Raw genomic sequence first — 124,057 nt, forward strand, 5'->3', positions numbered from 1 at the left:
CATGTCAATCGGTTCAGTAGTTTCGGAGGAGTAATTGTCACAAAAATCGTGCTTGCGTATTAAATAAGTATAGATTTTAATTCTAAATAGTATTGAAATCCTTTTTAATAACGTTTCTGAAGCACTTGTCACTTGAAAAAATACATCCAATACTATAAAATATGTTTTAATATAGGTAGCCTACCGAGAATATCCATAGGAAGTCCCCAGGATATCCTCATTAGTGGATTTTACAAATAAATTATGAAAAAAGGATATCGTGGATATTCTAGGGATATGCCAAAGATATTCCTGTCCCTCGATCAAAAACCCTAAAAAAATTAATTAATTGTTGTAACGGGAATATGCCAGGAAAGTCCCAGGGATATTCCTATATCTCATGGGATATTGGGACATTTTGGGAACTCTGTGGGATATCCTGAGGATATTCTGTGCTATGTGGAAGATAGAGTTGTATTTGGTGGGCAATGTAGTTAACAGGTAAGATAACATCAGTTCCAAACTACACAAGGATAAGGATAAACCTAATTTATTAATCTTGATTTCCAGGCACAACATGGTACTTGTTTCTTATCAGTTCTTCTTTATCAGCATCAACACCAGAAATTTCAAAGTCATAGTCATTGACAACTTTAACAACAGCATTTTTATAATCTTTGGGACAAATTTTACTCAAGGCTATCAGAGCATAAAATAAGTTGTAGTATATTGGCGAGAGAGGTTTGAGTCCAGCCATTTTCTCCAACTGGCCCATATAATCCTTCAGCTCATCATACAAATCATGATATGTTGTCATGGGTAAATTTCGATCTTGCTTTTCTTTAATAAAACTGTTTAGGTCAGCCAGCATTTCTTCTCTGGATGGAAGTTGAAACTCTTTGAGAGACTTGACAAAAAACAAAGCCTGAAATCAAAAGGGTCATTAGGTTTTGGCTACATAAATGATAATATGATATTTTGGACTCGTTTTATATTGAACAAATGCTTGTACTCTGTTCATAGAACTTAGGCGGTTTTCGGGGAAGAAATCTATTCCCTCCACGACTTAATCTACCATTAAAACATAGCTCAACAGCTGAGATTTGGCAAAACATCATTCAGCTGCAACATATACATAGAAGTAAAAAAATGTGGTAGGGGAAATTCCCCTCAAACCACCTAAATATTGTGAACGGAGTATAGTTCAAGAGATGAACCAGTATTCTTAAAATGTCATGTGGAAAGCGAAAAGGGACCTCTTGTTGGAGATGAAAAATATTCAGTACGGCCGATATAAGTAATTAAGGTCGAAAATATTGAATTTCGGGTCTTTATTGATTGTTATACCTCATTTAACATAGAACATGACAGTATCGGTTAAAATCTAAAATTGAAGATGCAAAAGGTCGAAATAAATCATTTTGTTAGCCTCTGCACGGTCTGAGAAAAGGTACCTCTTGTCGCTCAATGTTATTTCGCCATAACGACAAGAGGTCCCATTTCTAATATTCCCTTTTTAAACAGGTTTTAGTCCAAAAAACGAATTGTCCTGCATTCTAGTGGAAATTTAGAGAACTACAACAAAGTTCAGTTCACGACGAACAAAATATCTCACGAATTTTGTGGTCCCGACAAGAGGTACCTTTTCTTATCTTATGGCGAAATAACATAGGGCAGACAAGAGGTCCCTTTTCTGAAAGCGATTTTTACGACATGCTTCAATAAAACAATTATTCTAAAACCATCGTGAGTTAAGAAATAAATTTGTATTTATTTCAAAGAGGACATTATAAGCTTTCTTTTGATACCAAAATTGTTTCTTAAATACAAAAAACACCATTTTTATGTGTATTTGAAATTTTCAAAACATTTTTTCTCAAAGTGACCCTTTTCCATAACAAAATTTTAAAGTCCTATAACTTTAACAAAACAAAATCATATCATGTGTGGGACTTGCACCAATCGATTCGGAATTTAATAAGGAAGTCAAACATGTTTATAACTCAAAATCAAAAATTCCCAACAAGGGGTCCCTATTCGCTTTCCACATCACAAATATAACCAGCTGATCCAGAGGTGAGGTATATATGCACAATATCTGTGCAATCTGAAATCTGACAAATAATAATTTTCTCTGTGATCAGCTGTTTTAACGATTTGCACCAGTATACTATACAATGTCAATCTTTTGAATAACTGTAGGCCAAATATATATACAGGGTAGGCCTACTATATTCCATCATCCTGGGGACAGTCCTAAATTAAGTGGTCCGTCCCAACCCCAAAACTAGCTTTGAGATGTATGTTATAAGCTTGCAATAATCACAATTTGTGAGACCATTCATGTCAAGTACCCAGTGGCGGATTTACCATAAGGTACACTAGGCACGTGCCTAGGGGCGCCTGTCATTGAGGGGCGGCGCGAGGCCCGTCAGCGGGTGACGGGCGGCACGGCGGCCGCGGAGGCGGGTGCGTGGTGATAGGCTGCGGCGCTACTACTATTAAAGTAGTATTTACCGAATATGCGCCCGCTATTGTGGAAAAAACACTGCGTGAGGGGCGTGAGGCATTCATTCCCCATTACATTTAATACTACTCATATTTACGCTGCGTTTGAGCGTGAGAAAAAGTCTGTGTGGCTGTTGCCTTAAGTGGTTAAGACGACTCACGTTCATGTCGCGACGTGCAGATGCAGACATACGACTGCGAGTAGTGAGCACTGTCAGTGGTGTCATTTTATTGAATTGAATGACAATATAAAACAGGTTTATTTATTACTTTTTTGTAATGATACAGTGGACGTGTTAAAGGCAGTCATACGTTATTTAAGTTTTGGCAGAACAATAACCTATATATGTTTATTTAATCTAAAATGTAAAATGTATTAATAACAGACCCTATTTATTTTATTTATGTGAAAAAACTAACTTTTTTTAACCGCTATTGGTTTTTTTAATTTTTTAATCATTTTAATTACGTAATTATGCATGAAGAAAATAATAATAATGAGTGAAAAAGGTTAAGTGGTGCAGCATTACGCAAACTTAAGGAAAATCGTGAAAGAGAGACTTCCTTTCCTTTTTTGCGAAACACAAAGGGGCGGCCGGCCGAACGGGCCTAGGGGCGGCGCCGTAGGTAAATCCGCCACTGCAAGTACCTACAATTAATGTAATTCAAAAATATAAAATTCCAAGGATAAAATTTTGTACACAAGGATAGGGTACTTCAGGGTTAAAACTGCTGATGAGATTGTATATTCAATATAAATATATAACTTGACCAACTAATACAATAGAATTATGATTTATATACTGAAAGTCTTAATAAAAGAATGTTCGGAAGGCAGTGAAGCTATTACCTGTTGATTAAACAGAGGAAAGGTGAATGTCCTGCGAGTAAGAGCGATGAAGCCCATGGTGGGATGGTTAATGTTGATTACATGTTTGTACAACGGCTCAACATAATTTCCATCAACAATGTTGATGCCACACTCAGGAGAGAGGAACGGAAACGAGTAAATGTAACCTGTTACACAACATATTTCACTGAACTAACTAACACCATAATAAATGAAACGTTGGTTAGTCTATGTTTGCTCTATCTTTTACAATTGCTTTTTTACTTGTAGTGGGGTCGTATAACTGCATATAGTGGCAGAATATTTCAGTTCTGGCAGACAAGCTGCAATTTTAGGTGGTTATAGTATACAAGTTTCTGAACCTAAAACCGCCCAGACCCCAATTTTTAAGGACCTCGGTCGTCCGTAATGACGTCATCAAAATGGCGGCCGTAAGAGGATGCTGGGTCCCCATGAATTGGCTATAACGACCGAATGCCTGAACCGATTTCCATGAAATTTGGCACACAAGTGCTTGAATACATTATCTCGGCCTGGGTTGAAAATGGTCAAGTTTCATCAAGTAATTTCAAAATGGCGGCTGATCAAAACTATTAAAAATTATTAGGAAAATAATTGTGAATTGGTTTATACAGGGAGAGTTTTAAAAGAGTTCCCCTACTTTTTTATACATTTCTTAAGATATCAACTTTGAACCATGTAAGATCATTGTAGAGTAGCAAGAACTTCATTTTGACTGGGTTTACATTTTTGGCCGCCATCTTGGATCCGCCATTTTGGAAACAAAGTTATTTTTCAAATGTAAAGATAGGGTTGTGACCCACCGTTTCAAACAAAACCTTTACGCTGAATACGATGCTGCAATCCGTTAAAAAAAATGTTGATCCATTCTAAAATTATGAGAACATTTTATAACTTTATTTTTAGTCCATTATAACATTGTGGATTTACAAACTAAGGCCATAATCTCAAAATAGTGCTAGATAAGGATAAGGGGACACCACCATTCATTGTTTACCTATTTTAACTCGGTTATGACGGATGTATTTTTCAGCCGCCATCTTGGATCCGCCATTTTAAAATGTGATAAATTATTTTAAATATGAAGGTGGTGTTGTGACCCATCATTTTGAACTACTTTTTTATGTTGAATTCAATGCCGCAATCCGTTTTTCATTGTCATGTTTGGTTTTTGAAATATTGACATTTTAAATAAAAATAATTGTTATATTTTATCAAGAAAGCTTGATAACGAAAAACGGATACAATAAAAACTAGTTGAAATGAAGTAATCGCTACTCTACAATTATCTGACGTGGTTTGGAGTTGATATCTTAAGAAATGTATAAAAAAGTAGGGGGGAACTCATTTAAAACTTACCCTGTATAAAACTATTCACAATTATTTTCCTCATAATTTTTTTAGTTTTGAATGGCCGCCATTTTGAAATAACTTGATGAAACTTGACCATTTTCAACCCAGGCCGACATAATGTATTCAAGCACTTGTGTGCCAAATTTCATAAAAATCGGTTCAGGCATTCGGTCGTTATAGCCAATTCATGGGGACCCAGCATCCTCTTACGGCCGCCATTTTGATGACGTCATTACGGACGACCGAGGTCCTTAAAAATTGGGGTCTGGGCGGTTTTAGGTTCAGAAACTTGTATACTATAACCACCTAAAATTGCAGCCTGTCTGCCAGAACTGAAATATTTTCCTGCTACCCAACCTGACTATTGAGGACATCTGTACATATGGACCAGCTGTACCGGTAGCAAATTTTAATAAAATTTGGTATATAGTAGAATATTGTAATATTTGTTCAAGGAAAGCCTTTAGGCAATGATTTTGAGTTTAAGAATAAAGGAATGCTCTAGCTTAACTTAGAGGAAATGCAGTTAGACCATAGAATAAACAAAAGACACATAATATTTTGTCCTCTGGGGGACTTTTTCGAGTGTAGACAAATAATGTCCACAAAATGTTTCTGTAAATCCTTTTGTCTACTCTTGAAAAAGTCCGACAAAATATTGTGTATTTTGTGTCATATGTGTGTAGTATAATAAGCTGTTTGCAGGGTGATGATTCATTTGTAAAAAATATTTTTTCTTTTAGTTTATAAATAGGCTATTTTGATAATTTTTTTACATACAAGATGTTATAATTTACAATAATATGTCTTTTGGTACGGCTTGGTTTGAAAGATGTTGTATAAGACAGAAACATGTAAATGACAGCAAACTTAATTGCCCAAATATGTACATTTTTATTCAACGTACTTACATGTACATTCATACAACGTAGGAATAACATTTGTACTCTTATCAAAGCGTTTACTTTATGTAAAAAGGTTACCAAAGGGTATTTAAAAAAATTGTAAATTAACCATACGTCAGTTGTTTTTACCAACCTGTGCATAAAATTATGACATCAATGTGTTCGGAAGTTGTATCATCGTCAAAGATAACATGGTCGCCGAGAACCTCTTTGACAAGTGGAACCTCCTCGACATTATCAGAGAACAGGCCTAACTTGGCTGCTCTGTGACTAAGATATACCTGGAGATAAATGTAACTTTGTTATTATCATGTAGCATAATTTAAAATCTACATCTATAAAGGAGGAAGTATGTATGAATGTATATGTATGCATGTACCCTATGGACTCCGAAACCGCTCGACAGATTGTGATGAATCTTTCAGGCATTATTAAGCATTATTCAAGGATGGTTTGTGTGAAGTTTAGGTCCGTAAAAGGGCTCCGCCCCAGAGGGTTTTAAGGGGTCCAATGTCAGACTTTTGGAACTACAATGTTTACAAATAAATGTAATTTAAAAGCAGACGTTTACTTTCACCAACTGTTTTGTAGGTTACAATAATCACAACATTCTGTATTAGTCATGATTTGAAATAGTGCCACACCCCAATCCAAATTTAAGGTTACACTAATTTCCATATTTAGTGAAATAGTCCAAATTTATTAAACCCCAATCTCAGCACTCCTGTGCACTCAACAACGTTTAAAATCTCCACTATTAAATACCCTATGTAACCATAAAATGTAAAAAAATACTCATATAAATTAGTAATATTCGTACAACAATAAATGACAGATAAAATTAGTCAAAAATGATTGCACATATTCCATTCCTGCCATCCTGCCCCAGTATAAAATATTGATTTAGCATATAAACGTAACAGCAAAATAAAACAAACCAAAAATAAATGGAGGTAAAGAGAGCCCTCCACCTCAAATTGAGGGTTAGCTTTGTAAACTAATGTTAACTGATATTAACACGTTGCCTACCGGCCGTCACACTCAGTTGTATGAGGGGCGTTGTGAGAGGTGGTAGCGAAGGAGTTAATTTATTTAAAAAATACATATTGAATAATGTTACTGTGGAATTTTCTGTTTATGGATCCAAATTTATTTTGCAATAGATTTTTAACAGTGTTTAGTGGCAGCAAACCTGAGACTCACTTATTCTGAAATATCAATAAAAATAATTTCTTTGAAGAGCATATTTCCTCGTAACAACCTAGTAAAAAAATTCATAACTTCCTTATTTAGCAGTTTTGTTGCAATGGGGTTGTTTTGGATCCTTGAACAAACCTTAGATGCAAATTTGGATGTGTCAAACGTGACATCGGTGCCAGAGAAACCTGCTCCGACCACCAACAGAGTTTGATCTTTGAACACTTCCGGGACTCTATAACTGTGGCTGTGAAATACTTCACCTTGGAAACTTGTTATCCCTGGTAAATCTGGGACTTTGGGTACACTGAAGTGGCTGAAAATGAAAATGAAGTGGTTAAAAAATAAAGTTTTGAACTACATAATTTTATACAGTAAAAATTAACGCAACCAAAACTACACTCAATGTTCTGTCCAGCTATTTCTAAATAATATGGTAGTCAAAAACATACAACCTTTAGCATGGATTACTGCTAACATCGTCATTGAAGAATTCTATCACAGACTGACGTTAGTTTAACGGCGTTCATTTATTTTGCTGAAAAATTTTATCACAATTTGTTGCAACACTCTAAACTGCAGAGTAAAAAGATCTGCTTACCAATGTTAAGTTACTGTACATAGGATAGTTTACCATTTTTATTTTTGTGTGAAAAATTTGTTGATACAGTTTAGTTTTGGATGTTGATGAGCATTTCGGGAAATAAAGTACAAAAGTTAAAAAAAGGAGGTGTTTGAAAGTTTTTTTTGTCAAGTCTTATATGATTGAAAGATTATCAGCTATAGTTCGGCCGCTTAGAAAGCGACCTCCTCCAGCATTGGTTTAGCATTAGCGCGCAGGTCGTTTTCTAAGCGGCCGAACTATAACAAGCCTATCTTTTCAGCTATGTTTACCGTAGTTCATGTCTTGGAAATGTTTGTATTTTCAATAAATGATACCGTTACATAGATTTAATATTCTTACCCAATACAGACAGCAACGGCATCAAAATAATCAACATATTCTCTGTTCCTTAGAAGATCAACTGAAACCACATGCCACTTGTCTTTCTCAGGCTTCACACATTTCACACTGTGAAAAAACTGAAAAAAAATAAAATTTTAAACCTACCAGCATAACACTTGTTTAATAGGTTTAACCATAGACAAAAAGAATGAAATATAGACTGTCAGCCGTGCTGCGGTTACCATGGTTACCATAGGTTCCGGCGCACACCGCAGTATAGTTTACGTAGCGTGTACGCTGTAACTACCGTGGCACTCCAAGCGGTGTGCGCCAGAACCTATGGTAACCGCAGCACAGCCGACGGTCTATATTTAATTCTTTTTGTCTATGGTTTAACTCTACTGCAAGGGAAACAAACAGTATCAACAAATTGACAAACATTTTCTCCCATTTGCAGTGCACAATCAACAATTCTGAATCATTATTGCAATTCATTTAGTACTATATACATTTATCTGTTTTGACTTTGAGTCTTATTTCCATAATCATGACTATTTGTAGGAGTTATAATAAATGAAACTCGTCTAAGTGTTCTCTAAGGTACCAAAAAAATCACATAAAATAGTTCAGGAACATCCTTTGACTCCACTTGATATAATTTGGAATAAAACTGACCAATCACAAATCATACAATTATACCAACTGACACTAATTGGAAATACTCTGTAATCTCAAACTCACTTTGATATGATCCTTCAAATTGAAGTGATCACAGTAATCTTCAAGGTAGTGTAAAACCTCTGAGGCATCCGTGAAAGTATTCTCGCTTATGAACGGAAAGTCTGGAAACTGCGTGATCATTGTTGGAGCATTTGTTCTGAAATAAATAAGAGACATTATTTCTTTATAATTTAGGCGTTCCATTCCCAAACTCACTTATCAACAATTTTATTTATTTTGAGGTATTATCATCACTAGATTTGTTGGTAAAATCTGTATTGACTTTTAACATTAAACCGGTTCAAAACTTACTTTTTCCATTTATAATTTAATGTATTTTAAGGCCCTCATGATTCACTCATTTACAGCCTCATCTTCATGACGTATTTGATATAATTGACGTTCACCTGAATTTGTAGCCTTTCCGGACTCTCTCTTTCCATATGGCCAGTCACGTTGCTTCAAATTGTCACGTGACTCTACTAGTGTAAGAGAATGTTATACCAAAGCTCACTCAATACTATTGTACTATTTATATTTATAATAATATATTTGCATGTACTGTTGTGTCATGCAAAACTCACTCTTACAGGTGTTTTATAACAAAATTTACTCCTTAGGTACAGATTTTGAAGCTTAATCTCAGCCAAACAACTGTTAAAAATAGGAAAAAAATATTTTAAGAGGTTTCAGATATAATTTTCCACAAAGGTAATCCCCAACAACAGAAAAACATGAGGGTTACAATCAAGAAACATGTGTAAAGTTTGCTAAACTGCAATGAGAGAGTTTTGGAATGGAATGCCTCATGCTATTACAGCCAAAAATTGCCAGTATTCAACAATGTCATTGGAGTACAGGCAAAAAATTGCCTTAATAGAGGTTCCCCTTTCAATAAAAATAGAATTGGATATATTTTCATCACTATAGAATGTGTTTTCATAACTCTAGCAATTAAATTTATTGAACTTAATAAAAGGGTTGTCTCTGCATCTGTAAATCAAGTCTTCATCAAGTTGAAATATGAGACCAAGTCATGTTCTATACTTCATCCAGCCGGTTCCCCCCACCCTTATGGAACAATTGGTCTTGTCTTGGTATTTGAAGTCGTCGTAAATGAAAATTGACGCTACTGTCAAATATAAATATTGTTCTGTGATTAGGTTTCTACAAGAAGGTCAATTCCTATGCGAATTATTGTTGCCAGTTGACAGATTTGTTAGCTGAAAAGTTTTTCGACGTAGCATGACACAATAGCTGAAAAATCTGGCGAGAGTAAATAATATGAAAGAAACAACATTTTGTCTCACCTGAGATTTTTATACATGGATGAAGTAATGGGAAGACCAAACTCATCAGTGCCAGTAGCTTCAGTATATACCCAGGTACCTCCGACATTTCCTGTTTGCTCATACACTATGCAGGAGAAATTGACGTTGGCAGTGAGATGACGAGCCACACATAGTCCTGATGCTCCGGCACCTATCACTGCTACACGCATCACTGAAATTAACGCTATCAGCAAACTGATGCATACTTTCTCCCATTAGTGACATTGGAATTGAACATACCACTATACACACTTTTACAAGTAAAAAATTTAAAACTTATTCAGTAAATGGATGGGTATAGGGTTTCTAGGGGGAAATTCACAAAAAATTACTACTTTTGAACCGTAATTTTTACAGGATTGGGGTTGTGCCATTTCATGGTAAAAAGAACTACCCAAGAGAAAGAAAAAAAGAAGGTACATACAAAATCGTTAGAGCTGTTTTTATAAAAATAAGATCTTCCCATTAATTTATGGGTTTTAGGTAATAATAACAATAAAAAATCAAGAAAACTAAGAAACAACTGGTGATAAAATGAATAGGATTCACATATCAGATTTTACAAAAAACGGATCACAAGTGTAGTCTCAAGCTCTGTATACATTCACACACAGACATCACTTTAAAACCCACTTTTTGGATTCAGGCAGGAGCACCCAAAACTCAAACAGAAAAATTTTGACTAAAACAAACTTTTCTCCATTATACTTTGTACCTACAGGGGAAGAAAAGGAAACCTAGTCAAACAGACATTTCCTTCAATAAAATCAGTGATCGGAGCTTAAAGTACAGCTGAATATTCTCCAATGCAGCTGATTATTCTTCTAGGGATAAAAATGAACTACTTTAGACCCAGCACTTTCATTAAAAACAATTATCTATTGGTGCAGTATAGTGCAAATTTTTAAAATTTATTCCACTGTTAAAACTTTTATATAAACGTTTTCTGCCATAAAACTACCAAAACTAGACACATACACACCTACCGGTACACAAATGATAGGTAAAGGTGAGAACAATGTTCTTTGTTGGGTTCTATATAATTCACTACACACAATGTGAGAAGGATTAGATAAAACAAACTAGCTCATAACTTAGCAAAGATAAGACTTGTAAAACAAGAGGCTTAGGAAAAAGCCTCTTCTAGAGTTGTACTTCATTAATGTTATAATTTCATAACTATAGAAATATGCTACTAAAAATACTCTTAGTATGTCAAATATTTCAGTTGGTTCAATTTTGTTTAAATGGGGCACGAAATTGGATTTAGAAACACTTATTGTGAAGGTTTTATAATTGCTCAGACCACCGCAAAACAATGCTAATTTGAGGGGGGAGGCATCATCTTTGTCTTCTGCGGTTGCGAAAAAATCATGAACGTCATTTGTGGTTGTAGAGAAAATTGTTTTCGATTGCGCAATCTCCCAGATCATTTGGGCGTTCATAATAGCTTGGCCTAAAAATGGGAGTCCCCAAAAATTATTGATAAAATTAATTTAACAACAGAAATAAAATTCCTTCAAGTCCAATCCCAAGGCAAAGCCTCAGACCACCACCGTCGGCTGGGAAATACGGCCTTGTCTGCAGGTACATTTTTCTAAGGTGCTCCCGTAGAATACAGTAAACCAGTCAGAACTCCTGTTACATCCAGAGCTAAACAAAGGTTTAACCTTATCCTCTCTTCAGGTATTATAGTTAGCAATATATTATACATTATAGTTATAGTAGTAGGCCTATTATAGTTAGCCTGCCTAATTCTCAGATATTTCCATATTTTCCGCTCCCATTTAAAACACAATTTGGTCTATTATGTTGACTGAAAACATTGCTGCTATAGAAAATGTAGCATTGTTTAAGGCAAAGGTGGATTGATTGCTGAGTTGAGGATAGGGCAAAGGTGGATTGATTGCTGAGTAGATAGGGCAAAGGTGGATTGATTGCTGAGTAGAGGATAGGGCAAAGGTGGATTGATTGCTGAGTAGAGGATAGGGCAAAGGTGGATTGATTGCTGAGTAGAGGATAGAGGAAAGACACTCCATTGCAACCAATCTTTTAACCGAACAATTTTCTCAGGTTGTCAAAAAGTCTAAACCATGACAAATGCTTTTGTTATGATTCAAGAAGAGGAGTTAATAAGAATAACTAAAATTTAAAACTTATAAATACAAAATTAAACTAAAAAATATATAACACTCAGAGGTAAAAGGATAAAAAACAAATAAAAACAAAAATAATATATTTATTATGCTTCCACAAATGTAAAATTAAAATATGAACGTTTGCATATCACAATTAATGTTTGATTTTCATCAAAGGTATAAAAATATACATCCCTCACCCCAACATAGATAACAATAATATATTACATAAATTGTTGATATACAATGTAACTTTGAACTATAATATCACATCATAATAACAATATAAAGTTATGGAAAACAAAATATCAGAAACAATAGTATGTAACGTTTTAAAATCTTACGTTACAGAGCATCTAGTTGTTATCCCATTCCACACAGAGATTTGATAAATAAGGTACTGCGATAACGTAAGAAAATAATCAAAAGTGGTCAATAACATTAATTAGTTGTTACAACGATGTGAAGGTGTCAATAAGCTCATAAAAAAAATTGGAGAAAAATATTGCTTTGGCAGACTTAAATAAAATATCTTGAAGATACAGGCTACAAATTATTTGTGATATTATACCATTTAAAAAAATTATCCTATTTTGTGTTCAGTTGCTCATTTTACAGTGAGGTTTAAGGTTATTTTATGGATTAAGAAATTGCTATAACTGAATTATCAAGGTCAGCGTTGTATCCATGTTCAGTATAAATAACTTGGGTCAATTGAGCTGCCAAAAGCAGATAAAACACTGTTTTCTTACATTATTGCCTAATGTTTGATCATGACAAATTCAAATGGCAATCTATTGTAAAAAGCATCCAAGTAATAACTATTAAGGTATGAAAAAACCGAAAGAGAAAATAGAGCTTTATTAGCTCACTCTGTAATGGGTTTAATTATGTTTCAGCTAACACCTCAGGAAACAATAAAGAGCACTCCAAAATTGTTCAGGTGGTACATAATGATGAATTGGACTTGCCTTCAGAACACATGTCCAAAAAATACTCCTTTGGAAAGCCTTTCAAAGTACTTATTAGTACTTTGAAAGGCTTTCCAAAGGAGTATTTTTTATACCAGATTTTTTATACCAGATATTTTTTTTTTATACCAGATAGGCAGTAGCGTAGCCAGGATTGAGTCAAGGGGAGGGTTTTCACATAGCTGATATGGAGGGGGGTTTGAGGGCCGCAGCTGTAACCTATGAAATAAATAATTTAAAAAATAACTAATGGCCACAAAAATCAAGTGTAAGATGTTATTTAAAAATGTAATTAGGTACAGTTAGTAGTAGATTTGTTATTTGCACCCTCTAATACATTTTATTTTTCAACGTTCTTCATATGCACAGTTCCACTTGAGAACTAAGCATAACCAGGTCCAGTTTATTCAGTACGTTATGTATTGTCTATTACTAAAAACTTTAACCAGGCGGTGGATCAACTATGGTCAATAACCTATAGATGCCTCTAAAATTATGTTACCTAACCTCATTATCCATTTGAAATTCGCAAGAAAAGTTATAAATTGTGTTTTTTGAATGTGTTAAAAATATTTAGGCTAAACATTTTTCGACCATTATTTGTATGCAGTAGTTTTCCAGATTATTGATTTGGAAACATCACAGTTGTTTATTTGACAAAATTAAAATGGAAGCATAACGATGAAGTATCGGTTGATAGCTTCAAGGTCAAGCTATGCGCTTGCACGGCACTGACAGACGTCTGCTCCTTAGGCCGGTTTCACACGAGCCACAAACGTGCCACAATCGTCGGCAGAAACGCGCCACTGGCAGCGCTCAATCGCGTGGGACCTTTCAGATGGCAAAAACATGATTCCACGATTTCCATCAGTTTATCGCCATTTCATACCGCACCTCCCTGAAATAAACCAAAACACCAGTCCGCTTGGAAAGACTACGAGTGCAGTTCAGTGCTACAATGGACGATAAAGAAGACTTATTTTTTATAATGCTTCTTCATGCGGTACGACGTCATAGAGTATTTGAGTAATCTATACATTCTTGGTCCCACAACACTGGCCTACACCCTACTTCTACGATAAAACGGTCTGTGTCAAAGTCAGATATAACTTAATGTTATAAAAGTAAAAAAAATCTTAACAAAACAGGGTGACTGGTTGTTTTGACTGTCTGAGTGGCAATAACCACCTACAAACGCCAAAATTGTCGAGAACAGAGCCACTGCATGCGATTGCAGCGCGTTCTAGCGTTAAACGCAAAAAGACGCCACTTTGTGTGAAAGGCACGCCGTGTTCCAATGTTAAGTGAATGGGGCTCTTCTTTTCTGTGTCAGGTTGCGATTCTCTCGCGACAAGCGCGCCACAACAGTCAGAAGCGGCGTTTCGCGATTGTCGGGCGCTTTGTGGCTCGTGTGAAACCGGCCTTATACAAAACACATCATGTCTGTCTGCTGTTCACTATTTCACAATGTTTGACCATAATGCTTGTGACTGGGTAATTACTGATCAGTAACCAAGGAAACTTAATAAATGTGTGGATAAAAAGAAAGAATAGACAACCTAAGAGAATGAGTAAGCAATGTTTTTATGTCATTAATTGTTCTACCTTCATCTTACTATTAGTGTTGTCATGTTATTATCTTTAAAAAGGTTACGGTACTATAATTTTATACTTTTTTATGAGTTATATAGTTATTAATATTTTATCGACATTATTCCGTCTTAAAACAGGTCGTATCAGTACCCTACTTACTACAAGTAGGCTAACAATACTTAAAAATTAAATAGCAGTATAACTTACTAGACTTTCTATTGTTCTGTTCTTTACGTGATTTATTGCTGTACGGTCTTTTATTTTTTGTTTGAGTTAGGTGCGGTTTTAAACGCTAGTTTATACTGTATTACTAACCAAGGTTAATGACAACTTATCATGATTGTGCAATACTACTGTAATTGTATTTTTATTATGTGAAAAGCAAATTAATCATCACAATAATGTTCATTTATACAGTATTAGGAGTTTTTATGGTCAAAATCGTAAATATCTTTCACAATCACGGCAAAATCCTTTCGTCAAGGGGGGTTTTATGACCCCCAAAACCCCCCCCCCCTTGGCTACGCCACTGCAGATAGGAAGGATTGGTCTGGCGGAAAAGGACCCATACCCACAGATGATTTAGAATGCTACACTGATGGTTCTAAGATAAAAAATGGGGGCACTGGAGCAGGTGCGCATTGTATAAATGGAGGCACTGGCATTCTGTTTTGTGCTCGAGAACATCTTAACAAAGATATCAGAGACAAAACAATCAATATCTTTACTGATAGTAAAGCGACCTTAAAAGCACTAAACTCTTACGAATTCAACTCTAGGCTCGTGTGGGACTGTCTTGCTTCTGTGTCTGAGTTGGGTAGGAGAAATGACCTACCACCTGCTTAAACTACCACCTGCTACCAACCACCTGCTAGTGTCCACCTGCTACCTGCTTTGCTGGGTGCCAGGACGCTCAGGCATAAAAGGTAATGAAGCTGCAGATAGATTGGCAAATACTGCCTCTGCTACAACAATGATAGGCCCACAATCCTTCTGTGGCATCTCACGAAACAGTGCATGTTCTGTGATTGCGCCATGGGCCAAGGAAAAGCAACGCAAACGCTGGGTCGATGTTCCCCTTCTTAGGGTCAGCAAGCTTACTCTGTTTAGGCCTTCCAAAAAGGTCGCCTCTGACCTCTTGAGACTAGACAGACGAAGAATTAAATTAACTGTTGAACTGATAACTGGTCATGGGAGATTCAGGAAACATCTACAACGGATGGGCTTATATGATGGTGAACCGATCTGTAGGTACTGTGATAGGTCAGAAGAGACAGCTGATCACTTACTCTTTGATTGTAACGAGCTCTCTGACGCTAGATTGATAACTCTTGGAAATATGGCTAGAGGTAGACATCTTCCTGAGGATGAACTAATTGGGAAGCTACAGGCATTCATTGGGCGCCTTAACTTGTAGGTCAACAAAAAAAGCAATTGTCTGGCAATAATTCGATTTCGGATGAAGTGCTTTAAGGTCTCGACCTGCCCCTGTTAGATAAGATAAGATGTTTCAGCTACAGCTCGTTTAGAAGTTTAGATGGAATGTCTATTTCACTATCCTTAATACATGCTCCATCACAGAGATGACTTACAAATTACTACTAACAGGTCTAATATGGTATTTATTACTAATCAGCTCTTCCTTATCAACTGGTACTCCAGAGATTTTGAAATAAAAGTCATCGACCACTTCAAAATTAGCCTCTCTGTAACAATCCAGGTATTTTTTCCGAAGTTCAGTTGTTGCGTAGAATATATTGAAGTAGATGGGAGAAAGAGGTTCTAATGATGCCATCGACTCAAGCCGCTGTATGTAAGTTCTGACCTCGTCATGGATTTCATGATAAAACTTAAGAGGTATTCCACGGTCTTGTTTTTTCCTTACATATTCTTCTAGTTCAGCCATCATTTCATCTCGACTTGGTAGTTGGAACGTGCCGCTCAGTGATTTTAAAAAGAACTTGACCTGTAAAAAAATATAGGTTGTAGTCACAATAGCAAGCTTAGAAAATAACTTTACTTTATGAACAAATTATCAAATTTTTGTGTATGTTGAGTGTCAAGTGTTCTAAACTCTCTTATGAATTCAAAAGGCATTAGTTATTTTTCTAATATCCATTGCTTAAATTTCAAAAATTAAATATTAACACAAAAGGATATATATTTTTTTAAAAGGAAAATTTTATCATTTAATACAGTTTTGTATAAAGAATTGCACGCCATTTTACCACAAATAAATGTATTTTTTTATTAATAAAATATTAGGCTTACCTGTTGATGGAACATTGGGAAAATGAATGTCCTGAAAGGAATGCCGATGAAAGCCATTGTGGGATGATTGATGTTGATAAGATGATTGTAGAGTGGCTCAACATATCTCCCATCAACAACAGTGATGCCACATTCAGGAGAGAGAAACGGGAACGAGTAGTTGTAACCTAGAAAACAAAATGGCCGATGAAAATCATTGTTAAGTCAGTGTTAATGACATTCACTTGTAATCTACCATCTACAACAATGATGTCACTCAGAGAAAGAAAGAGTTGAGGAAAAAATACATGCACTTGAGTTTGAATTTGAAATATCTCTGAGATGAATAATCAGGTTCAGTTTAAAATATCAATTTGAAGCTAGTTTGAACCCATATCACGTATAAATCATAAACAATTATATTTTAAGGGAAAAATTCATATTTGGATTTGTTAAAAAAGATTTCTCTCGTTAGTCATTACTATTTTTTTTTTTTTTTACTTTATAGTCCACTGTCAAATGTACACCCGTGTGCTCCTTGATGAGGCAGGTGTGGGAGTAGTCTTAATCTCTTCGTTTGACCTTGGAGAAATACAATTTCGATGGTGGCACCCTTGAAAATGGTGCGTTTGAACGCTGAGGGTAAAAAACAAAATGGCCGCCATTTAAATGTTTAAAGTCAAATTCCATGAAAACCAGCTAGTAAAACAAAATTTTGCAACACATTATTTAAAGGCCTTTTTATTACAAATAGAATGGCACTTTATTTGCGACAATCGGATAATAAATAAAAAAGTTAGGTTACTTTTATTATTAATAGTAATTATCAAAATGGCAGTCATTTTGAAATCACAAAGTTAAATTCCATTGAAACTAGTGACTAAAAAATAATAAAATTTACATAACTTTTTTATTTATTATTCGATTTTCGCAAATAAAGTGTCGTTCGATTTGTAATAAAAAGGACTTTACATACTGTGTTTCAAAGTTTTGTTTTAATTGCTGGTTTTCATGAAATTTGACTTTAAAAAACTTTAATGGCCGCCATTTTGAAATTCGATGAGCCTGATGATCAAAGATTTTTTCAGAGAATGTTAATCATAAATCTTAAATAAATCTTTATTGGTCATTAAATAACATATGTTACAATAGACCTCGTTAACAAAAAAAGGGCCATAGATTCTAGATAGTATAACATGGTCTATAACATGGAATCTTCACTAAACTTAAATATAACAAAGACAACAAGAAAATAAAGCTAAAATCATTTGAAAAACACAGAACTATATATATGAAACAAAAGTGAGGTACTTAAACAAGTGTTTGAAAGACTAGGTAACAGTTGACTAGGGACTAAGTAAGAACTAGATAACGATTTTACCATTACAATTGTATTCTGCAAAAAATTCATCTAAACTGTAAAAAGGGTGGTCAGCAATCCAAACCATCAACTTTTGTTTTAGCCGAGTACAAGGAATGTCAAGTATTTCACTTGCAAAACAATTTACTATTTTTACTGATATACTAGCAAAACTTTGCTGTACTGTTGTTAGTCTGGTGTAGGGCCTATCCAAAGCAGATCTTCCCCTTGTGTAATATGAGTGAAAATTATTTCTTGAGCTAAAGAAATGTGAATGTGAATGTTTTAATAGTTGTAGACTTAAAGTTTATACCAAGTTTCATAAAAATATCTCCAAGAGCTTTTGAGTTATGAATTATTTTCAAAAAATAAAAAATGGCGGATTACGGCTAAACTAAGCCGAAATAAAAAAAAAATGTTATACAACATTTTCGACTTATTTTTGCACATAGAATCTGAATCTGCATAGCCCGTTACGCTTTACTGAAACACCCTTTATTACTTTTTGAAATATTTAACTGTCCTGGGACATTACATCCACCCTGATTAATTTACTTATGAAAAATATAAAATTATGTTTTATGAAAGAATGGTGTATCCTACATAAAAACTTTGATAATCTTTTTTGTGCAGATTTGAAATAGCTACATTTTGGTATCAACAATTCTTTCATAACTCTAACGGTTACTGATATAAGTAAGAAAAGAAGTTTGCGACGGCAGCCATTTTGTTTTTTACCCACAGCGTTCAAACGCACCATTTTCAAAAGTGCCACCATCGAAATTGTATTTCTCCAAGGTCAAACGAAGAGATTAAGACTACTCCCACACCTGCCTCATTAAGGAGCACACGGGAGCCTGTATATGTACATTTGACAGGGGACTATTAATTCATCTTTCATTTATCTGATGATGGTTGGAAATTTAATTTAAGTTAATCAGCTGTTAAATTAAAATTCATATCTATATATTTATTCAGGGCCGCATTAAGGGTCAATGAAGCCCTGGGCAAACTCAAAAGCAGCGCCCCCCTTTTTCCCTAGTGCGGGCAGTAGATGGACGTGCAGTGCCTGCCAGGCACCCCTCAACCACCGGCGCCCCTGGGCATATGCCCAGTCTGCCCGTTTGTAAAACGGACCTTCATTTAATTTGAAACAGTTTTTTTTGTCTCCACTAACCATCATGGTTTTTGGGTGTAGAAACTTGGTAGAGGTGTCTTGGTTTGTAGATAAGCCATCAAAAGATAAAAGAGGTAAACTCCCTTGGGGCGCTGCTCCAGCGGTTTTAAAAGAACATTTAAGTAGGTCAGGTGAAAAATAGGTGTCGTATAGAAAACCCTTATTGCATTAAGTGAATAGAAGATATGATTTTAGCCTTGGAACTAGTTGAATTTATCAAACACAAACCTGTACATATAAGAATAGCATCGATACGTCCAGAAGCTGCACCATCTTGAAAGACAACGTGATCACTGAGAACCTCTTTGACAACTGGAACCTCCTCAACATTATCAGGATACACGCCTTTCTTGACTTCTCGATGGCTGAAGTACACCTGGGAAAATAAGTTATATAAGACTTGAACAGAAATCTTTAGCATGAGTGACCAAATCAAAGCTGTCGACATTCAAAAAATTTTAAGATCGAAAATCAAAATATTAGCTTTAAAAACTAGGCCCCCCTAACTACCTTGGAAGCGAACTTTGCGAGGTCAAAGGAGATGTCTACTCCAGAAGGTCCGCCCCCACAGACGAGCACGGTCTTGTCAGTGAATCGTTCAGGAGTCCTGTAAGAGTGGCTGTGTTGAACGATTCCTTGGAAACTCTCAAGTCCCGGAAAAGCCCCCACTCTTGGAACACTATAGTGTCTGCAAATAAAATAACTGTAAGTGAGATAAAGAAGAATGATACATTAGCACAGATGATTTGAATACCATGTCATAGAGATGTGTTTAATGTCAAGGGCTGTTAAACTATACAACCTTATGTATCTAGTTTGTCGAGCAGTTGGTAAATACAGGACATTTTAGCCTCACTTACGGCAAACAAATAGAAAAAGTCAATTTGAAACTGTGGGAATAAATGCTATTTGGTACTTCCGCTTGATTACTAGTGTTTTCCTTACCAATGAGTGCTTCTCTAATAATTTTTTTGGTTAAAATTCACTTCCTCGCATCGTCAAAAGTTACCCTTAATGAATCTTTCTATAAAACATTAAAACATTACAGTTTCCATTTTTTTCTACTATTTCTTACTATTGTTAAGTATATTTTGTTAAGATTTTACAGTCATTGAAAGAACATAAAATATTTAACAGTACACATTATTATTTCCAACACTTGTTGAAAGTGCCAAAAAAGCTGACCAAACATTTTTCTTTATTCAAATTGCATGAAATGACATCCTGACTGAAAATAATGAAAATGACGTTTTGCAGTAAAGCATGGTCATGGAAAATTAGTGTTAACAACCTAATTAGTGTTAATTTACTGAGTAGAGTTTTTATTTCCTTAATAAGTCAATTAACAAAGATTTTAGCATCCTTCTGCAATCAGTTTTATCACAGCGACACTTTGATTGGAAATGAACCTTAACATCAATAATTCTTCAAGAAGGTGATTGAAAAAATAAAAAGTAATAATGTTTTGAAACACACAAGGTTAAAAAACACACAAATTGTTCTAAAAAACAATTTTATACTAGTTTTTAGGAATTTTTACAAAAAAGTGACGGAAATTTTCAAAGCGCAATTTTGAGAATTGTTTTAGGTCTGATATTTGATAATCCTACTATAAACTTTTGTCAGTTTTGTATAATTTAATCATCACTTAAGTTGCTAAAAATTCTATGAACAAAAGTAAATTTAGCTATGTTACCAATTTTAAAGAAAAACAACTTTTACTGGATCACTAAACTGGAATTTGGGTAAATTACAATTTGCTAATTCTTTTTATTAGAACAGATTTTAATACTTGATGTCCTTACCCGATGCAAACAGCGACAGCATCACATTGATCAATAAATTCTCGGTTATTCGGAAGATCAACAATTAGCAACTCCCATTTTCCATCTTTGGGTTTTACTTGTTTAACATGGTGGAAAAACTACAACACACATCAATTTGTAATTTTGTATCCCAAGAGTTAGTATACACTTAGTTACATCATAGACTAAGCAACCCAAAGGAGTATGTTTTATCTGTGGTTACACATCTGTAGTCATCATTTTGAATCCGAGTATAGTTTAACGTGTGTTGTTTCTGAAATACAATATTCAAGTTTAAGTATAACATTTTTCAAAATGATTAGGCCTGATTTATTAGTGAAACAAAAATAGAAATACTGGTTGTTTACTAAATTGTAATACATTTTTTGCCACACTACACTATTTAAATGGACTTTCCACAAAAGGATTTAGTCCAGAAAACAGCTGTTTGCCGCCTGCTTAGTCAAATGGGTTTTCGTTACCTACTACTGTACTGTAATACATTTTTACCGGACACCAGCTGGTTAAAAAATGAGTGGTTGCATCATAATCAGTGGCAATGAGAATGAGCGGTTGTTAAGTTTTTAACCCTTTCGCCTATCATTTTAGGGCTCCGCCTCAATGTACTAGGTTTAATATATTATGCAGATCATTAAGCCCACCAGTATTTTAACTCCAAATTATAGCCTACTAATGATAACAATAAAATATAAAATAAATTTTTTGTTGCCATAAAATGAAACGGTTGCAAAAACGAACAATGTCGGCTCACAGCCGACAGCAGAATCGAAAGGGTTAAGTTAGTTTAGAATAGAATGATGAAAAATATTGTACATCTCTCGTCCAAAATGTTTTCCATACTCATCCGGTAAACAGCTTATTTTCCAGATTAGTATGTAATATACTATTTCGCCAAACCACTGTGAAATAACCTGTTTTTGTTACATGTTTATCAACTGCAAAAATTCATTATTACATTGCTTACTGCGGAAAAAGAATGTTTACCATGCAAAAGTAATGTTTACTATCTTTTTGGACGTAAACAAACAAAAGATTTGTTATTTTTTGTCAACTGTTTCAATTTTCAACAACTAAAACTGAACAACCAATGTAAATAAATACTAACTTTAAATTGAAAGGCATACTTAAAAAATGCTATGAGTTTTGTAATGTTCCTAACTGTAATAAAGAAGTATCCAATGTCTGTTTTAATTAAGAAAACAATTAGTCTTTGTAGTGTAGTAACGTTCAAAACACGAGTGAAAGAGTGGGTCTATATTTTCAACCATCGAATGTGCTCGGTAGGCCTACATCTTGCACTTCAAACCTGGTATAAAATATGTACCCGGTAATGACTCACATTGTACTCTTGTTATAAAAAACTAGTCTGTGATTTGTGGAGTGTAATATTTTAAATCTAGTGGCGTTGTATAAAGCTATTAAGCATTATAGCAAAATAACCACGGTAAACACAATTTCCAGATACACTTAACAGTTTGCTTGTCTGAATTAAATATGTAACATTATCTGCTTAGCTGTATATTGTTCTAGATAGAACCAAATTATAATATTAAAATTATACCTTAATGTAATTCTGCAACTCATAGTGGTTGCTATAATCTTCCAGATATTGTAAAACTTCTCGTCCAGCTGCAAATGAATTTTTATTATGGAATGGGTAATCTGGAAATTCCATGGTTTTAGTAGGTAAATTCGTCCTGAAACAAAGAAAAATAAATTGCAGTGGAACCTCGATAACAAGTCACCATTGGTAACAAGTCACCCTTGATAACAAGTCACCCTTGATAACAAGTGTCATTTTTAAATCCCCTAGAATTTATTTTATCCCTAATCACATGTTATTGCAAACCTCGATAAGAAGACAACCTTGATAACAAGTCTTATTTTATAATCCCCATGAGAGTCTTGTTATCAAGGTTCTACTATAGTGCATTATAAGCACGGCACACAGTTATGATTATAACTCTTAAAATGCTGTAATCTACATTCATTATTATATTGCATGGATTTTAGTGACGAGAATTTCTATTCGGAGAAAGTTTTTCATCATAAGTGATCTAGATCCTTTTTTATAAAAGAGGTTCCCACATATTTGGGTTAAAATACACACCTCGTTGGTGTCCCCATCTCAATAAATATATAATTGATAATTTCCACGTGTTTCTCTCCACTACACTACTTTAGACCTACAGGTTAACCTAAGGAGGACTCAGCAAACAGGCAAGTCAGAGCAATTATCTAAAACAATTGCTGGATGGCGGGATTTGAACATTCTTGCCTTAAGGACAGAAGTCCTACGCTTTAACTACTAAACCAGTCATAATCATCTTCTATAAACTAATAAAAAGTGACATGTTATTTCCTCGACTTGGAAAGGATATAGAAAATAAATCTGTGATAAGCAGCTTTAAGTTCCACATAATATTCCTCCAAAAGTTTTTTCTTTTTTCAGAAACTCGCAGCTACAGATAAATAATAATAAAATATAAGTCTTTTGTAATAGCCACTTTGTACTTGAAATCCACCATGCCTTTTTATTTTATTCAACCAATGGACATTTTATTGTTTTTTTTTTTATGTACATAAAAACCCTCTCTCAAGGACAGTTTTTAAATTTGGTCTCGAAAATTGATGGATCCTCAAAAACTATTTAGGTACTCACAGGTTAGCTATTTAGACAAAGAGAAGTAAGGTACAGAAGAAACTTTCAATATTACAATTATTGGTGTATAGGACAAAGTCCAACACCACTACCCTCGTCCTCATGTACTACAACACTCATTGCGGAGGAAAACCCTGTGCAATAGGAATTTCTGCTGAGTGCTTGCCACTCAGGCTCTTCCTTGCTCGACAAAAAGTATATTTCCGGCACAACATACTGAAACTGAAAGGGCACGGTAGTATAGGCAGGTTTCCTCTGTAACTTACTATCTGTGATTAAGTTAAGTCTGGCATCGGATGAGGGGGTTGATGTTCTAAGCCTTTAATTACCTTTCTTACCCTAAAAATGTCCTGTTTAGTAAAGTTTTTGATCAATCAAATGGATTTTTAACTATTACAGTATTGTATTTGCATCCTTCTATTAGTGAGTTAGTATATTGATATTTTAGCATCAAAAATTTCCTTTGTATTTTAGACACAAACAAGGTCAGAGCCTTAGTTTATCTTTGCACGGCTGTGAATAAGAAGTCTACATAAGCTTTATAAGTTTACAAAACATGATAAGGCTAAGCTTGTTATGCAACAATCATTATAGGTACTGTAGAGATGATTCAGTTTATCAAAGTTCCGTAACCTAAACCACGGTTTCACAGTGGGATCCGCAAAATCAGAACTAGGCCTTGTAAAAATAAAATAATTACTTAAGTCTTCTTCATCCTCGGTGTGGATGCGTTTTGAGGGTTGAGGGAAGGTTGAGAGGACGGGCAGGTAGCGTGGGATTATTATGCAGGCCATTCTGCAAGTTTTCTGAGTTTCTTTAACCTTTAAGTTTTCTTGACACACTACACCATACATATTATCAAAGTTTTTCAGAGCCGATTGTTCCTTTACCCTTTTTGTTAGCTCCTCAATTTTCTCGTGTCCTGATGCAACTGATTTACCTATGTTTCTCTCCAACTCTGTTGTTGGCTGATTGTTTTCTTTGCGCATTTAACGCAAGAGTTCTAGAACATCATTTATACTAGCCTCACTTTTAGCAAGTTCTGATTCCATTCACATACTCTTTCGACAATTTTGACAACATGGTGAACATCTCCAAACTTCACCTTCTTGTAAATAAAAATCAACATCTTAATCCGATAAATTAACACAACTACCATGAAACATCGGTTTGCAGTCCTGGCATTGGATCTTGGGGTTTCTACTGGTCACTGATTTTAAACAAACTTTACATTTACTCATTTATATTAGGGTATTAAAAGAATTTGTTGGAATTTTGTGAGCAGCAAATCGCTCCTATGTTTTTAATTTTGTAGGCATATTGGGTATCAATTTAAAGCCCTTATCCTCTAAATGTGCCTTTAGCGGGTTTGGATGATAGCCGGTTAAAGCCCTTCCTTCTATATGTTTTAAGATTTCAAAGTTTATGCTGAATTAAGTTGTCAATCATCTGAACTTTTTTCAAATTTCCATTTGTTTACATCAAAACAGATGGCCATGATACAATTTGATTTACATCCATACGGAAATGGGGTTTTTTGTGGTTTGGTGATGTTTCAGTGAATTCAAGTAAAATATTGTAGGAGTTATTTGTATAATGAAATGAAATGAAATGAAATGAAAATCGTCTTTATTCTTGAGCGTTTTTCATATTACAACATATGTTTTTCAAAACAACTCACGTCAACATAATAAATAATATAAAACAAAAGCAACTCTCAAATCTTAAGTTAGGCTAATTAAAAATTAAAATATGTTCTCTATTCCTAATTATTTTACCATTCTTCAAACCATTTGTTATATATTTTTTAAATGACTTTTCACTGTCCAACACCCCTGGCTCAGTCCTGGATGACAATTTATTCCAGATTTTAGGGGCAAAATAAGAAAACCCACAACGGTCGGACTCACAGCGCACACGGGGCATCTCCACCATGTCATCCTGCCGTGTGCATCGGGATCGCATCTCAGAGCGAGCTCTCAGTCTTACCTTCAGGTACTGAGGTCTCTCCTCTGACAGTACCCTCCGGATGATGCAGGAAGTGCGTAAAAGGCACAGGTCAGCCATAGGCAATAAGCCAAGAGATGTGAGGTCTGATGAAATTCGATCAAATTTTCGCAGATCGCAGACGTACCTGACGCACATGTTTTGCACCCTCTGCATCCGACTCATGTCTCCCAGTGATATAACATTACCATACACCGGAAGACAGTAATCAAACACAGACAGTACAAGTGCCTGCACAAGCCGAAATTTGGTGGGTTTGGGGAACAAGTCACGATGCCTGTACAGCATTCTCAGACGACCTATTGCTCTCTGGCATGCGTAACTCACATGATCAGAAAAGGAGAGCTCAGGATCGAAATGAAGCCAAAGAAGCTTGGGAGCTTTACACTCTTTGAGCGGAATTCCGCCAAGGCATACTCCAGACAGGGGCTCGGACCGAACAACCCTGCTGACAGAAAAAGTCACCAATGAACATTTGTCTCTGTTCAGCTTGATGCCATGGGACATAGACCATGCAAAGACAGAATCCAAATCAGAATTGAAATCAGAGACTGCCTGATTTGCTGGGTCAGCGTCATGCTGAAAAGCCAGCTGAGCATCATCAGCGTATGAATACAACCGACAATGACGCAAATCTCTTCCCATAGATGCGGCAAACAAAGTAAACAGGACAGGTCCAAGACAGCTGCCCTGTGGGACTCCTTTGGACTTTTGCATGGGGGCGGAGATCTCAGATCCAACTTTGGTCTTTTGGCATCTTCCGTTCAAGTAGGAGTGAAACCACGACACTACCTGCTGGTCAAATCTGTAGTGATACATCATGGCCAACAGTAGATCGTGATCAATAGAGTCGAAGGCTTGCGAAAAATCCAGCATTGCCAGAGAAGTACACCTCTTTTCAGCTCTAGCTTTTATGACATCATCACAAAGCAGTAACAGAGCAGTTGAAGTACTGTACCCCCTACGAAAGCCAGATTGTGTTGCTGGAATTATTGACTCCAACTCCAGGAACTCAACCAACTGAGAGACGACAATAGTCTCCAAGACCTTGGAGAGGGCGGGTAACACAGAGATGGGGCGAAGATCGGCCAAAGAAGAGGGAGCACCAACTTTGGCCAGAGGAATGACAATGGCTTCCTTCCAGTCATCCGGAAACACCCCCGTAGCCAACGAAACATTCAACAGGTGCGTGACGGCCTCAATACAGTACGGACTTACCATCTTTATCATGCTGATCGTTATCTCATCAATGCCAACAGCCATAGAGGTGATCTTGTTTATGGCATCTTTTACTTCTCTTACTGTTACTGCTCTAAAAGAAAATGTGTTTTCTACACTCTGAGAAATGTTATTTAAGTAATAATCAAGAGTTTCAAAGTGAAATTGAGAGCCAGTTCCCATCATTGAAAAATGTTTATTAATTTCATCTGGATTACTAAGAAATGATGGGAGTTCAGCATTTTTTGCCTTAATTGCCCCACTCATCTTAATTTTTTTCCAAAAATCCTTTGAATTTGAGCATTTTGCTAATTCTTTCTGGAAATAATTTCGTTTGGCTCTTCTAATAGCACTGTTTAGAGCATTTCTAGCTCTACAGTATTGATCTTTGTCCATGTAATTTCTAGAAATCATTAGCTTTTTCTTCCAAAAGTTCTTTTGCTTTGTGAGATATATAATATTTTGGTTTCTCCACGGTGCTTTCTTTCTAGTAACCCTTTTTGTTACTAATGGGGCATTTCGATTAAACATTTCTAAAATAGCAGTGGTTATGAAGTTTAATATATTGTTTACATCACTCATGTTTTGGACTGTGTTCCATTTAACCTGGGAAGCACACTCAATCATATTCTCTATATTAAAATTTGAAAAGTCTCTGTAAGTGATTTATTTTGCCTTTTCAGTGGTTCTGTTATGCTTAACGGGTATGTCACAAAAAGTCAATTTATGGTCAGAGACTCGGACACCACGCTTATCATAAATTACTGACATGTCTATAACATCACATCTTGAGTAATCAATCTGATTGTTCACCAATATATGATCGATCAGCGTGGACGATGTTTTTGTGACTCTCGTGGGCTTATCAACTAGCTGCCGTAGATGAAGGTCATTGATTTTTTTGATTAAAAAGCGGCTATCTGGCTGTGAATTATCTAGCAGATTTATATTTAGATCACCCATTACAATTATATTGTCCGTAAACTCAATCATGTCATGGAACACAGATAAAAGGAAAGGCTCGATATGCGTGTAAGGGGTGTCTCCAGGTCTATATACCACACATATGCAAAATTTTCTACCTTTTACATTGACAACACCACAAACATTTTCCATAGGATACTGTAAATGAACTGTCTTAGGAATGAAACTCAAACCACGTTTTACATACACAGCCACACCTCCCCCTCTACTAGCAGATATGCCCGACTTTCTGTCGTTTCTATACAACAAGTATCCAGGCAATATAACATCATCAGAGCTAATATTTTCTGTGAGCCACGTTTCAGTCACACCGAAAATGTCCAGGTTCAAGTCCAGTACCACAGAAGCCATCTCCTCAAAACCTGTTGAAAGTGAGTTCATATTAAGGTGGCCTATCCTGAAGATTGACTCATCCTTACACTCACGTTTTTTTGTCTGAGTTGGTTGACGTTACCCTCAAAATCCCGAGATTCCCCACCAGGAGTCAAAATCTGCCCTCCCACACAAGGAGACGTAATGGTCGAGGGAGTTTCAGTGGAAATCTCACAAGAACCATGACGCCTGCAGGTTTCTAAGAGATTTATCCCAAAAACAGATACCCCTCCACGATTTAAATGTCTACCATCCCGAGCAAGGTGATACCTGTGCACCCACCTTCCGGTGTCTACAAATGTAGCACCGAAATTTCCGCACATAAGCTCTAGCTGGTCGTTGAAAGAGGCAAGGGCAGCATTGCTGATGTCTGCTCTCGATAACACCCCATTGACCAACACCTTGCTATGGGGAAAAAGGGTGCGTGTGGTATATAGCAGATCTGCCATGCTATGGAGAGCCTCGCGCTTACTGCAGCCGCCGTTGTACCCAGGACCACCCCTGTAACCAACTGGTAAGTTATTGGTGCCAACATGAAAATAAATTACTTTGAGATTTAGTTTAGTGAAACTTTTAACTTTATGTTTTATATCTTTGATCTTGGCACCAGGATGTACGCTAACAAAACACCCACCCTGCTTACAACGGTTTCCCGCATACCGCAACAAAGAATCTCCAATGAGCAAACAATTGATGTCCCCTTCTGTTCCTAAACAGACTTTGTCAGCCAGGAGTGAGGCACGGGTGTTTTCACTGACAGTATTACCAGCTAAACTACTACAATTGCTTTGCTTTGTCACTTCAATTAAACATTCATCTCTAAGACTAGGTACAGTAACATGTTTTTGTTTTTTCCCTTTCTTGATTTCAGAGTTTGTTTTTTTCTTACTGTAGCGTTTTTTCTCACACCAAGAACCAGAAGAGGTAACAATGACATTGTCAGGAAGATTTTCAGAGATAACACTAAGAGTACTAAAGCTATTATTACAAACAATAGGAGAACTATCAAAAGGTTTCGGAACTTTAGCTTTACTTTTCCTTTTGTTCTTTCTTTTTTCCTGAATTTTCCAGGAGGGATCATTCAAAGAGGCATAGGCGTGAGAATCGTTACATATGGTGTCTGGATCTGTAGGAGCTTGGCAAATGGAAGTGTTGACTAGAGAAGGTTTTAAGGAATATGGAATAGAATTAGTATTGTTTGGGATCTGGGGAGTTATTACATGAGGGGAAATTTGACTGGCCAAGAGACGAGCGTTTACAAGGACATGTAAGCCACACTCGTGACCAGCAGTCTGCTGAGCCACACTGCCTTCTGTTAAGGTGATGGTTGAGCCAGAATCTATATTAGCCATTAGTGTCACCGCATGGTGCTTATTCAAACCCTTCACAGAGTCATAGTGTATTGCTTGTTTTGCAACCCTATCCAAAAACAATAAACTCCAATGAGTACCATCACAGTCAAATGTGTTATTTAAACAGAAAAAAACATATCTTTTCTCACTAAATCTAATGTCATTTAACAAGGCTTCAACTTCCACTTTATTACTGACTTTAAGCAGCATTGTTACAGATGGCCCTACAAATAACACATCGTTACAGAACTTAGCTACTTCATCATCTAATAAACTAAAATGTGTTGTCAGAAACTCATCGGAAATGTATTTACTTTTGTCATTGATAGTAGATTCCAGATTACTTAGTTTGTTTGACAACTCTGAGTTTTGAATTTTTAACCCACTACAAGCTAAATCTAATTTATTACAAGACTTTTTTAAAGTACTGTTTTCGATAATCAACTTTTTGTTAGCACCCTGTAAACTCTCATACTCGCTTACAAGTCTATCATTCTCTGACTGTAACTTCCTCAGAGTTAACTGTCCATTGTTTGCCTTAGAAAGACTATTAGTTAAATCCCGTACTTGGTTCTCCAGCACACATTTTTCATCGAACAAACAGTCACTCTTAACGATTGATTCATTGAGTTCTATCCTATGAGAGTTCTTGACAGACTCCCAGCGCGCATTCAGGTCCGTAAGTTCAGCCACAGCGTCCCCCAGTTTGGAATTAGACAGGGACAGATCACCACAAACAGAATTAAATTTGATAACAACATTACTCGCTGAGTTAACAAATTCTTGACAGTTACTAATTTCACAATTAGCCAGTATTTTACTTAACTGTAGACAAAAATCAGATATAAGATGTTCATTTTCTTCAGAGAAATTAGTACACCCAAATAAAAAATCTTCAAAATTGTCCATTGCATATAAATAGAACAATATACAAATATCAGATGCAGTCCAAAAGTTCACTCGTGCCAAATATGCCAAAACATTTATAATATGAAACAATGATTTATTTCAATAGTCAAATATTTTACAAATTAAGGCCTACCAATAAGTCGTGCCATGCATATATATACAGCGCCAGCATGTCTTGAACGCAGGCACAACTCAGGTGCGTGTAGAAGTTGCGTTCCCGGAGATGCAGGCGCAGCAAAAATCCAGTAGCCAGCAATCAGTGCAACTGCGGCCGACACAGCGGTGGGAATATGTCAGGGAAAACTTCCCGGCGGCGAACAACCTGGATGTAGTTGCGCGTCGGCCGATGCGCAGACGTAGAGAACACGAGATCACAGCTCACACTCAGTCTAATTGTAGAATTTTACGAGCAGTGGTTCAACAATAATAAAGCTACTTACAACGTCGTCCATACATCAATGTAAACGGCAATCTTCATAGAAAACAAACATAACCAATAAAATTTGAGTAACACTCTATGAACTTAAAAATTGTAAAGTTCAAAATCCACAAGTAAAGAACTCTGCCACACAATGCAAGCCAGGCTTGCCATTCCAGTATAAAATGTAAAGAAGAAAATTACTTGTGTTAGATTTTGTGTTTTCATAGTATGTTTTATTAGTATTAGTTATTTTTCTAAAATGCCTTGAAGAGATTGTGCATGTAATGAAAATAATAGGGTTCATAATGCAAATAATAAGGCTATGATGAGAAATAATTGTTTTCAACATTACCAACTGAAACAGGATGTTCAAAAAAGGTGGGAGATACATTTTACCTAGTGATTCCTTGGGTCAAAATAAAGAGAAAATCAAGAATAACATTTTTTCCAAAATCGCTTCGTTAACCAGATAGCCTATCCACCATTTTTTATTTTTTACATAAACATTTTTATCTTTTAATATTTTCAACCGATCTTCATAAAATTTGGTATGTAGGTATGTTAAGGTAGAAGAGACCTGTGTTAGAAAAAAAGTTCATCTCGATTCAACCTAAAATTTCAAAATGGCGGCCATTTAAAATGCTGGCTTTATGAAAAAATGCCAAGGACACTTTTATTTAGCATTTTTAATTATCTATCAAACGATACCATGTTAAAAAATATCAAATAATAAATATCTGAAATATTATGATTTTTAGTCGTAAAATGGGGTAGAATAAGGCAGAATCTAGTCAGGTTTGTCCAATTTTACAACTAAAAATCGTAATATTTCAGCTATTTCTCATTTGATCTTTTTCCCAAATTCAGTCACGACTAATAGTATCGGAAGAAGGTAATCTAAAGGACATGTTTCGCCTTTTTTAGAGTGGGTTATTAAGACTCTTATATCTCATTTTAGCAAATTTCTTGAATAGGGAATAGGCCTAAGTTCCCAACCGTAGGTCTCAAGGTAGAGAGCTGGACCCGGGACCAATTTATTTTTTTGTTTTGAGGACCCTAGAGACCAAAAACTCCATCCGTTCAAATTCACATATGTTTCTGTTAGCAACTGGAGGAAAAATGAACCCATTTTAGAATGAAATTTGGTACAAACATGTAAACCTACGTTCAGGGCCGCGTTAAGGGTCAGTGGAGCCCTGGGCAAAACCAATAGCAGCGCCCCCCCCCCTTTTTTCATAGTGTGGGCGGGCGGTGGTTGGGAACCCCCAAACCTCCGGCGCCCCTGGGCATATGCCCAGTCTGCCCATTATAAAAGTGGGTCTGCCTACGTTTATTCAAAAATGTGTTTGCAAACCAGCATGATCGGACAGCGAGAACAGGGTACTAGGGGAATTTAAAGGGGTAAAAATTTATTTTTTCTATTTTTGACTTTAAAAACATAAATTTTGCATTTTTATTGTAGTTTATTTTATAGCTAGCTTTAAAAAACAAATATACTAAATATTGAAATTGAAACTTCCTTAACACGTTCGCTACCACAATAGTACTAAATTTTTTATTCACATGGACCAGTGTCTAATGAAGTGATTAAGAAGGCCAAGGTTTGGTATCAAAATATAGGAAAAAAACACCAAACACCAAGAAGGGTACTCGGTGACATGAGGGAAAAGTACTGAGGGAAAGCACCAAGAAAAGGTACTCAGAGACCAGAGGGAAAAGTACTGAGGGAAAGTGCTGGGGGAAAAGGGCGCAGGACTTTTGCTGGGTACTGGGTACCTTCCCCCACTCTCAAAGCACTTTCTGGCCCTATATAAGGAGCATCCTAGGGGGGCTTCGTCAGTTGGGCCTCCGGGCCCGCCCCTGCCGGCCACCGGTGGGTCCCTTCCCCGCACTAGAGGCGTGTTGAGCTCGGTGCTTCCCGTTCCCCAGCACTAGAGGCGTGTTGAGCTCGGTGCTTCCCGTTCCCCAGCACTAGAGGCGTGTTGAGCTCGGTGCATCCCGTTCCCCAGCACTAGAGGCGTGTTGAGCTGGCTGCTTCCCGTCCCCGCACTAGAGGCGTGTTGAGCTCGGTGCTTTCCGTTCCCGTACTAGAGGCGTCTTGAGCCCGGTACATTCCGTTTCTGTACTAGAGGTGTGTTGAGCCCGGTACATTCCGTTCCGGCACTAGAGGCGTGTTGAGCCCAGTGCAGCTGGTTGGCGTGTTGAGTCCCAGCATCCGTTTTAATTCAGTTTAAGTCCCTGGTGGCCAATGGAGCTGCCTCCCGGGACCATGAATCCGTCTGGAGGGGGATGAAGAGGCCCACCTCCACTATTTAAGAAGAGTGCCGTCCAGGAGAGAGGGCAGTCTACATCCGTCAGCGTTACTGGCGACATCGCGAAGAGCTGCTACGCTTGGGACAGCGATCCGCCCAGCACTTCTCGGGCAGTCCGCATCCGACAGTGGGACAGGCGACCTCGTAAGGAGCTGCTGCGTTTGAGCTCTGGTTGGTGAGCCGCCCAGCACTTCTTGAGACAGATGAGTCGACGTCCGACAGCGAGACTGGTGGCATCGTGTGGAGCTGCTGCGTTTGGGCTCTGGTTGGTGAGCCGCCCAGCACTTCCCGATACGGAGCCAGTTAGAGGACTGCAGGAGCTGAGAGGAGAGGAGTGCAGGAGCCGAGAGAAGGAGAGGACTGCAGGAGCCGAGAGAAGGAGAGGACTGCAGGGGCCGAGAGAAGGAGTCTGCAAGAGCCGTCCGTGCTGACAGGACTTCCACAGACTGGGCTTTGTCAAGAGATATAAAGATAAACTGTAAATATTGTATATAGATTCTAGAATTAATCTTGAGATAATAAATTATGTATTATCCATGCAAGTGTTCAGTCAATCTGAGTCCTGAAAAACCCTGAAAAGGTCTGATAGCTGTACAAAGATAAAAACCTGAGAAAGTACGTTACAAGTGACACACACATGCAACAGCCAGTTTCTACCCATAGATTGCCACCGCATCCCTACATGCGACGGTTGGTCACATTAAAATAAGTTAGACTGACGTTGCATATTTGCGCCAGTATTACTTGAATACTTGAAGGCTTCGTCTCTGACCAGAATCCCAGATAGACTGTAAGAAACTAACTTAATTTAGGCTATAAATGTTAATATAAATGTCTGTCGTGTATGTGCGTCACATGGTCTGTGGATATGATGATTAGTGAGGTCATAAGATAGTTTGCAAAATTGTTTATAGGCTACTTTGCTTCAAACTGCAAAATTTTTTTACTTGCATAGGCCTACTGTTGACCAAGTGACACCTGGTTTATGTGTAATGGTATAATGTAACTCAGAATGTGGCAATGACCACATCGTCGCATAAGTGCGGTGATCGGTAGCGAACATAACTGGTAACTTAATTCTGAGCAATTACTTGGTCAACCCCAAACTTTTTCATATTTTACTACGGTCATAAGGATGTTCTCAGAAAAACAAGGAACATATTAATTCAAGCCCCGCAAGGTTAGGTTAGGTATTATATGTTAACCTAACATAACGGGCGCGTCTCCCGGAAGCCACTGTTATCACGTGGACTTTGAACCTTCTTATCGCTCGGCAACCTGTAAGATATTTTTGTTGAGCCTTGCAGGGCTCGAATTATATGTTTCTTGTTTTCTGAGAACATCCTTATGACTGTAGTAAAATATGAAAAAGTTTGAGGTTGACCAAGTAATTGCTCAGAATTAATAACATGTTAAGTTTAACTTAGTACTTAGGCTATGCAGGTTTGCTGCAGCAGGGTAACTTATTTATTTGTGAAATTGGTCCCGTCAGACTAGTGGTAAGATAGTGACTACACTATTAAAAAGTTTACTGTAGGCCTATATGCAAAAAATCAATTAAGCCTTAGTTAATATAGAGACATTAATTTCTCAAAACAAACCAATGTGATTTTTATCATGGCCCCATTTGGGTCGCGCCAACAACCCTAGGAGTAGACAAACATTGACTGATTCATAAAGGTTTCCCAACTTAAAATACAGTAGAACACCGATAACAAGACCCTTGATAACAAGTCACCCTTGACAACAAGTGTCATAATCAAATCCCTTCAAATTATTTTACCCCATCACATATTTTTGCAAACCTCGATAAGAAGTCAACCTTGATAACAAGTCTGCTTATTTTATAATACCTATGAGAGCTTTGTTATCAAGGTTCTACTGTACAACTAAAAGCAAAAAAAGTTATAAATAAATGGGCCTAACTTAGGCTACGATAACAAATAAGTTGTACAGACTAACCTCAAATTTTTGTACATGGCCGAGGCAACCGGTAACCCATAATCATCAGAGCCGGTAGCCTCAGTGTATACCCAGGTACCTCCGACATTTCCTGTCTGCTCATACACAACATATGAAAAGTTGCTGTTTACAGTGAGATGACGAGCGACACAAAGTCCTGATGCTCCGGCCCCTATCACTGCTACACGCATCACTGCACGCACACTGCGACTGCACTGAACACTGAACTACTGAACTCGAACTGACTGAACATTAACCCTTGCCGACAGACCGCCACCGCCCACCTGGTCCACCACGGCTCGAGCGAACACCATTATTAGGGGGTTGAGTATGCACTGAAAGTGTAACCATGGTGTAACTCTTTTTGACTTTTGATTGTTGTTGGGGGCATCTTGGAGATGACAAAAACCGATGTTGTCGCCCTCCCAGCAGGTGCACAACTTGGGGGGGAGGGGGGAAGGCAAGGTGCTCTGAGACGCGTTCTAGAAAATCGCGAATCATATCTCGTGAACTAGACACGATAGAAACAAGCTCTAAACGGCATTGTATTACCAACTTCATCCGCTTGAAAAAAATATCAAGGAAAAATCCCGTATCTATGATATAGTTTGAGTTATTTAACAATTTATTTAAAATTTTGAATTAAAAACCCTAAATAACGTTAAACTATCCATTAAAACCCCTTTAAAACAACAAATAAGCTGTAGTAATAATAGAGATCGATGCTTTTACCACACGGACAATGTTGTCCTTCCCAGGAAGTAATTCACTGATACGGCCGGTTGGCCAATGGCATGGTAGCGTTGAGGTTTTCAAGAGAACTAGATCACCAATCTTGATGTTTGCAGTAGATTTTGTCCACTTGTGACGTTGCTGGAGATGATGCAAATATTCTAGGCTCCATCGTTTCCATAGCTGTTGTGAAAATTGTTGGACTTGTTGCCAACGCGCAAGTTGATTAGGCGACACATCGAGTAGACATGGTTCAGGGATGGAAACTAATGGTGCAACTGTCAAGAAATGTCCTGGAGTAAGTACATCTAATTCTTGAGGATCAGTTGAGAGAGGTGTAAGAGGTCTCAAATTGAGAATTGCCTCAATCTGCGTTAATAATGTCATCATTTCAGGAAGTGTGAGGATGGTTTGATCAATAACAGACATATTTATAATTTTATTTTTTTTTATTTTTTATTTTACGGGGGGTTTTAAGGGGGTAAAATTAGTTCTTTTTACATTTCTGGCCTTAAAAACACAAAATTTCCCAAGTTCTCTCTAGACCATTTTAAAGCTCTTAAAAATCTAATAATTTAGTATACCAAAGTGTTTTTTTTACGGTTAATGCTTAGGGAAAAAATTCAAAAATTGCAAATTTAAAATCTTAATGTTATTTCTATTGAGAATATTATAAAATGCTGTAATTTGCTTGTTTATGAAAATATTTTGGTTAAACTTTGCAAATTTGATTATTTTATACTAAACTACTTGTATTTCACCAAAAAACACACTTTAGCTTCCCTATAGCAGCAAACCTAGGTACTCGTTAAGCCTAATGTTATTAAAATAAGATTAAATTTAAAATAGATTCAGGCAAATGGAAATTTGCTTAGTCTGCAGGTTTGCTGCGGTGGGGGTATTTTAGTTTTAGAACTGAACAAATATAGGGCAGGAGGCAATAAAAAAGTATCTGAAACCTATAAGAAACCACAGAGAAATGAGATACAGAGGATACAATTTTATGGGACAACCGTGCACCTTTATATCTAGGTAGTATGTTGGGACGGAAATGTATTTAAAACGGACAAGGAAGAGCCCGAACGGCGATGACCACTTAGTGGTGTTGGACAGCAGTAGCGCACAGGGGTTTCCTACATCGTAAGCGCAGTAGTACGTAGTACGTAATAGCGAGGAGGAACAACGATTACTATAAATGTTAATATAAATGTCTGTCGCGTATGTGCGTCACATGGTCTGTGGATATGATGATTAGTGAGGTCATAAGATAGTTTGCAAAATTGTTTATAGGCTACTTTGCTTTATAGAGTTTAGAATTTGCTCTTGACAACAGCAACTGGTGTTAGACACCACTTAAGTGTACCATTGAATTATTTCTTACATCTCGGTAAAGAAAGTAAGCTTAGGTTTAGTCATAGTTTTTTTTTTATTTATTCACTACGTCCTCTGTGATTCTTTATAAAAAAAATATGAGTCATTGAAAACCAGTTGTTCTTTTGATTTTAAATAGAGAAATATTGAAACAAAAATAAAACTTGTCAAAAAAGTAACTTAAGACGTATTCTAACAGCTATATTTTTTCTGCCTATTCATCATAACGGTTGGGAGAACACACTATCACGATCACACAGAGGAGGTTATAGCCATGACCTCATATAGGCCTACTCCATCGATTAATCTCCATCCAATAGTTGAAGTCAGTCAGTCTTGTCTTTAAGCGGCCTACACACTACACGTGCATTGCACGCCGTGCCATTTTTTTATTGGCACGCCGTGCTCTGGCACGGCACGTTGTTGCCCACAAACTTGATCTTCAGTGTAGCCTGCAATGTGCTAAATATCATCGTCTGTTCGTACAAATTAAATGCAGAACACACAAACACATGGCATGTTTTAAGGACATAATTAATTAATCATTAAAAATAGAAACTACAGTACACAGCACTAAGCCACCTAAGGTTCGTCCAGACCTTGCACCTCGCTGCCGTATGGATATACGCCGGCAGGGCACTTGGTTCACAATACTGTACTATGGTGGAGGATGTATGCTTTATTATATACAGTATTATATAGAGATCAATGACTGCGTCTTGGATTACTTGTCGCATACGGCGCGCGTTCCATTGTGTCAATCTCAATCAATTGTGTTAATCTCGATGGTCGTGCCAAAGAAAAAATGCCGTCGATTCACTAGTAAGAAAGGACTAAATAGGGTCAAATCCTGTCAAAAGTGGTTGCACTACCAGCACGTGGCACGGGGATCGCCTACACACTAGCACGTCAAAACGGCGTGCTTTGGCACGGCACGTCAAAAATCAAACTCGTTTTGATTTCCACCGTGCCATGCCAATGCACGCCGTGCTTGCACGGTGTTCACCACACACTGGCACGTTTCGTCTGTTTTTGGCACGGCGTGCAATGCACGTGTAGTGTGTGGGCCGCTTATGGCTATCAAGATGCAGTCATCCTGACCTCTGAAGTTTTGACCTCTCCTGAAGTCATGGTTTGTGGGATACTTCGGGTCTTTAGCTTTGGCAGTGAAGCGATTTTTGGGTCGATACCAATTGAACCATGTGCCAGCATCGGACCACTTAATTTATGGGAACGGGATTTATTGGGTTAAAAATTGAGTTTCCACATTTTTTACCTTCAAAACATAAAGTTTTCCATTTTAATTCTAGACTACCTTGTAGAACCATAGACCAACCAATACAAGAAGATTTGTCATCCTATTATAAATTTTGAAGCTTGTTTTTCACAAGTACGGTGACACTGGGCGGTAGTATCGATGAAATTTTGTTTCTATTATTTATCGTTAATTACTCGATTTGTACTTTACCGTTTGGTTAAGGGTTATTACAAATGATGTTCATGATTTCATAAATACATGAAATATAGTTCTATTTGTTAAACAAAGAAATAAAATGGTTACAACTTTTGAAGAACTCAAAAAGTTTTGACACAGATACACAGAACCGTAAATGCTCGATACGGGAACCCCTTGTGGTACGATAGATGCCAATAATGTAGTCAAGCTCTTGCTAGACTTTGAAAAGTGTGTCTAGGTCTATTGTTTCGATAGCATTGGTAATCCGTTGCTGGATCTCAAGTATGCTATCTAATAATGGTGGTGTGTACGCCTTATCTTTGATGTATCCCCACAAGAAAAAAATCAGGGGGTGATGTCCGGAGATCTTGTAGGTCAGTTCAGGGGTGTGTCATTATTCGGACCACCGAGCTCGTTCCATATCTCAGGCAGCAGATTGTTAAGTTCAGCCCTACTACAGGTAACATTCAAATGCAGCCATTTCTCTTAAATGTCAATTGTCACTTGCCAATATAGTGGTTACTAGGAGGATAATCGTTAAACCTGGCTCTAAAGTGTCGTTACACACTTATAACAGATTGGTTAACGTTATTCCAACTGGCAAAAAGCTTTCCTGCTTTCAAATTCAGCCATTATACAACACTTACAACAATTGACTTGACAAACAGCTGATATGCACCCAAACCAATCTAAATGAAACTTTATGAGTTTTTCTTTCCAATGGTACCAACTAAAATAGTCTTGAAACAAATTAACCCAGTAATATTTATAATCAAAATCAGGAAGGAACATCATTTGTAATAACCCTGTATAACTAGGGGACGAGTTATGACTTATGGTTAGGTCGTATTATTTGTTTAACGAAGTTTTAAATAACTGAAATAACAAGAAACAAATTGTAAACAAAACATGAACTCAACAGTACACCGTACAGAACTATAGGTCGGCCGCTTAGAAAACGACCTGCGCGCTAATGCTAAACCAATGCTGGAGGAGGTCGTTTTCTAAGCGGCCGACCTATAACAATAAAATTGTAACTAAAGGTTAAAATACCGCAATCCTTCATCTGAAGATGACCCCTTCGTCGGGTTGAAACCGATCGCCGCCCAACGGTGACATTAATCACAAGACAGATTAAGGTATTTTAACCTCTAGTAATAGTTTAAATTTTGATCAGGAATATGAATAAGAATAAAAATGTATTTATTTTATTGAAAGGAATATTACAAAACAATACAAATGATAAAAATATAACATAACATTATTGACCCACTTATTGATAGATTAAAAACATAATTATCTCAGTTCACAATTACTAAGATTCATGTACATTAATTCTAAACTACCAAAAAGACAACGTATAATATAATGAAAACGCAGAATTAATTATTTATGCAAGGATTTTTACTTAACATTCAAAATTATCAGCTGTTAAAAGCCAAGTCTTAAGTTTTTTTGAAAATCCACCTAAAGATTTACAATTTTAACAATGTTTTTTGTAATTTACGAACAAACTTTGGACCTACAAAACAGTAACTATTAAGGAAATGTGTTAAATTTAAGGACGTAAAGAAGAAAAAAAATTTGTCTTCAGCTATTCTATAAGGATGAGAAATCTTGTAAGGGAGTAGTTTTTATCCATGGTAGAACATAGAGTTTAATTGATATTGAAGCGTTGTTAGCTTAATAGCTTTAGAAAAAGACCTTAAACTAATTTTTTAAATTAATTTTTATGGAGAATAAATAGTTGTAGTTTGCTTATTTTCGGATATTGTATTTTGTCTCAATTTACAGTTTTTACTTAATACTAACAATTAACATTTCACTTAAGTATACGTAAATACCTTACCCGCAAGAGCAAATCTAAGTAATCGTTAAAAATATTGTTATTGAAAACTATTGATTGGTTAATTGATTGGTTAATTGATTGGTTAATATATAATGATTCAGAGTGGTAAACACTTCTATTTGTTATTGTGTTTGTTCCTGAAGAAGGCTAATGCCGAAATATAGAAATTTTTTAAAAAGTGTGTGATAAGTTTATTTTAAAAAAGATTAAGCCGTTTGGCAATATTATGAAGAAACCATATTGATTGGTTAAGTTAGGCTGAAATAAACAAAACAGAATACAGCAATATAAACAAATGATATTAAGGTAATAAATTGAAACAATAACAAACAAATAAGTACAACTGAGGTATTTTAAACATAAGGTATAAGGACAGTTCTCTTTAGAAAAGAATTACGACTTTAAAGGACAATTTATTAAATGATGGATAGTTTTGAGCAAGGCTTCTCATTATGACGAATATTTTAAGTCTACTGTATAGATTATGGGGGTGTGACTTTTAGTTTTCTCAAAATTTCATGGGTACTTTAGGATTTTTATTTATAAGGAATGCATCTCATGTTTTAAAGGAAATATTTTTGTGAAATGCAATAGTTATTGTAGCTAATATTACTTTTCCCTGTACCACCCCATTCTTGTCAGGAAGGTAATTTACTTAGTATTTATTATTTTAATTATGTTTGTATATATTAACTAGCTGTGTGCCCGTTCTACGCACGGGGATCTTATAGTAGTCAGTTGAAACCTTCTTATATTAAGATTAAGAACAGCAGTTAGTTTGCATATTTGCAGATATGCTGGCAAAACTATTAGGCTATATATAACCCTTCGCAAATACAGTATCTGACGGTTCAACCCAAAATAAATGCTTCGCAATTAAATGTCACCCGGATTGTTATGGTCCATATGTCCAATGATTAAACTAAAAAATGTTTTATAGATCCATGAAGCGTAGCCCTAAAGTAGGCCTATAATTGAAAGTTACTTTCCACATCGGTTAACTTAAACGTATTTAAAGTACTACCTCAAACTCACCATTTAACACTTTATTCCGGTTGACATTTTCAGTATCAAAGGTGCTCTTGTCCATTCCGTGAAACACTGAAAAATAAGGACATTAATGCGTTACCAACAGACATACACACAACAATCCAAAAAAGGCCACGAACTATTGATACATAAACAATATAAAGGCGTAAACAATTCATGATGGTTTGCCCAACAAATGTTTTACTCAAATAGGTTATCATTTTCTTAGCATACCGGGTAAGCTAAGATTTGGAATACAGACAGAAAAAGCAAAACTTATACAGAGTTAAGACATCACTTAAATTGAATACGGACGGCTCTAATAAATAAGGTGCCACACCAACGATAACTAATTTGTAAACTACAGTGATGTGTTGGTACCTACGTAAAAATGATTCTAGCAGCTACCAACGGTTCTAAGGAAAAGAACCAGTACCTACGTAAGAACCTACCTAAGAACTATAGTACATCCGACCAATTAAATACAATAATATCTAGTCCCGAGGTTATTGATCTCTTGCTTTTGGATTTTCTCGTAAAAAGTTATAGCGTAAACTTATCGGTGTCAGTTTGAAAAAAAAACAACCTTACCCAAACAACTTTTTGTTATTTAATAGATTACGCATTCTCTAAACAATGATTAGTATATCTATTAACATTAGAAGGAAATGTGACGAAAATCACACAATGTTGGGGTTTTGGTCATTTGTAATTATATTTCTTAAGTAGGTAGGCCATGTATTCTATGGAAAAGCGAGTTTAGCACTTCCTCTGTTAAACCTCTGTTACAATCACCCACTGCAGTTGTGATTTTTTACTTTACACTTTACACAACCGCCATTGAAGCGCCGTCAATGAGTGGAAACCTTTTTTGTAAGCTATTGGCGACGATCATTTCAGTGTCCCAGCCCTATACAACACTGATTCAAGGTCTTCTATCTGGTTGTCAAAACTCAAGAAACATTTTATACTTAAAGAATTTCTGGTTCCGATTTGGACGATGTCTAGTTATTTAATTTCATTTACGGTTACACTATTAGACTATATTATTGCACTTGCGATTAATTAAATCCGTTATGTAAGAAAAACGTTTTTAATCTCACTTGGTTGGGATTTGCTTTAAAAACGTGATTCGAAATGGTTGCGGTATTTGTAAACAACATTTGTAAACATATCATTGACAGCTAGAAAAAATAATCTTGATCCGAGCAGCTGTTCGTTATTTCATAGACGATTATGTGATAAAAATTGAACGAAAATTTGACAAAAATCGCACAAAACTGCATTTTTGAACGTCCGTAATTTTATTTACTAAGTAGTGAGGCTATATTTAAATCACTAAAGACACTCTCGCCAATCCAGTGAATACATTAAAATGACTTGGATCTTGATAGGTACTCTGGTTTTCACGGAGAAGATTGCGTAAAATGCCATCTTGAGTGTTACAGACAAAGGGAAAGACAGACAGACAGACAGACAGACAGAAATAGAGATAAGACTCGTTTCTGCTTCTTTAATGTATGAAACGTAAAAATAACCTAAAAGTGTATAATTCTGAGCAAAGTACAGACAAAACTCTAATTTTATTTATATAGATGAAGATATGCCTATTGCCTAGCGACTTAGAGGCTAGTTCACAATTTACAGCTTTTTAACACAATTAATTGGAAATAACGAAATGATGAAGGGAACTTAAAAATGATTCGTTCTTAAATAGAGAAGATAGCTAATAATTTAATAGGAAATTGCCAAAAACACATAAGACGCACAATCTATGATAAATAAATCACATTTATTTACAGTCATTAAAATTGTTAAAAGTCCCCATATTACGTTACGCTCATGGGTGGGGGCATGGTTCTGCTTAGCGTTACACATCGTAATAAGGAGGATGAGTTTCAAAATCGTTCCGGTAACGAACAAAAAATAAATTTTTTCAAAGTACCAAAATGATTAACTAATGATATGCATAAAAACCTATTGATTTTTCGTTGGAACTTTTCGTTGGAAGTGCCAGATGAAAAAGTGCATGGGTTGTAACAACATAACACACAATTTAATACAAAAAATATTATTTGAGTACTAAATAAAAAAAGAGCAGTTTGCAAAAATATTATGCCACATAAAAAAGCTAAGCTAAAGCAGTTGGAAGTTGTGTTTAAATAAACTGTTACATTTTCTCTTTGATTCTTTGCATTTTTGATTTTATTGTACTTAAAAACCAATTTCAACACATTTTCACTCATGCACTTTTAATAAATTCATGTTTAGTTTAGTTCATATAGTATTTCGATATGAACCTTTTTAATCTCCTTTTTTATACAGCTTATGAATGCAAAATATTTTTTACATGTGATACACTTTTCAGGTATCTCTACTGTGAATCAATGTATGTTTCTTCAGAGAACTTTTGAAAGTAAATGATTTTTCACATGTAGTGCACTTATGAGGGCGCTCCCCTGTATGAACCAATGCATGTGTCTTCATACTGTTTATTCGTGTAAAGGATTTTCCACATGTAGCACACTTGTAAGGTTTCACTCCTGTATGAACCAATGAATGTGACTTCATATTGCTTATTGTTGTAAAGGTTTTTCCACATGTAGCACACTCGTAAGGTCTCTCTCCTGTATGAACCAATGTATGTGACTTCATACTGCCTATTCGTGTAAAGGATTTTCCACATGTAGCGCACTTGTAAGGTCTCTCTCCTGTATGAACCAATGTATGTTTCTTCATATTGTCTATTGTTGTAAAGGTTTTTCCACAATTAGCACATTCGTAAGGTCTCTCCCCAGTATGAACCAATGTATGTCTCTTCATACTGCCTATTGTTGTAAAGGATTTTTCACATGTAGCACACTTGTAAGGTCTCTCTCCTGTATGAACCAATGTATGTTTCTTCATACTGTTTATTCGTGTAAAGGATTTTCCACATGTAGCACACTCGTAAGGTCTCTCTCCTGTATGAACCAATGTGTGTGTCTTCATATTGCCTATTGTTGTAAAGGATTTTCCACATGTAGCACACTCGTAAGGTCTCTCTCCTGTATGAACCAAAGTGTGTGTCTTCATATTGCCTATTTTTGTAAAGGATTTTCCACATTCAGTGCACTTATAGGGTCTCGTATGAATTTGCGAATGCTCCTTCATATGGCTTTGGAGTTGAATGGATTCCCCACTTATAGGAGACTTCCTTAAGTGTATCAACAAATGACTCTTTACTTGCTTTAGTCGGAAAAATGCTTTCTCACATGTCAAACATTTAAAGGGCCGCTCTCCAGTGTGATATAATATATGGACCTTCATTGCAGATCGATTTGGACAACTTTGTCCACATATTGGACACTTGTGATCGAAATGTTTGAAGCTAGTTAACATTTTCTACTTTTCAATTTTATCACAGTGAATCTTATCATATAAGATATAAGGAGATCTTGTTAGAAATCTCAACAAATCATAGAGAATTGTATCAATGTAAGTAGTAAATTTGTTTTTAGGACTTGTGTGTACAGCAGTTACATGATAGGCTACGTACGTATCACTCATTCAACATTGAATCTTCTTGTTTTCAAATTTTGCTATGCATATTAGAATTTCACAATATACTTGAGGGTTTACTTTTTCTCGTGTCTTTCTTTATTCTTCTATTGATTTATATTAACTCTTAAATCAATATAATCTGATGTTTTATTTCTTTTTACCGTCTCGACCTACAACAAAAAAGTTTGTTATAATTAAAATGTAGTTTACCAGAACAAATTACTGAATTTAATTTGTTTAGGGCTACAAAATAACATATATAGCTGTTCTTCAAAGTGTACAACATTAGAGACTATCAAAATAAGTATCTTATATATGGAAAAAATTTGGTTTTTTCGAGTTTATTTGGCTTCTCTACCCGAACGATTTTCGTGATTAAGGTCTTAAATTGAAGGCATGCACGCAAGATTTCACATCAAGCAATTACTGGACAAACTTATAATTTGAAAAATTTTGTATTAATACATACCAGTTACAACTATATAATCCTATATATTTTGATCGAAGAACCTTTAGTGAAATACCAGCTTTCATTTAAGCTATTAGTTATTCAAATCGGACGAGTTTCAACCAAACGCAAGGTGAACAACCAAAATAAAAAATATTATTCTTAAGGTTTATCTATGATTAAAACTCAATAGCTCCAGGATTGTTTGGGGTTTTTTTTATATGTTTCGGACTCAAAATTATCAGTAAATTATAGATTTTTATTTGAGCTATTATTTGATCAGTTAAGCTCATGATCCTGTACTAATCAATCCAAAATCATAAATTTGATAATTTCTTGAATATTATATATATATATATATAAACACTTCGGAGCAGCATGGGCCTCTAGTTTGTTATCAAATTAGATTCTATTTTCTTATGTCTGAACTCATCTATCATCACTTCTGAAAAAGATCACATCTGATTCAAAATGTGTATCATTAAGCCTGAAGTGCTTAGCATCGAAAATAAAATCCCACTTATCATCACAAATACCTCAAATCCTAACATTGTCTAATCACAGGAACCTGATGAAGAGAACCCTTTCTACAGCAACTTAAAATAAAAATTACCATATGTTCTGTAAAGAGTAGCCTATATAAATATATTTAACGTTTTATAAATATAATATAATATTTTTAAATTGTCGCCATTTGTTTTCGTAAATTTGTTGTAGTTAAAACTTATAACATAACATGGATACTGTTGTTTTTTTTATTCGTAACAGAAATAAAATAGATTAACTTGCAACAAAATAATTACACTTTATATAATTTAGGCTACTTCATATAAAACTAAGAACAATATAAAATCAATTAAATCCTCATGTAAGAAAATTTAGGACCTTCAATGGCATAGCCTGTGTGGAAGTTCCTTATCTATTACATTGACAACAAAATGCGTGGAATAGTTTACAAAGCTTAACATTACTGACCCACTTATTGATAGATTAAAAACATAATTATCTCAGTTCACAATTACTAAGATTCATGTACATTAATTCTAAGCTACCAAAAAGACAACGTATAATGTAATGAAAACACAGAATTAGTTATTTACTAGTGTACCTGTTGCTCGAATTCGAGCTATTGAGAAGCATTACAGGCGATTCAAAGATTATGGAAATACTCACGATCTACACAACAGTTAGATTTAATCAAAATCTTTTGTAAATATCATCTTTTTTCAAAAAGCTTATCTTGTTTTTTAGTGTTTTCTACAAATTTTTCACTCTCATATCCGCATTAGGTTGTCTATGACAACGATTATAAATGAAACAAAAAAAAACATTTCTATTTCTTCTACTTGGTTGTGTTCTATGACTTTTTCTATGTTTCCATTGTTTGCAAATCAATTATTTCAATGATTGCTCAAGAAATTTAGAACAGTGTTGATTCAGTTTTATTTTTAGCTCATATCAAATTGTCCAGGATTCCTCGCTCTTTTCCATTGTAATAATTACACCAATCCAAGTTTCGTATACAGATGCAATATGCCAACGAATATCACCTACGTACAATCTCCAAGAAGTGGTAAAAAAGGGAGAAACCAACCCATACAATAGATATAAGTTAACTCCAAAAGAAATAATTTTAAGAGTTACTGTGATATTATGATTTTCCACTGATTTGGTAATAGAACATTATATTGCAAAACATGACACGATGCAGAAGAAAATCCAATTTAAAATCAAAAAACCCCATTGCAAATACTCTACTTCATTATGACAAATTCAATAAATCACAACTTAAATATTAACAGCTGTTTCATTAAAAAGTAGTGTAGAATTATGCATATGGTCGTAATGTAAACAAATCTGAAGAGGCAACTTTAAAGGCTTCTGGAGCAGAACCCCAAGGGAATTTACCTCGTTCCTCTTTTGATGGCTCATCTACAGACCAATACCTTTCTTTAGAGACCCCTGCCAGGTTTCTATGCCCAGCCATTCTCTCAAATTAGCTGTGAAAAAAACCCCTTTTTCCTCCATAAGAATAACATGGGATGGGAATTTAAAGGCCACTGGGGCAGAGCCCCAAGGGAATTCACCATGTTTTTTTTTTTGATGGCTCATCTACAAACCAAGACCTTTCTTTAGACACCCCTACCGAGTTTCTACACGCAGCTGTTCTCTCAAAATAGCTATGACAAAGAAAAACAATTTCAAATTAATATATAGATGCAAGGATTTTTACTAAACAAACAAAATTAACAGCTGTTAAAAGCCAAGTCTTAAGTTTCTTTGAAAATCTACCTAAAGTTTTACAATTTTAACAATATTTTTTAGTAATTTACAAACAAACTTTGGACCTACAAAACAGTAACTATTAAGGAAATGTGTTACATTTAATAAGGCAAAGAAAAAAAATAAAAAAAAGATGTCCTCAGCTATTCTATAAGGATGAGAAATCTAGTGGGAGAGTATGTTTTATCCATGGTAGAACATAGAGTTTAATGAAGCGTTGTTAGCTTATTCGGATATTGTATTTCGACTCAATTTACAGTTTTTACTTAATACTAACGATTAACATTTCACTAAAGTATACTTAACTACCTTACCCGCAAGAGCAAATCTAAGTAATCATTAAAAATATTGTTATTGAAAACTATTGATTGGTTAAGTTAGGCTGAAATAAACAAAACAGAATACAGCAATATAAACAAATGATAATATTAAGGTAATAAATTAAAACAATAACAAACAAATAAGTACAACTGAGGTATTTTTAAACATAAGGTATAAGGACACTTCTCTTTAGAAAAGAATTACGACCTTAAAGGACAATTTATTAAATGATTGATAGTTTTGAGCAAGGCTTCTCATTATGACGAACATTTTAAGTCTACTGTATAGATTATGGGGGTGTGGCTTTTAGTTTTCTCAAAATTTCATGGGTTTTTTGGGATTTTTATTTATAAGGAATGTATCTCACATTTTAAAGGAAATATTTTTGTGAAATGCAATCATTATTGTAGCTAATATTGCTTTTCCCTGTACCACCCCGTTCTTGTCAGGAAGGTAATTTACTTAGTATTTATTATTTTAATTATGTTTGTATATATTAATGAAGATATGCCTATTGCCTAGCAACTTAGAGGCTAGTTCACAATTTACAGCTTTTTAACACAATTGGAAATAACGAAATGATGAAGGGAACTTAAAAATGATTGGTTCTTAAATAGAGAAGATAGCTAATCATTTAATAGGAAATTGTCAAAAACACATAAGACACACAATCTATGATGAACAAAACACATTATTTTACAGTCATTAAAATTGTAAGGAGGATGAGTTTCAAAATCGTTCCGGTAACGAACAAAAAAAATCTTTTTCAATGTACAAAAATGATTAACTAATGATATGCATAAAAACCTATTGATTTTTGGTTGGAACTTTTTGTTGGAAGTGCCAGATGAAAAAGTGCATGGGTTGTAGCAACATAACACACAATTTAATACAAACAATATTTTTTGAGTAGGTACTAAATTAAAAAAGAGCAGTTTGCAAAAATATTCAGCCACATAAAAAAAGCTAAGCTAAAGCAGTTGGAAGTTCTGTTTAAATAAACTGTTAATTTTCTCTTTGATTCTTTTATTTTTTTTTATTTTATTGTACTTAAAAACCAATTTCAATACATTTTCACTCATGTAACTTTAATAAATTCATGTTTAGTTTAGTTCATATAGAATTTGCACATGAACCTTTTTAATATCCTTTTTCACCACACTATGATGTTTTTGGCTGTATTACATACGTTAATTGGTGGCTGAAAGTTACGTTTTGCTGGCCATGCCAGCTGTCATCGTAATTTGGGGACCAAGCAGGTTTTTACAGGCCGGGGCCACAAAATCAGCTGTCCGCTTACTTACTTAAAACATGAATGCATTTTAAATACAAAATTAAAATCCATAGCATTGCAATAGAATTGTGTTATTGTCGCCGTTGCCTAGCAACTATTTATTTTTATTTTTGCTGATTCCTCAAATTATTTCTTCACATAACCTTAAAGTTGTAGTTGTGTTGACTATCAGTGTGCATTATTATAGTGGTAATAGGGTATAGTGTGGTGAAAAATAGCGTTCGTACCACGGACCGAAATGGTTTTGCAGCTCTCGATCGATTTAAGTTCTCGACTTCGTCTCGAACTTAAAAACTATCTCGAGCCGGAAAAACCTCATTTTCGGCCCTTGGTACGAAATATACTATTTTATACAGCTTATGAATGCAAATCATTTTTTACATGTGGTACACTTTTGAGGTATCTCTACTGTGAACCATTGTATGTTGTATCAATTTTAATACATTTTCCTCATGCAACTTTAATAAATTCATGTTTAGTTTAGTTTATATAGATATTTGACATGAACCTTTTTAATATCCTTTTTTTACAGCTTGTGAATGCAAAACATTTTTTACATATGGTACACTTTTGAGGTATCTCTACTGTGAACCATTATATGTTTCTTCATACAGCTTTTAGTTATGAACACTTGCAATATGTTTCTTCAGATCAATTTTGACAGTAAATGATGTTTCACATATAGTGCACTTATGACGGAGCTCCCCTGTATGAACCAATGAATGTGTCTTCATATTGCTTATTGTTGTAAAGGTTTTTCCACATGTAGCACACATGTAAGGTCTCTCTGCTGTATGGACAAATGTATGTTTCTTCAGATCACTTTTGGAAGTAAATGCCTTTTCACATTTAGTGCACTTATAAGGTCTCTCTCCTGTATGAACCAAGGTATGTTTCTTCATACTGCCTATTGTTGTAAAGGTTTTTCCACATGTAGCACACATGTAAGGTCTCTCCCCTGTATGGACCAATGTATGTGTCTTCATACTGCCTATTGTTGTAAAGGTTTTTCCACATGTAGCACACATGTAAGGTCTCTCTCCTGTATGGACTAATGTATGTGGCTTCAAACTGCCGAATGATTTGTAGGATTTTCCACATGTTTTACACTTATACAGCCTCTCTGCTGTATGGACAAATGTATGTTTCTTCAGATCACTTTTGGAAGTAAATGCCTTTTCACATTTAGTCAGGGCCGTACCTAGGCTGTGGCAAAGGTGGCCCCTGCCAAGGGCGCAGGTTAGACAAGGGCGCAAAATGGGCGCCGGTTGGGCAAGAACGCAAAATGGGAAAGAGGGACAAATTTTACTTTTTTTATGAGCTAGATGAAAAAAATAGAAATTGACGTTTTACACTTATGTTACGGTAGCTATAATAACGGTTATATGAAATTATTTTATGTTTTTTAATGTAATTTATTGATTTATTAACAATTATTACAATGTCAACCATTGTAGTTGTACAGAAAAATGGGCGCAGGGACGTTCTCACAAGGCCCGGTGGTAAGCATGACACTATTTTCGTTTTAAAGTTAATAATTCTAAGTTGGCAACGCTGGGCGTATTATTGTTTGATTTGCAAGCCTGTCACTTCACTTGCCAGTTCTCCTCCACACGCCAGTCCACTCAGTCCAGTCCCAGTGCCACTTTCAGTGCTAAGCCTTTATACTCTACTTAGCCTATGTAGGCCTAAACCGTATTCGTATTGCGTACATCGCTTCACTTCATCCATCAGATCTCACTCAATTAATTAGGTAAGATTTGTTTGAAACTAATTACATTGAATAACCCTTTAGCCATAAGTTCCGTTTTAGCTTTTGGTGATTATAGGCCTAGAGCAAAACTACTGCATAACCTTTAACCTAATCTTAGGCTTATATGTCATGCCATCAACAACATCTGCCTTTCTGCCTTGTTTTTCTGGAGATTAAATTAACTGCCCCAACTTTATACTGATTGCAATAAGCCTACTCGCATATTCCGACTGCCTATTTCCTCTCTATTTTCTGTAATACTTCCATTCCTTGGTCCTTTTGTAGGTTATACTATAGTAGTATAAGTGCTTGGGTGCTGCTTACTAACTCTCACTGTTGGCCTATACAAAAGAACGAATTATTGGCTAGTTTGTATGTTCTATAACAATGGGCTATGTTTGTTATTTGTATTTGTAAATTTTCCCTTAAAATCCACGTCTAGCAAGCTTAGAAATCAACTTGTCCCGTCGTTTTCCCTCCAATTGGCCATGGGACCCAGGGAGTGCTGCTATCTGTGGACGCTTTAGCGAACTACGTTGACTCTCGTCGTAACGCAGTACAGTAGTCGCAGTTAGTCTGGGCGCGCGGACCCTTGTGCACTAACCATCCCCCACGCCAAAGCCATGAAGACATTGCTGAGGCGCTGAACAACCCCAGAGTGCCGTGTGGGCCAAATGTTTTTGGAAATGAGCAATAAACACTCCCCTCTACACCCCCCCCTGATTGTATGTCTTAAGTTTATGCAATTCATTTTACTGTTCTGTAAAATTCTGGTTAAGAGCCCACTTCCTGATATTATTTTTTTAGTAAAAAATAATATATATTTTTTGAATTGGGGAACAATAAAATGCATTTATGGATGCTATAAAGCATCCTTGACAATCTACAAGAATTGGTATTGCCTAATAGGATTGGTGACGATGGTACAAATATGGATTCTCTATTCTATTAGGAATTGAATTTTTTTCAGAAATGGGTCCAAAGAAGAAACTTTCTGGATGTCAGTTTAAGAACATCCGAAAAGAAAAACAAAAAGAGGACAAGAAGCTAGCATCAGCACTTGGTGGCTGGCTTTTAAATGAAAATAAAGAAATGGGAAAAAAAGATACACCTTCTCAAATACAAGAAGAAGTTAAAGAAGAAGACATCAAAAATAATGAAGGCGAAGAAGAAGAATGCAGCATGATACCTTTATCAGAAGAAGGTGACGACGACGACAACCGCAGCTACATAACTCCAACAATACCAATGGACGTTGACACAAACCTCGCTACTTTAGAAGAAGACTGTGGTCCTCAGCTGGAACCATTCACAAAGAATGAACGTTTGCGTGCTGCTGTTGAGGAAGAGGAAGGGTGTAGTTGTACGCCTACAAATGAAGGCAAAGAAATTGAAATAATCTACGACGACCCCAAGCAATGGCCTGAAAATTTTCGATCTGATGCAGTACGTTGTAAACTTGTTGAACGAGGTCCTCAAACTGTTGACTTAAAAAGCTTTAAATTTCCCTGTACAGATGATGGAAGGCACTTTTCCCGCAATTGGTTTTTTAAAACTATAAGAAATGGTGAAACTGTACAAAGGCAATGGTTGTTGTATAGCCAATCTAAGGATACACTGTTTTGCTTCCCTTGTCTTTTATTTAAAGACGATAAGTCAGCTTTCTCGGATGTAGAAAAGGGGTTTAATGATTGGAAACACCTCAATCCAACACTTCACAATCACGAAATTTCAGCATCTCACCTACAAGCATATGGCGATTGGAAAGAACTAGCTACCCGATTGCAAACTGGGCGTACAATTGACGCAGAGAACCAAAAATGCATAAAAGCAGAAGCTGAAAAGTGGCGCAGTGTTCTCAAGTGTATCGTAGATGTAATTCTTCATTGTGCCAGGAATAACTTACCATTGAGAGGGGGTTCTGACTCTATAAATGACAAAAACTGTGGTGTATTTTTAAGTACTCTGGAACTCATCAGTCACTACAATCCTCAGCTAAATGAGCATATAGCTAATGTAAAAAGTGGAAAATATGTCCCAAGCTATTTCTCTCCAAAGATACAGAACGAGGTTATTGAGATTTTAGGTAAAAAGGTTAGGTCTGAAATATTGCAAGATATCAAAAATGCCAAGTACTTCTCAATTATGTTTGACTGCACCCCGGATACAGCACGTTTAGAGCAGACGAGTCAAATAATTAGATATGTAAAAATTGTGGATGGAGAGTGTGTAATAGAAGAAAGCTTTGTTGACTTTATCATAAGTCATCAGAAAACTGGAAGAGGTTTATCTGAAGAAATATTGGACAAGCTGATGAACGACGGCTTAGATATCCAGAACTGTCGGGGGCAAGGCTTCGATAACGGTGCAAATATGGCTGGAAAATATGAAGGTGTCCAAGCTCATATATGCCAGCTGAACGACCTTGCCAAATTTATTCCTTGTTCAGCTCATAGCTTGAACCTAGTTGGCGTGCACGCAGCAGAAGTGTCAGTTCTAATGATGAATTTTTTTGGAAAAGTGTTGGAGTTTTTTAATTTCTTTAGTAGTTCTACAATACGTTGGGAAGCCTTACTTGATTGTGTAAAAACTACCCTGAAGAGACATTGTGAGACAAGATGGTCTTCTAGACGACAAGCCGTTACAGCACTGCAGAAGAACTTGCCATCAGTATTTAAGGTGCTACAAAACATGGCCGATAGAAGCAACAATTGGAACTCTGACACTACATGTGGTGCTACAAACCTGTTAAGACAAATTGATTTCGAATTTGTATGCCTCCTAGAGATTTGGACTGATGTGTTGATCAGTTTGGACTGTACCAACAAATCACTACAAGGAAAGACTGTCACTCTTGATGTAGCATCAAGTTTACTATCTGGCTTGGCAAAACAGATTCAACATCTACGAGAACAAGGTGTACAAAAGTACATAGACAATGCCAAACTAATCTGTACTTCTATGTCCATCGACAGCAGTTTTGCCGAAAAACGACTAAGAAGGGTCAAGAAAATGTCTGGGGAGATGGCTGAAGATGAAGCGCATTTAATTAGCTCTGAAAAAATCTTTGAAAGAGAGTGCTACTCTGTATTTGACAAACTTATGAGTGAAATGGATAACAGATCCCATATTTATCACAACATTTCTTCTGACTTCAGTTTCTTGTCTGGCAAATCTTTAAGTAGGAACTCTGTATGTGACCTTCAAAAATGTGCAGCGGACTTGGGTGTCAAATACAGCAGAGACATTGACACTTTTGAACTAGTAAATGAAGTAGCTGCTTTTAAGTTCCAGGCAAAAGAGCTTGTAAAAGACTTGGAGAAGGCATCTCACTTGGATCTCTTAAAGGCCATTTCAAAATACGAGTTGAAAGATGCTTATCCAAATGTAGAAATATCCTTACGGATATTTTTAACGATGCCTGTCAGTGTTGCATCTTGCGAGCGTAGTTTCAGCAAGCTCAAGATAATTAAAAACTACTTGAGATCGAGCATGTGCGAAACTCGACTGACAAATTTGGCAATTTTATCAATCGAGTATGACAGAGCATCCAAAATTGATTTCAATGAAGTAATCAATAAGTTTGCTCTCGTTAAAGCAAGGAAAGTGCAATTATTGTAAATATTGATGAAGTCAGAATACAGTTGTAAATATTAAAACTTATGTAAATAACTCTGTACAAATTGTACTTATTGTAACTTATTAAATTCCACAAAAAGGGATAGGCCTACTTTTGTTTACTACCTTAATATACATTGTGATGAAATTGGGTTAACGGATCATTATGTTTTATAAAAATATATTGTTTAGCCAATCATTTAAGCATAAACCATAAAAAATCATTATAGTGTAGCAAAAAGTTAAATTTTCAATGTCAAAATCAGAATTATTTCTTGATGTTTTAAGAGCCAGAATTGCTTAAAAATGTGTTTTACTGATGTTAAAATTTAAAAATTTTCCCCCCCCGGACCCCCCGCCTTTCAGGGGGGTATTCCATACCCCCCAGACCCCCCGGAGGGCGCACTTACGCTGATTCGCCACGTACAAAGGAGCATCTAGGTACGGCCCTGCATTTAGTGCACTTATAAGGTCTCTCTCCTGTATGGACCAATGTATGTAGCTTCATACTACCTATTTGGTTAAATGATTTTCCACATGTAGCACACTCATAAGGTCTCTCTCCTGTATGAACCAATGTATGTGTCTTCATATTGCCTATTGTTTTAAAGGATTTTCCACATGTAGCACACTCGTAAGGTTTCTCTCCTGTATGAACCAATGAATGTGTCTTCATATTGCCCATTGTTTTAAATGATTTTCCACATGTAGCACACTCGTAAGGTTTCTCTCCTGTATGAACCAATGAATGTGTCTTCATATTGCCTATTGTTTTAAAGGATTTCACACATGTAGCACACTTGTAAGATCTCTCTCCTGTATGAACCAATGTATGTGTCTTCATATTGCCTATTGTTTTAAAGGATTTTCCACATGTAGCACACTCGTAAGGTTTCTCTCCTGTATGAACCAATGAATGTGTCTTCATATTGCCTATTGTTTTAAAGGATTTTCCACATGTAGCACACTCGTAAGATCTTTCTCCTGTATGAACCAATGCATGTGTCTTCATATTGCCTATCGTTTTAAAGGATTTTCCACATGTAGCACACTCGTAAGATCTTTCTCCTGTATGAACCAATGCATGTGTCTTCATATTGCCTATTGTTGTAAAGGATTTTCCACATGTAGCACACTTGTAAGGTCTCTCTACTGTATGAACCAATGAATGTGTCTTCATATTGCCTATTGTTTTAAAGGATTTTCCACATGTAGCACACTCGTAAGATCTTTCTCCTGTATGAGCCAATGAATGTGTCTTCATATTGCCTAGTGATGCAAAGGATTTTCCACATGTAGTGCAGTTATAAGGTCCCTCCACTGTATGAACCAATAAATGTCTCTTTATATCTTGTTTTCTTGCAAAGGATTTTTCACACATAGTGCACTTATAAGGTCTCTCCCTCGTTTGAATTTTTGTACGCTCCTTTATTTGGCTTTGAAATTTAAAGAATTTAGTACACTTTTTAAAGTGTATTAACAAATGACTCTTAACTTTGTTTAGTTGTAAAAATGTTTTCTCACACGTCAAACATTTAAAGGGACGCTCTCCAGTGTGATACATTATATGGACCTTTATTGCGGATCGAGTTGAACAGCTTTGTCCACATATTGGACACTTGTGAGCAAAATGTTTGAAGCATGTTAACATTTTCTACTTTATTTCAATTTTATCACAGTGAATCTTATCATATAAACAGTATCTTGTTAGAAATCTCAACAAATCATAGAGGATTGTATCAATGTAAGTAGTAAATTTGTTTTTAGGACTTGTCAAATGTACAGCAGTTACATGATAGGCTACGTACGTATCTCTCATTCAACATTGAATCTTCTTGTTTTCAAATCTTGCTATGCAAATTAGAATTTTACAATATACTTGAGGGTTTACTTTTTCTCATGTCTTTCTTTATTCTTCTATTGTTTTACATTAACTCTCAAATCAATATAATCTGATGTTTTATTTCTTTTTACCGTCTCGACCTACAACAAAAAAGTTTGTTATAATTAAAATGTAGTTTACCAGAAAAAATTACTGAATTTAATTTTTTAGGGCTACAAAATAACACATATATATATATATATATATATATATATATATATATATATATATATATATATATATATATATATATATAGAGCTGTTCTTCAAAATGTACAATATTAAAGACTATCAAAATAAGTATCTTATATATGGAAAAAATTTAGGTTTTTTCGAGTTTATTTTGCTTCTCTACCCGATCGATTTTCGTGATTAAAGTCTTAAATTGAAGGCATGCACGCAAGATTTCACATCAAGCAATTACTGGACAAACTCACTAGACACGAAAAACGTGCTTAAAAATTTACAATGGGATGAGAAGTCTACTTGTGTTGGTTAGTCTATGGTATAATATAACACAGAATTAATTATTTATGCAAGGATTTTTACCAAACATTCAAAATTATCAGCTGTTAAAAGCCAAGTCTTTCTAAAAAAAATGTAAAAATGTAAGTTTTCTTTGAAAATCTACCTAAAGTTTTCAATTTTAACAATATTTTTAGGTAATTTACAAACAAACTTTGGACCTACAAAACAGTAACTAACTATTAAGGAAAGGTGTTACATTTAAGGAGGCAAAGAAGAACAAAAATGAAAAAAAATTGTCTTCAGCTATTCTAGAAGGATGAGAAATCTAGTGAGAGAGTATGTTTTATCTGTAGTAGAACATAGAGTCTAATTGATAATGAAGCGTTGTTAGCTTAATAGCTTTAGAAAAAGATCTTAAACTAATTTTTAAATTAATTTTTTTGGAGAAAAAATGGTTGTAGTTTGCTTATTCGGATATTGTATTTTGACTCAATTTACAGTTTTTACTTAATACTAACGATTAACATTTCACTTAAGTATACGTAACTACCTTACCCGCAAGAGCAAATCTAAGTAATCATTAAAAATATTGTTATTGAAAACTATTGATTGGTTAAGTTAGGCTGAAATAAACAAAACAGAATACAGCAATATAAACAAATGATAATATTAAGGTAATAAATTAAAACAATAACAAACAAATAAGTACAACTGAGGTATTTTAAACATAAGGTATAAGGACAGTTCTCTTTAGAAAAGAATTACGACCTTAAAGGACAATTTATTAAATGATTAATAGTTTTGAGCAAGGCTTCTCATTATGACGAACATTTTAAGTCTTCTGTATAGATTATGAGGGTGTGACTTTTAGTTTTCTCAAAATTTCATGGGTACTTTGGGATTTTTATTTATAAGGAATGTGTCTCACGTTTTAAAGGAAATATTTTTGTGAAATGCAATAATTATTGTAGCTAATATTGCTTTTCCCTGTACCACCCCATTCTTGTCAGGAAGGAAGGTAATTTACTTAGTATTTATTATTTTAATTATGTTTGTATATATTATTGAAGATATGCCTATTGCCTAGCGACTTAGAGGCTAGTTCACAATTTACAGCTTTTTAACACAATTGGAAATAACAAAATGATGAAGGGAACTTAAAAATGATTCGTTCTCAAATAAAGAAGATAGCTAATCATTTAATAGGAAATTGCCAAAAACACATAAGACGCACAATCTATGATGAATAAAACACTTTTATTTACAGTCATTAAAATTGTTAAAATTCCCCATATTACGTTACGCTCATGGGTGGGAGCGTGGTTCTGCTTAGCGTTACACATCGTAATAAGGAGAATGAGTTTCAAAATCGTTTTGGTAACTAAAAAAAATTAAAATGTTTTCAAAGTACCAAAATGATTAATTAATGATATGCATAAAAACCTATTGATTTTTGGTTGGACCTTTTTTGTTGGAAGTGCCAGATGAAAAAGTGCATGGGTTGTAACAACATAACACACAATTTAATACAAACAATATTATTTGAGTACAAATTTAAAAAAAGAGCAGTTTGCAAAAATATTCTGCCACGTAAAAAAGCTAAGCTAAAGCAGTTGGAAGTTGTGTTTAAATAAACTGTTAGTTTTCTCTTTGATTTATTGAATTTTTGATTTTAATGTACTTAAAAACCAATTTCAATACATTTTCACTCATGCAACTTTAATAAATTCATGTTTAGTTTAGTTTATATAGAATTTCCACATGAACCTTTTTAATATCCTTTTTTATACAGCTTATGAATGCAAAACATTTTTTACATGTGGTACACTTTTGAGGTATCTCTACTGTGAACCATTGTATGTTTCTTCATACTGCTTTTAGTCATGAGCACTTGCAATATGTTTCTTCAGATCACTTTTGACAGTAAATGATGTTTCACATATAGTGCACTTATGACGGCGCTCCCCTGTATGAACCAATGTATGTGTCTTCATACTGCTTATTTGTGTAAAGGATTTTCCACATGTAGCACACTCGTAAGGTCTCTCTCCTGTATGAACCAATGTATGTGTCTTCATACTGCCCATTTGTGTAAAGGATTTTCCACATGTAGCACACATGTAAGATCTCTCTTCTGTATGAACCAATGTATGTGTCTTCATACTGCCCATTTGTGTAAAGGATTTTCCACATGTAGCACACTTGTAAGGTCTCTCTCCTGTATGAACCAATGAATGTGTCTTCATATTGCCTATTGTTTTAAAGGATTTACCACATGTAGGACACTCGAAAGGTCTCTCTCCTGTATGAACCAATAAGTGTTCCTTCATACTGTTTATTCGTGTAAAGGATTTTCCACATGTAGCACACTTGTAAGGTCTCTCCCCTGTATGGACCAATTTATGTCGCTTCATACTACCTATTTGGTTAAAGGATTTTCCACATGTAGAGCACTTGTAAGGTCTCTCTCCTGTATGAACCAATGTATGTGTCTTCATATTGCCTAGTTTTGCAAAGGATTTTCCACATGTAGTGCACTTATAAGGTCTCTCCCCTGTATGAACCAATAAATGTCTCTTTATACTCGGTTTTCTTGCAAAGGATTTTTCACACATAGTGCACTTATAAGGTCTCTCCCTCGTTTGAATTTTGGTACGCTCCTCTATATGGCTTTGCAATTTGAAGAATTTAGTACACTTCCTAAAGTGTATTAACAAATGACTCTTAACTTTGTTTAGTTGGAGAAATGTTTTCTCACACGTCAAACATTTAAAGGGACGCTCTCCAGTGTGATACATTACATGGACTTTCATTGCGAATCGAGTTGAACAGCTTTGTCCACATATTGGACACTTGTGATCAAAATGTTTGAAGCTAGTTAACATTTTCTACTTTTCAATTTTAACACAGTGAATCTTATCATATAAGATATAAGGAGATCTTGTTAGAAATCTCAACAAATCATAGAGAATTGTATCAATGTAAATAGTAAATTTGTTTTTAGGACTTGTTAAATGTACAGCAGTTACATGATAGGCTACGTACGTATCACTCATTCAACATTGAATCTTCTTGTTTTCAAATCTTGCTATGCAAATTAGAATTTCACAATATACTTGAGGGTTTACTTTTTCTCATGTCTTTCTTTATTCTTCTATTGTTTTATATTAACTCTTAAATCAATATAATCTGATGTTTTATTTCCTTTTATCGTCTCGACCTACAACAAAAAAGTTTGTTATAATTAAAATGTAGTTTACCAGAACAAATTACTGAATTTAATTTGTTTAGTGCTACAAAATCTATATCTATACTATTATATAAAAATCTAATGGTGTCTGTCTGTATGTGTATTACTAATAGGTGCAAAAACTACTGAACCAACTGGGCTAAAATTTTACTAAAATATAGTTACCATACCAAGGACCATTATAGGACTATTCACATTTGGATACTGACCGTAGGCTTTGCCCCTTTGGCTTTAAAAGTTCTGAGGTGAAGATTTTAAAAGTAAATATTGATTGGTCTCCATGGCTGTGATGAGGACACTAACAATGTTTGTTTACATTTGCTTTGACATTTAAATGTAAATAAGAAGAACTGCTAAACTGCATAACTTTAGACAGCTGATACAAAGAAATTAAATATAATATTTTCCATAACTACTATGCGGTAGGTTTATTTTAATCTAACCTTTTATCATGGATTATTTATTCTAAAACTATGTCAATGATTATATAAAAAAAAGATTCTATAACCGTTGCTGTATCAACTACCGGTATCAACTGCGGCTCTGCTTTGGATTTTTTTAAAGCGCCTAAGTTATCAAAATAATATTATTGATATGATTTCATGGAAACAGTATGAAAATTACAATGTATAGATGTTTTATATGAATTTGGAGGCTACTTCAAATAAATTCTAACTGCTTCACATGTGTTAGATTAACTTTACTTAACCTGCACATCACATTGTTTTTCTTTTTTTATATATGTATATTTAGGTAAATTAAGTTATTGTGTTTTGCTAAACCTATGCTTAAATTAAACTAAAGAATATCATCAATAACTTGAGTTTTTTTTTATCTGTTGTAAATGTGTACCGGTAACTATAATTAATTATCAAATGGTAATACAAAATACTCTTATTTTATCTTAACATAGCTTTCAGTTCACATTTGCTTTATTTGATAAATTTATTATTTATATTTTGCCTCACCACTGATTAAATTAAACCAAGGAAAATATCATAAAACTAAGCAGTACACAGTGTTCCTTTGTTTCTAAAATCAATGAAATATCTATTACTATGTCTACTTAATGGTAAGTGTTCAAAGTGTAAAGACAATGGACGATGGAACTGATTAAAAGAACTGGTTTGTATATTAAGTTGTTTGTTGATATTTTTGTAGAGTAGAATCAGAGATGCAGTGAAACATATACTGTATTTGCCATTACATTTTTTAGTCCTTGATGTTTTGATAATCATATTAGTTTTGTCTACTGTCTTTAATGCTAAATTATTTGTTTAAAATTTTTTATAGTACCTATAGCTATAGTTTCTTTAATATTTCAAAAGACTGTATTGGTAAGGCACAGCAATATTTCTAAAGTTTTTAACAGCTGACTTAGTTTTGCTAATGATTTATTGTGAGTGAAGAAACTGAAGATGGAAGGGTTTGTGAATTAATATAAAGAAGAGTGAAATTTTAAAATAGTGTTCATTTAAATTTAATACCTAATTAGTAATAACTTCAAAATTTAAATTTAAAATGTCAATAATAAATAAAAAGATATGTAATTAAGGGAGATGAAATGGTGGTACCCACTACTTACCAGATTTAAAGTCATAACTTAAACGTTTCTATTAAGGCCATAAAAGTTGAATTTCGTTTCTAAAAGCATTGGCGGATGTGTATCTATTATATGCAACCAATGTAAAGATTAAAATGTTTCTATTTTGGGTCCTCTTCCCGTTGCAAAGCACGGGTACAACAGCTAGTAACATATATAGCTGTTCTTCAAGGTGTACAACATTAGAGAATATCAAAATAAGTATCTTATATATGGAAAAAATTTAGGTTTTTTCGAGTTTATTTGGCTTCTCTACCCGACAGATTTTCGTGATTAAGGTCTTAAATTGAAGGCATGCACGCAAGATTTCACATCAAGCAATTACTGGATAAACTCACAATTTGAAAAAGTTTTTTATTAATACATAAAAGTTACAACTATATAATCTTATATATTTGGATCGAAGAACCTTTAGTGAAATACCAGCTTTCATTTAAGCTATTAGTTATTCAAATCGGGCGAGTTTCAACCAAACGCAAGGTGAACCAAAATAAAAATTATTCTCAAGGTTTATCTATGATTAAAACTCAATAGCTCCAGGATTGTTTGGTTTTTTAGCGAATTTCCCTATAGGGAAGTAGCTATTACCGTAGGTCTCATGGTAAGACTTAGGCCCGGGACCGATTTACTTTTTCATTTTGATGTCCCCAGAGGCCAAAAACACCATTCGTTCAAATTTTTATATATGTATATATATATCTACTAGCTGACCCGGCGAACTTCGTATCGCCTAAGTTATAGGTTTCCCCTAAGACAGACCGATGGAAAGAAAGTACCGTTACGTTTAATTTTCAAGATGATCTCGTTCGCATCGCTCAATCACGTCCTGGTTGAAGTTCGTTCGCTACGCTCACTCACCTTTGGGTTGGAGCTCGTTCGCTACGCTCACTCACCTTTAGGTTGGAGCTCGTTCGCTGCGCTCACTTGCCTTCAGGTTAGCTCGTTCGCTACGCTCACTCGCCTCCAGGTTGAAGTTCGTTCGCTACGCTCACTCACCTTTTGGTTGCAAATTAGCTGTTGTCATAAATGTAAAAGAAATAATAGTGCTGCACCCTGTTGGTAATCCTTGTAACTTTAATGCTATTGAACATCATAGAACAGAACCAACTTGTTTAATTGAAACAGCTGTTAAGATTCATTAATTCCATTTCTCATAAGGTTAACATGGGAAACTCCAGAGCCACTGGGGCGGAGCCCTTTTAAGAATTTCGAAACGGGAAATAGTTTACGTCCGATTCGCATACCTACAGAATTTACACACCAAATTTCATAACGATCGGTGAAGTCGTTCCGGAGGAGTTTGCAGACAAACACTGTGACACGAGAATTTTATATATTAGATATATATAATTCTGTAAGACCAAATTTTTACCAGAAAATTGTGGACGTCTGGTAAGTCGCAGAAAGGTGGGAGGGGTCTTAAATTAAAGTGCTTGACCCCAGGGACTCGGGAAAAATAGTAGAATTCCCATAAAGTAACCATAAAACGAGATATAACGTAAAATGTTCTCCATAAGAAAAGCATTAGAAGCCATTTACTGCTGATTTTTGTTTACTTCAATTACTTCAATACAGCTGATCGTGATTTATCATCAAGCCAGTATAAGCAACGACAGCATTAATTTGGATTACTTATTTGCCAGTCAATTCTGTAACGTACTATATAAAACCAGGGATAACGTTACCTGTAAAAATTAAGACTTTTTAGTTACGTTATGGAATGGGGAAATAAATAATTTTACTGTGAAACTTTTCAAATTTGTGTATTTTTAACATTAAATAACCACATTGACTAAATAATTAACGATTCAAGATTAAATGGAACACTTCTGCTTTGTTTTTATTTCAAAACATATGTTCTAGATTTATTCTACACTTTTCTTTCATTTAAATTTGAGATTTATTGTAGTGTTTAATCAATACTTTGTATGAAGTGGAATAACCTCAATGGCTTTAGAAAATAACCTGGAAATAAAGATGGAATAGGTTCGTACAGGAAATATATATTTGTTAATTAAGTAAGTACTATGACAAGTTCAAATGGGAGGAAAAACAATATGCTTGGAGATTTTAAACAGGTAGGCCTACTGTCCGTTGCTCGCAAAAGAGTTAAGAATCAGCCAATGATTAGGCCTAATTTGATAGAATAGGCTATGTAACGTCAATCGCACCTTTAAGAGGAATACCACCACTTAAACTTTCACTAATTGTAGTTTTTTTTATGTTGATCAGAAGAAATCTAGGGTTAAGTTTGGTCAATGGGATGCCTTTACTTTACACTAATAAACCCCAACAAAAGAAGTATAAACTTAGAATTATTTACTGGGTAGGGATGCTAATTTAGCGGGTTTGGCAAAGAACTAAGCTTACCTCAAAACACCTTTATTTGCCTTTTCTTATTTGATGAAGACAATTTCCAAAGTCCCAATCAGGGAGGTCTTTTTTATCACAATCAACCACAAGACCAAAGCTACCTTAATAAACCATCATTTATTCAAAAACAATTATATGTTTGCTGTCTCTATCAGAGTTAAAAGCTATGTATTTATTCAAATGATTTATTGAAAATAACATCATCAAAGGCAAACAAAGACAAAGAACAAACAGTTTTTACACAAAAGATATGGCGTACAGGGATATCTATTCTGACACAGCGATAAATATATTTCTTAGTTTGTTTGAATATTGGAATAATTTGTTTTATATTATTGAGCTTTTTAGGGACTTATGTCCCTACAAGCCACTAGTATATATATATATATGTGTGTCCGTGAACACGATAACTTGAGTAATTTTTATCCGATTTTGATGAAATTTGGTTTGAAGGTGTAAGGCGGGATAAACTTGAATGAGTTCGCGATCCAGCATGATCGGACCATGGGAACAGGGTTTTATGGGGTAAAAATTGGTTTTTCTCACTTTTGACCCTCAAAACACAAAATTTCCCAATTTTTCTCTAATTCTTCTTAAAGAGCTTAAAAAAACAAACAATTCAGTATATCAAAGTGTTTTTGTACAGTTATTGGTTACGGAGAAAACTAAAAAAATTGTAAATTTAAAATTCCCATGTTATTCTTATGGAGAATATTGTAAAATGTTGTAGTTTGCTTGTTTATGGATATCTTTTGATCAAACTTGGCAAATATATTCATTTTATACTAAGCAATAATTATTTTACTTAAAACACACACTTTATTAGTTTCCTTGTAGCAGCAAACCTAGGTACTCGTTAAACCTAATTTTATTTAAATAGATCAATTGAAAATCAATTCAGCCAAATGGAAATTCGCTTAGACGGCAGGTTAGCTGCGGCGGGGGTATTTTTATATGTTTTGGACTCAAAATTATCAGTAAATTATAGATTTTTATTTGAGCTATTATTTGACCAGTTAAGCTCACGATCCTGTATTAATCAATCCAAAATCATAAATTTGATCATTTCTTGGATATTATATATATAGGTAGTCTATATAAACGCTTCGGAGCAGCATGGGCCTCTAGTTTGTTATCAAATTAGATTCTATTTTCTTATGTCTGAACTCATCTATCTTCACTTCTGAAAAAGATCACACCTGATTCAAAATGTGTATCATTAAAGCCTGAAGTGCTTAGCATTGAAAATAAAATCCCACTTATCAACAAAAATACCTCAAATCCTAACATTGTCTAATTACAACAACCTGATGAAGAAAAGCTTTCTGCAGCAACTTGATATAAAAAATAACCATATGTTCTGTAAAGAGTATATAAATATATTTTATATTATATAAATATGATATAATATTTTTAAATTGTCGCCATTTTGTTTCTTGAATTTTAAAAATTTTCGTAAATTTGTTGTAGTTTTGTTTAGACGTCATAAATGTTTATGCAAAGTTTAAATTACATATATTTTACCACTTTTTAGAAAACAATTAATAGGTAAAAAAAAAAACAGAATGGTGGCAGTGTGAGTAACTAAGGACTTCTGGCCAATTTAAATATGATTTTTGGATATGTTTCTTAAACCAGGAATAATACCCAAAAATATCCGACACGAATTCTGAAACACCATGTAAAACTAGGGGTTGAGTTTTGGTTTATACTTAGTTCGTAATATTTGTTTAACGAGGTTTTAAATGACCGAAATAACAAGAATCAAATTGTAAACAAAACATGAACTCAGGAGTTCACCGTACAGAACTAACAATAAAATTGTAACTTAAGGTTAAAATACCTTAATACTTTTGTAAATACCTAAATACTTTCTGAATATGACCACTTCGTCGGGTTGAAACCGGCCACCCCCCAACGGTGACATTAATCACATGACAGGTATTTTAATTTCTAGTAATAATTTAAATTTTGATCAGGAATAAGAATAAGAATGTATTTATTTTCTTGAAAGGAATATTACAAAACAATACAAACGATAAAACTATAACATAACATTGATACTGTTGTTTTTTTCATTCGTAAAAGAAATAAAATAGATTAACTTCCAACAAAATAATTACACTTTATATAATTTAAGCTACTTCATATAAACTAAGAACAATATAAAATCAATTAAATCCTCATGTAAGAAAATTTAGGACCTTCAATGGCATAGCCTGTGTGGAAGTTCCTTATCTATTACATTGACAACAAAATGTGTGGAATAGTTTACAAAGCTTAACATTACTGACCCATTTATTGATAGATTAAAAACATAATTATCTCAGTTCACAATTACTAAGATTCATGTACATTAATTCTAAACTACCAAAAAGACAACGTATAATATAATGAAAACACAGAATTAATATTTTACGCAAGGATTTTTACTAAACATTCAAAATTAACAGCTGTTAAAGGCCAAGTCTTAAGTTTCTTTGAAAATCTACCTAAAGTTTTACAATTTTGACAATATTTTTTGGTAATTTACAAACTTTAGACCTACAAAACAGTAACTATTAAGGAAATGTGTTAAATTTAAGGAGGCAAAGAACAAAAATGAAAAAAGTTGTCTTCAGCTATTCTATAAGGATGAGAAATCTAGTGAGAGAGTATGTTTTATCTGTGGTAGAACCATGTAGAACATAGAGTTTAATTGATAATGAAGCGTTGTTAGCTTAATAGCTTTAGAAAAATACCTTAAACTAATTTTTTAAATTAATTTTTATGGAGAATAAATGGTTGTAGTTTGCTTATTTTCGGATATTGTATTTTGACTCAATTTACAGTTTTTACTTAATACTAACAATTAACCCTTCCAGGGCTAAATTAAATGAAGGGCTGGAGCTTAATTATTTTTTGCCAAAAATGAAAAACTAAAGTGGTTGTGTTTTGTATTTATTTCACTTGAAATAATTCATGGATCATAAAAAGATTTTCCTTAGGGCTGAACTAATTTTTGTACAAAAGTTATGAAGAAAATAAAATTTGATTTGACGGATATATCCGTCTTTGGCCCACAAAAAACATAAGGTGGACGGATATATCCGTCTGCCGCCCTCAGTGATAATCACAAAATATGAACACTGCCAATAATCTTGAGTATTCTTGTGGGCGGTAGACGGATATATCCGTCAACCTTAGGCTATTCCTTCTCTTGTTTTATTTTTATCCATAAAAATGTATCTATCATTCTGAAGTAAATCTAAACCACTCAGTTTTGCTCCCATGTCCTCAATCCCATTCCCCGCCAAGACTTCCACTACGTAAAGACTGTTCTTCAGGTGCATCATATCCATCACATTCCATATTATTATTTTCCCTGCCAAGTATAAAACCCCTCTCAGACATACTTTTATTAAGCATCTCAATAACATCTTCAATTTTCAGATTGTTTGCATTAGTAACTTTAGCTCAATAACATAAAAATAAAGTACAAAACACAAAATGTAATCATCACTCACTTACAACCATGTGTGAAGTGACAGCAATATTTACTTACGCACACTCTATGGTGCAAAATAACTGAAACAGCTGCGGCAATTGTTATTGCCAACCACAAAAACAAAATAACCCATTTATAATGCAGTGTAATGTTTATTACCGTATTATAAACATTGTGTATCAATTCGCTTTTTGGACGGATATATCCGTCTTTATCCCAGAAAAGAAATTTCTCGGGACGGATATATCCGTTTTCAGCCCGAAAAGTAAACAAAGATTGACGGATATATCCGTCCATAGCCCTGGAAGGGTTAACATTTCACTAAAGTATACGTAAATACCTTACCCGCAAGAGCAAATCTAAGTAATCATTAAAAATTTTGTTATTGAAAACTATTGATTGGTTAAGTTAGGCTGAAGTAAACAAAACAGAATACAGCAATATAAACAAATGGTAATATTAAGGTAATAAATTAAAACAATAACAAACAAATACTATAAGTACAACTGAGGTATTTTAAACATAAGGTATAAGGACAGTTCTCTTTAGAAAAGAATTACAACCTTAAAGGACAATTTATTAAATGATGGATATAGTGGTAGCAAAACGGGAGTGCCGATGGAGACCAGGTCAAGTCCCTTTAAACGCACGCACCCCCACAGGTCTCCATCGGCACTCCCGTTTTGCTACCACTTTAGTTTTGAGCAAGGCTTCTTATTATGACGAACATTTTAAGTCTACTGCATAGATTATGGGGGTGTGACTTTTAGTTTTCTCAAAATTTCAAGGGTACTTTGGGATTTTTATTTATAAAGAATGTATCTCACATTTTAAAGGAAATATTTTTGTTAAATGCAATCATAATTGTAGCTAATATTGCTTTTCCCTGTACCACCCCATTCTTCTCAGGAAGGTAATTTACTTAGTATTTATCATATTTCTTATGTTTGTATATATTAATGAAGATATGCCTATTGCCTAGCGACTTAGAGGCTAGTTCAAAATTTACAGCTTTTAACACAATTGGAAATAACAAAATGATGAAGGGAACTTAAAAATGATTCGTTCTTAAATAGAGAAGATAGCTAAACATTTAATAGGAAATTGCCAAAAACACACAAGACGCACAATCTATGATGAAGAAAAACAAAAATGATCAACTAATAATATGCATAAAAACCTATTGATTTTTGGTTGGACCTTTTCGTTGGAAGTGCCAGATGAAAAAGTGCATGGGTTGTAACAACATAACACACAATTTAATACAAACAATATTATTTGAGTACTAAATTAAAAAAGAGCAGTTTGCAAAAATATTATGCCACAAAAAAAAACTAAGCTAAAGCAGTTGGAAGTTGTGTTTAAATAAACTGTTATTTTCTCTTTGATTATTTGAGTTTTTTATTTTATTGTACTTAAAAACCAATTTCAATACATTTCCACTCATGTAACTTTAATAAATTCATGTTTAGTTTAGTTTATATAGAATTTCCACATGAACCTTTTTAATATCCTTTTTTATACCGCTTATGAATGCAAAACAATTTTTTACATGTGGTACACTTTTGAGGTATCTCTACTGTGAACCATTATATGTTTCTTCATACTGCTTTTAGTTATGAACACTTGCAATATGTTTCTTCAGATCAATTTTGACAGTAAATGATGTTTCACATATAGTGCACTTATGACGGAGCTCCCCTGTATGAACCAATGTATGTGTCTTCATATTGCCTATTGTTGTAAAGGATTTTCCACATGTAGCACACTCGTAAGGTCTCTCACCTGTATGAATCAATGTATGTTTCTTCATACTGCTTTTAGTTGTAAAGGATTTTCCACATGCAGCACACTTATAGGACCTCTCTCCTATATGAACACTTTCAATATGTTTCTTCAGATCACTTTTGACAATAAATGATGTTTCGCATTTAGTGCACTTATAAGGGCGCTCCCCTGTATGAAACAATGTATGTGTCTTCATATTGCTTATTGTTGTAAAGGTTTTTCCACATGTAGCACACAAGTAAGGTCTCTCCCCTGAATGAACCAATAAATGTGTCTTCATACTGCCTATTGTTGTAAAGGTTTTTCCACATGTAGCACACATGTAAGGTCTCTCTGCTGTATGGACAAATGTATGTTTCTTCAGATCACTTTTGGAAGTAAATGCCTTTTCACATTTAGTGCACTTATAAGGTCTCTCTCCTGTATGAACCAAGGTATGTTTCTTCATACTGCCTATTGTTGTAAAGGATTGTCCACATGTAGCACACATGTAAGGTCTCTCCCCTGTATGGACCAATGTATGTGTCTTCATACTGCCTATTGTTGTAAAGGTTTTTCCACATGTAGCACACATGTAAGGTCTCTCTCCTGTATGGACTAATGTATGTGGCTTCAAACTGCCGAATGATTTGTAGGATTTTCCACATGTTTTACACTTATACGGCCTCTCTGCTGTATGGACAAATGTATGTTTCTTCAGATCACTTTTGGAAGTAAATGCCTTTTCACATTTAGTGCACTTATAAGGTCTCTCTCCTGTATGGACCAATGTATGTAGCTTCATACTACCTATTTGGTTAAAGGATTTTCCACATGTAGCACACTCATAAGGTCTCTCTCCTGTATGAACCAATGTATGTGTCTTCATATTGCCTATTCGTGTAAAGGATTTTCCACATGTAGCACACTCGTAAGGTTTCTCTCCTGTATGAACCAATGAATGTGTCTTCATATTGCCTATTGTTTTAAAGGATTTTCCACATGTAGCACACTCGTAAGATCTTTCTCCTGTATGAACCAATGCATGTGTCTTCATATTGCCTATTGTTCTAAAGGATTTTCCACATGTAGCACACTTATAAGGTCTCTCTCCTGTATGAACCAATGAATGTCTCTTTATATCTTGTTTTCTTGCAAAGGATTTTTCACACATAGTGCACTTATAAGGTCTCTCCCTCGTTTGAATTTTTGTACGCTCCTTTATTTGGCTTTGAAATTTAAAGAATTTAGTACACTTTTTAAAGTGTATTAACAAATGACTCTTAACTTTGTTTAGTTGTAAAAATGTTTTCTCACACGTCAAACATTTAAAGGGACGCTCTCCAGTGTGATACATTATATGGACCTTCATTGCGGATCGAGTAGAACAGCTTTGTCCACATATTGGACACTTGTGAGCAAAATGGTTGAAGCATGTTAACATTTTCTACTTTTCAATTTTATCACGGTGAATCTTATCTCATAAGCAGTATCTTGTCAGAAATCTCAACAAATCACAGAGAATTGTATCAATGTAAGTAGTAAATTTGTTTTTAGGACTTGTGTGTACAGCAGTTACATGATAGGCTACGTACGTATCACTCATTCAACATTGAATCTTCTTGTTTTCAAATTTTGCTATGCATATTAGAATTTCACAATATACTTGAGGGTTTACTTTTTCTCGTGTCTTTCTTTATTCTTCTATTGTTTTATATTAACTCTTAAATCAATATAATCTGATGTTTTATTTCTTTTTACCGTCTCGACCTACAACAAAAAAGTTTGTTATAATTAAAATGTAGTTTACCAGAACAAATTACTGAATTTAATTTGTTTAGGGCTACAAAATAACATATATAGCTGTTCTTCAAAGTGTACAACATTAGAGACTATCAAAATAAGTATCTTATATATGGAAAAAATTTAGGTTTTTTCGAGTTTATTTTGCTTCTCTACCCGACCGATTTTCGTGATTAAGGTCCTAAATTGAAGGCATGCACGCAAGATTTCACATCAAGCAATTACTGGACAAACTCACAATTTGAAAAAGTTTTGTATTAATACATACCAGTTACAACTATATAATCCTATATATTTTGATCGAAGAACCTTTAGTGAAATACCAGCTTTCATTTAAGCTATTATTAAGCTATATTCAAATCGGACGAGTTTCAACCAAATGCAAGGTGAACCAAAATAAAAAATATTATTCTTAAGGTTTATCTATGATTAAAACTCAATAGCTCCAGGATTGTTTGGGGTTTTTTATATGTTTTGGACTCAAAATTATCAGTAAATTATAGATTTTTATTTGAGCTATTATTTGATCAGTTAAGTTAATGATCCTGTATTAATCAATCCAAAATCATAAATTTGATAATTTCTCGGATATTATATATATATATATATATATAAACGCTTCGGAGCAACATGGGCCTCTAGTTTGTTATCAAATTATATTCTATTTTCTTATGTCTAAACTCATCTATCTTCACTTCTGAAAAAGATCACATCTGATTCAAAATGTGTATCATTAAAGCCTGAAGTGCTTAGCATTGAAAATAAAATCCCACTTATCAACACAAATACCTCAAATCCTAACATTGTCTAATCACAACAACCTGCAGCTGTTAAAAGCCGCTTTTATCTTTTTTGAAAATCCACCTAAAGATTTACGATTTTAACAATATTTTTTTGTAATTTACGAACAAACTTTGGACCTACAAAACAGTAACTATTAAGGAAATGTGTTAAATTTAAGGAGGTAAAGAACAAAAATGAAAAAAAAAAAAAAATTGTATTCAGCTATTCTATAAGGATGAGAAATCTAGTAAGGGAGTATGTTTTATCCATGGTAGAACATAGAGTTTAATTGATATTGAAGCGTTGTAAGCTTAATAGCTTTAGAAAAAGGCCTTAACCTAATTTTTTAAATAAATTTTTATGGATAATAAATGGTTGTAGTTTGCTTATTTTCGGATATTGTATTTTGATTCAATTTACTTAACTATAAAAAATATTGTTATTGAAAACTAATGATTGGTTAAGTTAGGCAGAAATAAACGAAACAGAATACAGCAATAGAAACAAATGATGATATTAAGGTAATAAATTGAAACAATAACAAACAAATAAGTACAGGTGAGGTATTTTAAACATAAGGTACATGGACAGTTCTCTTTAGAAAGGAATTACGACCTTAAAGGACAATTTATGAAATTATGGAGAGTTTTGAACAAGGCTTCTCGTTATGACGAACATTTTAAGTCTAGATTATGGGGGTGTGACTTTTAGTTTTCTCACAAGTTCATGGATGGGTACTTTGGGATTTTTATATGGATGAATGTATTTCACAATTTAAAGGAATTATTTTGGTGAAAATTCAATAATAATTTTATAATTATTTATTAATATAATTATTATTATAGCTAATAAAGCTTTTCCCTGTACCACCCCATTCTTGTCAGGAAGGTTATTTAATAAGTATTTATTATTTTGCTTATTTTTGTCTATATTAATGAAGATATGACTATTGCCTAGCGACTTAGAGGCTAGTTCACAATTTACAGCTTTTTAACACAATTGGAAATAACGTAATAAATTGATGAAAGGGACATAAAGATGATTCGATCTTAAATAGAGAAGATAACTAATCATTAAATAGGACATTGCCAAAAACACATAAGACACACAATCTATGATAAATAAAACACATTTATTTACAGTCACTAAAATTGTTATATTATACGTTATGCTCATGGGTGGGAGCATGGTTTGGCTTAGCGTTACACATCGTAATAAGGAGGATGGAGGGGTGTTTCAAGATCGTTCCGGTAACGAACTAAAAAATATATTTTTTCAAAGTACCAAAATGATTAACAAATGATATGCATAAAAACCTTTTGGTTTTTGGTTGGACATTTACGTTGGAAGTGCCAGATGGAAAAGTGCTTAAAATGGGTTGTAACAACATAACACACAATTGAATACAAACAATATTGTTTGAGTACTAAATTTTAAAAAAGAGCAGTGTGCAAAAATTCTCTGCTACCTACAAAAAGCTAAGCTAAACCAGTTGTGTTTAAACAAACTGTTAATTTTCTTCTTAAATTTTTTGATTTTATTGTACTTACAAACCAATTTCAACACATTTTCACTCATGCACCTTTGATAAATTCATGTTTAGTTTAGTTCATATCGTATTTCCAGATGAACCTTTAATATCCTTATTTATACAGCTTATGAATGCGTAACATTTTTTACATGTGGTACACTTTTGATGTATCTCTACTGTGGACCAATGTATGTTTCTTCATATTACTTTTTGTTGCAAAGGATTTTCCACATGTAGCACACTTAAAGGGCCTCTCTCCTATATGAACAGTTGCAATATGTTTCTTCAGGGCACTTATGAAAGTAAATGATGTTTCACATGTAGTGCACTTATGACGGCGCTCTCCTGTATGAACCAATGTATGTGTCTTCATACTGCCTATTGTTGTAAAGGATTTTCCACATGTAGCACACATGTAAGGTCTCTCCCCTGTATGAATCAATGTATGTGTCTTCATACTGCCTATTTTTGTAAAGGATTTTCCACATGTAGCACACATGTAAGGTCTCTCCCCTGTATGAACCAAAGTGTGTGTCTTCATAATCTTTATTGTTGTAAAGGTTTTTCCACATGTAGCACACATGTAAGGTCTCTCCCCTGTATGAATCAAAGTATGTGACTTCATACTGCCTATTTGTGTAAAGGATTTTCCACATGTAGCGCACTCGTAAGGTCTCTCTCCTGTATGAACCAATGTATGTGTCTTCATACTGCTTATTTGTGTAAAGGTTTTTCCACATGTAGCACACATGTAAGGTCTCTCCTTTGTATGAATCAATTTATGTGAATTCATACTGCCTTTTTGTGTAAAGGATTTTCCACATGTAGCACACTCGTAAGGTCTCTCTCCTGTATGAACCAACGTATGTAGCTTCATACAGCCTATAGTTCTAAAGGATTTTCCACATGTAGCACACTCGTAAGGTCTCTCTCCTGTATGAAGCAATGTATGTGTCTTCATATTGCCTAGTGTTGCAAAGGATTTTCCACATGTAGTGCACTTATAAGGTCTCTCTCCTGTGTGAACAAATGTATGTTTCTTCAGAACACCTTTAGAAGTAAATGCTTTTTCACATTTAGTGCACTTATAAGGTCTCTCCCCTGTATGGACCAATGTATGTTTCTTCATACTGCCTATTGATGTAAAGGATTTACCACATGTAGGACACTCATAAGGTCTCTCTCCTGTATGAAGCAATGTGTGTGTCTTCATATTGCCTATTGTTGTAAAGGATTTTCCACACGTAGGACACATGTAAGGTCTCTCCCCTGTATGAACCAATGCATGTCTCTTCATACTGCCTTTTGATGTAAAGGATTTACCACATGTAGGACACTCATAAGGTCTCTCTCCTGTATGAAGCAATGTATGTGTTCTCATACTGAGTATTGTTGTAAAGGATTTTCCACACGTAGGACACATGTAAGGTCTCTCCCCTGTATGAACCAACGTATGTCTCTTCATACTGCTTATTTGTGTAAATGATTTTCCACATGTAGCACACTCGTAAGGTCTCTCACCTGTATGAACCAATGTATGTGTCCTCATACTGCCTATTCTTGTAAAGGTTTTTTCACATTCAGTACACTTATAGGGTCTTTTATGAATTTTCGAATGCTCCTTCATATGGCTTTGGAGTTGAATGGATTCCCCACATATAGGAGACTTCCTTAAGTGTATCAACAAATGACTTTTTACTTGGTTTAGTTGGAAAAATGTTTCCTCACATGTCAAACATTTAAAAGGCCGCTCTCCAGTGTGATATAATACGTGGACCTTCATTGCAGATCGATTTGGACAACTTTGCCCACATATTGGACACTTGTGAGAAAAGTGTTTTGAGCAAGTTAACATTTTCTAATTTTGGCAACTTTTATCACGGTGATCTAATCATGGTGACTAGTGATCTTATCACATAGCAGTATCTGATCAGAAATTTCTAAAAATTTATAGAGAACTGTATCTATTTAAAAGGTAACCTTTTCTTTAGGACTTGTAAAATGTTCATCAGTTAAATGATAGGCTGTGTATCTCTCATTCAACATTGAATCTTCTTGTCATCAAATCTTGCTATGCATATTAGAATTTTAGAATATACTTGAGGGGTTACTTTTTTCTCTTGTCTTTCTTCATTCTTCTTTTGTATTTTATTAATTTTTAAATCAATATAATCTGATGTTTTAATTCGTTTTATCGCATCAACCTACAACAAAACAGTTTATTTTAATTAAAATATAGTTTAACAAAACAAATTACTGAATTTAATTTTTTTTTGGGATAAAAAATAACAATTATAGCTGTTCTTTAAAGTGTACATCATTAGAAACTATCAAAATAAGTATCTTATATATTGAAAAAAATTTGGTTTTTTTCGAGTTCATTTGGCTTCTCTACCCAACCGATTTTCTTGATTGAGGTCTTAAATTGAAGGCATGCACGCAAGATTTCACATCAAGCAATTACTTTGATCGAAGAACCTTTAGTGAAATACCAGCTTTCATTTAAGCTATTAGTTATTCAAATCGGACGAGTTTCTATCAACCGCAAGTTGAACAACCAAAATACAAAATATTATTCTTAAGGTTTATCTATGATTAAAACTCAATAGCTCCAGGATTGTTTGGGGTTTTTTATATTTTTTGGACTCAAAATTATCAGTAAATTATAGATTTTTATTTGAGCTATTATTTGATCAGTTAAGCTCATGATCCTGTATTAATCAATCTAAAATTATAAATTTGATCATTTCTCGGATATTGTATATATATATATATTAACGCTTCGGAGCAGCATGGGCCTCTAGTTTGTTATCAAATTAGATTCTATTTTCTTATGTCTGAACTCATCTATCTTCACTTCTGAAAAAGATCACATCCGATTCAAAATGTGTATCATTAAAGCCTGAAGTGCTTAGCATTGAAAATAAAATCCCACTTATCAACACAAATACCTCAAATCCTAACATTGTCTAATTACAACAACCTGATGAAGAGAACCCTTTCTGCAGCAACTTGAAATAAAAAATAACCATATGTTCTGTAAAGAGTATATAAATATATTTAATATTATATAAATATAATATTATATTTTTAAATTGTTGCCATTTTCTTTCTTTAATTTTAAAAAATTTTGTAAATTTGTTGTAGTTTTGTCTAGATGTCATAAATGTTTATGTAAAGTTTAAATTACGTATCTTTTACCACTTTTTAGAAAACAATTAATAGGTAAAAAAAACAAAATGGTGGCAGTGTGAGTAACTAAGGACTTCCGGCCAATTTAAATATGATTTTTGGATATGTTTCTTACCCAGGAATATTACCCTAAAATATCCGACACGAATTCTGAAACACCCTGTATAACTAGGGGATGAGTTTTGGTTTAAACTTAGTTCGTATTATTTGTTTAACGAGGTTTTAAATGACCGAAATAACAAGAAACAAATTGTAAACAAAACATGAACTCAGGAGTTCACCGTACAGAACTAACAATAAAATTGTAACTTAAGGTTAAATTAATACTTTTATCTGAATATGACCCCTTCGTCGGGTTGAAACCGGCCACCCCCCAACGGTGACATTAATCACATGACAGGTATTTTAATTTCTAGTAATAATTTAAATTTTGATCAGGAATAAGAATAAGAATGTATTTATTTTCTTGAAAGGAATATTACAAAACAATACAAATGATAAAACTATAACATAACATGGATACTGTTGTTTTTTTCATTCGTAAAATAAAATAGATTAACTTCCAACAAAATAATTACACTTTATATAATTTAAGCTACTTCATATAAACTAAGAACAATATAAAATCAATTAAATCCTCATGTAAGAAAATTTAGGACCTTCAATGGCCTGTGTGGTTTAGGGTTCATAGCCTGTGTGGAAGTTCCTTATCTGTTACATTGACAACAAAATGCTGGAATAGTTTACAAAGCTTAACATTACTGACCCACTTATTGATAGATTAAAAACATAATTATCTCAGTTCACAATTACTAAGATTCATGTACATTAATTCTAAACTACCAAAAAGACAATGTATTATAATAAAAACACAGAATTAATTATTTATGCAAGGATTTTTACTAAACATTCCAAATTAACAGCTGTTAAAAGCCAAGTCTTAAGTTTCTTTGAAAATCTACCTAAAGTTTTACAATTTTAACAATATTTTTTGGTAATTTACAAACAAACTTTGGACCTACAAAACAGTAACTATTAAGGAAATGTGTTAAATTTAAGGAGGCAAAGAACAAAAATAAAAAAAAATTGTCTTCAGCTATTCTATAAGGATGAGAAATCTAGTGAGAGAGTATGTTTTATCTATGGTAGGACCTTGAGTTTAATTGATAATGAAGCGTTGTTAGCTTAATAGCTTTAGAAAAAGACCTTAAACTAATTTTTTTAATTAATTTTTATGGAGAATAAATGGTTGTAGTTTGCTTATTCTGATATTGTATTTTGACTCAATTTAGAGTTTTTACTTAATACTTACAATTACGATTAACATTTCACTAAAGTATACTTAACTACCTTACCCGCAAGAGCAAATCTAAGTAATCATTAAAAATATTGTTATTGAAAACTATTGATTGGTTAATTGATTGGTTAATATATAATGATTCAGAGTGGTAAACACTTCTATTTGTTATTGTGTTTGTTCCTGAAGAAGGCTAATGCCGAAATATAGAATTTTTTTTTAAAGTGTGTGATAAGTTTATTTTGAAAATGATTAAGCCGTTTGGCAATATTATGAAGAAACAATATTGATTGGTTAAGTTAGGCTGAAATAAACAAAACAGAATACAGCAATATAAACAAATGATAATATTAAGGTAATAAATTGAAACAATAACAAACAAATAAGTACAACTGAGGTATTTTAAACATAAGGTATAAGGACAGTTCTCTTTAGAAAAGAATTACGACCTTAAAGGACAATTTATTAAATGATGGATAGTTTTGAGCAAGGCTTCTCATTATGACGAACATTTTAAGTCTACTGTATAGATTATAGGGGTGTGACTTTTAGTTTTCTCAAAATTTCATGGGTACTTTGGGATTTTTATTCATAATGAATGTATGTGTTTTGAAGGAAATATTTTTGTAAAATGCAATAATTATTGTAGCTAATATTGCTTTTCCCTGTACCACCCCATTCTTGTCAGGAAGGTAATTTACTTAGTATTTATTATTTTAATTATGTTTTTATATACTAATGAAGATATGCCTATTGCCTAGCGACTTAGAGGCTAGTTCACAATTTACAGCTTTTTAACACAATTGGAAATAACGAAATGATGAAGGGAACTTAAAAATGATTCGTTCTTAAATAGAGAAGATAGCTAATCAATTAATAGGAAATTGCCAAAAACACATAAGACGCACAATCTATGATAAATAAAACACATTTATTTACAGTCATTAAAATTGTTAAAAGTCCCCATATTACGTTACGCTCATGGGTGGGAGCGTGGTTCTGCTTAGCGTTACACATCGTAATAAGGAGGATGAGTTTCAAAATCGTTTTGGTAACGAACAAAAAATAATTTTTTTCAAAGTACCAAAATGATTAACTAATGATATGCATAAAAACCTATTGATTTTTGGTTGGACCTTTTCGTTGGAAGTGCCGGATGAAAAAGTGCATCAGTTGTAACAACATAACACACAATTTAATACAAACAATATTATTTGAGTACTAAATTAAAAAAAGAGCAGTTTGCAAAAATATTATGCCACATAAAAAAAGCTAAGCTAAAGCAGTTGGAAGTTGTGTTTAAATAACCTGTTAATTTTCTCTTTGATTCTTTGAATTTTTTATTTTATTGTACTTAAAAACCAATTTCAATACATTTTCACTCATGTAACTTTAATAAATTCATGTTTAGTTTAGTTTATATAGAATTTCCACATGAACCTTTTTAATATCCTTTTTTATACCGCTTATGAATGCAAAACAATTTTTTACATGTGGTACACTTTTGAGGTATCTCTACTGTGAACCATTGTATGTTTCTTCATACTGCTTTTAATTATGAACACTTGCAATATGTTTCTTCAGATCACTTTTGACAGTAAATGATGTTTCACATATAGTGCACTTATGACGGCGCTCCCCTGTATGAACCAATGTATGTGTCTTCATACTGCTTATTTGTGTAAATGATTTTCCACATGTAGCACACTTATAGGGCCTCTCCCCTGTATGAACCAATGTATGTGTCTTCATACTGCTTTTTTGTGTAAACGATTTTCCACATGTAGCACACTCGTAAGGTCTCTCTTCTGTATGAACCAAAGTATGTTTCTTCATACCGCCTATTGTTTTAAAGGATTTCACACATGTAGCACACTTGTAAGATCTCTCTCCTGTATGAACCAATGTATGTGTCTTCATATTGCCTATTGATGTAAAGGATTTTCCACATGTAGCACACATGTAAGGTCTCTCTCCTGTATGAACCAATGAATGTGTCTTCATGCTGCCTATTCGTGTAAAGGATTTTCCACATGTAGCACACATGTAAGGTCTCTCTCCTGTATGAACCAATGTATGTGTCTTCATATTGCCTATTGTTGTAAAGGATTTTCCACATGTAGCACACTTATAAGGTCTCTCTCCTGTATGAACCAATGAATGTGTCTTCATATTGCCTATTCGTGTAAAGGATTTTCCACATGTAGCACACTCGTAAGGTCTCTCTACTGTATGAACCAACGTATGTGTCTTCATATTGCCTATTGTTTTAAAGGATTTTCCACATGTAGCACACTCGTAAGATCTTTCTCCTGTATGAACCAATGCATGTGTCTTCATATTGCCTATCGATTTAAAGGATTTTCCACATGTAGCACACTCGTAAGATCTTTCTCCTGTATGAACCAATGCATGTGTCTTCATATTGCCTATTGTTGTAAAGGATTTTCCACATGTAGCACACTTGTAAGGTCTCTCTACTGTATGAACCAATGAATGTGTCTTCATATTGCCTATTGTTTTAAAGGATTTTCCACATGTAGCACACTCGTAAGATCTTTCTCCTGTATGAGCCAATGAATGTGTCTTCATATTGCCTAGTGATGCAAAGGATTTTCCACATGTAGTGCAGTTATAAGGTCCCTCCACTGTATGAACCAATAAATGTCTCTTTATATCTTGTTTTCTTGCAAAGGATTTTTCACACATAGTGCACCTATAAGGTCTCTCCCTCGTTTGAATTTTTGTACGCTCCTTTATTTGGCTTTGAAATTTAAAGAATTTAGTACACTTTTTAAAGTGTATTAACAAATGACTCTTAACTTTGTTTAGTTGTAAAAATGTTTTCTCACACGTCAAACATTTAAAGGGACGCTCTCCAGTGTGATACATTATATGGACCTTCATTGCGGATCGAGTTGAACAGCTTTGTCCACATATTGGACACTTGTGAGCAAAATGTTTGAAGCATGTTAACATTTTCTACTTTTCAATTTTATCACGGTGAATCTTATCTCATAAGCAGTATCTTGTCAGAAATCTCAACAAATCATAGAGAATTGTATCAATGTAAGTAGTAAATTTGTTTTTAGGACTTATGTGTACAGCAGTTACATGATAAGCTACGTACGTATCACTCATTCAACATTGAATCTTCTTGTTTTCAAATTTTGCTATGCATATTAGAATTTATCAATATACTTGAGGGTTTACTTTTTCTCGTGTCTTTCTTTATTCTTCTATTGTTTTATATTAACTCTTAAATCAATATAATCTGATGTTTTATTCCTTTTTACCATCTCGACCTACAACAAAAAAGTTTGTTATAATTAAAATATAGTTTACCAAAACAAATTACTGAATTTTATTTGTTTAGAGGTACAAAATAACATTTATAGCTGTCCTTCAAAGGTTACAACATTAGATACTTTAAAAATAAGTATTTGTGATTAAATTATATTCTCTTCTCTTATTTCTGAACCCATCTATATTTACATCTGAAAAAGATCAAATCTTATTAAAAATGTGTATTATTCCGTTCATATAGTTCAAACAACCAATTCCCAATGATTTAATAATTTATACTCTCTTTAGAATATCATAATGATCCAAATTTAGGCTTTGCTGTCATGCTCAGCATTGAAAATAAAATCCAACTTATCAACAAAATTCCTCAAATCTGAACATAGTGTAATCACACCAACCATTTGAAGAGAAAACTTGCTGCAAGAACTTGAAATAAAAATAATCATTATGTTCTCCAAAGAGTATTGCACTACGTCCAATGAAATAAGTCAGTGGCACGACGTCCAAAATATAATTTTTAAGCTGTCTCACGGCGTCCAAATCTCATCATGCAGATAGATATGTAACAGTGCTTTATTTGACAACTTGTTTTACAAATTTACACAATGTTTTTCTTAGGCACAAAAGACAATAGTCTTTTGACCGTCTGTCTGGTAGAGAAAGTCCACTTCCACTACATAATTACAAGCAACACTGCATTTATACAAAATATAACAAACATAAAAGCTCAAACTAAATTAAAATCTAAAATAAAGTTCAAACTGATTTACTTTCATTACTATTTTTAACTACAAAAAATAAGCTATTGCCTACGCATACCTATCCACACATATGAATATACATATATATCATACCTAGGCTATACTGTACATACATACACACATACAAACATACAGATATATATATTCCAACATACAGTTTTAGAGCTAAACCGAGAATTTCCTTATCAGTCTATGACAGTTATGCAAAAATACCCTAACTTACATAAACAAAGTCATTCTACAATTTCTAGACGTCATGGTCGTTATGAAACTGTTTATTATTTACTGTTTACTGTATATAGTACAGGGCAGATAAAGATTAACCTAGAACAAATTAGTTAAACTCTTCTGGAATGTGTTTGGGACATTTCCTGATAATTCCCAAAAAATCCCTTTTCAACTAAATCCGCCATTTCGGAAAATGGTGGCGAAACAAATCAAGCTTGCAAGGTTTTACAGAAAATGCTATAAATTCAAATTCATTTTACTTCATGAAAATACCATATTTATTAGTATTTCATCGTATTAATATGAAAATCATAGTCATATGTTGAATAATTGTAGCTTAAATATTATTTTTGTAACTTAATATATTGTGTCACGTTCATTCTTTTTTCATTTTACACCGTTAATATTCAAAACAGGTATATATATATATACTACCCATTTAGTATAATGTAGAGCTTTTAATTTCAAACAATACACATGCATACTTGCGACTCATTGTGATACTAAGCCAACAATCACGCGAATAATAAGAGTGAGAATGCACCGTGTAAGAGTAGAACCGTGGCAGCTCAGCTCCACGGTCAACCTACAGCAATCATCCGCAAACCACTGCCTAAATTGCAGTAAAATATGTGGAATATGTTGAATGATGTGCAATTTTATACAATTCATTATTAAACTTTGTCTTACCGTTAAAAATAATATGGTTCACTTTGAGTCTAATTGCCCCAAAATCCTGCAATAATCCATTAGGCTCAGAATAAATTCTCTTTACTTAATTTTTTTATATTTAATGTTGGACAAATAGAAAAAAATAAAAAAATGTAAATGTGAATACAGTAGAACCTCAATTACTCAAACCTTAATATCTCAAATTCTTCAATATCTCGATTTTTTTAATCCCCTTGAAAACCAGATTAATTATAATGTTAAAAGTACCTTAATAAGTCAAAGTTTCTAAATATTTAACCTCAATAAGTCGGAAGTTTAACAACTTTTGAACAGTAACATTCTACCTCTGTAACTCGAATTTTCCTGTCATCAAGCCTCAGTAACTTGAAGTTTACCTTTATAAGTCGAAGTTCGCACAAATGTGCCTCAATAATTCGAAGTTTTGCCTTAACAGTGCAAGTCAGTAGTGTTTTGATTCCTGTAGAGATGTGAAAATCCAACTTCCTGTGTTTGCTTCCTGTGTCTGTTTGGCTAGGTACAGTACTGTAGTCAGTGTAGTCTGCCAGTTGTTGAGATAGTTTTTACGTTGCATTTTGTTTAGTATTTTAATCACACTAGTACAGTACTGTATTTTCCCTTTAAATATTACTCTCTACATACTTTTTGTATGTACAGTATTGTACCTATTCAGTATTTTTGTTGTTACAGTAGCTTGTTTTTACAGTATATATAAAGAGACAGTAAATGTAGTTCCGTGTATGGATGATATACTGTATACTGTATTATTGTTTTGTATTTTGTACAGTATTTAAAATTTTTTTTTGTTATTTAACATGTTTTGTATGTACTTTATCAAAATTATTTCCAAATAATAAATACAGTACTTTATGTGCATTAAAATTGTTTTATTTTACTTCCAAAGTTACTCTTCAGTACGTATAAATATAGTTTAAGTTCAATTTATAAAGCCCTTGATAACTTGAATTTTTATAATAACCCCTTCATATTCAAGATATTGAGGTCCTACTGTATGACATAAAACTACGTTTGTAGTATAAATAGTAGAGCTGGCCCCGTGGTCGAAAACTCAACCAAAAGTATGTATTCTGCATATTTCCCTATTTTCACCCCACGCTGTAAATAAAACATGTGATTGGAATTTCTTCTGATTTTTATTTTCTGTTTATATTTTTTTGTAATTTCGTCACCAACGTGGCAACCCATATAAGGCCCATGTTAATTTTTTTTAAATTTTAAATCAATTTTTTGTGCTTATTTTAATGGGATTCTGCACATCTACAGGCAAATATCTTTCTAACAGTATGCGTAGATTTTCACTGCAATGCACAGGAGCTGAGAAAAAAGGCTTTAAAAAACATGCTTGTCTATTAATATTATTAGCCCCATGTTAAATCTCCATGAGATGTTGAATTTCTTCAAATATACATCTTAAAAATACAAATACAACCTGCAAATAATTATAGGACCGATAACCTTTCTTTTGGTACAACCCGCGTGTAATTCGGTCCAGTAGTATGGTCAGGCTAGCTGTCTTAACCCTTCCCAAGCGTTAGACGTATATATACGTTCGGCTATATTGCCCGTTACGAGCGTTTAACGCATATATACGTTAAGTGATTCCACGCTTATGAGCGTTTAACGAACATATACGTCAAAACATGCAAACATAATATAGCGGTCAGAAAGTTGTTTCTATATTATTTCTTATACCGTATATTGTATTTTGTTAATTTTTACGGTAAATTTCATTTCGTCAGGTGGCAACACTGTTTTAGCATCAGCTGTGAGTTATTTCGTGCGAGGTGGCTGATGCAATACTTTGTCGTTGTTACTAAAGCTGTCTGTTTACTGCAGTGGGAGGTTATGTGAACGAAGTATGTTTGTGTAACTGTTTGTGTGCGTGATTTATGAAGTATGGCTTTCAAACCAAGTGATACACATTTTGTAGACTACCATACTAAAATGGACTTTTGAAACCAACCTGTAAATATGTAAACTAATCTAATGCTTTTTACTTTTGTACCAATAATTATATTTTGATGATTTTGTATATATATATTTTTTTATTTCACCCATTTTTTTAGCTATATTTACGACATTATTACTAATAATAGCATATAATTGTAATTTATTACAAATAAGTAGGTTTTTTGATTAAAATTTTACAAGCGAAGGACTAATATATACGTAACAGCGCTCATAGCGTGTGACTCATAGCAAGCGTTTGACGTATATAATCGTCATGCTAATTATCATCATAAAAGTCATAAAAAAATTATTTCTTTTATTAAAGTCAAAATAATGGCCTTCTGTTATTAATTAAAAGTAAAAAAACATACTTTTTTCAAAATCTATTTTTTGACCCCAACCACTTACTGAGTTCGCATACTGAATAGGGCTTCGCCAGCCGGCCGCCGCTTGGGAAGGGTTAAGCTTTAAATGTTGGCCCCATGTCAAGTCTCCATAAGAAAAGTTTAATTTTATATAGGTTCCTATAGGTTGCCCCGTTGTCGAAAACTCGACCAAAAGTATGTAATGTACAGACTCCTCTATTTTTACCCCACACTGTGTTTAAAACATGTGATTGGAATTTGTTTAGATTTTCTGTTTATATTTTGTTGTTATTTGGTCACCATCGGCAACCCATAAGACCCATGTTAATTTTTTTGAAATTTCAAATTCGTTTTTCGTTCTTATTTTTGAGGCTATTTTAATTTATAAAGGGATTCTGCACATCTACTGGTAAATATCTTTCATTTGGTACCAACCGCGTGTAATTCGGTCCAGTAGTATGGCCAGGCTAGCTGTCATAAGTTTTGCAAAAGTTTTTTTTAGTATATAAGATAAGAATAAGTCATGTTAAATCCATTGATCTTTAATACAATAATTAATTTATGGCGAATAATGTGAATTTTATACAATAATGTGTTTAAAAAATAATAATCTGGTAGTTAAAATAATAATGATCTGGTAATTGAGATCATATTACCAGATAAGACTGGGACGCATCACTGGCTGTGTATTTTAACTAGAATACGAGTGTGGGATTGATGATATATGATAGTATGTTATTGTTGAGATAGGCCTACATGTAAAATACGACAACTGACTTTCAATTTATAGGATTGGACAAGTTTTTAATTTATAGGATACCGTTAAGAGTATATAAATGAAGTGATTATAGAAAGAGTTTTATTTACCTGTAATTGATGATGTCATGTGCTGTTCAAAGTGTTTAAGAGTATCTTACTAATATTATAAATCTGAAAGTTTGTGAGTTTGTGTGTGTGTTTGTTTGTGTGTTGCTCAATCACGCATAAACTACTGGACGGATTGGGCTGAAATTTGGCATGATGATAGCTCACATTCCTTATTAACATTAAAGCATATTCTTATCTCAAAAATCGTTTCGGGCTCCGCCCCAGTGGCTCTGTAGTTTCCCATGTTAACCTTATGAATTTTCATATTTAAAAGGAATTAATGAATCTTAACAACTGTTTCAATTAAACAAGTTGGTTCTGTTCTATGATGTTCAATAGCATAAAAGTTACAAGGATTACCAACAGGGTGCAGCACTATTATTATTTTCATAATTTATGACAACAGCTAATTTCCAACCAAAAGGTGAGCGTAGCGAACAAACTTCAACCTGGAGGCGAGTTAGCGTAGTGAATGAGCTAACCTGAAGGCAAGTGAGCGCAGCGAACGAGCTCCAACCTAAAGGTGATTGAACGTAGCGAACGAACTTCAACCAGGATGTGAATGAGCCATGCGAATACTTATGAAGTTAAACGGGGCAAAGCCCGCGGGTACAGCTAGTTATATATATAAAATATATAAAATATTATAAAATATATATTTTAAATATATATATATATATATATATACAATGATTCGATACGATGATAAAAGGAAAAAATGTATGTTTAAATTTATTTTTCCAGGGTTCAAGGAGGGGCTTTAGCCCCTGTAGCCCCCCCCACACCTTGGAACTGCCACTGTCTAACTGCTATAAATCGTGTGAAATTATAAACATTTTGAGCAGTTAGCATTGTTTAATGAGTGTAAAAACAACAATGACAATTGCGTTAGTTACAAAATATGGTTGATCATTCAATGAATAGAATATTTCCCATTAATATGGAATAAAATATTTTTCGTCATCGGAGTTATCATTACCATATTAACTGGTTTCTCTTCTTTTGGAATAACCTTCAAATAGTATTAAAATCGTATTGGTGGATATTTTTTGTGGTAAACACTTCCGCGATTTCATCAGTGTAATGCAGATTAAATCAATGCTTTAATTTGAGAAAAAATATCTCTTTGTTGAGAAGGCACGTTCTTACTTCAAAGGAAGGTCCACCCTTAAGCTAGGTTATTAAGTTTAAGAGTGTGTTTTATTTTTTCCTTTGTCACGTCGGTCATCATACCATACTTCTGTGCAAATGAATAACCCTCTAGCATAATTTTGATAAATTGGTCGCTGGGTTACTGATAAATCTGGAAATGCATGACATGCGGATGTCAGATGTCTCAGACTAATTGTCTCAATTACATAAATTTGTCAATATAAATCAATATTTATTTGTCAATATTTGTCTCTTCGGAATGTTATAGGTGTAGGTAGTGGAATATACTTGTAGCGAACCTGACTTTTATTCGTTAACTGTTAAATTGGTTTTTGTTGCTGAGTAGAGCAAGTAAACATTCACAACACTTTTTGTTAGTTTATCAACATTAAGGCTCTATATTATGTTTTAACTAAGCTGAATGAATACATCGATCAAAGTAACCTCCCTGAAAAAACTGCAGTAAATTGCAATTTTCCAGCTTAATGACTTAATCATGCACATATTTCTACATAAAAAATATTAAAATTTAATCCAGTTGCTGTAAACTACTATTAATTTTTAACAAAATATAGACACAGCTCATATGGGCAACACTTCTGCACTTTATTATTTTGCACTTTTTTGTGTGTATTGTATTACACAATCAAATATTTATCAAATGATTGAAAACATATATCACAATAGTCTCATGAACCTATGATGATATGTCTTGAATAATATGATGCAATATAGGTAAAAGTGGTCAAAAAGGCAGACACCAACCCGTACAATAGATATAGATATAAGATAATTCAATAACAAATAATTTTAAGATGAACTGTGATATTAAGATTTTCCACTGATTTCGTAATGGAACGTTATATTGCGAAAAATGAAGAAGAAAATCAATTTTAAAATCAGAAAATAACATTGCACACTCTTCTTTTTGACTAATTCAGTAACTCCCTATTAATGTGTGTTGTTTAAATTACAATTTAAATACTAACAGCTTTTTCATTAAAAAGTAGTGAAACATTATCCATATGGCCATAATGTAAACAAATCTGGAGAGGGAACTTTAAAGGTCACTGGGCCAGGGCTCCAAGGGAATTTACTTTGTTTTTCTATTGATGGCTCATCTACAGAACAAGACCTTTCTTTAGACACCTCTAAGCTTCTACACCCAGCAGTTCTCTCAAATTAGTGGAGTCAAAGTTTCCAATTAAATAAATAGATCCCTCCATGTTAACCTTATCGGAGAAAACCGAACTTTGATTGAAGATTCTGCCCTAACTACTTGAAAAAATGAAAACCACTTTGCAAAACTGCAGATCAAGGCCATTTTTTGACACTTGAATCATCAAAATCAGTCAAAAAATAAGGGAGGAGTTCTGTTCACAAAAATCGGCTTAGCGTATTATATAGATGAGACTTAGGGAATTTATTTTTAGTTAGTTAGACCATTGACTATAAAAACTTTTCATGTATTTGGATGTGAACAGCACACTCTGGCGGGAAGGGGCAATCATTGCGCTGATGTCACTCACCAGTAGATGCTGCCACGGTGTGGTGTGGCGGGCAATGAAAACCTAGTGCTGTCTGCTGTTATGACGCAATGTACAGACAGCCGACAGCTAAGCCACCCTAGCTAAAGGACCCTAGCTTGGGTCCCTGAGCACTCGGGGCATGAGGGGAATGAGAAGGTTGATGCTTTGGCCAGGAGGGGTGCGGAAGAACAACCGACAGGACCAGAACCCTACTTTGGCACCCCAATAAGCTCAGGAGTAGCCAAATTCCGAGGCTGGGTCAAGGCTCAAAAGGCGGATGCCTGGAGAAACAACCCAGGATTGAGGACGTCTAAAACTTTAATTGACCCCACAATGAAAGATACAAGATACAAGATTACAAGGTACAAGATACAAGATTCTTTATTTGGTCAATTGAACAAAAATACAGAAAGACTGGAAAGGCGTGATGAGCCTAAGGAAGGGGGACATTAGATTACTAATAGGGCTGCTAACCGGGCACGGACCTATTAGGAAACATCTCAGAACCATAGGGAGGTCACAGACAGACCAATGCAGGTTCTGCGAAAATGAGGTGGAAACCTCTGAACACTTATGGCTGGACTGACCAGCGCTGGCCCAAAGAAGGTTCACATTTCTGGGAAGGCTGCACTTGAAACCTACAGAGATGAGGAATCTGGGTGTCTTTCAGCTCCTGGGCTACATCAGAAGTCTAGGGCTGTCAGAATGAACTTAAGGGTGCTACAATAGGCCATAAGGCCGAAGTAGCTAGGGGCTCTACAAAATAGTTTGGAAAGAAATTGCTAAATTTTAAGATTTTAGGGTCAAAAATGGGAAAAACCAATTTTTTACCCACAAAACCCCCCATAAACCACTGTTCCCATAGTCTGATCATGCTGGTTCGCGAACTCGTTCGAATAAATGTAGGTTTACTCGTTTGTACCAAATTTCATCAAAATCGGATGATTTTTGCTCGCCTATTGGGTCTGATGATGATTGGAGTGTCCAATCAAAATCGATCACCACTTGCCATCTTTTTTGTATGTTTACCATCTTGTGAGTAACAGTATAAGTGTAAATATATTTTTAAGTGTTATAAGACGTATCTTTCATTTACTTTCCGTAAATTTAATAACACGTACAATGCTGATCAGTGATCAAGAAGTTATTTAAGAATATATCCAAAGTAAATTAAAGAATTTCACCCTGTACAAGTTTGTTCTATGATATTAAATAGCATTAACATGTTTTAAGGTTTACCTACAGCAGTGTTTCCCAACCAGTGTGCCGGTAGGACTCTGTAGGTGTGTCGCAAAATTTTAAGTACCGGTAGTTGAAAAAATTTTGATCAAGAAAGAAAATTTAATGAACAAACGTCAAGCACAAGTTTCCCACTAGAACTGAAACCAGGGTTTATTAAATATTTCTCACTCCTTATTGGTAAATTCATACAAAATTTTAATCAAGCTCAATGTTTTATTATTATTTAAAACTTCCCACTTACTAAACACTCAATAATGTACATATGTTAGATAACAAATGTGAGTTTTATATTTTTTATGCTCTTACTAAATGTAATTTTAACCAACGATATATTGTAGACAAGTGTGCCGTGACTACAAACGTGTTCTAGTTAGTGTGCCCTGAAAAGAAAAAGGTTGGGAAACACTGACCTACAGGGTGCAGCACAATTATTTTTTTGCATTTATGACAACAGCTAATTTGAACCAACTAGCAACAAAAAGCTGTGGTACACAATGAGACCTTTACTTTTTTCTATGGTTCAGGGGCAGTGGTAGAACAAAAGAACCAAACTTTCTTAAACCATGTCCTCACCCATAACTGCAATAAGCATTTTATACTTATATGCCAACCCCGTACGAAGGACGGGTACTCTGCTAGTATACATATAAATATATATATTACTAAGCAAATCAAAATACCACAGTACCCTAAAAACATTTTATTTTATATTACTTACATGTTTCGGACATTAATGCCATGATCACAGTATAGTTAGTGTGGTTTCAAAAAATTTTCAAACAATTAGAAGGATTGGCTATGGGTTCTCCACTTTCTGGTATTCTAGCAAACATATATATGCAGCATCTAGAATCATCAAAAATCATAAACAACGAAAATCCATTTAAAAAAGATATAATCTATTGGTATAGATATGTCGATGATATATTATGCTTATACAACGGCAATAAAGACTCATGTCAAGATTTTTTTAAATACTTAAATTCTATCTCCCCAACAATTAAATTTACGATGGAGACACAAGAAAAGAAGATAAATTTCTTAGACATAACAATTACTAAAGAAAATGATCGACATAATTTCAATATATATAGGAAACCTACCCAAACTGACCTAATCATTCCATTTGAGTCAAACCATCCTTGGCAACACAAAATTTCTACATTCAAATCAATGGTATTTAGACTACTTAACATACCAATGTCTAAAGACAACTTTGAAATAGAAAAGAAAACTATAAAAAGAATTGCAGGAACAAATGGATACAAAGAAAAAATGATTGAAAACTTAATAAAAAATGAAAAAACAAAAAGAATGAAAGTAGAAGAACAAGAAAACGTAAAGAAAGAATTTATATGTATTCCATTCAGCTCATCCTTAAACAAAACCTTAAGAAAGACATTACCGAACTCAAAATTTAAACTAAGTTATAAAACAAGGAATAACGCTTTCAACATAATACAAAAAAGAACAAATCCGATACCCAACCCACCAAATGTATATAAGAAATCAGGAATTTACAAATTATCATGTAACAACTGTGAAAAATACTATATTGGTCAAACAGGTCGAACATTTGAAGTCAGATACAAAGAGCATATACAGGCAATCAGATCAAACAATATGACAACACAAAAATCCTCATATGCCGAACATATACTTCAGACCGACCATACATACTCAAAAATGAATAAAAATATGCACATTCTGGATATTGAAAATAAAGGTGAAAAAATGAATACAAAGGAAGACTTTTATATTTATACTCACCATATTAATGACAAAGACAATTTACTAAACTTGACACAAATTCAAAATCAAAACGTAATATTCAATGAAATTATACATCTTAAAGAAAACACCTCCTTCCCTTAATATAAAATTATCACCTGTTCTTTAATAAGAAATATCTAATAATGTTTGTAAATAAAAGAAACCAATAGGTTATATACTATACTGTGATCATGGCATTAATGTCCGAAACATGTAAGTAATATAAAATAAAATGTTTTTAGGGTACTGTGGTATTTTGATTTGCTTAGTAACATTTAAAGTAGCCCTCATTGATGTATACAATAACAAAATATATATATATATAATTAATTTTGTAATTTTGTATTTCGCAATTTTATATAATTAATTTTATATATATATATGTATATATATATGAATGTGAACGGATGGTGTTTTTGGCCTCTAGGGACCTCAAAACGAAAAAGTAAATTGGTCCCGGGTCCAGGTCTTACCATGAGTACTACGGTAATAGCTTATTCCCTATAGGGGAAATTCGCTAAAAACTAAAAATTTAAGCTATTAAGTACGGTAGAATACATCCACCTAACACTTTGAAACTAGTGAACGAGCTTGAAATGGATCATCTTCAAATGGTCCAAAGTCGTTTGGTCCACAGTTTATATTGCCGTTCGTTTGGTCCAAAATCGTTTGGTCCAACAGTTAAAAACTCGTTCGTTTGGTCCAAAATCGTTTTATCCAATTTCATTTGGTCCAAAGTCGTTTGGTCCACAGTTTATATTGCCGTTTGTTTGGTCCAAAATCGTTTGGTCCAACAGTTAAAAACTCGTTCGTTTGGTCCAAAATCGTTTGGTCCAACAGTTAAAAACACGTTCGTTTGGTCCAAAATCGTTTGGTCCAAAAGTACAGGCCAAACTAGAAGTAAAATGTTGCATTGTAGAGTAAACTTATGAAATATACTGTACGTTTATATTGCCGTTCATTTGGTCCAAAATCGTTTGGTCCAACAGTTGTAAAACAGTTCGTTTGGTCCAAAATCGTTTGGTCCAACACATTAATACGAGTTCGTTTGGTCCAAAGTATAAACTATTGCGTCCCTCACATTGAAGGCGTTCAAATATCCGCCGTCGTATACAATAATAATATTAATACAATTTTTGCTTTAAACATGTTGACTTTCTATGTTTTTAACGTTAAAGACGCCATGTTTTGTTGTATTCAAACCACCAAAGCGTACATAAACAAACTTAAAGCTCAATAGTGTATCATACGGTTGGAAATCTTATAAATTAACAGTTTTTATCACATTTGGCGACCTTCTAATATACAGAGTGTTCAGTGGACCAACGTGTTTTAAATGTTTATCATACACCTTAATTTGTATTGTTGTACCGGTACCTATTTACAATGGAGTGTTTACTATTGATCATGGTTGTCTATAATTCTTAATCAAAAGGTTAAAATAGAACATGAAAATTACATTAATTAGCCTACTCATATTTTCTGGATGTCCACAATTTCCTGGTAAAAATTTTGTCTTACAGAATTATATATAAGGATCTTATTTTCTTATTTTAAAATTGGTGTTCTTCTGTATAATGTCATGTTTAGCAATATAACGTTCCATTACGAACAGTTATATAATCTTAATATTACAGTAACTCTTTCAATCATTTCTTATTGCATTATGTTATATCTATTGTACTGGTTGGTGTCTGCCTTTTTGACTACTTTTGCCGATATTTTGTCTTATTATTCAATACTGACAGATCATCACGAGATTATTGTTATACATGTGTATTTAATCATTGGACAATTTCCCATTATGTAATACGATACAGAATAATAAAAGTGCAGAAGGCTTTTACAGTCTTGAAAATGAATGTTAAATAGGCTACTTTTATTTATAATAGACATATCATTAAGGTACATCAATTATAGGTCTACTCTTTGTGATATGCATAATTGTCTGAGACAAACATTCAGGCACGTTGCCCATATTTTTTTTTAAATAATAGTGGTTTTCAGTAACTGGATTAAACTTGTAATAATTTTATGAATAAATGCATGATAAGTTATAGAAAGTTATTAATCCTAAATTCCAGTTTACTACATACTTTTAGAGAGTTTACTTTGATGCATTCATTCAGCTTAGTGAAAGAATACACAATGGAGTCAGTGAATGTTATTCAACTAAAGAAGTGATGCGCATGTTTACTGGCGCTACTCAGCAACAAAAATCATTGATCTCTCAAAGTTACTTACCCAGATGGTGACATCAAAAAGGCCCAAACACCATACTATAAACAGTTTCTCAGACCAGAGTCAATTTAATGCGCTTGAATTGTGGCATTTATTAATTCGGCTTATATTTCTCGTAACCAACAGATTGTTCATCTGCAGAAGAAGTTCATTGTGTTCTTATCGTGTCTAATAACATCCAAACACAGAAACCTTAAATTACAGTATTACCTATATCTTGACAGATGGTTTGCAGTAGCATCTGAGCCAGTAGAGCCACTGGGGCGGAGCCCGAAAGGATTTTTGGGATAATAATATGCTTTAATATTAATCGGGAATGTGAGCTATCATCATGCCAAATTTAAGCCCAATCCGTCCAGTAGTTTATGCGTGATTGAGCAACACACACACACACACAAACACACACACACAAACTCACAAACTTTCAGATTTATAATATTAGTAAGATTAAAAAATAAACCATCTGTTTAACATTAAATGCAAACTCGAAGCAAAGTCAATATTTATCCACAAATCTAGGGAATTAAAACGCGTTGTTTTAAGATTGACTGGGGATAAAAAGTAAACATTACACAAACACATTATATATAAATAAATATATGTATATGTACGTGTTTAGAAATGCAAACATATATATTATTTAGAAACATATCACAAAACAACAAATAATAGGCCTCGGAAGGCAGGCGGTTGGGTTGACGACGTGACGGCGATTATTTGAACGCCTTCTATGTGAGGGACGCAATAGTTCATACTTTTGGACCAAACGAACTCGTATTAGAGTTTTGGATAAAACGACCCGATCGAATGGTCCACAGTGAAACGTACAGTCTATTTCATAAGTTTACTCCACAATACACAATTGTAATTCTGGTTTTGCCTGTACTTTTGGACCAAACGATTTTGGACCAAACGAACTGTTTTAAAACTTGTGGACCAAACGATTTTGGACCAAACGAACTGTTTTAAAACTTGTGGACCAAACGATTTTGGACCAAACGATTTTGGACCAAATGAAATACTCCCCATCTGGATCATAAAACGATTTTGGACCAAACGAACTGTTTTACAAGTGTTGGACCAAACGATTTTGGACCAAACGAACTGTTTTACAATTTGTGGACCAAACGATTTTGGACCAAATGAAATACTCCCCTTGAAATAACTATTAACTATAACAGCAAAATGTGCTCAGACAAAAAAAAGAAAGTGAAATGACTAAACATGGAGGGTGGCAGAGTGTTCTCTGTGACCATTTGGCATTCAACAGCACTTCAATATACTAAATTATTAATTTTTTAAGCTCTACAAAATAGTTTAAAAATAAATTCAAAATCTGTTGTTTTTGGGGTTGAAAATAGGAAAAATCCATTTTTACCCCATAAAACCCCCCATAAACCCCCGTTCCCATAGTCCAATCATGCTGGTTCGCAAACTCGTTTGAATAAACGTAGGTTTACACGTTTGTACCAAATTTCATCACAATACGATAATTTTTTCTTGAGTTATCACGGTAACGGATATATATATATACTAGCTGTGTGCCCGTTCTACGCACGGGGATCTTATAGTAGTCAGTTGAAACCTTATTATATAAAGAACAGCAGTTGGTTTGCATATTTTCAGATGTGCTGGCAAAACTATTATATATAAACCTATAATGACATATGAAGAAAAAGCAAAACTTTTACAGTAAGACATCAGTTAAATTGAATACTACTGTAATAAATAAGGTACAACACTAACGATAACTAATTTGTAGATTTGTTGGTACGTAAACATTATTCTTGTTGATACCACCGGTTCTAAGGAAAAAACCAGTACCAAAAACCAACGTTTACAGTTAAGAACTATAGTACATCCGACCAATTAAATGCGTTAATCCAGTTCCGAGGCTATTGATCTCTCTTGGTTTTGGATTTTCTGACAAAAAGTTATCGAAAATCAAAGTTATTTCCCATTAATTGGATTATTTGTAAACAACTTTTAATGTAAACATTTTGGTGACAGTTTGAACAAAACAACCTCATCCAAACAGCTTTTTGTTATTTAAAATAATTGCGTATTCACTAAACTATGTTTCGTATATGTAGTTAACATAAGAAGGAAATGTGAAAAAAATCACACAATGTTGTGTTTTTTTACGTTTTTAATTTGATTTCCTAAGTAGGTAGGCCATGCATTGTAGGGAAAGTACCGGCATCAAGGATCGTCGTCGAATAGGTTGTCATGAATAATTGGGTAGGCCTACGTACCCAAGATACAGTCTATGGGCTTATTGGCTGTATGGTCCAGCGATTGCAGCACATAGCGGTGAGTAGAAACCGAAAGTGACACATTGGAAAAGCGAGTTTAGCATCATCCGTAAACCGGCAAACCTCTGTTACAATCATCCACTGCAGTTATGATTTTTCACTTTACACTTCACACAACCGCAATTGAAACGCCGTCAATGAGTGAAAACCTAGTTAGTAAGCTATTGGCGACGATGATTTTATAAATGTAAGTTCCCAGCCCTATAAAACACTGATTCAAGGTCTTTTTCCCGGTTATCAAAACTTCAGAACAATTTTATACACAAAGAATCTCTAATTTCATTTACGGTTACAATACACATTATTGAACTTTCAAATAATTAAATCCTTTATGTAAGGAAAATCGTTTTTAATCTCACTTGGTTTGGATTTTGCTTTCAAAACGTTATTAAAAATCTTTGCGGTATTTGTAAACAACATTTAATGTAAACATATCAGTGACAGCTAGAAAAAATAATCTTGATCCGAACACCTGTTCGTTATTTCATAGATGATTATGTGATGGACATATTAGGAGAAAACTTGACAAAAATCGCACGAAATCGGGTTTTTAAACATCCGTCATTTTATTCAAAAAATAGTGAAGCCATATTTTAACGGTTAAAGACAATCTCACCAATCCAGTGAATACATTAAAATGATTTGGATCATGATAGGTACTCTCGTTTTTCAGGAGAAGGCTGCGTAAAATGCCTCTTGGGCCGTAACAGACAGACCGACAGACAGAAATAGAGATGAGACTTGTTGTTGCTTCTTAAATGTATAAAACGGAAAAATAATCTAAAAATTTATAATTTTGAGCAATGTACAGACAAAACTCTAATTTTATTTATATAGATATATATCTAAATATATAAAAGGCAAAGCCCTCACTGACTGACTCACACACTCACTCACTCACTCATCACTAATTCTCCCACTTCCCATTTCCCTAGGAGGCTGAAATTCGGTACACCGATTCTTTGGGCATTAAATAGGAAAACTTAGTAGTTTTTATTCTGATCGGGCTTTCGGGCTCCGCCCCAGTGGCTCTGGAGTTTCCCATGTTAACCTTATGATTTTTCATATTTAAAAGGAATTTCTTAACAGCAATTTCAATTAAACAAGTTGGTTCTGTTCTATGATGTTCAATAGCATTAAAGTTACAAGGATTACCAACAGCGTGCAGCACTATTATTTTTTTAAATTTATGACTACAGCCAATTTGCAACCAAAAGGTGAGTGAGCGTAGCGAACGAACTTTAACCTGGAAGCAAGTTAGCGTAGCAAACGAGCTAACCTGAAGGCAAGTGAGCGGAGAGAAAGAGCTCCAACCCAAAGGTGAGTGAGCGTAGCAAACGAACTTCAACCAGGACGTGATTGAGCCATGCGAACGAACTTCAACCAGGACGTGATTGAGCCATGCGAACGAGCTCACTTGTGAAGTTAAACGGGGCAAAGCCCGCGGGTACAGCTAGTATATATATATATATATATAAATTTGAACGGATGGTGTTTTTGGCCTCTGGGGACCTCAAAACGAAAAAGTAAAATCGGTCGTGGGTCTTGGTCTTACCATGAGACCTACGATAATTGCTTATTTCCTATATGGGAAATTCGCTAATGTAAAAATTAGTCCGTTAAGTATTTATTTATTGAAACCCATTAAAAATGTCTATGTTCTTGATAACTTGACAACCCACAACCTCTGGGTCCACTGATTGACAAGTTAGTAAGGATTTACTGTAATACACCTATAATTTACCTGTTTTAGGCCTAATCAATGAAAGATGTAGCACTGAGAACTCCTACTCAATAGGTAATCTTGTGACCTGTAAATACATTTCTGTTAATAACTTTTAAGAGTACATTCTAAGCAAAATACTTATCACAGGCTTATAGATAAAGGGACTTACAATTTTGTCTGTAAATCATGTTATGGAACTTAGCCTTGTTACTAAGCTAGGCTCCTACCTTGCAACCCAGTGGGTGACGCGGCGCGGCACGGCGCGACGCGGTGGAAAAAAGTTATCACGTATCCCTGCCATGTTATCTTATAGGCTGACGCCCACCTAGCAACACAGCGGGTGGCGTGACATGGCGTGGAAATAGAACTTATCCTCGAATCCAGCAGTGAGAATTCGGTGGAGAAGTTCTTCCTCTTTTTTGCAACGCCTCCGTTGAGTTGCCAGTTGGGTGCGGGGTAGAGGCGCGGAAACAGCGTCTGCCCCTCGTCTGCTGCTCTTTCAGGTGTTGTTGGAAAGTCCCGTGAGCCCTTCAGGCATTTTCGGGTGCGAAGTACACTAACAGTCTAGTCTGCAGTCTCGCTAGCAACCCGGCACGTGGCAGTGAAGTTTGTAGACTTGGCATTTCAATTTGGCATTATTGACCTTTTACATGAGATTAATGATTTCGACGCTATTCAATTTTAGTCAATCATACAAAATCTTGAGAAGGTAGTGAACAAATATAACTCACTCATTAGGCTGTTTTAAAATAATGGTATATATATTTAAATGCTCCCGCTGCAGCAAACCTGCCAACTAAGCGAATTTCCATTTGCCTGGAGTGATTTTCAATTAATCTATTAAATTAACAACCAACCTCTATTATTAATGCTTAACAAGTACCTAGGTTAGCTGCTACAGGGAAACTAATAAAGTGTGTTTTTTATTAAAATATCAATAGCTTAGTACGAAATAAATAAATCCGCCAAGTTTGATCAAAATATATCCATAAACAAGCCAACTACAACATTTTACAATGTGCTCTATAAGAATAACATGGGAATTTTAAATTAAAATTTTTTTGAATTTTCTCCATAACCATTCACTGTACAAACACTGTTTGATATACTAAATTATTTGTTTTTTTTAAGCTCTTTATAAAAGGTCTGGAGAAAAATTGATAAATTTTGTGTTTTAAGGGTAAAAAATTAGAAAACCCCGTTTTTACCCCATAAAACGCTAACTCATTCAAGTTTATCCCGCCTTACACCTTCAAACCAAATTTTATCAAAATCAGACAAGTTATCGTCCCGACGGACACACACACATATATATATATAAATATATATATATATATATAAATATATATATATATATATATAAATTTTAACAAATTGTGTTTTTGGCCTCTGGGGACATCAAAATGAAAAAGTAAATCGGTCCCGGGCCTAGGTCTTACCATAAGACCTACAGTAATAGCTACTTCCCTATAGGGAAATTCGCTAATAAATACGTATTTAAGAAATTTGTACAAAAGTAAGAACCTACATAACAAACACGAAAGTTAAAACAAAAGTAGTGATAAAACGTAAGTGTACTATGAATCCACCTAAAAAATTTTAGGTACTTTCCTGTTATAGGGAACATTCATTATTATCAATGATTTTCAATCGATATATCGATATTAACCAATTGAAACCTATCAGCTGACAACTATGATAAATAAATATTGTTCAGTATAAAAAAATATTGAAATGAAACTGTTCCAAACCAACCTAACAAAACTAACCAAATTTGCTGTAACATTTAAAAATTCCGTTTAATATTCCCCACATGCCTTTTCTGTAATCAAACGGAATTTTTAAAATGGTACAGCAAGTTTGGTTGGTTATGTTAGGTTAGCTTAGAACAGTTTTAATCCATAATAGACTTGATCTTAGCCTAAACAAGATAGTTGTCAATTTGTAACGGATCGTAAAGGGAAAGAAAAATATCGATATATCGATTAAAAATTATCGATAATAATGAATGTTCCCTTTAACAGGAAAGTACCAAATTTTAACCTAAAATTGAATTGAATTGAAATTGATTGACAATATTTTGTACATTCCTTCCTTATTTCTTATTTAAACATATCGTGAAGTTCATAAAACCTTTCTGTTGACAAATGGAAATATTGGAAGAATTTTCTTTCATCCTCTTAACAGGTCACTTAACAGATGGTGGAATTCTCCGTATTATGTCTTTTCTGATTAATTTCATGCACCCAAATGCGCCTCCGACGTTTCTCTTCTGTCTCTGCTTGGAGCAAGCAAAATAAGAAAACATTTTCTTCATCTAAACTTGACTCAGTCATTATACACAAAATTTCACTCCAAGGAACATAAAGTCCCGTACACACTCTGTAAACTATGACTGAACTAGATAAAGTACTGTGCATCCCCTCCACAAGAATAATTCTCCGTGCCGCCCCGTGCTTCCGCTAGAGTTGTCAGATGTGCGCGCGGCCTTGGAGAAGAAGAGGGAAGTTTTAACTTTAAGGCCTTTATTTGATTGTAATAAAAGCGTGAGAATTAAATAACTTATACAAATGTTGATTAATTGGTGAAACCACAATGTCACATTGTTTTTTTATAAATATTAGAGACTTAATCATCACTTATCCCCATTAGCACATCAGGCTACCAGGAGTAAATGCAGTTAAGACACCAGCACACACACTGCACCTATGAGGCTATGAACAAGAACAACATTTAGCTTAACACGTTCACTACCAACATGTTGCCTTCACCACAGACCAGTGTCGACTATGGTTGACCGAGAACTCACTGTTGTTTACCCCAACATGTATATACTTTAAAGCTTTTCACAAAAATTTACACTTTATTTTATCAACTTAGTTGTTAGTTGTAGTGTAGGCCTAATGCAATAACTTAACCCCTTATTGCAATAGGCCTAAATATGCTGGTGCTGTGGTTTCCACGTGGGAGATTTTCCCCCATAAGAATAGCAGTATTTTCGTTGCACACAAATTCCTACAGATCTTGTGCGCTAGTTAGCCAAGTCATTGCTTTAAATATGTGATAGAATTTTTTATTGCTATTTAATGTAAATAAATATTACTAAGGGCCTATTGAGCTAAAAAACTAATGGGAACTATCGGTCTTTTGGAAGGTTTATACAACTTGTTTTAAACTTTTGATTGTCAAACATGTACCGGTAAGTTAAACTTTTGCTTTATTTTTACCTCATGTTTATAAAACTATTGTTGTCGTTTACAGCAAGTTGTGTGCGCCAAATTGTCAAACATGTTTAACTTGACATGACCTTGTCTTTATACAACTATTGTTGTACATAGTTGTTGGCGGCAAGTGCTTGTGATTTCCTGTGCTAGAAAGAAAAGTGCAAGGCATCACTTTTGGGTAGGGTACGTCCTTCACTACGAGCTAACTTAAGCCCCGTTTACACCGGAGTTAGTAGGCTAACACGTGTTTACAACGAATGTTCTTAAAATCCCAAGAAACATTACTTTTTGAACAGTAACATTTTGATGTTGGAAACAGTTTTTACAACAAAAATTTTGTTTCCCTCCAGTTGAGTTGTCGGTAAAGCCGCGTTTACACCGAAGTTTCAAACAAAAAGTTGCAAACAGCAGATTCAAACAGTAGTTTCAATAATAGAAGTTTGGAACTTTTATTTCATGGTTTTATTTCCATGTTTCATGAAAATGTTTGAAACACTTTCGACTTTGATTATGACTCGCCTATGTTCTGGTTCCTGGGATCAGTCCTTCAGAGGATGTCAAGTGTCGAGGATGTCATTTTGAATGAAATGTCATTCCATACATAGTTTTTCAAGTTTTTATTTTTGTAATCGGAAATAGTTTGGTTGCACAGGACTTGTTGCTCTCTGTACACGATAGTTAACTTTAGAATATTGTCATCTACCCACTCCATCTCATTCATTAAATTTTCCATTGTCACTCACCACTGATCACTCACAACACGCACGAGAGAACTATTAGCAGTCCAGACAGGTTTATGACACTTGAGTCGAGACACAGGGTGGTGCGAGTGATCACGTGAGTGAGAGTGGAGGTGGCAGTGTAGGGGATGGTGGGGAAATGTTTATGTTTTGTGTTTCAACGGCACATAGTGACCGAAACCGGTGTTGCAAACAAAAGTTTGCAACTCCCTTTGATCTTTGCCAAATTCAGGTGGAAACAAAAATTTCTGTTGCAAACACTGAAAAACTGTTTGCAAGAGCGAAATGTTTTGTGCGTTTTTAGAGATGTTTGCAATATCTGTTTGCAACTCGTGTTTCAAACTGAGGTGTAAACGCGGCTTAAAGATCAAAGGGTGTTCAAAACATTAGGAAACATTTGTTTTGGAACCTGTATGTTTCTGTACTTCCAAGATGTTTACAACACTTACACACTACCCCCGACCTATCGACCACCGGGCCCTCGGCGCCAGTCAGTCTCCCGCGACTGACCTTGTGTTCTTGGGAATGGTGATTATGTTCCCAAAAAAATAAAAGAATGGTGTACTATTTGTTGTAAACTTTTGATTTAGAAACATTTGTTTCACAAACAAGTGGGTAACTAAGGCTACTTTCCTGTTAAGGGGAACATTCATTATTATCGATACCGGTATCTTTTTCGGTATATGTATCGATATTTTAATTTTCCTTGTCAATCCATTATCCTTTGTTTTTATCTTCAAACACATTTAGCCTACATTACAAATTAATTGACAATGAAATATGGATTAAGAAATGAAACTATTCTAAACTAACCTAACATATCCAACCATACTTGGTGTAGCATTTTAAAATTCCACTTTATAACAGAAAACACATGCGGGGAACATCAAACTTCTGAAATGTTACAGAAAGTTTGGTTAGAGAGAGAGAAAGAGAGAATCTTTGTTGTACAATCTTCAAGATTATCAATGGAGTCAGAATACATATAGTCTAATAAAATGAAACCTAAGATCTTAATTTACAATTCAAAGTTCTGATAGTCCATGAATTCACTCATTTTGTAAAATGGATGCAGGAGTAACTTAGCCATTCGGAGAGTCTTCTCTTGAACATATTAGGGGAGGTTCTCTTCAATTCGGTGGGCAAGGCGTTGAAAAGTTTAGCTCCAGTATAAGATGGCTTCAGTTGGAATCGCAGCGTGTGATGTACTGGTAAAAGTTAGTTAGGCTATGTTAAACTTAGATTAAGTTAGGCCTAAGTTAAGTTAACTTAGTTTAAAACAGTTTCATTTCAATATAATATTTTTAAATTGTTTGTTGATACTGAACGGTATTTATTTATTGCAGTTGTAGTTGTGTTGTGTTGTATTGTATGTTTAAATTTGTTAATACCGATATTTCGGATCAAAAAATTAAATATCGATAGGTAGCCTTAAGTATATATACAAATTATTGATAAAAATGAATGTTCGGTACACTTGTGTGAACCTGGCAATAACTCCAGCCATAAGTAGTGGAAAAGAGAGAGTAAAATTACATAAGAAAGAGGGGGTAAAATTAGCAATAAGTAGTGCGCGCGCCCTCAAAAATCTATTAATGACTGATTTGCAGCCAAATACGGCCGCGTATCATAATACCGATGATATCACCAGATAGAGGACACTTTAACGGACACGATAGTATCAATATCATGTACCTGGCGGATAAGAAAGAGGGGGTAAAGTCAGCAATAAGTAGAGCGCGCGCCCTCAATAATCTATTGCTGGCCGATTTGCGGCAAAATACGGCCGCGTATCATAATACCGATGATGTCACCAGATAGAGGACACTTTAACGGACACGACAGTATCAATATCATGTATCTGGCGGATAAGAAAGAGGGGGTAAAATCAGCAATAAGTAGTGGGCTTGCCCGAAAAAACCTATTGCCGGCCGTTTTGCGGTAAAAATACGACCGCGTAACATAATACCGATGATGTCACCAGATAGAGGACACTTTAAAGGACACGTCAGTATGAATATCATGTACCTGGGGGATAAGAAAGGGGGGTAAAGTCATCAATAAGTAGTGGGCTTGCCCGAAAAAACCTATTGCCGGCCGTTTTGCGGCAAAATACGACCGCGTAACATGAAACCGATAATGTCACCAGATAGAGGACACTTTAACGGACACGACAGTATCAATATCATGTACCTGGCGGATAAGAAAGGGGGGGTAAAGTCAGCAATAAGTAGTGCGCGCGCCCGAAAAAATCTGCGCGACTTGAGTGGCTGCGCATAATAGGATTATAGGCCTAAAAGTTGGTGATACAAAAGCAGTGTTGCCAACCAACCTCTTTGATTTTCCCCGCACGAAACGACGGAAATCCTCGATTTTCCTCGCAAGGATTCTAAAATTACTCGCAAAATCCTCGTTAGCATCAAAGATTAAAATAATTTGAAATTTCCCCATATTTACATGATAATATACGTTTCCACGTTTTCTTTTTTTACTAGAGGTGCAAATAACCAAACATAGATGCGTAACCTATTGTACTTTAAAAATTATGGGTTTTGTTAAATAGTATGAGTGTGGTCTAGCCATAGACCAACCAACACAATGGAATTATATTTATCTATGATTTAACGCATGCATTATAATCAATGGTAAAAGTAGGTTTTCCATCCCTGAACCCTGACTCTTTGTCAAATCTGAATAAGTACTTGTACTTGTAGTTGGTCTTGGTTTATTTGTAACGTCGAAATTCTTTAACAAATTATAAAATTTTTTTTATTTTTTATTTTAGGGTATAATAATTCACTCAAGGTAATATTAAATCACGGCCGCCTAAATAAGAAAAAAACCCTGTGTTTATACGCTACCTGAAAAAAATACTTTATAAATTATATCATACTTAATATAACCTTCATTAATAATAATATATTAGTTATTAGCTTTAAAAATTAAATTATAAATCATTCAGATGAGGACGACACCTAGGTACGTATTTTTTGAAAAAGCTAAAAAAGGTAGGGTAGTTTGTTGTTAAATACACATCGGTCCCAGTCATATCCTCATAACAATAGTTCAATTCGAATTCATATTCGCTTCATGATTGCAGGCTTATAGCACGCAGCTCAGCTGAGCTGACATGACAGCGAAAGCTGGAGCTGAGCATAGAATTACTTCACTTCACTTCACCTCAGTCCAGTTTCCAGTTCGGCAGTTAGTTCTAAGTTCACCCTCATTTCATCGTCTTCTTCTTCATCTACTTGTTCTTAGATCTTGATTGGTTGATTTAGTGATTGATTGACTTTTTTCAGTTGCGGAAACTGTTCTTTCAATGATTAGATTCAGAGGGATTTTCAATATATTTTTAAAGAGACCCAGGCACTGAGAATACTCGATTATCAGAAAAATCCTAGTTGCTTTACCTGAAAATCCTCGAAAATACTCGCAAAATCTGAATCCTCGCATAAATCCTCGCAGGGTCTGGAAATCCTCGAAAAACGAGGATTTTCCCCGCAATTGGCAACACTGTACAAAAGGATCGTCAACCAGTCTAGTCGTAAGTTGTCAGTTGTCACGGCTTTGAATCCTCTATCTGGTGACATAATCGGTATTATGATACGCGGCCGTATTTTGCCGCAAATCGGCCAGCAATAGATTTTTGAGGGCGCGCGCAATAGTTTTGGCTGACTTTACCCACCCTTTCTTATCCCCCAGGTACATGATATTGATACTGTCGTGTCCTTTAGAGTGTCCTCTATCTGGTGACATAACGGTATTATGATACGCGGCCGTATTTTGCCGCAAATCGGCAAGCAATAGATTTTTGAGGGCGCGCGCACTACTTATGGCTGACTTTACCCACCCTTTCTTATCCCCCAGGTACATGATATTGATACTGTCGTGTCCGTTAGAGTGTCCTCTATTTGGTGACATAACGGTATTATGATACGCGGCCGTATTTTGCCGCAAATCGGCCAGCAGTAGATTTTTTCGGGCGCGCGCACTACTTATGGCTGACTTTACCCCCCCTTTCTTATCCCCCAGGTACATGATATTGATACTGTCGTGTCCGTTAAAGTGTCCTCTATCTGGTGACATAGTCGGTATTATGATACGCGGCCGTATTTTGCCGCAAATCGGCAAGCAATAGATTTTTGAGGGCGCGCGCACTACTTATGGCTGACTTTACCCCCCCTTCCTTATCCCCCAGGTACATGATATTGATACTGTCATGTCCGTTAAAGTGTCCTCTATCTGGTGACATCATCGGTATTATGTTACGCGGCCGTATTTTGCCGCAATTCGGCCAGCAATAGATTTTTTCGGGCGCGCGCACTACTTCTGGCTGACTTTACCCCCCCTTTCTTATACCCCAGGTACATGATATTGATACTGTCGTGTCCGTTAAAGTCTCCTCTATCTGATGACATTATCAGTTTCATGTTACGCGGTCGTATTTTGCCAAATAACGGCCGGCAATAGATTTTTTCGGGCGCGCGCACTACTTTTGGCTGACTTTACCCCCCCTTTCTTATCCCCCAGGTACATGATATTGATACTGTCGTTTCCTTTAAAGTGTCCTCTATCTGGTGACACTATCGGTTTCATGTTACGCGGTCGTATTTTGCCGCAAATCGGCCAGCAGTAGATTTTTCGGGCGCGCCCTCTACTTATTGCTGACTTTACCCCCCAACAATACCCCCCTTTCTTATCCCCCAGGTACATGATATTGATAATGTCGTTTCCGTTAAAGTGTCCTCTATCTGGTGACACTATCGGTTTCATGTTACGCGGTCGTATTTTGCCGCAAATCGGCCAGCAATAGATTTTTTCGGGCGCGCGCACTACTTATGGCTGGAGTTATTGCCAGGTTCACACCAATGTTCGGTACAGTAAGTTGTTTACTTTAGGGGCTTCTTACGAATTTTGAAAAAAATGATTTTATCTCATTATACGGCCTATTTTGAACACTTTTTACATTTAGCACTTTTGGGGCAAACACCTAAATTACCTATTTCACCCTGAAAATCGTGCTTGAAAATTGCAAAAAGTGCAAAAAATCTGCATTTTTGTTAACTTACTTTTAGTGTGTTTTTACTATTATTTAGGACATTTTAAACATCCTCTGGCACTTTTTTGCCATCTGCAGTTTTTATCCAGAAAATCAGGTTTGAAAAATAAAAAAAAATTGCAAAAATGCCCGGCCCACTCCTCTACCAAACTAAATAGGCCTACCTATAATATAACTTTTAAAACCTAATCTAACTTAACATAACCCAACTTAAACTAACATAACCTAACCTCAAGTCATTTTCGGCATATTGCTAACCTAAGCATGTGTTAGGTCAGGTTAGGTTAGGTTGGATTATATTTAGTTTGGAAGAGGAGTGTAGTTACCAAACTAAATTATAGGCTAATCTTACCTAACTTAACCTAGTCTAACCCAACCCGACCTAACCCGTGCTTAGGTAAGCAATATGCCGAAAATGACAGATTTTTTTAAACCAAGGTTAGGGTAGGTTAGGTTAAGTTAGGTTAGGTTAGATTGTATTATATTTGGGATTAAAATGTCCTAAAGTAATAGCATAGATAAATCATACTCCCTTAGTAGATTTGTCATCCCTATGGAACAGCTGAAGCCAATTTCATTGTTAGTTCTGTACGTCCAACTGTAGAGGTTATGTTTTGTTTACAATTTGTTTCTTCTTATTTCAGTCATTTAAAATCTCATTTAACCAAATAAAACTATGTAATCATAAACAATAACTGGTCTCCTAGTTATATAACCAAATAGTAAAGCACAAATCATGAAAATAACCCTAAAATAACAGAAACAAAATGTTGTCTACCCCAGCGATCAGTGTGGACGTACATGAACTAGACACGAAAAACAAGCTTCAAAATTTACAATGGGATGAGGAGTCTACTAGTGTTGCTTAGTCTATGGTAATAGTAAAACAAATTTAAAGTATAAAAAAAACTTCCAACTTCAGCACTTTTTTTGGCAATTTTCAAATGCGATTTTCAGGGTGAAATAAATTAGGCGTTTGCCCCAAAAGTGCCAAATGTAAAAAGTGTTCAAAACAGGCCAAATAATGAGATAGGCTAAAATAATTTTTTTCAAAATTCGTTATAAGCCCCTAAAGTAACTTAAAGAAATATGTTTACTACCGAATGTTCCCTTTAAACACGGCTTAAGTACATACATCGTACTTACATCGTATTAGCCTAAGTACGGTGGCAATGAATTGTTACAAGATTTTGAACGAGATGATGATGTGTTGGCTGGTGAATTGAAGACTGATCCGGATGGTAAATATTTGCCAAATTTTTAAATAAGTTACTTGTACTCTTTAAGAATGGCAAGTGCGACTGTTGTCTAGGCTACTGAAGGAGCAAACTGGTCTAACTTAGGCCTATAGCCCAGATAAGTTTAGTGGAACCGATGTTTGGTAAACAAGTATGAAAGGGTAGGCTACAGTTTCCTACATGGTTATAGAATAAGATTTTTGGTTGTACATCACACTTGTTGTAAGATAGAACTTGTTTAACTTAATATTTTCATTGCATTTTTTTAAACATGTTTAAACATTGGTGTGAACCTGGCAATAACTAGTGCACGCGCCCGCTAAAATCTATTGCTGGCCGTTTTGCGGAAAAATACGGCCACGAGTCATATGACCGATGATGCCAACAGATAGAGGACACTTCAACGGACACAACAGTATCAACATCATGTACCTGGGGAGTAATATAGGGGGGGTAAAACCAGCAATAAGTTATGCGCGCGCCCGATAAAATCTATTGCTGGCCGTATTGCGGAAAAATACGTCCGCGAGCAATATTAACGATGATGCCAACAGATAGAGAAAACTTCAACGGACACCACAATATTAACATCATGTACCTAGGGAGTAATATAGGGTGGGTAAAACCAGCAATAAGTTGAACGCGCGCCCGATAAAATCTATTGCCAGCCGTATTGCGGAAAAATACGTCCGCAAGCAATATTAACCCTTAGAGTGCCAGGCAAGAAATAAAAGTAACGCTCAAAAAATGCCGACGATTTTTCCCGAAGGTCGCGCTAAAAATGCCGAGCGCGATCTGGCGATTTTTAGGTTAAAATTTCGTAAAAATCGAATTTTCGATATTTCGACCAACGAAAATCGATGTATCGCATCTAGTAACTTTCGACTCAATGTTAATATATGGGTTAAAAGAATCCGAGTATCCATTCGGTTGTTATGACAACTGTTCGATCATTACGAAACGTCCGGTCAGCCGGACGTTGGCACTTTTGGCTCGTTCTAAAAACGTCCGGTCGGCCGGACGTTGGCACTTTTGGCTCGTTTTAAAAACGTCCGGTTCCCCCACGTACGTTGGCACTCAAAGTGTTAACGATGATGCCAACAGATTGAGGACACTTCAACGGACACGACAGTATCAACATCATGTACCTGGGAAGTAATATAGGGGGGGTAAAACCAGCAATAAGTTGTGTGCGCGCCCGATAACACCTATTGCCGGCCGTATTGCGGAAAAATACGTCCGCGAGCAATATTAACGATGATGCCAATAGATAGAGGACACTTCAACGGACACGACAGTATCAACATCATGTACCTGGGGAGTAATATAGGGGGGGTAAAACCAGCAATAAGTTGTGCGCGCGCCCGATAACATCTATTGCCGGCCGTATTGCGGAAAAATACGTCCGCGAGCAATATTAACTATGATGCCAACAGATGCATACTAAAATACAGGTACATGATGTTGATACTGTCGTGTCCGTTGAAGTGTCCTCAATGTTGGCATCATCGGTCATACGACTCGTGGCTGTATTTTTCCACAAAACGGCCAGTAATAGATATTAGCGGGCGCGTGCACTAGTTAATTGCTAGGTTCACACAAGTGTTTAAACCAATTACTATGTTATTTGATTGTACAACACAAGATGTTATAGCGTAAACGCGGCTTTAGGCCTTTGACCCAACCTCTATTATATAGGCATAGGCAAGGTCCAAAAATAAGACTGTCCACGGCTGCACTTTACTTGACGTCCTACACTCATTCGATAGTTTTTTCGATTCGATATTTTCATTCGATTGTTTCATTCGATATAGGTTAGGTTAACCTTACCTAACTAACCAAACGATATATCGAATGAATATATCGTATGAATATATATGAATATATATGATCTATATGAATATATCGTTTGGTTAGTTAGGTTAGGTTAACCTTACCTAACTAACCAAACGATATATCGAATGAAGCAATCGATTAATCGATATATCGATCGATATTTTCATTCGAATGAGTGTAGGACGTCAAGTAAAGTGCAGCCTTGTCCACATTGTGGATTCCACAACCAATGATAATATAATTGGGCTGACCAAACTGTAAACCTTAACAGTGCCAGAGGAAAGATAATACTTAAATGGCTAAAATTAGGTACCTTTATATAGAAGCATAATCCATATTTTGGAAAATTCTGTTTTTGACTTATAATTTCAGCTCAGGGTGTACGAACACGTACAGTACAAAGCGTGACGTAACCTCTCAATTTCACAAAACAAACAAAATAATAATACCTAACAAAACCAAACCAAATCCAAAATAGGCTACTGGGTATGACTGGGTAGAGTCGAAAGTGAAAAACTCTCACAAGGACAAGACAATTACGAATTACTAACTGAACTGAACTCAAATAAAATAAAGGCAGCCGTGAATAAAAATAGTGCTGCGCATGCGCACTATTAAGAACGTTACGTCTTACGCTGTGAAATGCCGAGTAAACGCTCCGGCTAACACTAGTACTTGTAAAATTCAACGGTTGTTGTGAAAGGTGCCGTGTTTCCCCCGGACGTGCGTGAGGCGGACAGTGCGTGAGCCGGACAAAACTGGTTCGGGTGGGTAATTGAGCGGACGTCTCCCTGCATCTACCCGGCTCGCGGGGAATATCCCCGTTACCGAATCGTCCGAGGAATTATCGCGTTTTGCCTCCTAGCGCCCAGTTCTTTCAACCACACCTAAACTACCGAAGCAATATAGCTCTGATTTTGTAGGTTAAAAGCTAAGAGACTAAGTTTTATCTATAACTAGCAGAGTACCCGTCCTTCGTACGGGGTTTGCATATAAGTATAAATGTTTATTGCAGTTATGGGAGAAGACGCGGTTTGAGACAATTTGGTATTTTAATTTATACGGTATCCTATAGTGTAACACACATCTACCATAGCCCTAATGTTCTACCACTGCACCTAAACCATGGAAAAAAGTAAAGTTCTCATTGTGTACCACAACTTTTTGTTGCTAGTTGGTTCAAATTAGCTGTGGTCATAAATGCAAAAAACATAATAGTGCTGTACCCTATTGGCAAGCCTTATAACTTTTTAATGCTATTTAATATCATAGAACCAACTTGTGCAGTTGAAAAGGCTGACAAAATTCTTTAATTTCTTTAAATATGAATACTCATAAGGTTAACATGAGACACTCCATGGCCAGAGCCATTGGGGCGGAGCCTGAAAGGATTTTTGAGGTAAGAATATGTCTATATGTTAATCGGGAATGTCAGCTATCGTCATACCAAATTTCAACCTTGTCGGTTTAGTATTCTTCGCGTTTACTTGTCACAAACATCCATCCATCCATCCATCCATCCATCCATCCATCCATACATCCATATACATCCAAACTTTCTTACTTATAATATTTAGTCGGATAACTTTTGTAATATTGCTCGTTTATGAATAGATTTTCTTTAAACTTGGCAAATTTATTTATTTCATACTAAGCTAATAATATTTTTCTAAAAATCACACTTCGTTACCCTCCCTGTAGGCAGCAAACCTAGGTACTCGTTAAACCTAACGTTATTGAATTAGATTGAATTGAAAATAAAGCCACACAAATGGAAATTTGCTTTGGCTGAAGGTTTGCTGCGGTGGGGGTATTATGGAATTGTAATTGATGTAGAAAGAAGACTTTGTGGTAGTACATGATTTCTAATGCATATAAGATACTAAATAAATCAATCCCGTTGGTCACAATTAGTTGTGCCGGTCAGCCGGTCGCTTGTTAATTTACTGAACTGAACTACTACTGCAAATCAGCGCTACTATTCGTATTTGCTAGCAGCTATACCCGTGCCTTGCAACGGGGTCAGTATGCAAAAGATACACATAGGTTCTTTGAAAATGCCAAATGGTTTCACTCCTACCATTTAATTTAGAAACAAAATTTAACTGTATTACTTAACTTGATAATAGTACGTTTTTGTTAACTCATACTGTTAATACTTATTTAGGTCGGCCTACCTACGATACAAAACCAATGATGGATTTAAAGGTATAATAAAAGAAACCAAAAAATAGAAAAAAGGGAAAATATAAATAAATATGGAAAATTATGGGTAATTTTCTAACATATTTTTGTGAAATTATAATCAGGCAAATGGAAATTCGCTCAGCCTATAGATTTGCTGCGGCAGGGGATTATATATAACTGGTTTACACAAAAATAATTCAAAGAAATAAACCTCATAAAACTCACGATAAAGGCCTAGGTTGATACGGCAATGATTATAGAATATTAATTAGTTCCTATACCGGTATCTAAATGATTTTTTTTTACAACAAATTTTTCCCAGTAAAACATTATTACAGCATTTCACAAATATTAGAACAGACTCATAATAGATCATAAACATAAACAAATGAAGTAACTGAAAGAATCATATACTTATGAAATCACATTAACATATTATGGTTTGACAGCTCCATTTAAGTAATGTTAAATAATGTTTACAATAGGGCTAGTGACATCATTATTTTAAATTTATAATCCTTACCCTCTCTGTTCTAACATTCGTGCAGTATTTAATTTGTTTGAACCAGCTGTGTGGCATTGTGAAATCAAAATTCATTTGACAGTTTAATAGTTCTGCTTGTTTACATTTTTGAGCTTTGTAGGTTTGTTCTTTGTTACCATGGATACCATCAATCAATATTTAATTTTAAATCTCTCACCTCAAATTTTTGAAAGCCCACGGGGCAGAGCCCTAGGACAATATCGAAGCGGGAATAGTTCTATATGTATCCTCGGAGCTGTAGCTACAGTTGTGTGCAATTTGAGCCCAGTCGGTTCAGTAGTTTTTGAGATTATCTCATACAAACACACAGACACCACCTCATCTTTATAATAGTATATCCTTGTATGTATAATACGTGAAGGCAATTTCTACGAAACACTACTCCTCCGTTAATAATGGACGGATTTTTACAAACGACGTGTCAAAATAAAGTATTTTTTGTGTAGACACCCCGTTCACCAATACCTGTAATAAAAGTCCTCCGGCTTTTCCCCACAGGCCATCAATGTTGGAGTTTCTCCCATAAGATTAACATGGGTGAATCTAAATATTTAATTGGAAACTTTGTCCCCACTAATTTGAGAGAACGGCTCGGCGTAGAAACTTGGTAGAGGTGTCCAAAGAAAGGTCTTGGTCTGTAGATGAGTTATCAAAAGAAAAACTAAGCAAACTCCCTTAGGACTCTGCCCCAGAAGCCTTTAAAGATCCCTCCACAGAGCTGTTTACATTTTGGCCATGTGAATAATACTTTTTAATGAAACAGCTGTTCATTTTTAAATTGTATTTCAAACAACACACATTTATTGGGAGTTACTGAATTCTACCAAATAAGTATTTGCAATGTTATTTTCTGATTAAACAAAAATTGATTTTCTTCTTTATCATGTCATGTTTTGCAACGTTCCATTACGAAATCAGTGGAAAATCCTTTTATCACAGCAATTCTTAAATTATTTCTTATTGAACTATCTTATATCTATTGTACGGGTACGTGTCTGCTTTTTCACCATTTTTGCCTACATTACATTTTATCATATTATTCTACACATATCAAATATTTATGTGGAAATATCTGCTCTTATCGTGTCTAATGAAATCCAAACATAGAAACCTTGCCTAAAATGGTACCCACCTTGAAAAAATATTTGCACCTGCCTTTGTTACGGACTTTGGCACACTGGTTTGGTAACATTATTGAAAATAACACGACGTTTTGGCTGTAAAATATGGCACAAAGAGAAAATACTATTTAAGCAGCTACTCTCATGACAAAAAGGCCATATTCCTTTTAAACTAGATCACATAATCCTTTATAAGATACGTTGATTAACAATATGTAAACGTCAATATATAAGTAACAGCCAATTTACAGTATTTTTGCTTTTTGGAAATGTCCCATTGCTATGTCATTTGCATTATTTGTTGTCAATGTAACCGCATGACCATATGAACTAGAAGGCCCCTAACAGTTCAAGAATAAAAGCCAACTTCACTTCAAGTATTCCACTACACCTAACATTCCGTAGAGAGAATATATTGCAACTTTATGGATAAGGCTGAGACAACTAACTGACATCCCCCATGTCAAGGAATTCCAGCAATAAACCACAATCAATATCTCAAAAATATGCTAGAGGGTTCATTCATTAGCACAGAAGTACGATATGAACTGACGCGACGTGACGAAGGAAAAATGAAACTTACACTGTAACGGATATACCCCTTTGAAGTTAGAATATGTCTTCCCAAACATTATTTTCTTTTCAAATAAAACCATGTTACAAATCACGGAAGTGTTTAACTACAAAAAATCCACCAATACGATTTTAATACTGTTTAAAAGTTCTTCCTAAGAAAGAGATACAATATAACATACTAATAATAACACCGATGACGTACGGTATGGGGAATATGCTATTCATCAACCAAATTTGGCAACTAACGCAATTAATATCATTATTGTTGTTACACTTATTACTCTTAAAACAATGCTAAATGCTCAAAATGTGTATATTTCACCCAATTTATTGCAGTTAGATGAATTAAGGTAAGCCTTGGAAGAAAGTAACCGTTGATTTCGACGGGTTTCACCTAGTAGATTTATAATAACCCAATTACAGTAACATGTAGGCCTATTCACCTCTGGTTACTCCCCGTGGCCGTCCAAATTTTAAATGTTAACATTTTAGAAGGGTTAGACAAATCATGAAACTCTAAAACGCTGTGGAATCCAACCAAAAATAAGGTAGAAAATAGAATTTAAGACAACCATTCGGTGATTGGCTCACACATCTACATGTTTTTTTAGTTAAAAAATGGCGACAGCTGGTCCATATAGATGGGATGTTTCCTTCAGTACCCAATAGTGAATACGGTGTACATTACATGTTTTGGTCGAGTTTTCGACCACCGGACGACCACTAGTATTATTTAATTTATAGATCACTTGACTTGATTAAAGTAAAGCCATAGATCAAACATACTCCCCTAGTAGATTTCTCATCCCGTATGGAACAGCTGAAGCCGGTGCATAACCAAACAGTAAAGCACAAATCCTTAAATTAACCCTAAAATAATAAAAAAATCCGTCGACACTAACGCACGCAGTGTCACCGAACATGAACTAGACACGAAAGACGAGCTTCAAAATTTACAATGGGATAATAAGTCTACTAGTGGTTGGTTAGTCAATGGCAAACAACAAAACAACAATACAAAACACAAAACAAAATAGGCTTACGCGCAAAACTGGGGTTTTGAGTGTTCGTATTTTTTATTTCCAATGGACATAAGCACGTTTCAAGTAATTTAAAGCCTTCTCAAGCTTGTAGAGAATACATCAAAATAGTTTCATCGTGATCTGTTTGTTCGTTTTCCCGTCGAAGAGAGCGTAAAATAACATCTTGTGCGTCACAGACAGACAGGCAGAAATTGAGTAAGCACGCGTTTCTGCTGTCCTATCGTATGACTCGTTCCATACGATGAAACTAACCGAAACATTTAGCATTCTAAGCCATGTACAGACAAAACTCTAATTTTAGCGAATTTCCCATATATTCCATATAGCAATTACAGTAGGTCTCATGGTAAGACTAGATCCAGGACAGATTTACTTTTTCGTTTTGATAGGGTGTTTTACGGGGTGAAAATTGATTTTTCCTATGTTTGACCCTAAAAACACAAAGTTTTATAATTTCCCTCCAAGCCATTTTGTAGAGGTTACAATTTTTTATGAATATTTTAGTAAAAATCGAACCCGGTAAATGGAAATTCTGCAAAGTCTGCAGGTTTGTTGCGGTGGGGGTATTATTTACATAGATTTTTGGTTCTTATGTCACTGAATTGTATTCACAGCATTAGTCATCAACATAAATTTCTGTGTATTCAAAATATACTCAACTAATAAGTAAACAATTGAAACATAATTCAAAGATTTGAATATAGTCGGGTAAATCCAAGACAACCCTAAGAAAATTGCTTAATTAAAGATTGGTTATTTTGACTAAGAATTGTGTGCATTTACTAGTGAAACGGTGTAAAGAAATCGGAGTCTCTGAAGTCCAAAATTAAAGATGGCGTAAAAGATTTTTGTCAAATACTTGTATACTGTTTTTTCAAACATTTTTTATTTATGAGTATTTTTTGCTTGAAACAATCATTGTTGGGGAGAGTGTATTTAATTAATCTGTTGGGTATATTTATGCTGTTAGGAGATAGTTACGTTTCTAAATTTCAAATATTGTCAAACATCTAGAGTTGTTTACGATCACATAAACCACTCATTCGTTCTGCTAGAGCAATTAGTCGGCTTCTTAACAAAGCAGTTGAGACCGTCCTTCTTCGTAAAGAACAAATACGGTCACAAAAACTCCTTTTCTATCTAGGACCGTGGGGTGGTAGTCCTATGTGGTCTGTGATCTATGTGATCAGTAGCCTACTGATTGTCGTGTCAGCCGAGTAACATTGTTTTCTTTCAGCATCTCACGTATTTCATTACTCTTAAATTATGACTCTTAATCCACATTTAGTAGTTTCGTTATAGAAATTAATTTATTACAGTTTCACTATACAGTCCACTGATATAATTTGCTTATATCATATCTACATCAATAAAATCATAGTTTAGTTGAAAGTGTTAGTTTGTATTATTACCAAAACATTGGCGCATCACGTGCCGCAACAATTATTAGTAGTGAAGTTTGAATTTTGATTGTAAAATAGACACCTAAGTAATCATTATCAAGTAAATTGTTATGGAACATGCTCAGGTTCATTGTTCATAAGCATGTGCAATATTTGATGTAATACTAAAATTTAAAGGCTTTACTTTCAATTTTTTAAATTTTATTGTTAAATTTAAAAATGATTACTAGAACCAATATTAATAATAAATTAATTTATTAATAATAAATTATTTATAATAGTATAGATTCCGTTGCACATTGCAACGTGCCTGCAATTATACAGGTCTTATAATAATAATGTTTCATTTTTGAAATCCGAATGGAATTAATAATAAATAAAAGTTTTTTCTCCCACTGGTAGCTACGGGCCAGTTCCGGTTACGATAATTATAAATCCCTGTGTTGTGAGGGAAACGCCACCGAGCGTCCTTACTCGATAATGGGGGCGAAAGGTGCCGAATTACCCAACCGGCTTGGCGCGGGGATTTCTAAAGCGTCCGTCCGCGCGCACCACCATTTTGAGGGTGTCCGCGTCAAACACGTCCGGGCTGAACACGGAGCCGTTGTGAAAGGTCACACACTACCGGCGGGGTAGCTGATTCTGATACTTTGGAACGAAACAGTAGTAGTAGGAGTAGTACAGTAGTGCATTGATGTGGTTGATGGCCTACCTCTACCTATATAAGCTAAACTAAAGCATTGAGATTAGTATAACTGGAGTCAAGTGACGTGAAGTGAATCTGGCCCACCCATTCCAGCACACTTTTTTTTAAACTTATACAAAAAGTGTGCTCTTTATAACGGCTTTAAAAAAAAAGTGTGCTCTTCTAATAATTATGATATAATCAATTGTATTTGGGCGGGCCAGAATCACACCCCGTCCATCTCAGCTACAGATCTATTAACCATGCCAAAAAAAAAAACTGTGCTGAAAGTGTGCAACATTGGTAATTTTGCCTCTTAACTGTTTAAATGTACATTGTCTCAAGATCATATGTTTTACTATATTAAGCTGTGTTTATGTTCTCTATCTATCTATCTATCTATATATTAATAGGCAAGCATGTTTCTTTAAAACCTTTTTTCTCAGCTCGTGTGCATTGTACCCAAGTAGCAAAAATCGTTGGCAAATCGTTGGCCCAACGTTTCTGTCGATCGTTGGCCAACGGTATGTTTTGGCACTAAGTCTTACGGTTGGCCAACCAACCAATTTTTGCGGAAGGGCCAACTATCCCATTGGGCCTAAACATAAAAAACACAAAATAATAAAGATTTTGTATGAAAAGCATAATTATCAGTTGAGTAAATTGATTAGTTCATAAAAACTAATTTTGAAAAAAACCAGATAAAATTATTTGACCCAAAAGGGTCTCGAACCCGGTACCTTCGCCTTGTGAGCCTCACGCCTTACCACTGAGCTAACTGTGCTTGTTGATTACAAGTGTTTTCTACAGTATAATATGATTCTGTTAATCTGTTTAGGCCTCAAGTAGTTGAATTGTTTTTCTGGTAGTTGGAGAGGATACTAGTACTTGAATATAGATTATTTAATTACCATTAGATTAGTACTGTTGTAATTGATTGTTATATAATTAATTAATCTTTCCCCTATAAATATTAAAAAATTGCTCAAAAGTAATCCGGCAGATATAGGACCGTGATACTGCAGGATTAGCGAAAATGCCAAATTACTGGAATGTTATCAATAAAAACACTTAAAATGCAATTAAAACACGTCTCTGAAGATCGCGCGATTGGAAACCGCTATTGCCGCGATCGGGCATGACGACGATGACGTTTCCGTGACCGCGGGAGATGTTTGTGATTTTGCCACGATCACACAAGACGACGATGGCGTTTCCGTGACCGCGGGAGTAGACTATGATGTTTACATGGCCGCGGGAGATGATAAAATCTTTGGCGCGACTGTGAAAGACCACGATAATGTCTACATGACCGCGGGAGATGTTCATGATTTTGCCACGATCACACAAGACGACGATGGCGTTTCCGTGACCGCGGGAGTAGACTATGATGTTTACACGGCCGCGGGAGATGATAATAATATTTTGCCACGACCGCGGAAAACAACGATAATGTCTACATGACCGCGGGAGATGTTCATGATTTTGCCACGATCACGCAAGACGACGATGGCGTTTCCGTAACCGCGGGAGGCGATAATAACGTCTATACGTCCGCGGGAGATATTCATGATTTTGCCGCGATCGCTCAAGACGACGATGACGTTTTCACGACCACGGGAGAGAATGATGATATCTACACGGCCGCGGGAGATAATCATAATTTTGCCGCGACCGCGGAAGACCTCCCGCCAAAAGACGCCGGATTACTGGAGTGCCGGAGTGGTACAGTGCCGATTATATAGGGTCTTCTGTACAATGTTTTATAATAAAAAAAAATGACGGCAGCTGGTACATATAGTGTCTACTTCAGTATCCAATAGTCATTGCGTGTACATTACATATTTGTGGTCGAGTTTTCGACCACTGGACGACCACTAGTCTAAATAAAAGTGTGGATTCCTTTCTTTAATATATTTGTTTCTTATTAATTTAAAAGTTTATTCTCATAAGTCACCTAGAGAAAGAATGCCATGAATAATGCGTATCAATAATTTTAAATAGGAAATATCTGACATTTTAGGGGATATTTTAGATGAAATCCAGCCAGGTAAATAGAAATTTCCTTGGCCTGCAGGCTTGCTTAGGCGGGTGTATTTCAGAATACCAATTATCAATTATTTAAGATGGGAACACCACTATGTGCGTATTTTAACCCAAATATGAGTGAAGATGAGTGGCGCGCCGTATTTGCTACTAGAACTAAACTCATCAGGAAAAATTAAGGAAAACTGTTTCTTCAAGATCCACTATTTCAATTTGTCTGATTATTTTAACCATTAGATAAGTTTTACCATAGACAAAATGAATTAAATACTTTTTTTCGGTGGTTCTACCCTCCTGAGCTGGTACTTATAAAAATAAGGCCACGGGCCACGAGGCCCTCCTTTCGTTTTGTAACTGGAACAAGCACAACAAGTGTGACTGTGACGTTTCACAACCGTTATATATTAAAAGTAACCGAAGCGTTTACCTCGCATTTCCACAAACAGACACTTCTGCTAGTGCACATGCGCGGTACTTCTATATTTAGATGATCCTAAATTAAGATGCTGCTGATGCTCATAACATAGCCCAAAACCCAAACAACCCTGGCCCTGAACCTCCAACCTCCAACCTAAACAGACCACAGTGCGAGGGGAGGGCACAGACAGACGGGGACCACAGACAGAACAGACCTTCACCTTAGTAACAACTAACGAGTACATAATAATAACAACGGGGACGCGCCAAGGTCCGCGGCCAACAAGGTCTACGACCACCAACCTGACCTACGATTGGTGGTGCGAAATGTCCGAGCTGAACCAGTTCCGTGACGGGTGAAGGGGATGTAGTCGTGTTTGCTGCCGGTAGACCTTGTTGCCAGTGGCCAACGCATCTGTTAGGCTGGTGCTGTCAGGACAAAGTCTCCTTTATATATAACTAATATGCATTTGTTTATTGATACTATCATTATTATAGTATTTCAATGGGATAAGAGTAAGACTAATACAAAAGTAACCCGTGCTATATATTTGTATAGCATTTTTGCTACTAAGATAAATAAATTTAGTTTCTGCTTAGTTTCTTAGAATAAAAAAAAATCCTTTTGTATTTTTTGAACTTAATTACCCTATTCGAAACCCTCCTATTGTAGGTGAATTTGGTGAATAATTTACTTTAAACTTTGTAATGTTAAATAAATGTTTTAAACTCAGAACGATAATTAAACTTTAGGCCAGAAAGATATCATAATAAGTTTCATTTTAAAAAAGGCGACTTAAATTTTTTGGGGAATGCTATTATTGTATTAATATTGTAATAATAGATGAATGAACGAAGTGAACGAATCTTCTTACACTTATATTAACAATTGAGTTACTTGATTTTACAAGGAAATCAATGTAAAAATGAAGCTTGTTATACATAGGTGTATAACAAGCAATGTATTTTGATCATCTTCAGACATAGATGGCTGAGTACCATACGAAACAACGCCTGCAAAAACAACGCCTTTTGCAAACCCCGCCGTATTGTGGGATGACAGGAACGCCTTTTCCATTCATTTAATCAATGGATTGTTAATCTTTGTTGCTTTTAATAATATTTTATTTATGCGCTGCTATGTTGCAGTTTTGTAAAAATTTTCAAAATGACATCATATTTTAATTAATTATATAGTACTAGAAAACCCGTGTGGCTCAATGAGCCGCATAGTATGAAACATAACGCCAAGGAAAAGTCACTCTTAAATTCGAGTAGTTTTAGTTACATCTTAGAGTTGTTTGATTAACTTATTAGAAAGTAATTATAAATATCGCTATTTGCGTCGTCAAGGCTCACTTACATTATTTCTGCTCTCAGTTTTCCTCAAGGCTGTTGGAATGAGTTGTTTCGGTAGTACGTGGATGTAGGAGGCTTTCTAATTTATTCGAAGTTTTGCAAGCTAAAGTTACGTTATGTTTCTTCAATTCGTTTTTCAGGGTGTAATGTAGATTGCTACCATATTCTATGGATACAAAGTTTTGAACGGGCTTTTTTATTTGCTTTCTGATTTATTGTTTACGGATGATATTATCGATAATGTTACTGTTATAACCATTACCATTGTTGACGGCTTTGCACTTTAATAATGTATATTCGTCATTGTAGTCAGCTTGGGACATGGGTATTTTTAGAAGCCTGTTAACAAAACTATTGTGAGCGGCCATCTTATGGGATTGTGGATGATTAGATGAAGCGTGGATAGTATTGTCTGTTGTTGTAGGCTTTCTGTAAATTTTGTAGGTGATGTTGTTGTTTTTGGTCATTTTGATCCAGGAAGTTAATTGCATTATTATTTTCGACTTCGAGCGTGAATTTGATGGTCTTAGTAATATTGTTCAAGTAATTATTTAAAAGTTGTAGTTGCCTTAGATTGTCATTAAAGATCAAAAATGTGTCATCGACATATCTTTTATAGGACATTATTTTCTTAGAAAATGTATTGTTGCCGGAGAGGATGTTTTTGTTTTCAAAACTATTATGAGGTATATTTCGGAGAGCACACTCGATAATGGAGAGCCCATAGCGAGTCCTTCTTCTTGTAGGTAATACTTCCCGTTAAATGTAAAGTAGTTCTGGTCTAGTGTTGTTTTCAATAGGTATATTAATTCATTAATAGCGTCAATACTTAGTTGGGAGTTAGTAGACAGGTTTTCTCTAACTAACTCTAGCGTTTCCTGTATTGGGACATTAGTGTATAAGGTCAATGTCAACAGACAGGAGTCGGTTAGTTGCATCATGTCCATCACCGTGGTACTTATGGCCAGCCACGCACTCATTTTTGTAAATAGTTTGTGTCCGTGTTCGTGTTTATATGTTAAATCGTTAAATGTACTATGTGTAATGACGACGACAAGATGTCACAATATTTTTAAGAGGCAAGAGGCTTGACAATGAAACCTTGATGTTTCGAAACTAGTCGCCATGTTTAATCTATCTATCTAAGTATGTTTGATCTATGGTTCTACTCTCCTGAGCTGGTACTTATAAAAATAAAGCCACGGGCCAAGAGGCCCGCCTTTCGTTTTGTAACTGGAACAAGCACAACAAGTGTGACTGTGACGTTTCACAACCGTTATATTAAAAGTAACCGAAGCGTTTACCTCGCATTTCTACAAACAGACACTTCTGCTTGTGCACATGCGCAGTACTTCTATATTAAGATGATCCTAAATAAGATGCTGGATGCTCATAACAAAACAAACTTATAACCCAAAACCCAACCAGCCCTGGCCCTAACCACTGAGCTATAATTCTAACAGGAGGTAGCACTGATTGTCAAAGATGCGTGTCACCAGCCGCCATGTTTGCGTGAGGCAGGTGTCATAAGAAGCCATGTTATTGCTATGACAAAAAAACTCACTGCTATACCAACCTAGTTATAAGAAGCCATGTTATTGCTAAGATAAGAAAACCTACTGCTATACCAACCTAACAAAATCAGCGACACGCTTTTGACAGACTTCAGCCATGGCAGTGCTTCCTCCAGTTACGGTGGGGCACACGGGAGGGACTAAGGCTAACATATCTTGTAGTGTCAGCGTTCGCCGCTAGAACTGCTAAGTTGAAATAATTTAAATTATAATTTTTTTTTTAGTTATAAAATTAACTTTTTAATTATAAAATATTGTTTCAAATTATAAAATAAATTTTTAATTTTTAAAATTAAATTGTCATGACATAACCTAACCAACCAGACTTGCTGATAATATAAAAACTATATAAGATAAAAATCTAATTAATAATTACTTA

General features: G+C 34.8%; 5 protein-coding genes across 11 annotated transcripts; 1 reads left to right on the forward strand and 4 right to left on the reverse strand.

Annotated features, from left to right (window-relative positions):
* Positions 1-532: 532 nt before the first annotated feature.
* On the reverse strand, positions 533-9,980 carry LOC128995748 (senecionine N-oxygenase-like). Its single transcript, XM_054420766.1, has 7 exons — positions 9,790-9,980; positions 8,501-8,636; positions 7,778-7,896; positions 6,952-7,129; positions 5,750-5,897; positions 3,338-3,504; positions 533-904 (listed from the first exon to the last, which is right to left on the reverse strand). The coding sequence occupies exons 1-7, from the start codon at positions 9,978-9,980 to the stop codon at positions 533-535; spliced, it is 1,311 nt and encodes a 436-aa protein (XP_054276741.1).
* Positions 9,981-12,029: 2,049 nt separating this feature from the next.
* Positions 12,030-35,515, reverse strand: LOC128994727 (senecionine N-oxygenase-like). Its single transcript, XM_054419470.1, has 7 exons — positions 35,325-35,515; positions 22,687-22,822; positions 21,105-21,223; positions 19,810-19,987; positions 19,528-19,675; positions 16,784-16,950; positions 12,030-16,478 (listed from the first exon to the last, which is right to left on the reverse strand). Exons 1-7 carry the CDS (start codon positions 35,513-35,515, stop codon positions 16,101-16,103), a joined length of 1,317 nt encoding a protein of 438 aa, XP_054275445.1. The 3' UTR covers positions 12,030-16,100.
* Positions 35,516-43,228: 7,713 nt separating this feature from the next.
* LOC128994728 (zinc finger protein 85-like) lies at positions 43,229-60,550 on the reverse strand. Its single transcript, XM_054419471.1, has 3 exons — positions 60,417-60,550; positions 56,830-57,004; positions 43,229-45,474 (listed from the first exon to the last, which is right to left on the reverse strand). Exon 3 carries the CDS (start codon positions 45,140-45,142, stop codon positions 44,126-44,128), a length of 1,017 nt encoding a protein of 338 aa, XP_054275446.1. The 5' UTR covers positions 45,143-45,474; positions 56,830-57,004; positions 60,417-60,550; the 3' UTR covers positions 43,229-44,125.
* LOC128995749 (52 kDa repressor of the inhibitor of the protein kinase-like) lies at positions 52,376-55,024 on the forward strand. The gene has a single exon (XM_054420767.1). The coding sequence runs from the start codon at positions 52,376-52,378 to the stop codon at positions 55,022-55,024; it is 2,649 nt and encodes an 882-aa protein (XP_054276742.1).
* Positions 60,551-68,218: 7,668 nt separating the features above from the next.
* Positions 68,219-111,253, reverse strand: LOC128994726 (zinc finger protein 665-like). Of its 7 annotated transcripts, none has more exons than XM_054419468.1 (5): positions 111,037-111,253; positions 98,642-98,708; positions 81,588-81,762; positions 75,949-76,172; positions 68,219-71,621 (listed from the first exon to the last, which is right to left on the reverse strand). In XM_054419468.1, the coding sequence occupies exon 5, from the start codon at positions 71,293-71,295 to the stop codon at positions 69,697-69,699; it is 1,599 nt and encodes a 532-aa protein (XP_054275443.1). In that variant the 5' UTR covers positions 71,296-71,621; positions 75,949-76,172; positions 81,588-81,762; positions 98,642-98,708; positions 111,037-111,253; the 3' UTR covers positions 68,219-69,696. The 7 variants fall into 7 exon arrangements, 6 of the variants coding, with proteins under 6 accessions (XP_054275443.1, XP_054275444.1, XP_054275439.1 ...); XR_008490912.1 differs by having other exon boundaries at positions 70,805-71,621; positions 73,988-76,172; XM_054419464.1 differs by lacking the exon at positions 68,219-71,621 and adding an exon at positions 91,287-91,414 and having other exon boundaries at positions 73,638-76,172.
* Between the last annotated feature and the right edge of the window lie 12,804 nt (positions 111,254-124,057).

This window comes from Macrosteles quadrilineatus, unplaced genomic scaffold, assembly GCF_028750875.1.
Source record: "Macrosteles quadrilineatus isolate MER2022 unplaced genomic scaffold, UCM_ALF_1.0 Scaffold_5__1_contigs__length_97177068, whole genome shotgun sequence".
NCBI lineage: Eukaryota > Metazoa > Arthropoda > Insecta > Hemiptera > Cicadellidae > Macrosteles > Macrosteles quadrilineatus.

Excerpts from the sequence above, each read along its gene's own strand:
- LOC128994727 (XM_054419470.1), bottom strand. The coding sequence starts at position 35,515 with ATGCGTGTAGCAGTGATAGGGGCCGGAGCATCAGGACTTTGTGTCGCT. Across the intron at positions 19,988-21,104 it reads GCTGTCGCTGTTTGCATCGG|ACACTATAGTGTTCCAAGAG; the intron begins GTAAGGACATCA and ends TTTTATTTGCAG. Across the intron at positions 16,479-16,783 it reads TCCCAATGTTCCATCAACAG|GTCAAGTTCTTTTTAAAATC; the intron begins GTAAGCCTAATA and ends ATTTTTTTACAG.
- LOC128995749 (XM_054420767.1), top strand. The coding sequence starts at position 52,376 with ATGGGTCCAAAGAAGAAACTTTCTGGATGTCAGTTTAAGAACATCCGA.
- LOC128995748 (XM_054420766.1), bottom strand. The coding sequence starts at position 9,980 with ATGCGTGTAGCAGTGATAGGTGCCGGAGCATCAGGACTATGTGTGGCT. Across the intron at positions 7,897-8,500 it reads ATTTGAAGGATCATATCAAA|TTTTTTCACAGTGTGAAATG; the intron begins GTGAGTTTGAGA and ends ATTTTTTTTCAG. Across the intron at positions 3,505-5,749 it reads TGTCATAATTTTATGCACAG|GTTACATTTACTCGTTTCCG; the intron begins GTTGGTAAAAAC and ends GTTGTGTAACAG.
- LOC128994726 (XM_054419467.1), bottom strand. The coding sequence starts at position 75,823 with ATGTTAACTTGCTCAAAACACTTTTCTCACAAGTGTCCAATATGTGGG.
- LOC128994728 (XM_054419471.1), bottom strand. The coding sequence starts at position 45,142 with ATGTTAACTAGCTTCAAACATTTCGATCACAAGTGTCCAATATGTGGA.